Source organism: Callithrix jacchus, chromosome 2 (genome assembly GCF_049354715.1).
Source record: "Callithrix jacchus isolate 240 chromosome 2, calJac240_pri, whole genome shotgun sequence".
Lineage (NCBI taxonomy): Eukaryota > Metazoa > Chordata > Mammalia > Primates > Cebidae > Callithrix > Callithrix jacchus.
The window spans coordinates 206,588,814-206,715,000 of record NC_133503.1 but is presented as its reverse complement, the minus strand read 5'-3'; the positions used below and the strand labels follow the sequence as shown (position 1 = coordinate 206,715,000).

Sequence of the window (126,187 nt, the reverse complement as noted above, 5' to 3'; positions counted from 1 at the left end):
CCTAACCCTAACCCTAACCCTAACAACCCTAACCCTAACAACCCTAACCCTAACAACCCTAACCCTAACCCTAACCCTAACCCTAACCCTAACCCTAACCCTAACCCTAACCCTAACCCTAACCCTAACCCTAACCCTAACCACCCCCTACTCCATGGCTCTCACCTTTAATCCCAGTAGTGTGGGTTTTCGAGAGAGATAGATCATGAGATCTGTTGTTTGAGACCACCCTGGACAACATGATTCAGCCCCGTCTAGACTAAAAAAAAAAAAAATTAGCTAGGCATGTTGGCACTTACCGGTAATCCTAGCTCCTCAGAACGTTGAGGAAGGGGAATTGCTGGAACCTGAAAGGAGAACGTTTTAGTGAGCTGAGAAAGCTTCACGGCGCTTCTACATGGGCAGCAGAGCAAGACTGCATCTCAATAAACAAAGAAAGAAATAATCAAACAAACAGACTGACCCAAAGAGGGAGACCGAGGACCTTAACTGCAGACAATTTTTTATTGTTACCCTGTGGCTATGAATCTTATGAGATACCTGTCGTCCCAGACGTTCTGTTTATGGATGTAGTAGCTGATGGTTTTGTATTTACATGGTCAGAACAATCAGTGCTTCTGCTTGATTCCCAGATTCTCCAAAATTCCCGTGGAGCCATACCACCTCCTGTCTTGGCACTTCAGGAGTACGATGCTCTTTCCTGAGAGGATTTGTTTGGTAGACCGTGACCTCGATTCCTGCCTCTAAGCCTAAGGCTAGCTGCTGAGAACAGCAGCCACCACCGTTTTGGTAGTAGAACAGTGCTTTTTATAGTGCACTCATCGATGGATGCTGTCATCACAACCTGGCCGTTTGGATGTTCGACTGATGCTTTATGACGCAGAGTCCCTGCAACTCACCGACCTGTGCCGGAACTCACTGGAGCTCAGATGTGTAGTGCTACCTTGTTTCTCTATGACTGGGAGTGCAAACATGGTTGATGTGTTTATTTACCATTTTTTGCTTTGGAGGTTTTGTTTTGTGAGACGAGCTCTCACTCTGTCATGCAGCCGGGAGTGAAGTCCTGGCTCACTGCAGCCTTGAGCTCCCGGCTTCGAGCCATCTCGCCTCAGCCTCACAAAGTGCTGGGAATACAACTGTGGCCTACTTTTGAGCTTTGAGTTATTTATATATTATACAGATGAGTCTCTGGAGATGATTTCTTGGTCTGATAGGTGGTTTGTAAACATATTTCCCAATCTGTAGCTTATCTTTTCATCCTCCGAATTGAGTCTTTCACAGAGCAAACATGTGGTCTCCCTTGCAGATACTCGGCCCCTATAGCGGGAAAGCAGACACACGCAGTACATAAATTAACATGTGGATGTGTCCATTGAGTAAGTGTCCGTTTGTGGTAAAGAGATCCTAGACAGATCAGTGCTGAGAGGTTATTTCATTCAGCAATAGTTGACGTGGGGATCATCTCTAATCTCATGCTTACTTTCTGTTACTCCGCTGTCTTCTGTTACTGCCGGTGGGAAAGCAATTGTCAACATGTTCTTGCTTCTTTCCACCCTCCTCAGTAGCTTTTAGGACCTTTCCTTTGTCGTTTCTGCGATTGTGCTGAATGGCTCTAGGTACGGATGGATTTACTGTCTTGGGGATTGTGCCTCCTGACTCAAAGGATCCTGGGTCCTCTCTGTTTTTATTCTGGATTTTTTTTTAAACAGACTCTCACTCTGTCACCATGCTGGAGTGCGGTGGCAAGATCTTGGCTCGCTGCCACCTCCACCTTCTGGGTTCAAGCGTTTCTCCTGCCTCAGCCTTCTGAGTAGCTGGGATTAAAAGCACACACAGCCACTCCTGGCTGATTTTTGTATTTTTACTAGAGATGGGTTTTCACCATGTTGGCCAGATTGGTCTCAAACTCCTGACCTTAGGTGGTCCGCTCATCTTAGCCTCCCAAGTGCTGGGATTACATGGATGAGCCGCCACACCTGGCCTGTTGTTTCTTTGAGACGAGTTGGATCATCTCATTTCATCCTCCCTTTGTTATATTTTCCAATTAAGCTTTAAATGTCTACGAATGGCAGCCACGAATTCTGGCATCTGTGGCCCTTGGAAGTCCACTCCTCTTGTTGATACTGACATTTATGCCCTTTTAGTGGGGCTTTGGCTGTGGCGATTGTATGCGGCGCTGGCTGAAGGATCTCAAGGTAGCTAGTGTCAGAACTGAATTAGAGGTCCGCCCTGGTAGTGGAGACGAATCCCCACACGTTTGCTCATACAAGTCATCTTCTGTGTGGATGATGATTTTTGAAGTAGGAAAGCAGAGGAAAAACGGGGGCTGAGCATTTTCCCTAAACGATAGTGGACATTCAAATCCCTCGTGAGGCTGGGCGTGGTGGCTCACGCCTGTCATCCGGCACTTTGGGAGGCCGAGGGAGGTGGATCACCAGAGGTCAGAAATTCATGACCGGCCTGGACAACTTAGAAAAACATCATCTCTACAAAAATACCTGCCGGTATTTTTGGGAGGCTGAGGGAGGAGTATTGCTTGAATCTGGGAGGTGAAAGTTGCAGTGAGGTGAGATTGTGCCACTGTACTCCGGCCTGGGTAGATCATAAATAAGACATATAATTGACTCACAGTTCTACAGGCTGTACAAGCACAGCTCCAGCATCTGCTTGCCTTCTGGTGAGGCCTTGGGAAGCTTATGATCGTGGTAGAAATGGGAGTGTGTGCAAAGAGAGAGAGGAGAGGCAAGGCTCTTTATAAACAAACTGCTCTCAGTTGAACAAATAGAGCAAGAACTCACACTTCACCAAACGCAGGATGCTAAACCATCCATGAGGGATGTACACCCTCTAACAATAATGAGATTTGGAGGAGACACACATCCAGGCTGTATCAGGCCTTAAATGATTTGTTTTGACTCTTAGCTCCTTAAATGACAATTATTTGCTCTTTCTGATGAGAGAGAGAGAGAGAGAGAGAGAGAGAGGTTTTCCCTCTGGCTGGAAGGCAGATGCCAGCCAGGGGGCAGAGTGCCCGCCAGATGGGACACTTTACCGCATTGTGGAGGAGGGTCAGGGACACGAAGCTGCAGACACAGAGGTCGATATAGGTGGCTGCCAGAGTGCAGGCAGGCTGGAGCTCCCGGGTGCCACAGGAGTCCTGCACACAAAGGCTAAGGAATGGTGCAGGCTCCATCTGAAATCAGGGCCACCCAGTCACTGTCTCTAGCCTAGGCCTCTGCTCCATGACAATACCCAGGGTAGATTGGGGAAAGAGCTTGCTGTGCTCCAGGGCACAGGCTCACACTCACCACCCGGAAGCAGTTCCCCAAGCTGGATGAGGGGTCTTGAAAGAAGGCCCAGCGGGCAGGGCTCTGTCCTAGGCAGGTTGGCTCAGGCTTCTCGGTGGCCCTGCAGTCACCATCCACCTGGTGGGACAGACGCAAGACTCATGCATGCAGCTGAACCATGTGGCTCCCCCACATACATTGGCCTTAGCGGGAGACTCCACCCAACCCTGGGTCTGCAAAGACCTCTGCAGAGCCGGCAGGCCACCTGCCGCTCCTGGGACTCTGCAGTGAGCGGCCCTCCAGACACTCAGCCAGAGGGAAGAAAAGCAGGTGCACCTGCTCACCTGCCAGGTCGGGCTGAGCTCCTCCAGGCTGTGAGCCACAGAGCCGTCCGACAACATCAGATCGGTTCCTGCTTCGTTGTCGCTGGTGTCCAGAAGGCCAGCGGATATGCCTGTGGGGAGGAGGAAAAATGAGGTGATCCTGAGAGCCCCTGATCCTCCCCCAGGGGTCCTGGATGAAAGATGAGCCTCAGGCACACGAAGGATTGGTAAAATCCCTCCACCCCAGACTCCCAGAGCTCTGGCCCCAAACCCTCATCAGAAGAAGGAGAGAAAGCACAGAGACTGAGGACAGCATGTGTCCCCCCATCCCCTCTCCACATCGTCAGCACGAGTGGCCAGAATCCAGGCCTGCCCTTTGTGTTCTTTGGCAGAGGGACCACAGAAAGGCCAACTCCACCTTGGAGCCATATATCCAAGGGATGCGGGAAGAAAGCCTGGGCCTTGGTGCCAGCCTCTCAACCACAGTGGCTGCCTACAGCTCGGGGACCTGTTGCACTGGAAGCTGAGAATGGTGCATCCCGAACAGGATTTTGATGGTGGGCCAACTCTGCCAGGGCCCAGATTAACCGTGGTGCCACAGGTGCACAGTCAGGCTGCAGAGGCCGGTGACCACGTCACAGGACATGGAGACCCCGTCCTCACTGGCCGGCTCAATCCTGGGGACCTCCCTCCTTTTCATGGCAAAAGGCAGCCGGAGGTCTGGACGGCTATCCCGTGGCATGGAGGAGTTGTACAGCCTGTAGGCCTGTGGACCGGAGGAAGTGGGCGGGAGGGATGACCGACAGCCAGGGGACGAGCTTGAGAGTGCCATCCCCCAGGCAACCTGCCACAGGCATAGGTCTCCAGGGGAAGCTCGGGTCTCTCCTCCTCACCTAAAGGCTGGAGTAGATGAGGGTCACATGGTTCAGCTCCAAGGTCAGGGCCATGAGCCCCAAGCCTGTCCGACTCAGCATCCGTGAGAATGTGCTGTGAGCAAAGTCTTGGGCCAGGAGGATGCTGCTGCACTGGACGCTGAGGTCCCACACCCGGCCGTCAAAAGTCACCACGTGCTGGGCCCCGGCAACCAGGGCGTGGTCTGGGGAGAAGCAGCCACAAAGGCACGCTGAGTGGAGCCAGCTCCATCCACCGCAGTTGGAGCACGATGCCTGCTGGGTACCCCGATGCCTAGAGCCTTGGCTTGGCCTGCCCTGAGGCCAGGAGTCCCCCTCCCCTGGTGCGGCGGCCAGAGACCCAGTGATCCCCCACCAGCTTCAGGATGACTTGAGCTGAATGTCTATGGCCCGATTCAGCCCTAACAAGGAATGGAGTCCCCAGACCCGCTACAAAACTGCTGTGCTAAGTAACAAAGCCTGGCTCAGAGGCCACATAGTCATCCTTCTGTTTACATCGGATGTCCAGAGCAGGCACAGCCATGGACATAGCAGGCAGACTGGTAGCTTTTAAAAACAATTGTGGTAAGGCATGCACAACTCTGAATAAACTGGAAGCCACTGAATCGTGCACTTAAAATTCACACATCAGCCGGGCACGGTGGTGCTGAGCCATCCCAGCACTTTGCGAGGCTGAGGAAGGAGGATCACTTGAACCCAGGAGGTCAAGGGTGCGGGGAGCCAAAAGCGCACCGCTGCACTCCAACCATGACAACAGAGTGAGACCTAGTCTCAAAAAAAAAAAATTATACAAGTCATCCATTTAATCTCAAGGAAGCTGCTCAGGTGGGGAAAAAACATTGACCGTTTAAGTGGATGGCCAACGGCTACCTCAAACATGACACTGGTGTCCTGCAGACCAGCCCTGTTCATGGTAGGGAAGAGATGGCCTGTGAAGGAACAGGTCTGACCAGTCCAGCCAGTGTAGCCCCTGAGCTGTGCCTTGGGGGTGTTCGTGCCCATGGTAGGAAAGCACCATCCATAATGCACAGCCAGACACCTGTTGGCCAGGGCCAGCATCCCAAAGGAGGCGCTACCGGCCCCGTGGTCAGCTGTCAGAACTGAGGGGCACAGAGAAGCCCATGGTCACACGCACAGGACTTCAAGACCAGGCTGTTTTTTTTTTTTTTTTTTTTTACAAGATCAGCGTGCTGCTTTGACCTGACTACACCCACGCTTCTATGGAGCCGTAGACTTCCATGTGAGTCGCACACCGATAAACCGCTACTTGCCAAGCCTGGGTACGGTGGCTCCCACACGGACATGAGGGGCTTCCTCGTGCATTAAAAACCATACATGCTCCTTACCCACGTGAGTAAGCCACGTGGTTACCTGCATTTCACAGTAAAGGAAGCTGAGTCCACGGATGTTAGCAGACTCACCTGAGCCACAGGCAAGCTTCTCGGGAGCCCAGAGCTTGTCATCCCAGCACCGCCCTTAGCTGCACTGCTGGGCAAGGTCATATAATCTGGAGAAAAGCAGGATGTGCAGCCTCAGCCCTAGTCCCATAGGACCTTGGAAAGTCCAATAAGCTCTGGGACTAGCACGGTAATGCCACAGGCCTCTGCAGGCTTCCCTGTGCCCCCACAGTCCCTGCCCCTGCATGGCCCTGCTGTTGTGCCCACGGGGTGGGGGCTCCCAGGGAGTAGGGTGGCACAGCCCGGGGCAGGACTCATTCCTCCAGAGACCCTGCAGCAGGCGGCATCTGAGCCGGTAGAACTCGGATGGCATGTTGGCCCTGGACAGTTGTCGGAGTGGCCACGGCAGCTTCTCCTTCATCAGGTAGCCAGTCCCCCACCCCCACACCACATCGCCCCCAGGCAGCAGCTGCGTCACCACCACTGAGTAGTTCCTAGAGGGAACCCACAGGACAAGCTGCTGAGCCGTGCTTTCTTTGGCTGCAGAGGGGGAGCTCAGAGGTCTGCAGGAAGAGCTCTACCATGGAGAGCATTGGGGTGCATCTTGGGGAGGGCTGTCCTTGTTCTAGAAAATCCCATAATGAGCTGGAGGAGCACAGAGGCTGACATGACAGCGGAGGTGGTGGGTGATGCCGGGACAGAAACAAGCTGCCCTATTTTGATGACACAGATATCTTATGTCATGTCTGATCTGCCCCCTGGGTCTTGGGCAGCATGGGGACTCTGTGTCTGGATGCAAAAAATAGCAGCTGGAAGGTGTAGGAAATTCTTTTGTTTTTTTGAGACAGAATGTCATTCTGTTTCCCAAGCTCGAGTATAGTGGTACGATTTCGATTCCCAGCTACCTCTGCCTCCTGGGTTTAAGTGATTCTCCTTTCTCAGCCTCCAGAGTAGCTGGAACTACATGCACTCACTGCCATGCCTGGCTGATTTCTAAATTTTTAGTAGAGTCAGTGTTTCACCATGTTGGCTAGGCTGGTCTCGAACTCCCGACCTCAAGTGATCTGCCCAAAGTGCTGAGATTACAGGCATAAGCCAGTGTGCCTGACAGACAGGTCTAGGAAATTTCTACAGTTGAGGGGAGGACTGGAACTTTCTCAATATGTACAGTAGGGTCAAGCCTGTGAGATCTGAATGATCAGGGAGATCTCGGCTCCTGTGGGGGTGAAGTGGGAAGAGAAATATTGCACGCTCTGTTGTTGATGGGCCACTGAGGGGGACGGGCAGGTGGACTCGCTTACCTTTTAGGGAGCCCAGAGGACCTGCAGCTGGGGCAAGGAAGCAGCTTCGACACCCTCACTGCCATTTAAATCCATTTTTTGGTATCCCCACGAGATTCCAATCACCGGGTAGGCGAATAACCAGGCAGGTGATTGTTCAACAAGCCAAAGCCCCGCCCTGGGAGCTCTTCCCTTCCTCAGCCTACATTCTGACCGCAAGGCGGCAGGAGCAGGAACTTGTATTACGTGGAGCCTTTTCCCCATGATGTGGGTCCGGTCCCTATTCTACAGCTGGGGAAACTGAGGCACACAGAGCCGATGCAGAGATATCCCAGGAAGAGGCAGAGCCAGAATCCAGATGCTCTGCAAGACCACCTGCATGGAAGAAGGGGCGGCCCCCTTGTCTGTAGCCCGGTTCCTGGTGGGCATCATGGCTGTGAGGGAAAAGGATATTTGGTCCCCAGACCCCTGCTCTAGACTGGGTTCCCCATTTCTATCCACCACCCCCGTGTTCTCAACACAGGGACAAAAGGGGCCTTTTGAAGTGAAAGGGTGATCACAGCCTTCGTAGGTCAGAGCAGAAGCCAGAGTCCTCCTCTCATTCCCTAGCCTTGGAACCTCCCAGTCGCATCAGCCACACCACCTTGCTATTCAAACAGGACAGGCACGGTGGCTCATGCCCGTAATCCCAGCACCGAGTCTCTGGAGCCCAGGATTCTGAGACCAGCCTGGGTAATACAGTGAAATCCCACCTCTACTAAAGATACAAAAATTAGCTGGGTATGGTGGTGAATGCTTGTAATCCCAGCAACTTGGCAGGCTGAGGCAGGACAATCACTTGAATTTGAGAGAGGTTGCAGTGAGCTGAGATCACACCACGGCACTCCAGCCTAGGTGACGGAGAATGAGACTCCATCTCAAAAACAAACAGGCCAGGCACATCCCTCTCCCAGTCCTCTGTGCAGTGGAGCCCCCACCTGGAGCTCTCTTTCCACACTGGCCCCGTGTCTCTTGCTTGAACTGTACTTTCTCCTCAAAGCTGGCCATGGCCACACCAGAGGATCCCCAGCTCACCATCTCACCAATGTTCCATCTCAAGCATTTGCCACCTAAGGTATGGCTCAGTGGTGGTAAACGATGAGCGGTGGGCCACACCCAGCCTGTAGCCGGCTTCTGCACAGCCTGCAAGAAAGAAGGGCTTTTATGTGTTTAAAAGATTACATAACAGGTCGGGAATAGTGGCTCATGCCTGTAATTCCAACACTTTAGAAGGCCAAATGGGTTACATTACTGAAGGTCAGGAGTTTGAGACCAGCCTGGAGTGGCAAAACCCTGTCTACTAAAAACGCAAAAAATTAGCCAGGTGCAGTAGTGCACACACCTGTAGTCCCGGCAACCCGGAGGGCTGAGGCAGGAGAATCACTTGAACATAGGAGGCAGAGGTTGCAATGAGCTGAAATCACACAACTGAGACAGAGCAAGACTCCATTTAAAAAAAAAAGATGATTACAAAGCAAAAGCAAGGAAATGTGACAGAGCAGAATGGCCTGCTTAAGAGGTGATTCTCGGACTTTCTGCAGGGAGCTGTGCATACTCTGCTGTAGATGATTTCTTGGGCTTCGTGTCTGTCTCTGAGTAAAACTGAGCTTCCTGAAGGCAGGGGTCATCTTTGCCCACTGCACTCTTCCACAGCAGCTCCTAAAATCCTGCCTGCACTGGGACTGTGCTCACGAGGTCTCTCTGGAGTGAGGAAGAAACCCCAGTTTCCTCTCCTGTGCAATAAGGAGTGAAGAAGCCTCTGTGTAGGGCAGTCAAAGTAGTCAGTGAGTCAGAGCATCTTGAAGGGTTCAGCACTGCAACTGATACGTGGCAGGAACGCTGGATGCGACACCCCAAAACCAGCGTTACCTGGCTGTGAGGCCATACAGGTCCAGCAGGGCTTTGCAGAGCCTCTTCAGTGCCCATGAGAACGTGGCCTCAGCCCAGGACAGCATCTGGTGGGCCACCTGGAAAGGGAGGGGACAGTGAGAGCTGTCTCGGTCATCCTCAACTACCAGCCACATCTCATCCTTGCTCTCACTCACCAGCTCCAGAGTGCCTTTCATGGCCCCCAGGGTCAACCTGATAGGCCTGGGACCCTGGTTGCCTGGCATCCCGGCCACCCAGGCCTGTAGCCACCACATGGCCTCCTCTGCCCACTCCCTCCACACCTCCTCCAGGGGCCGCAGCATCACTTCCAGGTAGGAGTCCTTCAGTGTGGCCGGGGGCCTTGCAACTAGCAGCCAACACCCACCGTGAGGCCTCTGGGCAGCTCAGAGGCCCAGCCCAGGCCTCAAAGAGATAGGGCCTCTTCCTGGGATTAAGATGATGGCGGGAGCGGAGGAAAAGGAATAGAGCAGCAGGCACTGGAGATTGCGAGTGAGTTGTCACAGCAGACCCGAGCTGCCTCTGCATGACCTGCTCATAGCTTGTCTGGGAACTTGGACTGGGGGAGGGTTCCCACCAATCCTAGGAGTAATACAAGGTGCTCTGCATCTGAACTGTTTGTACAAACGTGGCTTATTCGAGACCCCTGCTTGTCTCCTAGGAGTCTGACACTGTGCTCTGAGCCAAGCAGCACCTGCCAATTAGGCAGCCACACCAAACACCCTGGGTGACATAGTACTAGGACAGACAAGTGCGTCCCATGTGAAGGCACAGGGACTGGGAAACGATACTAGGTGTTGGCCGTGGTGCACACTAGACTCCACCCCGGCCCCCTTCCCTGTGCCAACACTCCTGCCTCCTCTCACTGTAGTCAATGACAGCTGTGAACAGCATAGTGTGCAGAGTCCTGAGCACTTTTTCAAATTCACTGCCCTGTGGGTGGCCATGGGACTCTGGCACAGCAGAGAGGCTATGGAGGTGACATTCAACAGCCAGTCAGAGGGACGCCAACCCTGACATTGGGCAAGGTCTTAGCCCAGGATGGTGGAGAGGTCAGAAGTTCCTAGTCCTGCCAGGAGGGCAGTTGGAACCAGGCAGCCACCACTATGACTGCCTAATTTTGGTATTTTATTAGAGATAGGCTTTCACCATGTTGGCCAGTCTGGTCTTGAATTCCTGACCTCGTGATCCGCCTGCCTCAGCCTCACAAAGTGCTGGAATTACAAGCGTGAGCCACTGTGACTGGCTTTTTTGTAAACTTATTATTTGTTTATTTTAGAGATAAGATCTCACTCTGTTGCCCAGGCTGGAGTACGGTGGCACATTCTTGACTCATTGCAACCTCTGCCTCCAGGGCTGAAACAATCCTAGATGAATAGACATAAGACTGAAGCTGAAGTGCCAGCCCTGGATTCATTCCTATATGGCTATGCTATTGGAAGCAAGTTCATCTCTGGGGATGAGCTCAGGGTACTCAGATCGCCACTTGCCAGACTCATGTACTCTCTCTGGACATCCCACCTGGCCGGGGCACCCGCCTTGTGACTGAAAGCCAGGATCTGTGTGCAGTGGAGTGTGCGGCCCGGCCCAAGCCTGTAGGCGCTGTCTGAGCCGCTCTCTGTCTGCAGCCTCTGGCCAGTGCTGCACTGGTGCGCTGGCTGCTTTGCCTGAGCTGTGAGGATCGATCAAAGAACCCCTACCCTCCTCTGCCAGGCAGCCCTCCACCAGGGCTCCAAGAGGAGGAGGCCCAAGCCCAGCCTGGCCTCTGCCGTGTTCTCCCAGCCCTGTGGTCTGCTTCGTCCATCACTCCATTAAAACCTGTCCGTGGGGAGGTCTTAAGAGATGAATGAATGTCCCCTAAACAGACACACTTTTTTTTCTTTTTTTCCTAATGAGAAGCTACTAAGTTCTACTCAGAGCCCACAGAATGACTGATGGAAAATCCTGTGGTGACAGCGTATTTTAGCTCACAGAGCCACAGCCACAGGAACCGGGGAAGGCCCTGCCACCTCCACCTTCCCCGCAGCCAGGCATGCAGTGCCTTACCCGGGAGGCCATATGGGATACTCAGGGATTCGGTCCACAGCCAGCCCCGCTGCTGCAGCAGGCCAAGGGCATGCAGCCCTGACAGTCCTGACACGAACAGCTTGGCATCCAGGGCAGCCACTCATCATCCAGCCTCCTTCCTTTCCATCGGTGCTGCAGGGATAGAGAGCAGGCAAATGAAAGGGTCAGCCCCCAGGGACCGACACCCCCAGCCCCAGGCAAAAAAAGGACTCGGGAATACCCCAGGGTCCTTGGGATTGGGGGATCCTTGAAGAGTCAACACCTGTGCCCTGCACAACAGCCCACAGACAGGCCTGATCGTGGCTCGCTGCAGCCTTGACCTCCAAGACTCAATCGATCCTTTCACCTCACCCTCCCAAGTAGCTGGTACTACAGACATGTGCCACCACCTTGGCTAACTTGTGTGTATGTGCATGTGCATATATATATACACACCACTTTTTTTTCTGTAGAAACAGGGGTCTCAGTATGTTTCCAAGGCTGGTCTTGAACTCCGGGGCTCAAGCAATTCTCTTGCCTTGGCTTCCCAAAGTTCTGGCATTATAGGTGTGGGGCACTGTGCTTGGACCAAGGATAAAGTAGAATGAGGCCGGCCAGAGTGAGTCATTCCTGTAATTCCAGCACTTTGGAAGGCCAAGGCAGGCAGATTTCCTGAGGTCGGGAGTTTCAGACTAGCCAGGCCGACATAGTAAAACACCGCCTCTACAAAAATACAAATAAATAAATAAATAACCAAGTATGGCAGGAGGAACCTGTAATCCCAGCTACTTGGGAGGCTGAGGCAGGAGAACTGCTTGAACCAAGGAGGCAGAGGCTGCGGTGAGCCAAGATTGCACCATTGCATCCAGTCCGAGCAACACTGTGAGATTCTGTCTCCAATAAAAAAAAAAAAAAAAAGAAGTAGAATGAAACAAAATCAAATAGGACAGATGACAAAAGAATTAACTACACATCATGGGTCGTTAAATAAATTTCACCTTCTGAAGCTTCTGCGTCTGCAACACTGAAGGTCATCCAGAACAGACAGGTGGAAATGGGCCAGCTGTTATGACTCCCAAACACCCACGTGAGGTGGTCAACAGCCACCGCTCCGAGTGCCCCCAGCCCCGGCTCCTGTCCTTACCTTAGAATCTTTCAGAAAACATAAGCGCCACACCCTGGTGTCACCGCCCTGGCTCTGGCACAGTGCCAGCATCTGCTAGGCCTGTGTGTGTGTTTTAAATGCCCCGTGTATTTTAGGCCAATGTTTTATATATGTTTCTTATTGTGGGTGAGAATAAGAACAACCCAAAATCTGCTATTTTATGGTTTGTGGGGACAGCTGGAGGTTGTGGAAAGTTCTGGGGGCTCACACTGAGCCTGAGTCTGTCCTTAGATGGGATGTTGATATTGAGAAACTGAAGTGATGAAGATCATCAGGAGGCATTTGGCCCATACCCTAGCCTGGTCACGGAGGAGACAGGACACAGGAAGTTGCATCTCCTACCTGTCACATGGGCCTACTCACTCAGCAGATGGCTCAGTGATGTGGAGAGGCCAGCTTGCTGCCCACCTGCTGTGTGAGGTTCCCTGTAAAGATGACGGGGCTGCCCCCATCACCAGTTTCATCTCCAGCTGTGCCGAAAACCACTCAGCCTTGCCGACCATGGGTGGCAGCAGGTCTCTCTAGCCCTGAAAAGGCCTTGGTGTCATCTGAAATGACAGGCTTGGACAGCAAGCCCAGCCGTGATTACACAAGCTGGGACCAGAGAGAGGGCAGGAGATAGCCAAGCTAATGGCTTTCTATGCCGATTCTTCCGCAATTTTTAATTTTTCTTGAGACGGAGTCTCACTCTGTCACCCAGGCTGGAATGCAGTGGCAGGATCCAGGTACATTGCAATTTTCGCCACCCGGGTTCAAATAATTCTCCTGCATCAGCCTTTCAAGTAGCTGGGATGACAGACGCACACCACAGTGCCCAGCTAATTTTTGTATTTTTAGTAGAGACGGGGTTTTACCATGTTGGCGAGGCTGATCTCAAACTCCTGATCCCAAGTGATCCGCCCACCTTGGCCACCCAAAGTGCTGAGATTACAGGTGTGAACCACTATGCCCGGGCCTTCCCCAATTTTTTAAACTCCGGATTTCTCAAAATTAGAAACCTGTGTTATAAACACAGAGGACTCCTCTTCTCTCCTTGACAACCCCCTCATTGGATCCATCAGGAACTCAGTCGACCGTCGCTATGGAATGTGACTAGAGTCAACCTCATCTGCCACCTACGCTGCACACCAGCTCCAGCCCTGGTTATTGAATCTGTCTGACTGCAACAGCCTCCTGGCTCTTCCAGCTCCCATCCCGCCACTGGCAACGGATCTCCACTTGCAGACCAGACACGTCCCATGATGGCATATAGCGTTTTTTACTGTACAATCCAAAGTCCTTGAGGCCCGTGAAGCCAGAATTTTGTTGGTCACTGGTGCAGACATTGGCGGGCGGGCCACAGGAACAGCTCACTACACTCCAAGGCTCCACATGAGAGATCCTCTAGGAAAGCCACGAGGAACTACAGATACCGCGTTTGATGGCCCTGCCAACCTGCAGACACACCTCACACACCCCTCTGATAGCCACTAGCTAGTCAGTTCACCCAAAAGATGTCAAAACAATACTAGCTATTATCAGACCGTCACTACTTAATGCTGTATTTCCCTGATCCCCACCGACGTATGTGCAGATGTGTGTGGACGAATGTGTATGCGTCTGTGTACGGATTTATCTGTACATGGATGTGTGTAGATGTGTATGTATACAGCTATACCAAAATACACAGATAGGTGTGTATGAATGTGTGGATATGGATTGTGTGTACAGTGATGTGTACATGAAGGTGTCTATATGTAGACATGTGTATGAATGTGTGGGTGTACAGACGTGTGTGTGGATGTAAAGACATGTATATATATGGATGTGTGTATATGAATGTATGTGTACAGATATGTCTACATGTGGATGTAGATGCTTGCAGCTCTTCCTGCTGACAGGCACCTCCTAGCGCTGGCTTTCTCCAGTATGTATCAGAAGCTGTGCGGTGGTGTCAGAGCTTCCTCAGGGTGCGGGTGAACTGGGTGAGCACAGAATTTCTCTCCCAAACCACGACGTTTTGCAGTTAAAGACAACGCTAGTCACAAATGCGTCAGGTCAGCAGGCATAAACTGGGGCTCTGCAGGCAACCCAGGACACAACACCCACACACCAGGGTAGGGGGTGCCAAACAGAACGCTTCCAACATCAACCTTAAATCCCACAAACTCTAAGGTTGAACACGAGCCTCGAACCCCTGGGCCCAGGGATTCGAGGTTGAACCCAAGCTCTGGCACTTTGTATTCATGAGCTCATCTGCCTCAGTTTCCTCATCTTAAATGGGGTTACAAAGAGGACTTGAAGAACAGACTTCCTCTCTGCTGGAACAGGATCCAGAAAGTTGGAGTGCTGGCTGTTACTGTAATTTTGATGAGTCTGGGGCAGATGGAAGTAGAATTTCTCCAAAGGCAAATAAACATTTTGAGGCTTCAGACAGCTCTATAGAGAGTGGCAGGAAGGTCTGAGGGGGAGGTACGGGCAATCTGTGCGTGCATATGTAGCAAATAACAAGACGTTCAAGGGCCCCTGGGAGTTCTGGAAATGAGGCAGAAGTCTCAGCCATCAGACAGGTGGGGCTGTAGGAGGACGACGGCTCTCCCCTGACATGAGTCTTCACCCAGGCTGATGGCAAAAGGTGGAAGTGGAGAGAGTATTTATGCAGCAAGACATCCAGCTCGGCTTCAGATGCTATACTCCAGGCCCCAGAGAAGACACTGAAAACTGAGGCAGAATCGGTGATCCTATGCTGAACCTGCCCAGTGGTCATGCCTGGCGAGATCAAGTCTAAAGCTGCTATTTGTATCTGGCTGGAGTACGGCGGCACGATCTCGACTCACTGCAACATCCGCTTTCCAGATTCAAACAATTCGCATGCCTCAGCCTCCTGAGATGGGCCTACATGCGTGCACCACCACGCTCATGTAAGTTTTGTATTTTTGGTAGAGGCAGGGTTTCACCTTCCTGGCCAGCCTGGGTCCAAATTCCTGACTTCATGTGATCCTTCCGCCTTGCCTCACAACATTCGTACACTTTTTGAAGTCACTGATCTGCCTGAAAAGGGGATAGAAGTTTTAAATCTCCCCGGGATGGAGGAGGCAGACACAAAATTTCAACACAAGGACAAGAGCTTCAAGTGACTAAGCTCTATCCAGGTACCTTTTGGTAAGATCTCTTGAAAAGCACCTACATAGATGAAAACGACCCTGAACAATATAGTAAGACCGATCTCCACTAAAAAGAAAATAAAAATATAGAAAGGCATGGGGGCACAGGTTTTAGTCTCTGCTACTTGGGAGGCTGAGGAAAGAGGATCGCTTGGGCCCAGGGGTTCAAGGCTGCAGTGAATTAGGATTATGCCATTAAATAGAAGACCTTGTAAAAGAAAAAGTGGGGGAGAGAAAAAAGAGGAGGATGAGAGGGGGAAAGGGAAGAAAAAAGTAGGAAGAGGGAATAGTGAGAGGGAAAAAAAGAAAAGAAAAGAAAAAAAAAGAAAGAAAATAGAAAAGAAATGAGAAAAACATATAAACATTCTGGCCAGGGAATTCCACTGTTAAAAATGTACTCTGTGAGAGAATGGTGTTCTCGACAGAATAATTTTAACAGGAAACCTGGGAAAAACTCAAGAGCACTTCATTATGAAACTAGCTGAATACATTCCATTCCATGGACTATTACATGGTCATTTGCACTACACGGGAGATGCTGATTTTATTAGGTAAATATATTAACTCCACGTGCTGATTGTGTGCATAGATCATCTCGGAAAAGAATCACCAAAGGAACCGTAACAGTGGTTGGCTTCGAGGAGGGGTGGGAGAGCGGCTTTAAGGCTGCACCAACACCAACCGATAGAACTTTTTGAAATAAAGACCATATTTCCGGGCCATCTGCAGCTGTGGAGCACTTGAAATGTGGCCCACGCAAAGAACCAAATCTTTCATTGTCTTAAATGTTAATTTATTTAGATTTTTTTTTCTTTTTTGAGATGGAGTCTCGCTCCGTAGCCCAGGCTGAAGTGAAGTTGCATGATCTTGGCTAACCGCAACCTCTGTCCCCCAGGTTCAAGCACTTCTTTTGCCTCAGGTTCCAAAGTAGATAGGGTTATATGGGCTCACCGCCGCATCCGGTTGCTTTTTGTGTTTTTAGTAGAGATGGGGTTTCACCATGTTGGTCAGGCTGCTCTCAAACTCCTAAGCTCAGGTGAGCCACCCGACTCGGCCTCCTAAAATGCTGGGATTACAGGCATGAGCCACCATATCAGGCCTCACGTAGATTTCATAAACACATATGCCATGAGCTGCCATATGGGAGACTCGGTTCTATACTCTTTCATAGTTTTTGAACTTTGAATCATTTAAATGCATGGCCTATTTTTTTTAGTTGTGGCACTTAATAGAATAATATTTAGATTGTATTAATCTAAATAAAATCTACCATAGAATTTACATCGTACCAGTGAATGCTGATATATAAAAAAATTGCCAAGGTGTATGTGTGTGTGTGTGTGTGTGTGTTCATGTGCACGCTTATATGTATGTATATTTCACTTTTTTTGAGTTAGTCTCGCTCTGCCACCCAGTCTGGAGTGCGGTAGTATGAACCTGGCTCACTGCAACCTCTGCCTCTAGGGTTCAAGCGGTTCTCCTGCCTAAGCTTCCCGAGTAACTGGGATTACAGGTACACACCACCACATCCAGCTCATTTTTGTATTTTTAGTAGAGAAGGCGTTACACCATGTGGGCCGGGCTGGTCTTGAACTCCTGATCTCAAGAGATCCACCTGCCTTGGCCTCCCAAAGTACTGAGGATTACAGGCATGAGCCAGCATGCACAGATAAAAAGTGTGTTTTTTCAGAAAAATGAACAACGTACAAACAAAAAATAGGGAACAGCTGGGGGTGGTGGCTCATTCATATAATCCTAGCTCTTTGGGAGGCTGAGGTGGGAAGATCGCTGGAGTCCAGGAGGTTAAGGCTGCGGTGACCCATGATTGCACCACTGCCCTCCAGCATGAGTATTGCAGCAAGACCCTGCCTCAAGAAAAACTAAAATTTTAAAAAACCAAAACCTAAGCACGACAATTGGGTTATCAGGCTATTTTATGATATGTGCCATTCTCAAAACTTGTTACGGTATCATCACATCACTCATCCGACACGAAAAAATAAAAAATAAAACCCAGAAACTCAAACTAAAAATATGTGCAAATCTATAGTGTTATGCGTTGTGCTCTGTCTCCCCGAAAGATGCTGAAGCCCTATGCCGCAGGGTCTGTGGATGCGACCTTATTTGGAAATAGCCTCTTCCCATGTGATCGAGCTAAGCTGAGGTAATGAGGGTGAATCCTAATCCAGTGTGCCTGGTGTCCTTATAAAAAGGGGATGTGCGGACAAAGACACCTACAAAGGGAAGACAGTTTCAAGACAGAGACAGAAGACCACCTGCAAGCCAAGGAACTCTGGAGGCTCTGAGAATCCATGAGCGAGAACTGGGACGGACCTCCCTCACAGCCTTCAGAGCAAAAAACAAACAAACAATAAAAAATCCCTTGATTTCAGACTCCTGGTCTCCAGAACTGTGAGAATAAATCTCTGTGGTTGAAGCCACAGTTTAGGGTACTTTCTTAAGGCAGCGCTGGGAAATGAATGCAGAGTTCTTGGGGCACGCATCAACACTTCTGAAGGAAATGTGAGACGTTCAATGCTTGAACTTACAATTCATACCTTTCTCTACTCTGAATTCTTTTTTTTGAGACGCAGGGTCTCACTCTGTCACCCAGGCTGGAGTGCAGTGGCACAAGCATGGCTCACTGCAGCCTCCAGTTCCTGGGCTGCAGCAATCCTCTTGCCTCAGCTTCCTGAGTAGCTGAGATTATGGGCACATGCCACTGTGCCCAATTTTTAAAAAATGTTTTGTAGAGATGGGGTCATGCTATGTTGCCCGGGTTTACCTGGAACTCCTAGCCTCAAGTGATCTTTCCATCTTGGCCTCCAAAATTCTGGGATTATAGGTATAAGCCATTGTAACTGGCTTGCCTTTAAAAACAAAAACAAAACCAGAATCTTCCTATATTGCCCAGGCTGGAGTCCAGGGACATGATCTTGGCTCACTGCAACCTCCACCTCCTGGGTTCAAGCAATTCTTTTGCGTCAGCCTCCCGAGTAACTCAGCTTATAGGCTCCTACCACCACACCTAGCTAATTTATGTATTTTTATTACAGGCGAGGTTCCACCTGTGGGCCAGGCTTGTCTCGAACTGCTGACTTCAGGTGATCCGCCCACTTCGGCATCCCAAAATGCTATGATTGTGGCTCACTGCAACCTCCGCTCCTGGGTTCAAGCAATGCTCCTGCCTCAGCCTCCCAAGTAGCTGGGATGACAGGTTCCTGCCACCATGCCAGTTTTTGTACCTTTAGCAGAGACGGTGTTTCACCATGTTGGCCAGGCTGGTCTTGAACCCCCGACATCAGGTGATCCGACTGCTTCAGCCTCCCAAAAGGATAGGATAACAGGCATGTGCCACTGTGCCCGACCCATTTCTGTTATTATTACAGTGTAATATATAATGAAATATTTACACAACTCACCGTAACGTAAAATTAGTGGGAGCCCTGAGCTTTTTTCCTGAAACTAGAGCATCCCTTCTGAAGGTGACGGGAGACATTGACAGATAAACAGGCATTGGATTCTCATAAGGAGCAAGCAGTCCAGCTCCCTCGCAGGTGCTGCTTACAGTAGGGTTTGCATTCCTATGAGACTCTAACAACGCCACCCATCTGACAGAAGGTGGAGCTCAGGTGGTGAAGCCAGAAATAAGGAGCGGCTATGAACACAGATAAAGCCTCCCTAGCCCGTTCGCTGCTCACCTGCTGTGCTGCCTGCCCAGTTCCCAGCAGGTGAGACGGGCACGGTGGCTCGCGCCTGTAATCCCAGCACACTGGAAGACTGAGGCAGGGGGATCACCTGAGGTTGGGAGTTCGAGACCAACCTGACCACCATAGAGACACCCTGTCTCTACTAGAAATACAAAAATTAGCCTGGCATGGTGGCTCATACCTGTAATCACAGCTACTTGGGAGTCTGAGGCAGGAAACTGGCTTGAATCTGGGAGACAGAGGTTGCAGAGAGTCAAGATCATGCCATTGCATTCCAGCCTGGGCAACAAGAGCAAAACTCCCTGTCAAATTAAAAAAAAAAAAAAATCCCGGGTGCAATGGCTCACACTTGCAATCCCAGCACTTTGGGAGAATGAGGAGGGCAAATCACCTGAAGTAAGGCGTTTGGGACCAGCTTGGCCAACATGGTGAAACCCTGTCTCTACTAAAAATACAAAAATTAGCCAGGTGTGGTGGTACATGCCTGTAATCCCAGCTACTCAGGAGGCTGAGGCGGAAGAATTACTTGAGCCTCGGAGATGGAGGTTACATTTACCTGAGATAGCACCGCTGCACAGACTGAGACTCTGTCTCAAAAAGAGAGAGAGAGAAAAAAAAAGAAAAACAAAAACAGGCTACTGGTACAGATCCGTGGCCAGGAGGGTTGGGGACCCAAGCTGTAGACAATATGTAATGATCAAATCGGGGTAACTGAGACAGTCATCACCTCAAATATTTATCTTTTGTTTTGGGAACAAAAAACTTCTTCTCTTCTAGCTATCTTGAAATATTCAAATAAATTCTCATTCACTGTAATTTCCCTTGTGCACTATTGATTACTGTAACATATTCCTTCTATCTAGGCCTTCTGGTCTTTCATTCATTCTTTTTTTAAAAATTATTTTCATTTATTTCTGAGACAGTCTCTTTCTGCCAGGCTACAGTGCAGTGACATGGTCTTGACTCAATGTAACTTTCACCTCCTGGGTACAGGCAATTCTCCTGTCTCAGCCTCCTGAGTAGCTGGGATTACAGGCGTGCATCAGTATTCCTAGCTAACTTTTTTTATTTTTAGTAGAGATGGGGTTTCACCATGTTGTCCAGGCAGGTCTCGAATCCCTGACCTCAAGCGATCCACCCACCTCGGCCTCCCAAAGTGCTAGGAGTACAGGCGTGATCCACAGCACCCGGCCATTTATTCATTCTTACATTCATTCATTCTATGAATAACTACTGCCTGGTTATCATATACCTGACAGGGCTCCGGGCTCTGGGGAAACAGCAATGAGCAAAACAAAGTTGCTCCTCTCTTAATGGATCCATCATTCTAACGAGGGGGAAAGAGACAGGCGATCCATAAACAAACCATTAACACAGACAAACAGCACATCAGGTGGAGAGTGCTATGAAGAATAAAAACTAAAGCAGGTATGGCCAGGTGCGGTGGCTCCCATCTGTAATCCCAGCACTTTGGGAGGCTGAGGAGGATGGATCCCTTGAGGTTAGGAGTTCGAGACCAGCCTGGCCAACATGGTGAAATGCCATCTCTACTAAAGGTACAAAAAAGAAAATTACCTAGGCGTGGTGGCAACTGCCTGTAATCCTAGCTACTCAGGAGGGTGAGGTGGGAGGATTGTTTGAACTTGGGAGGTGGAGGTTGCAGTGAGCCGACATTGCGTCACTGCACTCCAGCATGGGGAACAGAGCAAGACTCTGTCTTCAAAAATAAAAAAATAAAGAGAAATCGGATGCAGGTTAGAGTGCACTAGCACAAGCAGGGGTGCTCAGGTGCTGGTGAAGGTGGTCAGGAAAGGCCTCTCTGTGAAGGTGATAGACATGAGGGCTGAGCCTGGGGACTCCTGAAGAGAGCAGCATGGGAGGGCCCTAGGTATTCGTCCCATTTGTGATCCTTTTGTTTTGTTTTGTTTGGTTTTTGACACAAAGTCTTGCTCCGTCACCCAGGCTGGAGTGAAGTGGCACAATCTGGGGCCACTGCAACCTCCACCAACTGGGTTCAAGGCACCTCAGCCTCCCAAAGAGCTCGGATGGCAGGCGTGAGTCACTGTGCCTTGCCTATGCATCAACATGTTTAAATTCTTCTGAAAGCTGTGCTTTAGGAAGAGTGTTCTGACAGCAATCAGAAATAAATGACAGAACGGCAGAACAAGAATCACGTCAGTGACAGGGTGGCTATGGACATTTGTTGGCCAGCAGCAAGAAAGCCACTCATACCCTGGATTCTACCTCTGCAGCCTGTCTGCACCTGAACTCTCCTCCCCACATCAGTGGAAGCCTGGAACTCTCAGAAGAGCAGACCTCAACGGCCGCTGTCACCTTCACCAGAATGATGGAATTAATTCATTCACGCAGAAGATAGCAGAAACCCGGTGAGAACAGGATCCAGAATGTGTGGGTTTTGATGGACAGGGTGGGAGGATCAGGGAGGCTCCACCTACCTCACCTCCTGAGCCCCACACTCCTTCCCCAGTCCTGATCACCATAGAGACTAGAGTGACATGACCAGAAATGTAGACGCTTGGAAAGACACCAGCGACATAAAGAAGAGGAGGCCAGAGGTCCACAAGGTACCCATATCCTGGCCTCGGATGCCCAGGACTCTGTCCAGAAAGGCTCCCTCCCAGCCATGGAACTTGATGGTCCTCGAGTTCCTGAGGATAGAGCTGGTGAATCGGGCCCACAAGTCCTTCTGCCTCGTTTGCTCTCCTGGGATTGGAGGGAAGAGAGAGATGAAGACACAGCTGGTCCGGAATTCTCCCCTGCACCCTGACAGTCACCGTGCAGCAAATCCTGCTGATCCTTCCTACTGCTTCCCAAAGCTGTCTGCCTCTCCGCATCTCTGACCCTCAGTCCTGATCCATCCACCATCATCCTGTGCCTGGATTCCTGCAGGAGCTGACCCAGGACCACTGCCACAGAAAGGAGGCTTCTGGTGCCCAAAGAACAGAGGCTGCCCCTGAGCCCACCTGGGTATGGCACCATCAGGAAGGCTACCTGGAGGTGGGTAATGCCTGAGCTACATCTTTCTTCCTTTTACATTTTTGGTGGAGTTGTGGGGTCTCACTCTGTTGCCCAGGCTGGCCTCAAGCTCTTGGGCTCAAGTGACTCTCTGCCCCTGGCCTCCTAAAGTACTGGGATTACAACCTGAGCTACATGTTAAATGGCCAGGAGGTGGGTGCTGGGCAGGCAGAGGATGAGGGGATGGAGCCGGGAAGAGGGATTGAAGGCTCTGAGACAGGGGACAACAAACACCTAGGCAGAGGGAGCAGCATGACTGAGAGGACACTCAGTGTGGCCAGAGGAGTACATGCGCGGCGTCACTTGGCACTTTAGGGTCAGGCAGGAGTTCGGGGTCTGTGCTTAACCGGGGAGGGGCATCATCAGAAGGCAGCTGCCTGGAGAAGGTATTTTGTTATTTCTTGAGATGGAGTCTTGCTTTGTTACCAGCCTGGAGTGCAGTGGCGCGATCTTGGCTCACTGTAATCTCTGCCTCCTGGGTTCGAGTGATTCTCCTGCCTGACATTCTGGAGTAGCTAAGATTATAGGTGCCTGCCACGATGCTCAGCTAATCTTTGTATTTTTTAAGAAGGATGGCATTTTGCCATGTTGACCAGTCTGGTTTAGAACTCCTGAACTCAGGTGATCCACCTGTTTCGAACTCCCAAAGTGCTGGGATTAGAGGCATGAGTCACTGTGCTCGGAGGAGGCCATGCAGGAGGCTGGCCAAATGACAGATAATTGGGACAGCTGGGCCTAGAGAGAAAATAAGTTCCTTCCCTTTATCCCCCTTCCCTCCCTCCCACCCACCTTTCTTTTCTTCCCTACTCCTTTCTTCTGCTCTCCTGCCTTGCTTTCTGCCCTCTTTTTTCACCTCCCTCCTCCCTTTCTTCCTTACCTCCATCATTCCTTCTCTTCCTCTTTCAACTCTTTCCTTCCCTCCATCTGTCCTCCCCTTTCCTATCTTTCCTTCCCTCCCTCCTTTTCACTCCTCCCCTCCCTCCTTTCTCCCTATCCCTCCCTTCTTCCCTTCCTCTTTCCTACCCTTCTCCCCTCCCTCCCTTCTTCCGTAGTTCTCAAACACTGGTCCAGCACCTTCTGCATGCCGAGCACTAACTAGATGCTGAATCTGCCACAAAGAGTGTGCTGTGATGCCGTGAAGCTTCTAGTCTAAGGAGAGCAAGGCCATCGGCCCCTGCCAGGTGCTTCTTGAAGGGCCCTTTAGGAAGTGGAAAGTGCTGGGGAAAAGCAAAAATGAACCCAAAACAGGCCAAGGAAGAGAGATGCTGAAAGGAGAGGGATTGGCGGGGTGTGTCCTTGCTGAACGATGGTGAGGAAGGTGGACCTGACTGCAGGGGGTGCTGGAGGGGACAAGGGTCTTCTGGAGTGAGGGTGGTCCAGGCAGAGAGCAGCTAAAGCAGATGCCTGGAGAGATGTGTGAACATCAGACAGGTGTGAGGATGGGGTAGGTGGGAAAGGGAGGATGACGGGTGGAAGGTGAGGCTGGAGTCAATGAGGCAGCTCAGGGAGGGCCAGGTGGGCCACTGTGGGGCCTTTGGCTCAGACTAAGGAAAATGGGGCTGCTGTGGGTCTGAGAAGAGGAGGTTGTGATGAATTCAGCTCACACAGGTATCCTGTGGCTGAAAGTGGAGAGAGGCTGGGGTGGAAGTAAGGAGTGAGCCAGGGCCTTACTGCTGGATGCATTTTTCAGATGACGCCAAGCAAATCTGCTGACTGATGGGGTGCAGGAGAAAAAGGCATTGATCTGACCCGGGGCCTGGGGTCTGAACACTGGAGGGAAGAGCCGCCGTCCAATGCGACGGGGAAGGAGAGGGGAAGGTCTGCACGATGGGCAACTCGCAGAGACAAGAACAAAGCCAGACCCGCCAGATCCCACTCAGCTCTGCCCTCCCCATCGCCCACACCAGGGCCTGTGTCTTCCTCCCTACTTCCTGCCTGGTCTGTCTTTTCCCCCAAAAGCCGAACCTGAAAGTGATTCCTCTTCTTGCTGATGAAGAAACTCAGAGGCAGGTGGCTCAGGAAGACAGCGATGGTGGAGGGACCCAGGAGCTAGGCACGGAGGGGACAGAACCTCAGGAGATCCCGGGGAGCCCAGCTGCCAGAGGCGTGTGAACCACAGCAGCTCCATCTTGAATAGGAGATGTGTAAAAGGAGGCTGAGACCTACTGGGTTTCATTTCCAGGCAGTGAAGGCATTCTGAGTCACAGGATGAGACAGGAGGGCAGCACAGGATACAGGTCACAGAGACCTTGTCAGTAAAACAGGCTGTAGTAAAGAAACCAGTCCAAGACCCACCGAAACCAAGATGATGACCAGAGTGACCTCTGATCATCCTCACTCCTACATTTGCCACCAGCGCCATGACAGTTTAAAAATGCCATGGCAACATCAGAAAGTTTCCCTATAAGATCTATAAAAGGGGAGTCATGAGTAGTCTAGCCCTCATTTAGCATGTCAGCAAGAAATGACCCTAAAGATGGGCACCAGCGCCCTCTGGGCTGCTCTATGGAGTAGCTATTTCATCTTCATCTTCTTAAAAAACTTGCTTTTTAAGGAAAGAATAAACTTACACTGTGACTCACATTTGTAATCCCAGCACTTTGGGAGGCTGAGGCAGGTGGATCACCTGGGGTCAGGAGTTCTAGATCAGCCTGGCCAACATGGTGAAACGCTATCTCTACTAGAAATATAAAAATTAGCCAGGTGTGGTGACATGCACCTGTGATCCCAGTTACTCAGGAGGCTGAAGCAGGAGAATCTCTCGAACCCGGGAGGCGTAGGTCGTACTGAGCCAAGATCACACCGCTAATCTCTATCTAGCCTGGGCAACAAAGACTCCATCTCAAAACCAAAACAAAACAAAACAACAAAAAAAGCAAACAAACAATTGTGCTTTCACTTTACAAACTCATGCTGAATTGCTTCTTACAAGAGATCCGAGGACCCTCCCTTGTGGTCTGGATCGGGTCCCCTTTTCTGTAACACAGCTGCAGATCCTGAAGAGGGTCAGACTTGAATCCTAAGATGCGGAGTCAAGGAATGTGATAAGGACAGCCACCGGGTCCCAGGGATCTGGGCTCATGGGGGTCTGCTGGGTCAGGAGGCGCCTGCTGAAGACGGAGTCCGTCAATGGCAGGGAGGGGAACCACCCACTTACACGATGGGGAGAGAGTCATATTCAAGAAAGAACATGCACACACACGAGTGGGACTGGGAGATGTTCCTGGCCACAACAGTGAAGTTGAGACCTCTGGAATAAGGACTGGGTTCAAATCCTGACTCTGAGGATTGTGAGGGTGGCGTTGGGGCAAGTCCCCTCCCTAACGTGCAGTTCCCTTGTCTACAAAATGGGAAAGAGTTGCCCTCATTTTGCATGTTTGCTTATTACGTTTAAGTATCTTTCTAATCTTCATTTTACCCTCATGAGGGTTGTAAGACTTAGCAAATCATCATACAGATGCCCAGTTACCTTTGAAGACAAAAAGTAAATAAAGTTTTAGTTTAAGTCTTGTGCATTATTTGAGACATACACTGAGAGTTTGAAACTCTCACTTAACTGGATGTCCTGTGTTTTCTCTGGCAACCCTGCTCCCTACCAACGTGGTGCTTTTGGGATACATATCCTCCTGCCTCTCAGCTTTGGTTTCTATATCTGGAAAATGTGGAAGTGGGAGGTAGAATAAATGATTTTTATGTTGCTCTGACTTTCTGAGAGTCCTTCACAGGTTACTTGAACCCATTCTCTCACCAAGCCCCACCCCAACTACAGTCTGCATGCCTCAATTTCCCCTCTCAGTCCTTAGGAACACTTTTTTTTTTTTGGAGATGGAGTCTCACTCTGTTACCCAGGCTGGAGTGCAGAGTCACGAACTTGGCTCCCTGCAACCTCTGCTTCCCAACCGATTCTGCTGTCTCAGCCTCCTGAGTAGCTAGGATGACAGGTGTGCATCACTATGCCTGGCTAATTTTTGTATTTCTAAAACAGACAGGGTTTCACCATGTTTTCAGGCTGGACTCGAACTCCTGGACTCAAGTGATCTATTCACCTCAGCCTCCCTAAGTGCTGGGATTACAGGTTTGACCCACCCCACTCAGCTCAAAGAAAGTAGAACACCATTTTCTAATGTCGGGTCAGTTTGTTTCATTTATACGGCGATGGCGTCACCTGGTGGCTTCATGGAGGAGTGCCCTGAGGATAAACCTCCCACAGCAGGGGTTGGCAAAACACTCAAAGGAATCTGACAGAAGATGACCACCTCTCTCTGGGGAAAAATGGTTCATAAAACTGTAGCAACCTCAGTATCCAGCCCTCCTTCACCAGGATCTCATGGTGATGTTAGGAACTGTCTACCAAGAGGCAGAAAAAGTGCACAGGGAAAGTGACACGGTGCATTATCTGCGGATATCTCGGTCTTCTCTGATTTTTTTTTTTTTAAAGGGGAGTCTTGCTCTGTCCCTCAGGCTGGAGTGCAGTGGTGAAATCTCGTCTAACTGCAATTTACACCTCCGGGTTCAAGCAATTCTCCTGCCTCAGCCTCCTTAGTAGCTTGGATCACAGGCACACGCAACCATGCCCGGTTCATTTTTGTATTTTTAGCAGAGACAAGATTTTGCCGTGTTAGCCAGGCTGATCTTGAACTCCTGACCTCAAGTGATCTGTCCAGCTCAACCTCCCAAAGTGCTGGGATTACAGACATGCACCCCCATGCCTGGTTTTCTCACTTTATTTATTTCTTTATTTTTTAGATGGAGTCTCACTCTGTCACCCAGGATGGAGTACGATGGTGTGGTCTCTACTCACTGCAACCTCCACCTCCCGGGATTCTCAGCCCTCAGTCCCTCGAGTAGCTGGACTACAGGCATATGCCACCACACCTGGCTAATTTATGTATTTTTAGTAGAGATGGGATTTCACTATGTTGGTCATGATGGCCTCGAACTCCTGACCTCCAGTGATCCTTTCACCTAGGTTTCCTAAAGTGCTGGGATTACAGGCGTGAACCACCATGTCTGGCTGTGGGTTTTCTTGAAAACCCACATGATTCCTTATCATGTTTAACAGAATTGTGCCCCAGCCCTGGACTTCCCTCAATTCATCCTCCTTTGAATATTAAACCTCTCAAATCTGTAACAAACATGGAAGAGCCACTGGCAGGGTGGGGTGGTTGGTGGCAAGGGGCCTGGGGTCCCAGCAGTTGGCATCCCCTTTCCCAGGATGTACACATGGCCTCATACACCAGTTCTTTTATCTCCTAGGTCAGCTGGTCAACACCGTCTGGGTAAAAAAGGGAGACCAGATCTTGTTTTCATCCACGTTTGAAGCCAATGTCACCACCCACGACATTGCTGTCAGTGCGTGCCCAAGCCCCCGGTAGCCTAGAAAAATTAAGACCTGGTTTATTAACCATACACCTACCAGACCCAACCCAGCCAAAACATGAAATCGACTGGGCTCAGTGACCCACATCTGTAATTCTAGCACTTGGGGAGGCCAAGGCGGGTGGATGTCCTGAGGTCAGGAGTTTCAGACCAGCCTGGCCAACGTGGTGAAACCCCATCTCAACTAAAAATATAAAAATGAGCCTAGGGTAGTGGTGCACACCTGTAATCGCAGCTACTCGGGAGGCTCAGGTTGGAGAATCACTTCAATACAGGAGGTGGAGGTTGTAGTGAGCCGAGATTGAACCATTGCATTCCAGCCTGGGCAGAGCGTGAGACTCCATCTCAAAAAACAACAGTAACAACAACAGAAACACAAAATCAAACAACGCCTTTTTTTTTAGAGACAGAGAGGGACTTCCTGTGTTGGCCAGGCTACAGTGCAGTGGTACAATCATAGCTCACTGCAGCCTCTTATTCCCATACTTAAGCAATCCTATCACCTAAGCCTCCTGAGTAGTTGGGATTACAGGTGCATGCCACCATGCTCAACAAATATTTGTGTGTGTGTGGAGATGGGACCTCACCCTGTTGGCCAGGCTGTCCTCAAACTTTGGGCATCAAGGGACCCTCCCTTCTCAGCCTTCCAAAGTGCTGGAATTACAGGCATGAGCCTCTGATCCTGGACAAAACCTAATTACACATTCATGAATGACCAAGGGCATGATGGCTCATGTCTGTAATCCCTTTACTTTGGGAGGATGAGAGGATATCTTGAGGTAAGGAGTTCGAGACTAGCCAGGCCAATAGGATGAAACCCCATCTCTACTGAAAGAATACAAGGCCGGGAGTGGTGGCTAACACCTGTAATCATATGACTTTGGGAGGCTGAGGTAGGCAAATCATGACGTCAGGAGTTCGAGACCAGCGTGGCCAACATGGTGAAACCCTCTCTATGAAAAATACAAAAATTATCTGGGTGTGGTGGTGCGCCTCTGTAATCCTAGGTACTCAGGAGGCTGAGGCAGGAGAAATGCTTGATCCCAGAAGGTGGAGGTTGCAGTAAGCTGAGATCACACCAATTTATTCCAGACTGAGGGACAGAGCAAGAATCTATCTCAGAAAAAAAAATTAACCAGGCATGGTTGCATGCTCCTGTGATCTCAAGCTACTCTGGAGGCTGAGGTGGGAGGATTTCTTGAACCAGGGAGAATGAGGCTGCAGTGAGCTGAGGTCATGCCACTGCACTCCAGCCTGGGTGATAGAGCGAGACCCTGTTTCAATAAATCAATAAATAAGATAAAAATTTATTGTCTCCCAATTGGGAGGCCGGAAGTGTAGTTGGGTGTCTGCAGGCCAGGCTCTCTCTGGAGGCTCTGGGACAGCAGGCATCCCTTGACTTATAGTGGCCATTGTCCTTCTATGCATGTCTGTGTCTGTGTGAAAATTTATTTTTGGGCAGGCACAGTGGCTCACACCTATAATCCCAGCACTTTGGGAGGCCGAGACAGGATTGCTTGAGCCTAGAAATTCAAGTTTAGCCTGGGAAACATAGTGAGATACCATCTCTACATAAAATACAGAAAAGTAGCTCGGCATGGTGGAACACACCTGTAGTCCCAGCTACTCAGGAAGCTGAGGTGGAAGGATCATTTGAACCCAGGAGATTGATGCTGCATTGAGCTATGATCACATCACTACACTCAAGCCTGGGTAATAGAACAAGACTGTCTCAAAAAAAATATTTTACTCTTTCTTTTTTTTTTACTGGCAACAAATTTCCCTTTTAGTAAGGACACCAGTTATATGGGATCAGGGCCCCACCATCATGACCCATTTTAACTTGATAACCTCTGTAAAGACCCAGTCTCCAGATAAGGTCATGCCTGTAATCCCAGCACTTTGGAAGGCTGAGGTGGGAGGATCACTTGAGGCCAAGAATTCAAGACCAGACCGGGCAACACAGTGAAACTTCACCTCTACAAAAAAATAAAAAAAAATAGCTTGGTGTAGGGGTGTGTACCTGTAGTCTCAGCTCCTTGGGAGGCAAGAGCACAGAGTGAGCCCAGGAGGTTGAGGATGCAGGCATCTGTGATTGTGCCACTGCCCACCGTCTGGGAAATAGCAAGACCTAGTCTGTCTCAAGAGAAAATAAAAAAGTTTGCTGATCCAATGTGGGGTAATTTTTTATAACTTTAACTCGGTATTTTTTCATATTGCTTAGCTTTTCCACATGAACTCTGTGATTATAACAAGAAAATAGCAGTCACATTACATTTTTTTGTTTTTTGAGATGGCGCTCTGATCTTGTTTCCCAGGCTGGAGTGCAGTGGCATGATCTTTGTTCATTGCAACCTCCGCCTCCTGGGTTGGGCGATTCTCCTGCCTCAGCCTCCTGAGTAGATGGAACTACAGGCAAATGCCACCCTGCCTTGCTCATTTTTGTATTTTTAGTAGAGAGGAGAATTCACCGTGTTGGTCAGGCTGGTCTCAAACTCCTGGCTTCAAGTGATCTGCCCACCTCAGCCTCTCAAATTGCTGGAATTGCAGGCATCAGCCACTGCATCCGGCCATTCTTATCTTTTTGTCCACAGAAATAACCAGCATTTCAATTTTTGTTTGTCTTGTTTTTCTTAAATGAAAACAAACTAGCAGTTATAATTGGGAGGACAATTTGCATTATGGGAATCTGGGAGTCATGCCAATTTCTGTAATCAAAATTGGTAAAAAAAAAACTGGGGTTATGCGATGGGGTGGTGGCACACGCCCATAATCCCAGCACTTTGGGGGACTGACGTGGGTGGATCACCTGAGATCAGGAGTTTGAAACCAGCCTGGCTAACATGGTGAAACCCCGTCTCTATGAAAAAAAAAAAATACAAAAATTAGTCAGGCCTAGTGGTGGGTGCCTGTAATCTCAGTTACTCGTGAGACTGAGCAGGAGAATAACTTGAGCCTTGGAGGGGGAGTGAGACTCTGTCTCAAAAAAAAAAAAGAAAAGAAAAGAAAAGAAAATTCATCCTGGAATGTAAGGCTGGTTCACCATACACAAGTCTATAAACATAATTCTCCACATAAACAGAACCAAACACAAAAACCACAGGATTATCTCCATAGATGCAGAGAAGGCAAAACTCTCAATAAACTAGGTAGTGACAGAACTTATCTAAAAATAGTAAAAGCTATTTATGACAAACCCACAGCCAGTATCACAATGAATAGGCAAAAACTGGAAGCATTCCCTTTTAAATCTGGCACTAGACAAGGATGTCCTCTCTCATCACTCCTATTCAATATAGTACTGGAAGTTCTACCCAGAGCAATTAGGCAAGAAAAAAAAATAAATCGTATTCAAATAGGAAAGGAGGAAGTCAAATTTTCTCTCTTTGCGGACGACATGATTGTATATCTAGAAGACCCCATCGTCTCAGCCCACAATCTCCTGAAACTGATAAGCAACTTCAGCAAAGTCTCAGGATAAAAAATTAATGCACAAAAATCACAAGCATTCCTATACGCCAATAACAGACTTAAAGAGAGCCAAATCAAAAAGGAACTGCCATTCACAATTGCTACCAAGAGAATAAAATGCCTAGGAATAAAAGTAACAAGGAATTTAAAGACCTCTTCAAGGAGACCTACAAACCACTGCTCAACAAAATAAGAGAGGACCCAAACAGATGAAGAAACATTCCATGGTATTCATTAGGAAGATTCAGTATCATGAAAATGGCCATACTGCCCAAAGTAATCTACAGATTCAACACTATCCCTATCAAGCCACCAAGGGCCTTCTTCACAGAAGAGGAAAAAAAACACCTTAAACTTCATATGGAACCAAAAGAAAGCCCACATAGCCAAGTCAAATCTAGGAAAAAAGAACAAAGCTGGAGGCATCACACTACCTGACTTCAAACTATACTACAAGCCTACAGTAATCAAAAGAGCATGGTACTGGTACCATAACAGAGATATAGACCAATGGAACAGAACAGAGGCCTAAGAGGCAAGGCCGCACATCTACAATCATCTGATCTTTGACAAACCTCACAAAAATAAGCAATGGGAAATGGATTCCCTGTTTAATGAATGGTGTTGAGAAAACTGGCTAGTCCCGTGCAGAAAGCAGAAACTAGACCTCTTCATGACACCTTACACTGAAATTAACACCAGATGGATTAAAGACTTAAACATAAGACCTAACACCATAAACATCCTAGAAGAAATCCTACGCAAAACCATTCAGGATATAGGCATAGGCAAGGACTTCATGACTAAAACACCAAAAGCATTGGCAACAAAGGACAAAATAGATAAATGGGACCTAATCAAACTCCACAGCTTCTGCACAGCAAAAGAAACCATCATTAGGGTGAACTGGCAACCAACAGAATGGGAAAAAATTTTTGTTATCTACCCATCTGATAAATGGCTAATAACCAGAATCTACAAAGAACTAAAACAGATTTACAAGAAAGAAACAAACAAGTCCATTCAAAAGTGAGTGAAAGATATGAACAGACACTTTACAAAAGAAGACATACATGAGGCCAACAAACATATGAAAAATCTTCATCATCATTCGTCATTAGAGAAATGCAAATCAAAACTACATTGAGACACCATCTCATGTCAATTAGAATGGCAATCATTAAAAAACCTGGAGACAACAGATGCTGGAGAAAATGTGGAGAAATAGAAACACTTTTACACTGTTGGTGGGAGTGCAAATTAGTTCAACCATTGTGGAACACTGGCGATTCCTTAAGGACCTAGAAATAGAAATTCAATTTGACCCAGCAATTCCATCACTGGGTACATATCCAAAGGATTATAAGTCGTTCTACTATAAGGACACATGCACACGAATGTTAATTTTTGCACTATTTACAATAATGAAGTCTTGGAACAACCCAAATGCCCATCTATGGTAGACTGGACAGGGAAATTGTGGCACATATACAACATGGAATACTATGCAGGCATAAAAAAGATGTTTGTAGGGACATGGATGAACCTGGAAACCATCATTCTTACCAAACTGACACAAGAACAGAAAATCAAACCCTTCATGTTCTTACTTATAGGTGGGTGTTGAACAATGAGAACACATGGGCACAGGGAGGGAAACATGATACCCTGGGGTATGTGGTGGGAAACTAGTGGAGGGACAGCATGGGGTGGGGAGTTGGGGAGGGATAACATAGGGAGAAATGCCAGATATAGGTGATGGGGAGGAAGGCAGCAAACCACATTGCCACGTATGTACCTATGCAACAATATTGCATGTTCTTCACATGTACCCCAAAACCTAAAATGCAATTATATATATATATGCACATACAAACATATATATGTACATATATATATAAATGTATATGGAAAGTTGCCTCTCCACCTCTTTCTCCCAGACCAAAAAAAAAAAAAAAAAAACCAGAAAGAAAAGAAAAAGAAAAATTGGGGTTATTAATCAGTTGGTAAGGAGTAATGGTCTTGTTCACAAACTTCAGATCCTTATTTTGCAGGCTAGAAAGCACTCTAGTTAGTAAAATAATAACAGTAATGACAACAGCCAAAAGGGAACAGTATTTAAAATGCAGGAGGTACTTGTCTAGGCTCATTTGTGGGTAACATTATTTAGCCTCGAGCATCATCTTAGGAGAGCATCCTCATATGATTCCTATCTGACAGGTGGGAAAACTGAGGCACAGAGACCTACGTTGTCTGTCCGGACTCAAAGTAATATTAAGTTGTGGCGCAGGTGTCATCTGACATTGTCTTATGCACTATGCCTATCTATTATTCTTATTTTTGAGACAGAGTTTCCTTCTTCTTGTCCATGCTGGCATGCAATCTCAGCTCACTGCAACTTCTGCTTCCCAGGTTGAAGCAGTTCCCCTGACTCAGCCTCCCAAGTAGCTGGGATTACAGGCACGCACCACCATGTTTGCCTAATTTTGTATTTTTAGTAGAAATAGGGTTTCTGCATGTTGGTCAGGCTGCTCTTGAACTCCTGACCTCAGGTGATCCATTCACCTTGGCCTCCCAAAGTGCTGAGATTACAGGCATGAGCCACCACACCGGGTTTTGTTTTTGAGATGGAGTCTTGCTCTGTCTTCCAGGCTGAAGTGCAGTGGGATGATCTCGGAACACTACAACCTCCACCTCCTAGGTTCAAGCAATTCTCCTGCCTCAGCTTCCTGAGTAGCTGAGATTGTAGGCACGTGCCACCACGCTGGGCTGATTTTTGTAGTTTTAGTGGAGTCAGGGTTTCACCATGTTGGCCAGGCTGGTCTTGAACTTCTGACCTCAGGTGATTCACCCACCTCAGCCTCCCAAAGTGCTGGGATCACAGGCATGAGCCATCTCACCTGGCCACTATGCCTATCTCATTGTATTTCTAAAAAAAGAGGGAAAAGAAATAATTGTATTTCTATCCTCACAGTAACTCCATGAAGGAGATAGTATCATTTACCTTTTACAAATGCGAAAACAAAAGCTCCAGCTTTGTTTCACTTTGAAACCCAAGCTTGAGTGCAATGGCATGATCTTGGCTCACTACAGTCTTGACCTCCGGGACTCCAGTGATCCTCCCGCTTTATCCCCCTGAGTAGCTGGGACTACAGGGGGACACAGCCACACCTGGAAAATTTTTTGAAGTTTTTTTGTAGAGATGGGGTCTTGCTATGTTGCCCAGGCTGCTCTCAAACTCCTGGGCTCAAGCAATCCTCCCACATCAACCTCCCAAAATGCTGGGATTACAGGTGTGGTCGCTCCAGCTTTTTTTCCCCCAAGTCCACATGAAGTTGTTAGTGGCTGAGTCAAAAGAGTCCCGGGGTCTTCTGACTCCTACTTCAGTGTTTTTTCATCTAGACTGTAGCCACTGTAATTCCTGGAAATATTCTAACAGTGGACTGTGATGGATTATTTGGGTGTGTAGCACAAACAGAGGAACATCTCTTAGGAGACTGAACCCTGATGTTCTGATGGGGCCAGCATGTATTCTGTAAAAACGTTCCATAGCTCCCATCCATGACCAGTGACTAAGAATTAGGTACCAGGCATGGTGGCTCATGCCTGGAATCCCAGGACTTTGGGAGGCTGAGGTGGGTGGATTACTAGGTCAGTTCAAGAACAGCCTGGCCAGTATGATGAAACACCATCTTTACTATAAATAAAAAAATTAGCTGGCCGTGGTGGTGGGTGTCTGTAATTCCAGCTACTCAGGAGGCTGAGGCAGCAGAATCGCTTGAACCCAGGAGGTGGAGATTGCAGTGAGCTGAGATTGCGCCACTAAACTCCAGCCTGGGTGAAAAAACAACACTCAGTCTAAAAAAAGAAAATGCTGGGCATTGGCCAGGTGCGGTGCGGTAGAACACATCTGTAATCCCAGCACTTGGAGAGGCTGTGGCAGGCAGATCACTTGAGGTCCGGAGTTCCAGAACAGCATGACCAACATGGTGAAAGCCCATCCCTACTAAAAATACAAAAATTAGCTGGTTGTGGTGACAGGTGCCTACAATTCCACCTACTCAGAATGCTGAGGCAGGAGAATTGCATTAACATGGGATGCGCAGCCTGCAATGAGCTGAGATCCCACCACTGTACTCCAGCCTGGGTGACAGAGCGGGACTTCATCTCAAAAAAGAAAAAAAAGTTGGGTGTGGTGGTGTGTGGTCTCAGCTACTCAGGAGGCTGAGGTGTGCGGATCGCTTGAGCCCAGGAATTTCAGGCTTCAGTGAGCTATGGTGCAGTCACTGCACTCCAGCATGGGTGACTAAATGAGACCCCTATTTTAAAAATTTAAAATAATTTTAAAAATGAACAAAATAAGAGAGACAATAGGATAGTATTCATCATCACTAAGAGATCAATCATATCACCCACTGAATCTTGCCAACATAATCAAACTCTAATCTAATGGGGTGACCATGAATCCAGCTGCAAATATGCCACAAATACAAAAGACAGAGAATGGGTTCACCTTCACCAAGGAAATCCAGACTTTGAGAAAGACCCAACAATGTGGAGTCTTCCAAAATTCATAGAAAGGAAAAGGGATAGGCCAGGCAAGGTGGCTCAGGCCTGTAATCCCAGCACATTGGGAGGCCAACGTGGGCAAATCACAAGGTCAGGAGTTTGAGACCAGCCTGACCAACATGGAGAAACCCCATCTCTACCAAAAATACAAAAATTAGACAGGTGTGGTAGCACACACCTGTAATTCCAGCTATTCAGGAGGCTGAAGCAAGAGAATCACTTGAACCCGGGAGTCGGAGGCTGCAGTGGGCTGAGATTGTGCCATTGCACTCTGGCCTGGGTGACAGAGCAAGACTCTCTTTCAAAAAAAACAAAAAAGAAAGAAAAAAAAAGGGAAAAGGGATAGAGAAAAAACTTGTAGATTGCATATTTTTTAAATTTTAGTTTTTGCTGGGCACAGTTGTTCACACCTGTGATCAGAATCATTGCACTTTGAGAGACTGAAGGGGGCAGATCACCTGAGGTCAGGAGTTTGAGGACAGCCAAGCTAACATGGTGAAACCCTGGCTCTATTAAAAGTATAAAAATTAGCTGGGCATGGTCCCATGTGCCTGTAATCTCAGCTACTTGAGAGGATAAGGCAGAAGAATGGCTTGAACCCAGGAGGTGAAGGTTGCCATGAGCTGAGATCACACCACTGCACTGCAGCCTGGCTGGAGTTAAAAAAAAAAATTAGGTTTTGTAGAGACAGGAGTCTCCCTGTGTTGTCCAGGTCAGTCTCAAACCTCTGAATTTAAATGATCCTATCACATCAGGATTACAGGTGTGAGCACTCACCCAGCCAACAAACTTGGAAATTGAAAGAGGCTTAAAAGACATAACAATGCTGGGGAACAGTTATGGGTTGGAGCTGCATATTAGGGCTGCTCTACTCTAACGAAACAGAAAGAAGCCAGGTGTGGTGTCTCACACCTGTAACACCAAACACTTTGGGAGGCCGAGAAGGGAGGATCGCTTGTGCCCAGGAGTTTGGGACCAGACTGGCAACGTAGTAAGACCCTGTCTCTACAGGAAAAAAAGTTTTTTTTTTTTATTAGCCAGGAATGGTGATGCACGCCTATAGTCCTGGCTACTCAGGAGGCTGAGGGGAGATGATCACTTGAGCCCAAGAGGTCAAGGCTGCAGTGAGCCATGTTTATACCACTGCACTCCAGCCTGGGTAACTGAGCAAGAACCTGCCTCAAAAAAAAAAAAAAAAAAAGAGAGGAACATAAATCAGCAATTACTGTGAATGTCAGCGTTGGGGAATACTTCTGGAGCGAAGGGAGGGGCTGACATTGTGCCCATCTCCAGCCCTTTCTGGAAGTACAGAGTCTAGTGGGGAAGACAGCAACACGAGTGGAGATTCAGGCTGCAGCACCAGGAAGTTCCCTTCCACTTTCCTGCCTTCTTGCCCTTTCCTTCGGGGAACAGGAGCACGATTTTCTTTCTTCTTTGCCTTTTTAACTAGAGTTTCTGACAGGAGAATTTATATACCGGATATATAGCATCAACATGAATAGCCAGCTGGAATTGATGTCTTTGTTGATACCCCAGTCAGGCACATCCCTGATTCCTCCGCTAAGTACATCTGGATGTTGCTACTGTCCAGGATTCTCAGCCACATGCTTGGTGCCCACTCCCAGATTCTGGAAATTTCCTGGCATTACCCCCAAAAGGAGGGACACTCACTCACAATTCTGCATAGAAATCGTCTCTATGTGTCCTTTTTTTTTTTGAGACAGAGTCACTCTGTTGATCAGACTTCAGTCCAACGGTGTGATCTCAGCTCACTGCAACCTCCGTCTCCCAGGCTCAAGCAGTTCTCCTGCCTCAGCCTCCCAAGTAACTGGAGTTACAGGCACCTGCAACCATGCCTGGCTAATTTTGTGTCTTGAACGGAGTTGGGGTTTCACCATATTGGTCAGGCTGGTCTTGAATTCCTGGTCTCAAGTGATCCGCTCACCTAGGCCTCCTAAAATGCTGGAATTACAGGCATGAGCCATCATGCCTGGCAATTTCTGTGTCACCCCCCTAGGCCAGCCTCTGCATGTTTGGGTTTGATGAGGCTGTGGCTGTCCAGCTGGCTGCCTGTCATCTTAATTTCGTGTCTCCTCGATACTTCTCACCTGCCCATGAATTCATTTTCTTTTCTTTCTTTTGTTTTTTTCTTGAGATGGAGTTTTGCTCTGCCACCAGGCTGGAGTGAAGTGGCATAATCTCAGCTCATTGCAACCCCTGCCTTCCATGTTTGAGCAATTTTTTTGCCTCCGCCTCCCAAGTAGCTCTGACTACAGACATGTGCAACCATGCATGGCTAATTTTTGTATTTTTAGTAAGATAGGGTTTCCTCATGTTGGTCAGGCTGGTCTCAAACTGCTGACCTCAGATGATCCACCCACCTTGACCTCCCTAAGTGCTGGGATTACAAGCATAAGCCACAGTGCCTGGCCTCAGTTTTTAAACTCAGCCTGAATGGGCTTCTCTTGCTAGCAGCTAAGAGCTCTGACCCTTAAAGCCTTCTCCCACCCAGCAGGAAGTGTTTGGATGTTTCTGGATCTAAAATCCAAGTGTCTAAGCCTACCAGTAGTTGCAAGTGCAGATGATCACACAATTTTTTGATTTTACAGTGGCACAAAAACGATCACATTAAGTAGAAACTGTCCTTCCAGTACTGATACAACCTTTCTGGTTTTTACTGTTAGTATAGTATTCAATAAACTGCATGAGGGCCAAGTGCAGTGGCTCATGCCCTTAATCCCAGAAACCAACCGAGCCCCCTTTGACCTAACAGAAGGTGAATCAGAGCTAGTTTCAGGCTTTAATATTGAATATGCTGCAGGCTCATTCACCCTATTCTTTATAGCAGAATACATAAATATTATCATAATAAATGCCCTAACCACCACCATCTTCCTAGCAACATCATTCAACATAACCATATCAGAAACATACACAATCAACTTTATAACTAAAACCCTCCTACTAACCACCCTATTCCTATGAATTCGAACAGCATATCCTCGATTCCACTATGATCGACTAATATACCTCCTATGAAAAAATTTCTTACCTCTTACACTAGCACTATGCATATGATAGATTTCAATGCCCATCTTAATATCTGGCATCCCACCACAAACATAAGAAATATGTCTGACAAAAGAGTTACTTTGGTAGAGTAAATTATAGAGGTTTAAAGCCTCTTATTTCTAGGATTTTAGGAATTGAACCCATACCTGAGAACTCAAAACTCTCCGTGCTACCTATTACACCATATCCTAAACAGTAAGGTCAGCTAAATAAGCTATCGGGCCCATACCCCGAAAATGTTGGTTAAATCCTTCCCGTACTAATATCAACCCCCTAGCCCACCTCATTATTTCCTTAACCATCCTAACAGGAACCACAATTACACTTCTAAGCTCACACTGATTTCTAGCCTGAATAGGCCTAGAACTGAATAGATTAGCCATCGTACCAATTTTAGCCAAAAACACAAACCCCGGATCCACAGAAGCTTCTACTAAATACTTTCTAATCCAAGCAACAGCATCAATAATTCTCCTAATAGCCATTTTCCTTAATAACTTAACCTCCGGACAATGAACAATCAACCCACCCCATAACCAAATTTTATCCACAATAATACTAATTGCCCTAGTAATAAAAATAGGAATAGCTCCCCTCCACTTCTGACTTCCAGAAGTAACCCAAGGAATCCCCCTAATTCCAGCCATAATTGTTCTCACATGACAAAAACTTGCCCCCTTGTCAATCATATTTCAAATCTTCCCATCAATAAATATGAACATTATCCTAATGATCTCAATCCTATCAATTATGGTTGGCAGCTGAGGGGGACTTAACCAAACACAATTACAAAAAATTCTAGCCTACTCCTCATTCACCCACATGGGATGAATAATAGCAGTGCTATACTACAACCCAAGCATCACCATTCTAACCCTTATTATTTATATCTTCCTAACAATCTCCACATTCATAATTTTTTACCTAAACTCAAATGTAACAACCCTATCACTATCGCACACTTGAAACAAACTAACATGAATAATACCCATAATTCCACTAATAATATCCTTAGGAGGCTTACCCCCACTAACAGTCTTCTCCCCTAAATGAGCTATTATACAAGAACTTACAAAAAACAATAACCTAATTATCCCACTCACAATAGCCATATTAACAATAATAAACCTCTACTTCTATATATGCCTAACATACTCCAACTCAATAACAATATTCCCCGCATCCAACAACACAAAAATTAACTGACAACTAAAACACATAAAACCAATGCCACTCCTACCCCCACTCGTAACTTTTTCCACATTACTACTACCTTTAACCCCACTAATACTTATAAACTAGAAATTTAGGTTAATAAGACCAAGAGCCTTCAAAGCCCTTAGTAAGTAAACTTTACTTAATTTCTGCACCATTATAAGGACTGCAGAACTTTATTCTGCATCAACTAAACGCAAATCAATTACTTTAATTAAGCTAAGCCATTCCTAGATTGATGGGACTCTAACCCACAGAAATGTAGTTAACAGCTAAATAACCTAATCAACTGGCTTCAATCTACTTCTCCCACCGTCAGGGAAAAAAAGGCGGGAGAAGCCCCGGCAGAGTTGAAGCTGCTTCTTCGAATTTGCAATTCAATATGATATGTCACCTCGGGGCTGGTAAAAACAGGGGTCACTCCTCTGTCTTTAGATTTACAGTCTAATGCTTACTCAGCCATTTTACCCCTAACTATGTTCATAAATCGCTGATTATTTTCAACCAATCACAAAGACATCGGAACTCTATACTTATTATTTGGTGCATGAGCAGGAGCAGTAGGAACAGCCCTAAGCCTCCTAATGCGAGCAGAATTAGGCCAACCGGGAAGCCTAATAGAAGATGATCACATCTACAATGTTATTGTAACGTCTCACGCATTTATTATAATTTTCTTCATAGTAATACCAATCATAATTGGAGTCTTTGGGAACTGACTTGTCCCTTTAATAATTGGTGCTCCCAACATAGCATTTCCCCGAATAAACAACATGAGCTTCTGACTTCTACCCTCTTAATTCCTTCTCCTACTCGCATCCTCTACCCTAGAAGCTGGTGCCAGAACTGGCTGAAGAGTTTACCCACCCTTAGCAGGTAACATATCACACCCAGGAGCTTCTGTAGACCTAACTATTTTTTCGTTGCATTTAGCAGGTGTCTCCTCCATTCTAGGGGCTATTAACTTTATTACAACAATTATCAACATAAAACCCCCAGCCATGACCCAATATCAACCCCCCCATTCGTATGATCTGTCCTAATTACAGCGGTCCTTCTTCTACTTTCCCTTCCAGTCCTAGCTGCCGGAATTACTATATTACTAACTGATCGTAATCTCAATACTACTTTCTTCGACCCTGCTGGTGGCGGAGATCCCATTCTATATCAACATCTATTCTGAGTTTTTGGTCACCCTGAAGTGTATATTCTCATTCTACCAGGTTTCGGAATAATTTCACACATTGTAACATATTATTCCAATAAAAAAGAACCATTTGGCTACATGGGTATGGTCTGAGCTATAATATCCATTGGCTTCCTGGGATTTATTGGATGGGCCCACCATATGTTCACAGTAGGAATAGATGTAGACACTCGCGCATATTGCACATCAGCTACTATAATCATCGCAATCCCCACCGGAGTAAAAGTATTTAGCTGACTAGCTACACTACACGGCGGTAATATTAAATGATCCCCTGCAATACTATGGGCCTTGGGCTTTATTTTTCTTTTCACCGTGGGCGGATTGACAGGAATTGCATTAGCCAACTCATCATTAGACATTGTATTACACGACACATACTATGTAGTAGCACACTTTCATTACGTATTATCTATGGGAGCAGTATTTGCTATTATGGGAGGCTTTATTCACTGATTTCCACTGTTTTCAGGCTACACACTTGACCAAGCCTATGCTAAAGTTCATTTTACTATTATGTTTGTAGGAGTAAATCTAACCTTTTTTCCGCAGCACTTCCTTGGCCTATCCGGAATACCTCGACGATACTCAGACTATCCAGATGCATATACCACATGAAACACTGTCTCATCTGTGGGATCTTTCATCTCACTAACAGCAGTTATTCTTATAATTTTCATAATTTGAGAAGCATTCTCCTCAAAGCGAAAAGTTTCTACCATCGAACAACTATCTACCAATCTAGAATGACTATACGGCTGCCCTCCCCCCAGGGAGGCTGAGGTGGGAGGATGGCTAAAACCCAGGAGTTTGAGGCCAGCCTGGGAACATAGTGACATCCCCTCTTTATAAAAAAGATAAAAATTAGCCACGTGCAATTGTTTACACTTGTAGTCCCATCTACTTGGGAGGCTGAGGCAGGAGGGGTCACTTCAGCCCAAGAGATTGAGGCTGCAGTGAGCTATAATCAAGCCACTTCAGCCTGGGTAACAGAGCAGAACCTCGTCTCTGACAAAACAAAAAATGTAGGCTGGGCATGGTGGCTTACGCCTGTAATCCCAAAACTTTGGGAGGCTGAGGTGGGTGAATCACAATGAGGTCAGGAATTCAAGACCAGCATGAGAAACACGGTGAAACCCCGTCTCTACTAAAAATACAAAAATTAGCTGTGTGTGGTGGCATGCGCCTATAATCCCAACTCCGGAGGCTGAGGCAGGAAAATTGCTTAGTACCTGGGAGGCAGAAGTAGCAGTGAGCCGAGATTGCGCTATTGTACTCTATCCTGGGAGACAGAGCAACACTCGGTCTCAAAATAAATAAATAAATAAATATATACATACATACATAAAAATTAAAAAGTAGGTAAACTATTGCTTCATGAGGATGGCATTTTATTTGGGATGTTGAGAAAGTTTAGAAACAGATGGTGGCACTGGTTCCACAATATTGTGAATCTACCAAATGCCATTGAATTGTACACTTAAGCCTGGGTACATTAATCCAAGTTTATTACCTATTTCTACAAACATTCATGAAGGTTGGACCCCTGAAACGTCAAAGTCATAATCCAAGGTGGGGAAGGGTGAGAGGGTTTTGTTCTCTTTTTACTACTGCTTGCTTGTTCTCTACCCAAAGTCGGCTGGGCTAACCTCCAATACTTGGTAGGGTAGGTGTATTACATGCATTTGTGGGCCGGGTATGGTGGCTCACACATGTAATCCCTGCACTTTGAGAGGCTGAGGTGGGCAGACTGCCTAAGCTCAGGAGTTCAAGAGCAGGCTGGGCAACATGGTGAAATCCTGTCTCTACTGAAAATACAAAAAGTAGCTGGGTGTGGTAGCGTGCTTGTAGTCCCAGCTACCTAGTAGGCTGAGGCAGGAGAATCACTTGATCCCGGGAGGCAGAGGTTGCAGGCAGTGAGCCAAGATGGGATCACTGTACTGCAGCCCGGGAAAGAGAGCCAGACTCCACCTTCAAAAATAAAAATAAATAGGCCAGGTATGGTGGTTCATGCCTGTAATCCCAGCACTGGAACCTGATAGGCAGAGGTTGCAGTGAGCCAAGATTGCATCACTGCACTCAAGCCTGGATGACAGTGTGAGACTGTCTCAAAAAATAAATAAATGCATTTTCAACTTAGTATATTTTTACTTTTTTTCCCCCACATAGAGATAGAATCTCTCTATGTTGCCCAGGCTAGTCTTGAACTCCTGGGATCAAGCAATCTTCCCACAATTACCTCCCAAAGTGCTGTGATTGCAGATGTGAGCTACTGGACTTGGCTGCTATTACAAATTTATGACAGATTTATGGGGACATGACACCATCAAGAGTTGAGGAGCATCTGTATTTATGCTGAAAATGAGGGTGGCTTGTGTGAGAATATAGGGGAGTGTCACAAAACACAACGGGACTAGGGCCTCCAGGGGGATACCACAGGCTGACTCTGGCTCAAACCCAGGGCTCCCTTCTTTGTGTCTCCTGCTGCAGGACAGACCCCAGGCTCACAGCTCTGCAAAGCCATGCTGTCTGCACTGCAGGACTTTGAATACATGGCTGGGGGTTGGGGGTGATGTTGGAGCATGAGCAGGAGCAGGGAAGGGAGGACACATCAGGGGTTGCACCTGCAGCCATATTTGCAGAGCAAATTCCTTTTCTTTTTTCTTTTTGAAACAGAGTTTTGCTCTTGTTTGCCAGGCTGGAGTGCAATGGCATGATCTCGGCTCACTGCAACCTCAGCGTCCCATATTCAAGAGATTCTCCTGCATCACCCTCCTGAGTATCCAGGATTACAGGCATGCACTAGCATGCCTGGCTAATTTTGTATTTTTAGTAGAGATGGGGTTTCACCATGTTGGCCAGCTGGTCTCAAACTCCTGACCTCAAATGGTCCACCGGCCTTAGCCTCCCAAACTGCTGGAATTACAGGCGTTAGCCACTGCACCTGGCCCTGGTTGCCCTGTCCTGTCTCCTGGCTCTGTACAGCCTCAGCTTCTCTTCCCCCGACACCTAGCTGATAGAGAGCAACCCCCACTCTCTGGGGTTCTAGGCCACTTTCTATGAGAGCGGTTACAAGTTACATGGGAACACCAAGTACAATCTGGTGAGCTATGTCCACACCAAACCTTGCTGCATGTCCCCTGAGGGCCCCCTCTTCCTTCTTTCCTTACCAGCATAAAAAGCTGAGGAATTTATAGACAACACAGCACCCAGCCCTGCCCTGTGGTGAGAAGATATTCAGGCAGCCATCACCTACACACCAGACTTCACTGAAGTGTCACACGGGAACAGCGCGGTGTGAGCTGGTAATCTCAGCACTTTGGGAGGCTGAGGCGGGTGGATCACAAGGTCAAGAGTTTGAGACCCACCTGACCAACATGAGGAAACCCGTCTCTACTAAAAATACAAAAATTAGCAGACCGTGGTGGCCTCCTACTCAGTAGGCTGAGGAAGGAGAATCACTTGGACCCTGGAGGCAGAGGTTGCAGTGAGCTGAGATTGTACCACTGCACTCCAGCCTGGGTGATAGAGTAAGATCCTGTCTCAATAAATAAATAAATAAATAAATAACGGGAGATTCCCACATGGAGTGACAGCGAGGAGCCTAACCCAGCCTGGGGCAGAGCTATAGATCTGAGTTAGCTGGGTAAACTGAGGCATAAGGAATTAGTAGGGGCAATTTCCACAGGGCAGGGACCTGATCAGCTGCAAGTCAGCAACAGTAAACTTCTTTGACCAGGCTCATCACATCCAGATGAGTGAAGAAAACAATCACTTCTCACTGTGGGTCCCCAGAACTCCAGGAGCAAGGGAGTGGGAGAAATCATACTGGGGCCATTGTTTCTGTAAGCTCCCAGAGGCCTTTCACAGACAGTAGAATTAGAACGGAGCAGGGCTTGGCTGAGCGCAGTGGCTCACGCCTGGAATCACAGCACTTTGGGCGGCCGAGGTGGGTGGATCGCCTAAGGTCAGGAGTTGGATACCAGCCTGGCCAACAGGGCAAAACCCCAGCTCTACTAAAAATGCAAAAATTAGCCAGGTGTGGTAGCACTCACCTGTAGTCCCAGCTACTCAGGCCGATGAGGCAGTAGAATCTCTTGAACCTGAGAGGTGGAGGTTGCAGTGAGCCAAGATTGCATCACTGCATTCCAGGCTGGGTGACAGAGCAAGACACCATCTCAAAAAAAAAGTTGGGGCAGGGGACAGAGTCGGGCTAAGTGGCTTCCAGGCTTACCTCTCCTCCAACACCCCATCTCTCCCACAGTCTTGAGTTGGGGGATGCCCATGGTGTTTCATATGTGCACTTGGTATTTCCTCTCCTAAACCCACAGGATATTTACCTAAAACAGAAGCAGCACTGAGGCAGGACTGACCCAACTTCACTTCAAGGTATGCTGTCTCCTGGACAGAGGCAAGGACTGGGCTGCCTACGAGGAGTCCCTTAGCAGGAACAGAGAGAAGCAGGGTTGAGATCATAACCCCAGGTGAAGAACAGTAAAACAGGATGATTAAAAAACTTCACAACAGCCAGGGGAGGTAGCTCACACCTGCAATCCCAGCACTCTGGGAGGCCGAGGTGGGCGGGTCACCTGAGGCAAGGAGTTCGAGACCACTCTGGCCAAAATTGTGAAACCCTGTCTCTACTAAAAATACAAAAATGAGCCAGGTGTGGTGGCAGATGTCTGTAATCTCAGCTACTCAGGAGGCTGAGACATGAGAATGGCTTGAACCTGGGAGGAGGTTACAGTGAGGCCAGATCATGCCACTGCACTCCAGCCTGGGTGACACAGTGAGACTCCATCTCAACAACAACAACAACAAAACACTTTATGAATGGTGGTCCCTCAAAACACTTCCACACAGCATTACCATTGGCTCTAACAGAGCCATTGCCATCCATGCCAAAAGAATAGAAAGCAGAAACTTCGAGAGGGATTTCCACACCTGTGCTCACAGCAGCACAATTCACAAAAGCCAAAAGACAAAATCAACCAACGGGTCCAACATCAGATGAAAAAAAAAAACACAGTGTGATCCATCTGCTAAGCAGAATATGACTCAGACTTAAGAAGGAAAGGAGGCCGGGTGAGGTAGCTCAAACCTATCATCCCAGCACTCTAGGAAGCCACGGTGGGTGAAGACTCTGTCTCAACAAAATAAATACATCCAAATAAAGAGAAATAACAAAGGAAGTGAGAATATATCGTGAGTGACTCTAATAAGTGAAGACTGAAAGCGTTCTCAGCTGCTGATAGCATTACTTCCAACCAGTTCAGTTTTGTTCGTTTTCCCGGCTGGGAAGACCTGCACTTGTCCCCCGGGACTCACCTTTCTTTACACCAGGCCAGTGATGGCAGACTGCAGCCTTATCTGCAGCACCTTAATCTGGTACGTGTTCTGCTGCTCAAACAGCGTCTGCAGGCAGGTAGAGAGGAACATCAGCATTGCGAGGAGGTAGCCCTTCCAGGCCTGAGACTTGGGATCACCAATAAACTCCAGAAAAAGGCTTGCAGGGGAAGGAGGGAGAAGATACAGCTGGTGAGAGTAGGTGCCCATGTGTGTTGCCTTTGCCCAAACCAGGCCAGGTGTGGAGGATCAGTCGGCGTGGTTGACTTTTTCGCAATCGTGATCTCGGTTATTTCCCCCACTGTCCATGCTTCTTTTCAATCTTACTGCAGCTCCTCAAGATCAACAGATGGTGTTTTTCTCTCCCCTTGTTATGAGGTAAATTGTGTCCTCACAAAATTTGTATGTTGAAGCCCCAACCCCCGGTACCTCTGAATGTGACTGTGTTTGGAAATAGGGCCTTTAAAAAGGCAATAAAGTTAAAATGAGGTCATTAGGCTGGGCCTTCACCCATTCTGGACTCCTGATAAGAGGAGAAAATGTAGACACACAGGGAAACACCTGGGTGGTTACAGAGGAAAGACCATATGAGGACACAGGGAGAAAGTGGCCAACTGCACACCAGAGGCAGAAGCCTCAGATGGAACCAACTTGCAGATACCTGATCTGGAACTCACAGCCACCAGAAACAAGAGGAAAATACATTTCTGTTGTTGAAGCTACTCAGTCTGTGATACTCTGTTATGGCAGCTGAGCAGACACATCTTGGACCTGGGCTGGCCACAAAACCACCTTTGACCAAGAGTAGAGTGGAGGTAAAGCTATGCCAGCTGTGAGCCTCAAGAGAAAATGTAGCTTTTGGCCTATTGCTTAGAACCCTCCCTACTAGCCACATGAACATGTCTGAGCTAGCTTCAGACACAACTACACGCACATGAGAAAACCCAGCCAAGAAAAGAAGGCCCACCAAGCTGAGCCCAGTCCACGTTACTGACCCACATTACTATAAACTAAATAAATGAATGCTTATAACTTTAAGCCACTCATTTGGGGGCATTTTACAACAAAAGCTAATTTATACAGTCAGGTAAGAGCTTACTTATTTGCCCCTGTGGGGGACAGTCACTTTCTCATTAATCATTTTCCTTTTTCAGTATCCTTCCCACCCACCCTCCAGTATCCGGAGCACCAGATCTATAGGCAGAGGCATGAGAGCTGAAGCCCCCGGACTCTGAATGGATGCCATTAAGAGACCACAAGCCTTAGCGAGATCCTGAAGTCTGGACTCACCTAAGCAGCTTGGGGACAGTAAACCTGAAGACATCACTGATGGGCTGTGGGTCCCATGAGGAAGGTACAATGAAACACGTGCCAGATAACCCTCAGCAGGGGGCCCCACTGCCTCCCTTTTTGCCGCAGGAATGGCTCAGTCTCCGTAGCCTCCATGCCACTGCCTCTTTTCATTTTAAACACCATTGCCTTGGTGTGCCTTACAGGAAGGGAGAGGCTGGCTCTGGGTCCCGTTTTATACTCTCAGCCACCAGCAGCAGCAGGGCCAGGCACTAAAAGCTTGTTTTCCTAACAATGGGCGTGGGTGGGTGTGGATCCAGCGTGGCTCCCTCACCTGTGCCTCCTTACCACCTTGAGTGCCCATTTAAGAGGCAGTCACAGGAGTTGTGGGGGAAGGGCAGGAGGGAAGCCCTGAGGACTCTTAGATGGCCATGGGAAAGCACACACGTTGAGCACCTACTACGTACCAGACACTCCCCAGTCATCCTAAGACCGCCGGCAAGCCAGATGTTGTTCCCATTTCACAGATGAGAAAACTGAAGCTCTGAGAAGCCAACTTGTCCAAGGGCACACAACTGAGAAGTAAAAGCTGGGATTCAATTCCATCTCTCCACCTCCAGAGCTCATGCACTTTTCTTTCCTTTTTTTTTTTTTTTGAGACAAAGTCTCACTCTGCCACCCAGGCTGCAGTGCAGTGGTGAAATCTCAGCTTACTGCAACCTCTACTTCCTGGATTCAAGTGATTCTTCCACCTCAGCCTCCTGAGTAGTTGGGATTATAGGCAATGTAATCCCACAAATGCCACCACACCCAGCTAATTTTTGTATGTTTAAGAGATGGGTTTCACCATGTTGGCCAGGCTGGTTTTGAAATCCTACCTTAGGTTATCCACCAGCCTCAGCCTCCCAAAGTGCCAAAATCATAGGCCTGAGCCACTGCTCCCAGCATCCCATGTATATTTCAATCTATCATGTTGTCAACCTGGAGGAAGAACAGCACCCCCTCTTCCAAATGCACAACCGGCCAGCCCTTAGGTGGTTTTGTGGCCTGATCTGGTGTTTGGTTTGGCATCTATGGAGGGTTGCGGCTCAGCTCTGTTACTGAGTGGGCATGGCCTGCTGCTCACAGGTATTTTAGCATTTGCATCTCAAAGCCAAGAAGATGCCCCTTCCATGCAGAGAGAATCCCTGAACACCCTTCCTGTGTGACCCCACCATTTCATTCATTGCCTTCACAGCCTTGCCCACAGCACCAACCCTCTCTTTGTGTTGTTAGAACCCCAGGGGGGTAGACTTTGCCTGAGTTTTTTACCAAGATATCCATAGTATCGAGTCCAGTTCATGCACACAGTAGAAGCTCAATAAATACTTGTCAAAAGAATGGGAAAAGCAGACTGAGTGATATGTGTAAAAGAGCCTAAGAAGAGTGCCCAGCACATACTGTTATAAACATTTATAGAAGGAAGGATGGAGCCTGGCTGGGTGGACGGAACTTGGCTTTGGAGCCAAAAGACTATTGTCCAGTGCCTACTCTGTCTCCTCCCCTCTGAGCCTTAGTGTTTCAATCTGTAAAATGGGGTTAGGGATGAGTTGAATGAGAAGTTTTTTTTTGGCTGGAGATTTTACTCAGTTCTGTTCTAGCTGTTTGCCTGAAGAGTGACTGTGTTCAGCCTGCAGGCTCCATAGCAGGCATTTCCCTCTTGTGGAGGTCTCATCTTTGATCAAGGAAGAGGTCCAGATTGCTGTCTGATGTCTGGTCTCTGGACTGAAGGCTACTTAGTGCAGGACTCAAAAGTGACTGTGGGGAAAGGCAGGGGGTACGCATGAGTGGCATGGGCAAGGTGTGAGTTGGGGGATACAAAAGGGAGCGATGGAGGCCAGGTGTGGTGGCTAACACCTGTAATCCCAGCACTTTGGGAGGTCGAGGTGGGCAGATGACCTTAGGTCAGGAGTTCGAGGCCAGCCTGATAACCTGAGCAACACAGAGAAACCCAGCATCTAATAAAAAATACAAAAATCAGCTAGATCTCGTGGCAGGCGCTTGTGGTCCCAGCTACTTGGGAGACTAATGAAGGAGAATCATTTGAACCTAGGATGTGGAGCTTGCAATGAGGCAAGATGGTGACACTGCACTCCAGCCAGGGTGACAGAAGCAGAGAGAAGGAGGGAGGGAGGGAGGGAAGGAAGGAGGAGAGGAAGGAAGGAGGTGGGGAAGGAGGAAGGAAGAAAGAAAAAAGAAAAAGAAACAGAAAGAGAAAGAAAGACAGGAAGGAAGGAAGATAAGAGAGAAAGAAAGAAAGGAAGAGAGAAAGAGAAAGAAAGGAAGAGAGAGAAAAAAGAGGAAGGAAGGAAAGAGGAGGCCAAGAAGAGAGAAAGGGAAGGAGGGAAGGAAGATCATAGAGGAAAGAATAAGATACATGCACGCATATGCTCATTGCAGCATAAATCCCAATAACAAAGACATGAAACCAACTTAAATGCCCATCAATTCTAGACTAATGAAGAAAATGTGGTACATATACGACACAAAATATGATGGAGCCATAAAACAGGTCATGTCCTGTTTTATGTTTTATTTATAAATGAGGTCATGTCCTTTGCAGAAACATGGATGAAGGTAAAAGCCATTATCTTATATAAACTAACAGACGAACAGAAAACCACATACTAAATGTTCTCACAAGTAAAAGCTCAACATTGAGTACACATGGACACAACAGACACTGGGTTATTTGAGGATGGAGGGAAGGATGATAGTCAGGACTTAAAAACTACCTATCAGGTACATGGCCTACCACATAAGTGACTAAATAATCTGTGCACAAATCCCCAGTGACACCTATATAGTAAACCTGCATAGGTACCTCTGAACCTAAAATAAAAGTTTAAAAAAAAACTGATAAACTAAATCAAAAGAAAGCATAAGTAAAGAAAAATGTGAGATAAAAACAATAAAACAATAGATATAATAAATACTTTGGTACCTTAAAAGAAAAGGAATAGACAAATTACTAAGAAGGGAAATAAGCATAAAAGCAAATAAAAGACAAGAAAAAAAGTATAAGTTAACTCTAATTATGAGGGACTATTTTGCATAACTCTGTGCAAATACATTTGAAATCTGCATATATTACTATCCAATACAACTTCTAAATCATAAAAATGTCCTACATCTGCACTGTTCAATATGTAGCCACTAGCTACGAGTGTTGAGTGAATACTTGTACACTTAAATGTGACTCATGTGACAGAGAAACTAATTTTTTTGAATTATTAATTTATTTAATTTTGAATTATAATTTCATTATACTTAGTTTAAATTTGAATGGTCTCATGAAGCTAGTGGCTATTGTATCAGAAAGCATAGAAGATGAAATTTTCTTAAGACAGTGTTATTTACCAGAGTTAAATCCAAAGTGTATTTATTTAAAAAAAAAAAAGCTTAAAGAGATCAACTCTATAAAGAAAAAAAGTTATTAAGGATCTCATTCTCTCCCTCTAACACACACACACACACACACAAACACATACACACACACACATGTTTTACGAGGAAAAGGAAAGCTCTTCTTTATAACACAGAACAGGACTTTGACAAACTACTACTCATGGCCCAAATGCTGCTGCAGACCATTTTCCTGCAGTCCATGAGCTAATAATTTTTACACAGCTAAAGAAGAACTAGAATAAGTAACAGAGACCGTATGTGGCCCACACAGCCTAAAATACTTAGAATGTGGCTCTTTACTGGAAAAATTGACTGGCCCCTGAGCTAGAAAAATGCCTGAATTTTAAAATCACTGTTTTACAAATACCACCAAGTTAATATGAGATTCTGGCATGAAATTACTCCTAACACTATACACTAACATATTGTTAGGAAAAGGACATTTATATATCTCTATTATCCATTTAATGTTTATTAAGTAAGGAATTTAAAATGAAGAGATGAAACTTAGCTTCACAAATATTGAGATAAAATGACATTATAAACTTCTCGATGGAATGCAATGGGAAACATAATATTTGCCTAAACATTTTGTCTAATCCAGAAGAACAGTTAGATGAATCCAGTTTGAGAAATAGTCTAAGAGACAATTAGTCTGCACTCTTCAAAAATGTCAAGGTTGCAAAAGATGAGGGAAATGGTGGAGGGGAAGCAATATTCAAGACTGATGAAAATAAGAAACATGATAAAAATTCCAATATAAGATCCCTGACTAATATAAAGAATATTTGAGAGCAAGTGGAGACATTTAAATTTAGACTGCATACTACATAATATTAATTATCAGTAGAAAATGTCTTGTGATTGTTATTGTAGTAATATAAAAGAATGTGCTAATTTTGGGAAAACTGCCTTAAGTATTCTTGTACAATCTTGATATCTGAATATTGCTTTCAGGCAGTTCAGAGCTACACAAAATGTGAGCGTATGCATGTATATGTACGTGTGTGTAAGAGAGAAAATGAGTATGTATGTGAAGAGGAAAAGAGACATAGAGACACACAAAACCAATCCCAGAAAATGTTAATTTGTGAATCTAAATAAAGGGCACATGTGTCTTTACCGTACTTCTTTTTCAACTTTTCTGTTTGAAGTTAAAAGTTGGAAGAATTTTTAAAGCCACTTGTTTATTCAGGGTGAACATGATCTTCAAATTTCTTTGCTGGATGCTGGTTTCCTGTAGTTGTTAATACTTTTGTGCCGCCTGATTGCCTTATGACAAAACAAACTTAGCTATGCAAAAAACTGTGTAGCCAAAAAGCCAAACAATTGCTTCATTGAATAGAAAATAAACTATGTAGTTTATTGCAGGTAATATTGTTATAAACTGTTATTCTCCTAGTACAATATAACCAATTATTACCTTGTAATGTTAGTCAGCATCTACTAATAAGGAGAGACCAACAGGCAGTATTTATACACAACTACATGAGATCACTTCCTTATAGCCTAAAAAACAATATGGCGAACATAATAGAAGGTACCAGAGGTGTTTTTCTAATGATTTACAGGACGAGAAATCACACTACCTTCTACTAGATGATTAACTATTCTGGGAAACATATTTGGGTTTATAGTTATAATTGACAAGAATACAAGGTGCATAAGCAACGCTGTCACCTTTCATTATTACAATCTTGCCAATCAGGAAGGAAGCAAAAAATGTCACAAGTGGATAGGGGCATTGGCCTAAGATAAAAAAGACCAGAGTTATGGCTTCAGCTCTGCTTCCAAACAGCCCCAATATTTTGTGATAAATCACTTCCCTTCTCTGAGCTTTAGTTTCCTCATCTGTCAAATGTGGCAGCTGAACTGAATTAAGATTGCTGGATCTGCAAGATCAAGGTCCATTTATTCTTCAAGGACTGGGAGACAAGATGGCAATTTAGAACAATTTCATAAGAAATAAAAATTTAATGTGATGTGACTATTATTCATTAGAAATCAACATAGCTAAAAATTAGCATCGGCTTCAGGGAGTCACTCCCTTCTAAGACCTAGGGACTAGACTCAGTGGGGAAAGACACTTCACCAGAGGCCTGGAACCTTTTGGATGAAGAATGTCCACAAGAGGAAGGATGGAAAATACACCGGGCCAAGAAGATTTCCATTGACTCCTTGTGTAATACAACATTTTTTTTCAAAACTCACAAAAATCTTTATATTTTTGATGGATTATACTATTTAAATGAATTCTAGAAAGAAGTAATATTTGGCAGCCAGGTAGCAACAGAAATAGAAAAGTCTCCCACAACTACGAGAGGAAACTCTGAGGAAGTAAATCCAGAAATACCCCAAAACTATGAAATTTGGGTGTATCGAGCAACCCATCATTAAACTCCATCTTAGAATAATACTGCATTCTATATTTCACATGGGACTTTGCCAACAAGGATATTTTGCTTAACAAACAAATAAAAATGTGGCTACATAAATCTGCATTCCTATCAACAGGTTACAAGTGTTTCCTTTTCTCTACTCCCTCACCACTACTTATCTCTTGACTTTTTCACAACAAGCATCTCACCAGATGTTAGTGGATACATCATTGTGGTTTTGATTTGTATTTCCCTGTTGACTAGTGATGTTGAGCACATTTTCAGGTACTTGTTGGCCATTTTTATGTCTTCTCTGGAGATAAGTCTGTTCAGGTCCTTTACCTATTTTTTAATCAGGTTATTATTTATTTTGCTATTAGTGTTGTTTGAATTTCTTACATATTTTAGATATTAAACTTTTAAGAGAGACCATGTTTGGTAAATCGATTCTCTCAGTATTTAAGTTGTCTTTTCATCCTCTTTACCATTGTTTCATGATAAAAACAGTGCTGAGACAGGGATAAATCCAACTTGGTCATTATGTGTAATTTTGTTGATGTTTCTTGAGTACATTTTGCTGGTGTTCTAGTGATGATTTTTCCATCTATGTTCATCTTAGATAGTGGTCTGTAGTTTTCTTATTGTGTCTGACTTTGACACAGGAATGATGCTGGCCCCAAAATGGGTTTGACTGTATTCTCTCTAGTTCTAAACTTTAGAAAAGTTTAAGAAGAATTTGAGATATGTTCCATCAATATCTAGTTTACTGTGCATTTCTAACATGAAGGGATGTTAAATTTTATCAAAGGTTTTTACTGCATGTATTGAGATAATCATATGTGGGAGGTCCGAATGGCCAGGTATGTACCACTTTAACATTCTACTATTTTATCTAACACCTGCAAAAGAGGCTGGCAAGAGGAGCCTAGCTGAGTGACATGGAGGAAGAGAAAATGGTGTGGTGAACAGCCCATTCTTCTTTGTCAGGTTGGCAAAAGAAGCCAGTAAATTTTTCCCATAAGAGATGCTAAAAGGAGTTATTCAGGCTGAAATGAAAGAATACCAGCATGAACTCAAGATATAAGAGGAAATAAAGAAGACTGGTAAAAGTAACTTTATATACAAGCCACTCTTATTGTACTTTTTTCCCTATATGATTTAAAGGGAAAGTGCATAAAACAATCATTATAAATCTATGGTAATGAGTTCCCAATATAGAATGACATAATATGTGACAATAACAATATAAAGGGTAGGAAAGGAGATGGATAGAAGCAGAATGTTTCTATGCTATTGAAACTAAGTTGGTTATAAATTGGGTTACTGTTAAAGCTAGATAGTTACAAGTTTAAGACATTAAGTGTAATTTCCCAGAAAACCACTAAGAAAATAACTTTAAACAATACAAAATGAAAAACTGGCAAACTATAAAAAAATCAACAGAATACCAAAAAATGGTGGCGGTAATAGAGAAATTGAAGAAGAAGAAGAACAACAACAACAACAACAAACCTACGGAAAACAAAATTAAATGACAGAAGTAAGTCTTTTCTTATCAGTAATTATTTTCAACGTAACTGGATCAAACCCTGCTACTCATAAGACAGAAATTGGCAGAATAAACAAAAAAAGATCCATCTACATACTGTTCACAAGAGAGTCATTGTAAATACAAAAACACAAAAAGTTTGCATAAAAACAATGGACAAATATATTTCATGCAAATGGCATCCAAAACAGAGCTGGGTGGCTATATTGCTATCATACAAAATAGATTTCAAGTCAAAAATTTTACGAGTGAAATAAAGATGAACACACACACACACACACACACACACACACACGTAATGGAGTCTTGCTCTGACACCCAGGCTGCAGTGCAGTGGTTCCATCTTGGCTCACTGGAACCTGTGCCTTCCGGGTTCAAGAAATTTTCCTGCCTAACCTCCCAAGTAGCTGGGACTATAGGTACATGCCACCACGCTGAGCTAATTTTTATATTTTTAGTAGAGACAGGGTTTCACCATATTGGTCAGGCTGGTCTTGAACTGACCTTGTGATCCACCCAAATCAGAGTCCCAAAGTGCTGGGATCATAGGCCTGAGCCACCACACCTGGCCAAAGACATTATATATTGATAAAAGTTGCCCTACATCAAGAAAACATACAAATTATATACCCATCTAATGACAACACTCCCAAAACATGTGAAACTAAAATTAACAGAATTGAAGGCATAGTTTAACAATAATATCTGGAGACTTAATTACTCCATTTTCAATAGTGAATAGAATAACCAGACAGAAGATTAATAGACCAATTGTATCTAATACTTAACACAATAGACCAATTTTATCTAATACTCAGAAAGCACTTCACTCAACAGTAGCAGAGTATACAATTTTCTCAAATGCATTCGGAACATTCTTTGAGACAGATCATATCTTAAGTTCACAAAACATCTTAATAAATTTAAAAATATTGAAATCATAATTCTTTTCTGACTACTCTGCAATGGAACTACCATCAATAACAGAAGAAAAAGTTGTGAAAAACTCACAAATATGTGAAAATTTTTCTAAAAATTATGGTCTTAAACAACATTAGATCAGAAAAAGTAATCACAATAGCAACAAGAAATAAATTAAGGTAAAAACAAACCATAAACCACCAAAGCCTACTCTAGAAGAAGTAGGAAATATGAATAGAACTAAAAGAAACAGAGAGGTTTAATCAGGGACCTAAAACCTCCTAATGAAGAAAAACCCAAGATCAGAAGGATTCATTGGTGAAGGTGCCAAACAATTAAAGAAAAATTAACACCAGTCCTCAAACTTTTTCAAAAAGAGAAGAGGAGGAAACATGTCCTACCTCCTTCTGTGAATATAGCACTATCCTAATATAGACAAAGACCCAACAAGAAAAGGAAAACTATAGACCACTATTCCTTATCAATAGAGATGCAAAAGTCCTCACAATAGTATCAATAAACTTAATTCAGAATACTGAAAGCATTGTACACTATGACCAATTGAGATTTTTCCCAATAACAAAAGAAGGGTTCAACATATGAAATCAGTCAGTTTAATAAACTACCTAATAGAATAAAAGAAAAACCTACATGATCATCTCAATTGATACAGAAAAAGCACTTAAAAAACTTTAACACTCCTTCATGATAAAATTAATCAATATACTAGGAATATAAGAAAACTTTCTCAACATGCTGTGGCCATGTGAAAAACTCACAACTTTCATACTCAGTGGTGAAAGACTGAAAACTTTTCTCCTAAGATCAAGAGCAAGACAAGGATGCCCATTTTCACTATTCTATTTAACATAATACTTAAAGTTGTAGTCAGAGCAAATATGCAGGAAAGAGAAATAAAAATATCCAGATTGGAAAAGAAGTCAATCTTATAAGTCAAAAACTATAAAGAATATATATATATGTATATACATATATATATATATATACACACACAAAGCTGTCAATACCAATACATGAGCTCATAAAATTTCAAGATATTAAATCATTACATAACTGGTTTATTTGGATTCCTACATACAATCAAGTGAAAGAAGATTAAGAGAACAGTTGTGTTTACAGTAACATAAAAAAAATAAAATACTTAGAAATAAATTTAACAAAGGAGTCACAAGACTTGTATACTGAAAACTATAAACCATTGTTGAAAGATATTTAAAAAGGCCTAAATAACTGGGAAACCTGATTCATTAGTCAGAATTATATATCTGATTTTGTTCATATATCTGAAAAGAAGTTAATATCTTACAGCTTAATAATGTGAAGATGAAAATATTACTCAAATAATTGGCAGATTTAATGCAATCCTTATCTAAATTCCAACAGCATCCTTCACAGAAATAAAGAAAACCATTCTAAAATTTATATAGAATTTCAAGGGATCCTGAATGGGTAAAACAATTTTGTAATAGATCAAATTTGGAGGTCTCAAATTTCTGATTTCAAAACTAAATATAAAGCTATAATTTAAATAAGCAATGGGATATTGGCATAGGGATAGACCTATAAACCAATGGAATAGAATTGAGACCCCAGAAAGAAATTCTCAAATCCATGGCCTATTGATTCATAACAATGATGCTAAGGTCCTACAGAACCGTCTTTTCAAAAAATGGTGCCGAGACAACTGGATTTTAACATGCAAGAAAATAAAGTGGGACGCTTACCTTATACCATACACAGATATTAATTCAATATGGACCAGAGACCTTTATTTGAGACCACACATTATAAAGTCAGAACAAAACTGAGGCAAATCTTCATGCCCACCGATTTAGCAATATTTTTAAAATATGATATTATAATCACGGGCAACAACAAAAGATAAATTTCATCAAAATTAAAAATTTTTGTCTATGAAAAGATACTCTAAATATAGTGAAGTACAATCTACACAATGCAAGAAAATAATCGCATATTATGTATCTAAGGGGTTAATATTCAAAACACATATGAACACCTATAACACAATGAATACAAAAAAAAGGTTGCAAAGGGCAAATAACTTGATACAAATGGCAAATGAGTGCATTGAAGGCTCCTCAAAATCTTTAGTCATTAGGGCAATGAAAATACAAACCACAGTAAGTATCACTTCACACCAACTAGCATGGCTCTAATCAAAAACAAAGAAATAACTAGTGTTGATGAGGATATGGAGAACTTGATACTGCTGGTAGGAATGCAAAATAGTGTGGCCACTGTGGAAGACAATTTGCCGGTTTCTAAAATTGCTAAGTATAGAATTACTACATAAGCCAATAATCCACTCCTTGATACATACCCAACAAAATTATAAACAAGCACTCAAGTAGTTACTTGCATGCCAGTGTTCCTAGTGGCATTATTCACAATAGCCGAAAGTAGAAATATCACATGTCCATCAACAGGTAAATCAATAAACAAAATACACTATATATGAAGTATTTTCAGCCATCAAAAAAATTAAGTTCTGACATATGCAACTATATGGATGAACCCTGAAAACTTTATGCCAATGATATTTTGGTTTTGTAATTAAACAAGAGATTTCTTCCTCTCTCCCCAAAAAAGTCCTCTTTCAGTTTCTACAAACTTCCTCCTTCCCACCCCTATCCATCCACCCAGAGGAATTTTTATGTGTTCCCACCCAAGCAGATTAGAAGCCTTTGTCTTTTAATTTGAGGCCTGGGATGGAAATTAGAGGTCCAATGTCAAGAAAGGGAGGTGTCCCAGAGCCCTGTTCCATCTGAGCCTCCCACACCCCATGACTCACTTTACCCCTTAACACACTTCCCTTCCGGTTTACCATCTAAAAGAAAGAATAAACTTATTTCTCTTATTCACCAATAATTTATATAAACCAAAGATTACAAACAAGGGTGTCCTTAGCAACCTGATCTCATTCTCTTCAAATACCAATTGCTCACCACTAAAGGGATTATCTTTTCAGACATCAATTCACTTGGAAATCTCATTTAAAACAGAAAAGTTAAGGTATTCAAAGGTTTGCTGTGGGCAAAACATTTGCAGGAATGCATGGGGCTGAAGGTCAAAGGCAAAGAAAACAAGGCATAAGTTATTTTGCCCTCATTTCATTTGTCCTTGTACGCCCATGGTCAGTGATTAGTAAGGTCACCTGGCAGTGACAAACATCTGCTTTTGATGGCTTTTTTTTTTTTTGGAGACAGAGTCTTGTTCTGTAGCCCAGGCAGAAGTGCAGTGGCACAATCTCAGCTCACTGCAATCTCCATCTCGTGGGTTCAAGAGATTCTCCTGTTTCAGCCTCCTGAGTAGCTGGGATTAGAGACACCCATCACCATGCCTGGCTAATTTGTCTGTTTTTAGTTAAGGCGGGGTTTCACCATTTGTCCAAACTGGTCTCAAACTCTCACAAGAGAAATGCCATGTGATCTGCCCACCTCAACCTCCCAAAGTGCTGGGATTGCAGGCGTGAGCCACCTCACCCCGCCAGGTTGATTTTCTCCAATGGAAGTCACAAAACAGGTATAATCCAAAAATCACAGATATATCAAAAATTTTAAAACAGTGTTGGAGTCCAGGGGCAATGACTCATGAATATAATCCCAACACCTTGGGAGGCCAAGGCAGGAGAATCACTCGAGACCAAAAGTTTGAGACCATCCTGTCCAACACAGCGAGACCTCTTATCTATAAAACATTTTTAAATGATACTGGAAAATGCTAACTTGGGTAGGGAGAGTTTCAATGAATCATTGCCTGGCCTTCTGGGTTTTGCTCTGAACCTCGTGACAGATGATTAAGTCATGTGTCCAAGCTCAGGGACTTCCTGTTGGACACAGATGATGCTCCCTGGAGCACCCTGCTCCAATCCCCCTCCCTTCAACTTGTCCCAGTGTATTATTTTCAGCCCAGACCAGGACAAGCCCCACTCATGCGTCAGCCATGCCCAGGCCAGCAGCCTAGAAAAAAATCCCCATCAACCCCCACAAAGGGCAGGGTGACTCAGTTCACCCACATGGTTCAGGCCAGCTGCATGCCTTGCACTCTTTCCAGACCTGGCCCAGTGTACAAACTTCACAACCAGGGCCCCGTGCTCAGAAGCATACCTAATGCTTGCTTGAAGGCTCTGCTGCTTGAATCAGTTTTCTTTTTTTCTGAGAATAGTCTTGCACTGTCACCTAGGCTGGAGTGCAATGGTGTGATCTGAGCTCACTCCAATCTCCACCTCCCGGGTTCAAGCAATTCTCCTGCCTCAGCCTCCCAAGTAGCTGGGATTACAGGCACCCACCACCATCCCAGCTAAGTTTTGTATTTTTAGTAGAGACAGGGTTTCACCGTGTTGGCCAGGCTGGTCTCGAACTCCTGACCTTGTGATCTGCCTGCCTTGGCCTCCCAAAGTGCTGGGATTACAAGCGTGGGCCACTGCACCCAGCCCACCTTCATCTTAATTTCTGAAAATTATTGATTTTCATTTTGTACTGATCCCTGCAAATTAAGTAACAGTTCCTACTTCAGAGCCATCTTGGATTGCTGGAGCAGGCCAGGATTTAAAGAAGCTGGCCAGGCACAGAGCCCCTCCAACAGGGAGACCTTTCCCTTGCTCTAAAGTAACCCTCTAAGAGCCATTTCCTAATGGAGTCTGAAAGAGCCTGGTGACCTGCTCTCAACTATTTTAATCACTGGCTATCCCCTCTTCAAGAGCAGGTGCATTTCACATAAGTGCATAATTAATACTAACAAAAGGGGCTGTGCCCATGGGCTGGGGTCCTGTCAAGGGCATTCTGTGTTTGGAGTCCCTGCGAGGCACAGGACCCAGATCTGTCCTTAGAGTATGACAACAGATCACTCTTCAGTGCCCTGTCCTGAGCAAAACAAGACCTAGCAACCCTTTCGGTCAATGCTGAAGCGTCTCCCAGGCATGAGCAATGGTGGAATTTACAGGATGGTTGGCAGCACTTGGCAGTGGGCCAGCTGTGCCTCAGTGGCTCTGGCGGTTCAAACCCACAACTCAGCCAACTCACCCTGGACTCCAATCAGCCTGGCTAACTGGGAACAGCTACTCCCAGCTGGACTCAGGCATCTGAGAGAAACTTCCTTTCCCACGAAGCCTCTTTCACGGTTTCAGGAAGGGAATGGAAACAGTAAGGGGAAACCCCAAACCCATGTAACTCTAATAGCATTACCTCTTGGTCCATGGGGGTAGGGGGAGGATGCTTTCTATGTTGAATTTCATCCTGACGCCAGCCTGGTGGGGGTAGGAGCAATACCATTTGCTCCATCTCACAAACAACATTGCATCAGCCCCCCCAAGACACAAAGCCAGAAACTGAGACTGGCTAGCAAAACCAGGACTGGAAATGACTGGGGCTTTCTGACTTGGGAGCCTTAGGGCAGGCTGCTGGTGTCTGCAGATCCCACCCTAGTGTATCCTGTGTGATCAGCCAGGGCTGAGGTTCTCTCTGCTGACAGAGCTTTCCCTCTTAAGGACACTGGTGGGGCCGTGGCCCCATCAGATCATCTTTCCCTGGGAACACTCTTTTCCAGAGACCTTCAATGACAAAGTGAAAGTGGGTCCACTGACCTCCGTGTCTCTGAAAATACCCTTGTAAAAGTACATAAGGACCCAACACTGCACTTATAATCAGACAGTTCAGGACCCTCCACTCTGAGAGCATCAACATTGGCCATCTCATTCTCCTGTTTGGGTCTGAAACTCTGCCCGTGGAGCCTTGTTTCAAAGGCTAAGTTTCCAGCCAGAAGAAATGCCCATGCTCTTCTCTCCCAACCCCATGCTCCTGCCATAGCCAGGAAGGCTGAGGACAGACATGGTCTTTGCTCCCCTAGACAGAGCTGACCATGACTGAAGGACCCTCAGGGGCAGGCAGAGCCCTTTGTCCTTTTTTGTCACTATGCTGGCCTCCTTGGGAGCTCAGTCTGCTCCTTAAACCTTCTGGGAACACTTAAGGTGCCCAGCACTGCAGAAAGGATTAACTCAACTGAGATGAGACATGTTTTTCCAATTAGTTGTAAACTACCGATGTTGGAGGTTTTCCAAAACTGACTAGTTGCTTTCCCATTACCCGAGATTCCTCATTCTTTCTGCATAAATAATTTCACAAGGTTTTCAAGTAAATTTGGTAGTAAGGCCCATGACCATGGAATAAACAGGATGCTCACAGTGAAATGCTAAAGCCAAAATCTTGTCTTCCATGTGCCATGCTATGAGAAAGGAGATGGAAAGTAACTTCCACCTACCAAACTTCCCTACCTCAGGCTTAAGACACACATCAACAGGTGCAACGACATTTGTGTTGGGACACGCACATAGATAGTAAAATGCCTGTAATCCCAGCACTTTAAGAGGCTGAGTCGGGCAGATCACAATGTCAATAGATCAATGCCATCCTGGCCAACATGGTGAAACCCCATCTCTACTAAAAAATACAAAAATTAGCTGGGTGTGGTGGCACATGCCTGTAGTCCCAGCTACTCAGGAAGCTGAGGCAAAAGAATCGCTTCAACCTGGAAGGCAGAAGTTGCAGTGAGTGGGGATTGTGTCATTGCACTCCAGCCTGGCAACAGAGCTAGACTCCATCTCAAAAAAAGAAAATATTTTTCCACTGACATTTATTTCTTATGCCAAGTCAGGGACCTGCTGCTGCCAAACTGGGGAGACCAAGATCCCACAGCCAATGTGCTCACTCTCCTTAAATGGGTGTGACACCAGCGAGAGAGGCGGACAATGTGGTAAAGGCAGGGAAAACACTGTCTCACACTTACGAAGACAGAAGAGGTCTCGCAATGGGCAGGGCAGCCCTGGGAGCGGGTGACTCATAATAACATAAATAGATATTATAGCAAGGGCATCAACACATGGGAGGAATTTAACAAGCCTGTTTCTTTTTTGCGATGAAGTCTTGCTTTGTCACCCAAGCTGAAGGGCAGTGGTGTGACATTGGCTCACTGCAACCTCTGCCTCCTAGGTTCAAGCGATTCTCCTTTCTCAGCCTCCTAAGTAAATGGGATTATAGGCATACACCACTGCACCTGGCTAATTTTTTGTATTTTTAGTAAATACAGGATTTCTCCATGTTGGTCAGGCTGGTCTGGAACTCCCATCCTCATGTGATCCACCTCCCTTGGCCTCCCAAAGTGCTGGGATTACAGGTGTGAGCCACTGCATCCGACCAATACATTTGTTTTTTTAAGCTCTTAAGTTTGTGGCAATTCATTACACAGCATTACCAGCACTGACCAGAGATCTCAAGCACCAACCCCAGCTGTCATACCTTTGGAAAATGCCAAGTCCTCACATGCCTCTCCAGGCCTCCAAGAGACCTCCTGTGGTCCCATTAGGCTCCTAGAGGCCCCTTAGGGCACTGTCACTACTCTCTGCAGGAGCCAGGTGAGGGCAGTGAGAAGACGAGTGGCTGCAGAATTTGAAGATTCTAAGTCCTGGCCCCCTAGGGCCTCAGGTGTCTTACCCAGGTGTGCTGTTAAAATGGTGTATCACTTGACATTAAAACCAGCTGGCTGCCACTGTAAAGTTACTCTTATCCCTCTTTCCGTTCTGGAAGAAAGTCACTGTGCACAGCCCACACTGATGGAGGAGGCATTCTCAACTTTTATTTGCTGAGTTTGGCAACCCTGCCTGCCACTCCGGCACATTCCAAGTACTCCATAGATCCATGAGGCTGCTGACAATCACATTAGACAGTGCAGCTCTACTCTAGAACATCAAGGAAAACCAAGTACCCACACATCAGTCTCTCAGGTACTACTGTATTATTGTTTACTTAACAGTTTTCTGTAAAAGGGCTCACTTTTTTTTGAAATAAAATCTCACTCTGACAGCCAGGCTGGAGTGCAATGGAGTGATCTCAGCTCACTACAACATATGCCTTCTGGGTTCAAGTGACTCTCCTGCCTCAGCCTCCTGAGTAGCTGGGAATATAGGCATACAGCACCACATCTGGTTAATTTTTATATTTTTAGTAGAGACAGGGTTTCACCATGTTGGCCAGGCTGGTCTCGAACACCTGACCTCAGGTGATCCGCCCACTTTGGCCTTCTAAAGTGCTGAGATTACAGGTGTGAGCCACTGCAACCAGTCACAGGGCTTTTTAAAAAGGAAACTTGATATCACTACCTTGCAACGGCCCATATCAAGGATGGCCCTGGACATCCAGGAGGTAGAGAAGCTCTATTCCTAAACATGGGCTTTTCCAGCCTTCCTTTCTTCTCCCCCTCAGAAGCCCGGGGCAGGCAGGGACCCCTTGGTCCTGGTCCCCTGGACTCCAGGGTCCCCACTCAAGGGAGCCTTCACCAGTTCACAACCAGTGTCATGGGCAGCTCTGACCCCTCCTGTGCCCCAGGTGTCTCTGGGCCAGAAAGCTGTAGATCTGTGTCTGCCAAACCTGGTTGATGATGAGAGTCACTGGAGAGCTTTCTAAAAGCTTAGACTTTCTTGAGCCCAAAGCACGTGGCTTCTAATTGAAGATACGGGTAGGGACCAGGTAAAAACAGCCCAGGTGGAGCTGATAATTAGCTACATGCCAGAGTCCTACAAGCAGGACAACCAGGCTTAGCTGTGCTCTGGGAAAATTTTCACCTGTAAGTAATGCGCAGCTGTCCGATGGAAGACCCCAGGGCAGGCCCTGACTCCAACTCTCTTTTTTGTCTCGAGACACAGTCTCACTCTGTGGCCCAAGCTGGAGTGCACAGTCATGATCTTGGCTCACTGCAACCTCTGACTCCTGGATTCAAGCGATTCTCCTGCTGCAGTCTACACAGAAGCTAGGACCTCAGGCGTGTACTACCACGCCTCGCTAATTTTTGTATTTTTAGTAGTGACAGGGTTTTGCCATGTTGGGCAGGCTGGTCATGAACTCCTGGCTTCAGCATATCTGCCCGCCTTGGCCACCCAAAGTGTTGGGATGACATATGTGAGCCACCGCACCCGGCTTGATTCACTTTCTAAAATGAGCAGTACCCACTGAAGAAAAGTGTCTAGGTCAGCCTTCTCCCAAGTTCACAGGACATGGAATGAGGTGCTGACAGACCCTTTGGAGAAACTCCTTTCCCTATCCTCTGTGACCAGGAGGAAAGGAGGCTTAGTGGTCTGGTATTTCTGGGTGTACAGCTTCTTTGTTTCTTCCTTTTCTTGTCCATATCACATATCAGGTCCCTTGGATCAGGGACAGAACTAGATTATACCCCTCTGGGTGGCCGCTCACTACACTTTAGGGCCAGGTAACTGGTTTACTAAGTTCCAGGAGCCTCCCCCATGCCAGATTGAGGTGATTTAGGTGACGAGGTTTAGAGCAGATTTTGGACTCCTGAGTTGATGTTATAATGGCATGAGGCCTTGGGGCAGGGTAGATGTATTTTGTATTTGGGATGAGCACACATCTTCAGGGTCTAAAGAGCTGACAAGATAGGCAGACTGTTCCTCCCCACACAATATCCATGTCCTAATCCTGAGAACCTCTGAATATGTCACCTTACGTAGCAAAAGGGACTTTGCAGGTGGGATTAGTAAGGGGTTTGAGACAGGGAGATTGGCCTGAATAACCAGGTGAGCCCAATCTAACCACACACGTTCTTAAAAGCACAGTACTTTCTCGGGCTTAAACAGGAACAATAAAGAGGAATGGGAGGTCCAAGAAGTCACCATGCCGCACAGGGAGAAACCATGCATCTTGTTTACCTCGTGTATCCCCAGAGCCTGGAACCCAGCAGGCGTTTGGCCACAGAAAGGCAAATAAAGTGAACTTTTGTGGTTTCCTTTTGTTTTTGAGATGGAGTTTTGCTCTTGTTGCCCAAGTTGTAGTGCAATGGTGCAGTCTTGGCTCACTGCAACCTCTGCCTCCTGGGTTCAGGCGATTCTCCTGTCTCAGCCTCTCGAGTAGCATGTGCCACCACGCACAGATAATTTTTTGTATTTTTCATAGAAATGGGGTTTCACCATGTTAGCCAGGCTGGTCTCTAACTCCTAACCTCAGCTGATCCACCCGCCTCAGCCTCCCAAAGTGCTGGGATTACAGGCATTAGCCACTAAACTGAACATTTAAGCACTGGATTCTGTTCGGTAGAAAGCCCCGCCATCTTTCCCCAGGTCTCTTGCCCCCGCCTTCCCCTCAGGCTTCCTGCTGCCTTGAGAAAAGCCCGCCAAACCAGTTCTGTTCTGCCCAGCAACGACAAGTAGCCAATCGTCGCAACTGAAAAGCCCGCCAAGCCTCGGCCTATCCTGAACCGACACGTAACCCTCTGAGCCACCTCAGCAGTCTGCCCAGAGATGGACAGCCTATCCTAAGCTCCTACGACACTCCGCCAGCCCTGTGTCCATGCCCCGTCCACCCCCCCTATAAAACCCAACTACCCCAGCTGCACAGTCGCAGCCAGCCCCGATCTCCTTCCTTTCCTGGCCTGCCCGCTGGTCCCAATAAACCTGAACTCGGCTTCCAACTCTCGCTCGAGCTGTTACTTGGGATCGGGTACCGGGCAGGGGTCTACAAGGGGGTCGCACATTTGGTGCCGAAACCCGGGAGCGAGGGTCGCTAGCCCCCCCTAGCGACCCCCTCCCTCCAGCGACCTCTCCAGCCCTCCTCCGAATTGGCCCCAGCACTCCGAACCAGGTAAGTCATGTTTCTTACCTTCTCCTTCTGTGGTGCATGTGGCAAAGGCCCTTCCTCTCAGTCCCCGTCCGCGGATCCCTCGCCAAGCGCCGGCCGGCCCGAGCAGGATCCTCCAACCCGGCTCCAGGAGCCTTGGGTCGGCAGACAAGGGACGCCTTCTCTGACCCACCCAAATCCGAATTAAATAGGAACGATCAGACAGGGGACGCCTTCTCTGATCTTTTCCTATCCGCCTCCCTCTGGAGTAGCTGGTGGGTTGGAGGGACGCCTCCCCCACACTACCCCAGCCCACTCGGATACTGTTCCGAGCTCCCTCGACTGGCAGGAATCCTTCGCCACGCGCACCATGGGGAACGTGGAGTCCAAAATTCCAAAAAACACCCCTCTTGGTTGTTTGCTTCTCAATTTCACTCGTTTGGGCTACTCCCAAACCCTTAGGCGAAAAAAGCTTATCTTCCTCTCCCAGGTGGCCTGGCCCCAGTATCAGCTCGATAACAAGTCGCATTGGCCTCCCACTGGCACTTTTGATTTCAATGTGCTCCGCGACCTAGATAACTTCTGCCGCCGAACTGGCAAGGACAAGGAAGTGCCTTATGTTCAGGCTTTTTGGGACCTGCGTTCCCACCCTGACCTCTGTTCCACTTGCTCTACTCACCAGGTCCTCCTAGCTCAAACTACTCTACCTCAGACCCCTACTTCCCCAACCAAGCCACCTCCCTATACTCTACAGGAAGAAATGCCGGACCATTTGTCTTCCCCCTTTGTTCCAACTCCGGAAATTGCTGACCCACCTAACCCCCCTCCCTCTGTGCCTCCTCCCACCATGCCTTCTTCCCCCTCTCTACCTACCCCTCCCGCTACCACAGCCCACGTGGTGCGGCCGGAACCAGGAGTTAAAATGGCGGCGGCTTCCGCTACTCCTGCGGCCGCTCCTCCTCCCATCAGCTCTCCCCCCTCTTCCCCCGTGGCAGCCCATACCCGTACTAAGACCTCAGTGCCTCCCTCTGTTATGGCACCCCTATGGGAGGTGGCCGGGGCGGAGGGCCTTGTCCGGGTTCATGTCCCTTTTTCTCTCCAAGACTTAGCTCAAATTGAGCGCCGTCTTGGGTCTTTCTCGGCTGATCCCTCCACATACATTAAGGAGTTTCAGTATCTTACCCAGGCTTATAGTCTCACTTGGCAGGACATTCGAATCATTTGTACTTCGACTCTCTCTGCCGAAGAGTATGAACGTGTCATGGCGGCAGCCAGGCATCAAGCAGATAGAGATCATGCCATAAACCCAAACCAAGTTCCAGTAGGTACAGAAGTCATCCCTACCACAGATCCCCAATGGGTATATCAGGATGGGGCCGGCTCCCACATTCCAGCCCGGGACCGGATGCTTCAATACCTGTTGCGCGGACTGGAGGCTGTATCCAATAAGGTCGTTAACTATGATAAGCTGAGAGAAATCACACAACAGCCAGATGAGAACCCTGCCCTCTTTCTCAACCGTCTTCAGGACGCCCTTGTCCGCTATACCCGACTGGACCCAGCCTCCCAAAATGGGGCTACTATCTTAGCTTCCCACTTCATTTCCCAATCTGCCCCTGACATTCGAAAGAAACTAAAAAAGGCAGAAGAAGGCCCAGAGACTCCCATACAAGACCTGGTTAAGATGGCCTTTAAAGTATTCAATGCCAGGGAGGATGCAGCTGAGGTTGCCCGCCAAGCTCGATTGAAGCAGAAGGTTGCGCTGCAGGCCCAAGCCCTAGCGGCGGCCCAAACCCAAGGGCTGCCCCTGGTGGCAGCCCTGCGGCCGGCAGGAGTCAGGGGCCCAGACAGCCGCTCTAAGCCCCCGCCAGGGGCATGTTTCAAATGTGGCAAGGAAGGACACTGGTCTCGAGCCTGTCCACAGCCACGGCCGCCCACCAGGCCCTGCCCCCTCTGCCAGCTCAGTGGCCACTGGAAATCAGAGTGTCCCCAGGGATCTAGGACCCCAGCAAATGCAAGCCGAGGTACTGGACCAAGGGGTACCTCGTCAGGAGAACCAGCTTCTGACCCCTCTGCTCAGGGGCCTGATTCACCTGATCGCTTATATCCTGAGCTGCTCGGGCTCTTGGACGACTAGGGGGGCCCAGGCTCGTCAACCCCAGTGACCCTCGCCGAGCCAAGGGTGTCACTTCAGGTAGCGGGAAAAAGCGTCTCCTTCTTGCTCGATACGGGGGCTACCTACTCTGTACTTCCCTCCTTCCAAGGCCAGACCACGCTTTCCCAGGTCTCTGTTATGGGAATCGATGGGGCTGCACACACCCCACGCCAAACTCCACTGCTCACTTGCATGTATAACTCAGTCCCATTCAGCCATTCCTTCCTTATAATTCCGTCTTGCCCTGTGCCTCTGCTGGGGCGAGACATCCTGACGAAACTCAAAGCCCACATCACTTTCCCGGCCTCTCCCCAACACCTCCTGTTAGTAGCTCACCATCTTAGCTCTGACCCAGACCACGCCTCCTCAGACATCCTCCTTCCCGAGGTAGATCCTAAGGTATGGGAGACAGACACGCCTATAGTGGCTATGCACCATAAGCCAGTTAAGATCTGTCTCCAAGAACACTCCCCTCGATTTCTGTCGGCCTCAGTTCCCTATTTCCAAAAAGCACCGCCTAGGACTTCACCCCATCATCGAAAGGCTGAAAAGCCGCGGACTCCTAATACCCATTAATTCCCCATGTAACACTCCCATCCTCCCAGTCCGAAAACCCTCAGGAGAATACCGCCTTGTTCAAGACCTCCGACTAGTCAATGCTGCAGTGGTTCCTATACATCCTGTAGTCCCAAACCCGTATACCATACTCTCTAGAATTCCTTCTGATACCACTTTCTTTTCAGTCCTTGACCTCAAGGACGCCTTTTTTACCATTCCTTTACACCCGGACTCCCATTTCATCTTCACCTTCACCTGGGAAGACCCACTCACTGACAACTCTTGTCAGCTCACCTGGACAGTTCTTCCCCAAGGATTCAGGGATAGCCCTCACCTGTTTGGCCAAGCCCTGGCGACCGACCTTCTAGGCTGCCGTCTAGCTCCATATGTTGTCCTCCAGTATGTCGATGACTTACTCATCTGTTCCCCCAGCCAGGAAGAGTGCACCCGAGCCACTACTGTCCTGCTCAACTTTTTAGGAGATAAAGGGTATAGAGTTTCAAGGAAGGAGGCCCAACTCGTTACCTCATCAGTCATTTACTTGGGCCTGCAGCTTTCCCCGGGGAAGAAATCCATTATCCCCGACCGGCTGCAGGCTCTGAAAACCCTCCCACCTCCTCAGTCTGCCGCTGAAATACTCTCTTTCCTAGGAGTAGTGGGATTCTTCCGACACTGGGTACCCAATTTCGCCCTTTTAGCCAAGCCACTTTACCAAGCCGCTGCAGATACCCCTGAAGGCCCACTTACCTCACAGGGAACAGTGACCCGAGCCTTCCATGCGCTCTTACAGACGCTATGCGCTTCCACCTTTCTTGCCCTACCCAATCCTAATCTTCCTTTCCATCTGTATACAGACGAGAAAGCCCACATCGCGGTAGGAGTCCTGGCTCAGCCGGTCGGCAACACCCTCCTTCCACTAGCATACCTTTCCAAACAACTCAGCCCCACAGAAAAAGGGTGGCCACCTTGCCTCCGAGCTTTAGTAGCAGCCGCCACACTCACGACAGAAGCCCTTAAGATCAACCTCCAGCAACCACTCACAGTATTCTCTCCTCACAAACTGCAGGAGCTTGTGTCCAGTCAGGCCTTACCACACCTTGGGCCGTCCAAGGTCCAACTCCTACACCTCCTCTTCCTAGAGAACCCCGATATTTCCCTCTCCCACTGCCCTGCTCTCAACCCAGCCACCCTTTTCCCTTCCCCCACCACTCCAACACAAGATCACCGATGCCTCGAGGTTATCATTGAAACTCAATCCCCACGGCCTGACCTACATTCCACTCCTATCGAGGCCGAAGCGACGCTTTTCGTAGATGGGAGTTCCTTTCTACGCCCAGGAAAACCCCGCATTGCTGGATATGCAATAGTGACTCCTTCAGACGTCATTGAGACTCATTCCCTTCCCCTAGGAACCACCTCACAACAGGCTGAGTTAGTCGCCCTTACCCGGGCTCTCAAGTGGGCCAAAGGCAAAACTGTCAACATCTACACAGACTCAAAGTATGCCTTCCTTATTGCCCACTCCCATTGTATGATCTGGAAGGAGAGAGGATTCTTAACCACTAAAGGCACCCCGGTAGTTAACGGGAGACTCATAGCTGATCTCATCTCTGCCATCCAGCTCCCAAAGCAGGTTGCCATCATTCACTGCCGGGGACATCAAACCTCAGGGTCCCCAGTAGCCCTAGGTAATGCTTTTGCAGACAGGACGGCCAGAGATTCTGCACAAACCTGCCCACCCCCAAAGGAGATCTATTTCCTGTCATGCTGCTACAAACCACAGTATTCCGACTCTGAGCTCAAACTTTTACAGCAAAATCCTGAAGTAACCTTTAGGGATGGATGGGCCTTCAACCGCAATCTTCTGATACTCCCCCAAGCACAAAAGACTGCAATTGTAAAGGACATTCATGATTCCCTGCATATCGGGCCAAAGGCCCTACTCCATTTCCTTTTACCCATATTACATCCAGAAGGGCTCTCTTCCCTTATCCACCAGGTCCACGCTCAGTGTCCCATTTGCGCGAAAACAAACTCGCAAGGGGCCTGTCACCTTCGTCGACGGCTACACCAGCTGCGTGGTTCCTTACCAGGACAAGATTGGCAAATTGATTTTACTCACATGCCAAGACATAAGAAATTTCGGTTCCTGTTAACCATTGTTGATACTTTTTCAGGCTGGATCGAAGCTTTTCCCACTACTTCGGAGTCCGCCGACACTGTTGCTGCCCACCTCATCCAGGACATCATCCCTCGGTTTGGGCTCCCGGCCACTATTCAGTCAGACAACGGCCCGGCCTTTGTCTCCAAAGTTACTAATGCTGTCTGTGCTTCCTTAGGAATTCAGTGGAAGTTGCATGCAGCCTACCACCCCCAGTCATCGGGTAAGGTAGAACGGGCTAACGGACTAATCAAGGATCAACTTACCAAACTCTCTCTCGAGCTCAAGCAGTCGTGGGTCTCCTTACTACCGTTAGCTCTTACCAGGCTGCGGGCCCACCCCCGAGGAGCCTAACAGCTCAGTCCATTCGAGCTCCTATACGGGCGACCCATCCTGCTATCTACTCCACCTTCTCCGGAAAGTTCCCCCCTGAACACCTACCTTCCCTATTTTACTCTCCTCAGACATCTACTCAGGGAACACGCCAACGCTTCCATACCCCAAACCTCAGAAATTTCACCCGCTCTGGGAAAAGTTGCTCCCGGTGACTCCGTTTTCATTAAATCTCTCACTCCAAAACCCCTCTCACCCCGGTGGGAAGGGCCCTATACTGTCATTCTAGCTACCCCAACGGCCATCAAAGTCGCTCAGATTCCATCTTGGGTCCATCTCTCAAGAGTAAAAAAGTATCCCGATGGCCGTTCCAGTTCCTGCTGGGAGTGTGTTCCTACTGGTCCTCTATCACTTAAGCTCTTTAAACCCTGAATTGTCCCTAGCTAACCCACAGTATGTCTGGAGATTTTTTCTCACCGAAAATTATACCAAAACTACCGACATTTGCTCAACCCCTCCTTACTCTCATAACCACCTCTTAACCACGACAGATTGCCCCACCACAGGATGTGCATCCCCCATCCAACTCAACTTTTCCACCCTTAACAACATTCGCCGTACTCACCCATTGCTATGCTTTAACTATAAACAGACAGGTGCTTGTAGGACCTCCAGTTGGCACTCTTGTATGGGATGTGTCTGGGGCTCCTGTCAGCGTGAGCCCACAGCTAACGAATGGGAACAGGGTGGCCGCTTCCCTTCCCTCCTTAAGAGGACCACAAAATTCGACCCAGAAGGCAATCCCAGCAAAGAAACCCAACTCACCCTAACCATCCCAGATCCCTGGGACGATAGATGGCAAGCACCCCAAAAGGCCTCAGTCTACGAGTCCAGTTCCACAAGTTATCCATCCTCACACTTATATATCTGGCGGGCGTATGTCCTCACCTCTCCAGAAATCCACAACACGATCCAAGTACAAGAAACTACATTAAAAACTCAGCTAGCCCCTTTCTCGTGGTTAACCCTCATGAGAGAAGGCCTAAAGCTTGCCAATCAGACAGGGCTAACCAATCTGACCTCTTGCCTCCTATGCGCGACTCTTGGACAAACCCCTCTAGTCGCAGTCCCGACCATGTTTCCTACAAACCACACTAACGGGACAGGCCGACATCCCCCAATCCCAGATGTCCCACTCTTCTACCTCAACACTTCACTCTTTCCGGCCTGCTACTCTTCTCAAAGCTCAGACCCCACATGCAACAAGACTCAACAACTCACAGCTAGTCTAACAGCTCCCCGAGGTTTTTACTTTTGGTGCAATGGTACCCTTTCCAAACTACTAACCCAGTCTGACCTTAGAGGACATTCCCGCTGTCTCCCTGTCACCTTAGTCCCACGCCTCACTGTCTATTCACCGGCTGAGTTCCTTATGATGCACACTAGCATGTCTTCCGCACACCCCAGCTCCCACCGTCAAAGAAGAGCTGCCTTTCTTCCCATAGCTATTGGGCTCTCCCTCGCAGGATCCACAGCTGCTATAGGCCTAGGAAGCGGGGCCCTGATTAACACCCACCAGGCCCTAGCCCGCCTTTCCTCACAACTGCAAACTGCAATTGATGACTCTGCTGCCTCCCTAGCATCTCTCCAGCGACAAGTCACTTCGGTTGCTCAAGTAGCCTTACAAAACCGAAGAGCCCTGGACCTGCTTACCGCCGAGCGAGGAGGGACCTGCATCTTCTTACAGGAAGAATGTTGCTACTACATCAATGAATCCGGGATAGTAGAAACCCGCATCGAAAATCTCCAGAAGATCAAGACGGAGCTACAAAGTTACCAGTTTACCACTAAAGCCACCGCATGGTGGTCGTCATCCATGTACACCCTCCTATCCCCACTGATAGGGCCTCTGCTTATCATCTGTCTTTTCTTACTTGTTGCCCCTTGTTTCTTTCAGTTCTTGCAGCGCCGTTTCCAGGAGCTCACCCGGATCACCATCAACCAGATGCTGCTACAACCAGTCCGCAGCCATCCAGATTGCGCATATACCCCCCTACCAACCTCCCAGACTCCGTAAAAAAACCCCACTCCGCCCCTGTCCAGCAGGAAGTAGCCAGATCAATTCCATCGCCCCTTTTCCTTTTTAAGGAGTCGGGAATGTTCGGTAGAAAGCCCCGCCATCTTTCCCCAGGTCTCTTGCCCCCGCCTTCCCCTCAGGCTTCCTGCTGCCTTGAGAAAAGCCCGCCAAACCAGTTCTGTTCTGCCCAGCAACGACAAGTAGCCAATCGTCGCAACTGAAAAGCCCGCCAAGCCTCGGCCTATCCTGAACCGACACGTAACCCTCTGAGCCACCTCAGCAGTCTGCCCAGAGACGGACAGCCTATCCTAAGCTCCTACGACACTCCGCCAGCCCTGTGTCCACGCCCCGTCCACCCCCCCTATAAAACCCAACTACCCCAGCTGCGCAGTCGCAGCCAGCCCCGATCTCCTTCCTTTCCTGGCCTGCCCGCTGGTCCCAATAAACCTGAACTCGGCTTCCAACTCTCGCTCGAGCTGTTACTTGGGATCGGGTACCGGGCAGGGGTCTACAAGGGGGTCGCACAGATTCCAGCTAGCAGCCGTGAATTATTTAACCTCTCTGACCCCCCGTCATCCAGAAGTAAGGGCACTGAAATAACCCACCCAACGTTATCCAATGAATGAACAGTGGGCTGGCCCCACTACAAGCTCCTCAGAACCCTTCTGGTTGACAAATCTGACAACTCTCCACCCCCACCTCGGCCTGGCCAAAATGGGCAGAATTCCTGGGTAAACAGGAGTGAAGCTTCTCATGGCCCCATTTTGTTTCTTTGCTTCATTCTGTGCCTTTGCTTTCTGGTGACTGGTTGTCATTCTATTTCCCGAGCACAGACCAGAAGAGTGTGCCAGTGCTCGTGCAGAGATCTTCAGCTCCCAGAGCTGCCCTGGGGAAGAGCTGCTGTATGGAAGGGCCTGCTCCTGACCACCCACAAGTGTCCTTAATGATGAGGGGCACCTACTGGTTCATAACCTGGCTCTGTGACTGGAGAGAGCCCCTGGACAAAGGACTTCATCTCCATGGCTGCAGTTTTCATGGCTGTGAAAGGGGACAGGGGAAATGCACCTCTTTGGGGTACAGGGACAGTAAAATGAAGCAACTTATGAGACGGCTTCTTTCACAGTCCCTGGCACTTCATTCTTTGTTAAACTTCCATTCTTATTGTTTTGTTTTGTTTGAGACAAAGCTTTGCTCTGTTGCACAGGCTGGAGTGCAGTAGCAGTCTCAGCTCATTGCAACCTCCACCTCCTGGGTTCAACTGATCCTTCTGTGTCAGCCTCCTGAGTAGCTGGGATTACTGGCACACCCCCCCCCAACACACACACCATGTCTGGCTAATTTTTGCATTTTTAGTAGAGACGTGATATCGCCACGTTGGCCAGGCTGATCTTGAACTCCTCACTCCAGGTGATCTGCCCACCTCAGCCTCCCAAAGTGCTGAGGTTACAGGTGTGAGCCACTGAGCCCAGCTGAATTTGCATTCTTTATCAAGAGTCAATCTTGAAGGCCTCTCATTTCAGATTGTGAACAAACAACATGAATCATTTTTTGGACTCAGCTGACTATCTCCTTTTCCTCCATGCTTTTATGTCTTTACCAAGTCTTCCCTCTGTACTTAAAGAGCACTCCCCAACAGTCTAGCCATCATCCTCAGGTTAACTATAAACTATACAGGGGGCCCGATTCAAAAGGCCCTTCTAAGCAGGGAGCTCCTTTCATTTGAATACTGCTGCAGGCCACGTGTAAATGCAAGGCACTGCCTTTGCTTGTATATTTCCACTGTCTTCCAGCCTAAAACCCAGCCAGTCCTAACACTGAATGACTGCCCATGTATGTTATGTAAGACCCCATGCTGGGCAGGGATACTGAGATAAGTAAGAAACACTCACATATCACTGGAAGCACCTCCAACAGAGACAGAGATAGCAACAGATGATTTCAGAACAGCATATGTGCCTGTCTACAGAGACCCACTCTTAAGAGGGGAACATTAATTCAGTTCCCAAGAACCTACCAGGTACCACCCTTCAAAGGAAGAGATCTCCATTTCACAGACTGACTTTCAAGGCCAAAGTCAAAAAGGAACCAACAGGACCAGGACCGGACCCCAGGTTTGTCTGACATCACTATCTCCCTTTATGCAAGGAGGCAGAGGCCCCTTGAAGATGTCCTTTTGCACAAGCTCCAAAGGGTCAACTAAATGTAGGTCATTATGGCTGAAAATGCATTTTCTCCTTGTCCTTGCATATGCTCTGTAAGTTTGGGCTTTGGGCTGATGTTCATCTGCCTCAGCCCTAGCCAACTGCTGGCCAACAGATCACAGGGTTGTGACCCTTGGAATTGGAAGCCATTCTACACACAGTGTCTCTTCTAGGTCCTTTTTCTCATCAACCATTAAACCACAAAAAGGCCAAGTGACAAAGCACTCAGTTCCTTCACACGGTCATTCCTTCCCCCTCTTGCTTCACCTGATGCAGAAGAATTTGTCAGTCAAATTTGAGCATTACAAGAATATGCAACAGAAAGAAATAGAGAACTCAGCAATCCAAAAGCTGCTAAATGAGGATTTTCTGCATTTTTGGGAGTAATGTAAAGGAGTTCCAAGAAAAGTGAAGTCACAGCCTCTGCAGCTTATTTTCAGTTCTTAGAAAAGAGCCAGTGTCAAAGGGAAAGTGGCTCTGCCCCAGCACACAGACTCCATTGTCTGGCAGGGGGTGTCTTCTGATAAACCAGCTTGGATTTGGCACCAGAAACCAAAAAATTCTGACATTTTTTTAGTTGGTGATATCAAGGAGGAAACACAAGCCAAAGCAGTGAAAGTTATTAACATTCAGGGAAACCACACAGCTCAGCTAACATGTTGGGGTGACACCCTTCCATCACCAAGGCACCAGCAGTTTTGAGGTGACTGTTAGAAAAAACACAGTGGCCTCCTTTTCCTACCCCATGCCCCCACACATTCCTGAGATGTGTTATCACTCAGGTCACCATGTAGGCCCAATCAGCATTTTTCAATGGACATTATTTACCAAAAGATGGGGGAGGACAAATGGGTCAGGATAAGGTACAGGTGGTTTTCAGCAGCTTGGGTCTGCTTTCTGGCATACAAGCAGGTTTAGCCACAGTAGGGCAGACTTTAGGTTAAGATCTTGGGAGGCTACTACACATCCAGCTCAGGCGCTACAACCAGGTGCCCTATAATAATTTTGTGAATAAGGTTTGCCTTTTATTTATTTATTTATTTGTTTGTTTGTTTATTTGAGACAGAATCTGGCTTCATCTTCCAGGCTGGGATACAGTCGCACAGTCTCAGCTCACTGAAACCTCCACCTCCTGAGTTCAAGAAATTCTCACGCCGCAGCCTCCAGAGTAGCTGAGATTACAGATGTGTGCCACCATGCCTGGCAAACATTTTTCTATTTTTAGTAGAGATAGGGTCTCATTATGTTGCCCAAGCTGATCTCAAACTCCTGGCCTCCAGTGATGAGTCCGCCTCGACCTCCCAAAGTGTTGGGATTACAGACATGTGCCACTGCACCCAGCCATTGTGAGTAAATTTTAACCTAAGAATTCTGTAACAGAGATCTCATTGTCTGCACCAAAATTTAATTTCAATGTAATCAAAAGAAACTCGAGTGACCCAGCCAGGAAGAGTGCCTAAGGAGAAATGATGATGAGATGGAATGTTATGTCCCAGATGAGACACTGGAACAGGAAAGGACATTAGGAATAATCCCAAGAAATCTGAATGAAGTAGAGACTTGGGTTAATAAAAGCATCTCAATATTTGTCCATTAATTTAAACAAATGCACCTTACTAATGTAAGATGTTAATTATAAGGGAAGCTGGGTACAGGTACATGGGAACTTTTTGTATAATCTCTGCAATTTCTCTCTCTCTCTCTCTCTCTTTCTGTATGTGTGTGTGTGTATGTGTGTGTGTAGACAAGCAAGAATGTACTTATACTCCCAGCAATAATGATTTGGTGCCTACCTAGTGTCACATACCATGTAAAAGTGATCTACACATATCTTCATTTATTCCTCACACTAGTGCTATGAGCTGGGCATAGTCTGCATTTTACAGATAAAGAAATTGAAGAACAGAGATGCTAGAATACCTTGCTCATAATCACATGGCAAGGTTACTGGCAGATAAAGGGCTCAAATTCAGGTTGACAGGACAGCTCAGCAATATTGCCTAATATATCCCAAACTGTGAACATAAAACAGTTCAAAACAAGCTGCATGAGGGCTATGAAAACAAGGCACACTTTCAAGTCTACCCCATATTAGAAAAAAAAGAGTTTAAAAGCAGAGCACATGCCGGGCACAGTGGCTCATGCCTATAATCCCAGCACTTGGGGAGGCCGAGGCAGTTGGATCACGAGGTCAAAACATTGACACTATCCTGATCAACATGGTGAAACCCCATCTCTACTAAAAACACTTTTTAAAAACATTAGCTGGGCATTGTGGCAGGTGCCTGTAGTCCCAGCTACTCAGGAGGTTGAGGCAGGAGAATTGCTTGAACCTGGGAGGTGGAGGTTGCAGAGAGAAAAAATTATGCCACTGCACTCCAGCCTGGCAACAGAGTGAGATTCAGTCTCAAAAAAACAAACAAAAAGCACAGCACACCCAAGACACAACACTCAATGCTGGAGAGGATGTCCATAAGTCCACCAATATCACCATACATTCTGTGCAATCAAGAAACTTACTTGGATGGGGGTGGGGTAGGCTCCTGTGTGTAATTCCAGCACTTTGGGAGGCCAATGCCGGTGGATTACCTCAGGTCAGGGGTCTGAGACCAGCCTGGTCAACAGGGCAAAACCCCATTTCTATCAAAAATACAAACATAGCCTGGTGTGGTGGCACACTCCTGTAATTCCAGCTACTCGAAAGGCTGAGCTGGAGAAATGCCTGAGCCTGAGAGGGGGAGGTTGAAGTGAGCTGAGATTTTACCACTGCACTCCAGCCTGGGAGACACAGTGAAACTCCCTCTCGAAAAAAAAAAAAAGAAAAAAAGGAGAGCCATGTGCGGTGAGTCACACCTGTAATCTCAGTACTTTGGGAGGCCAAAGTGGGTGGATCACCTGAGGTCAGGAGTTTGAGACCAGACTAATCAACATGAAGAAACCTAGTTTCTACTAAAAATACAAATATATACATATATAAATATATGCATATATATAGATATATACATGTACATACATACATACATATATATATATATATATATATATATATATATATATATATATTTTAGCCAGGCAGTGGCACCACTACCCTATTCATCACCAATGTTTGTTGATTGATGTCCCTTCCTCTCTCTCTCTCTCTTTTTTTTTTTTTTTTTGGAGTTGGAGTCTGGCTCTGTAAAGCCTCCTAGGCTGGTGTGCCGTGGGGTGATCTCAGCTCACTGCAACCTCCACCTCCTGGGTTTAAGTGATTCTTCTGCCTCAACCTTCCAAGTAGCTGGGACTACAGGCATGCACTACTACGCCTGGTTAATTTTTGTATTTTTAGTAGGGATGGGGTTTCACCATGTTGGCCAGGATGGTCTCAAACTCCTGACCCCTCCAGTGATCCACCTGCCTTGGGCTCCCAAAGTGATAGGATTACAGGAATGAGCCACCATGCCCCCTTTTTACTTTTTTTGAGTTGGGGTCTCCCTATGTTTCCCAGGTAGGCCCTCAAGCGATCCTCCCACCTCAACCTCCTGAGTTGCTGAGATTGCAGGTGAGTGTCACCTTGCCTGCCATGATTTTGTCACCACAGACCCCTCTCATTCCCTTTCATAGGAAATCACTGAGAACCGGAAAGCTTGAGCCAAGAACTAGGGAAACTGATATTTGAACTCATTTCTGTTGGGTGCCAAATTTTTCTGTGCCTCTTTCTGTGAAAATTGGAGGTGGCAAGATCCAGTGGCTCACACATATAATCCCAACATTTGGGAGGCCTAGGTGGGTGGATCACCTGAGGCCATTGCACAGCAGTTTGGACAAGAGTAAAACTGTATCTTGAAAAACAGAAAGAAAGAGAAAGAAAGGAGAGAGGAAGAGAGAATGAGAGAGAGAGAAAGAGAGTTAGAGAGAGAAGAAATAAAGGAAAAAAAAATCAGAGGCTTTGGTCCCTTGATCTGACATTTTGGAGTAATTCTGTTCCTGCTTGAATGTGATCTCCTTGAGGCAAAGTCTGGGTCTCCTTCCTCTTGCGTGCCCACCCTGGCCTGTCTGCCCCACACTAGCTGCTCAATGAAGGCTAGCCCATGTAGAGTATGGGTTTGAGGCATCCCAAGACTTGGAGTTGTAGAAGATGTGAATGAGAAGCCTTGGAATGCTGTGCCCATTAGAAAATATGTATATCCCACAGTTCATCCAAGAGACTGCTCCCTCCGATGCCAGTGCTCAGAGCTCCCCTACTCAGGGTAAAACCTTGGATGGCCAAGTACATTGGCTCAATATTTGCCTTGAGTAGCTGGGTGCAGTGGCTCCAGCCACTGTTGGATCTGTAATCCTAGCACTTTGAGAGGCTGAGGTGGGTATTCAAAATATGATAAACGTAATATCTGCAATGTTTTGAGTGTAACACAAAATTTGAAAGAAATTTTTAAAATTAGATGTAATTCCTTTACATCAATATAAAAAATCCCCTCATGGCAAAACACGGTAAGCAACATCGAAGGACAAACAACAAACTTAAAAGCAACAGTATAAGTCATATCGCCAAGAGCTAATTTGCTTAATATATCTAAAGCTCCTACATATCATCAATAAAACAGTAACCATATAATAGAGAAATAGGTTGCACATACGAACAGTGAGTCCTCATAAAAAGAATTACAAATGACTCATTCACATGAAAAGATGCCCAAACTCTGTAATAAGAGATATATAAGTTAAAAATCAGAAGAAAATAACATTTTCACCAATCAGATAAACTCTAGTACCACTCTGTATTGTTGAGTGTATAAGGAAAGAGACACACTAAAACCTTGTTTGTGTAAGTACATAACGATAAAATGTTAATGGAGAACAATTTGGAAATGTGAGAGATAATGTATTTGCATGTAAGTATTATGTACTTCAGCATAGATATAACAGGAAAAGTGGCGGGGACAACTAAAACATGTTACATTCAGTCGATGGAGTGAATACTCTACAGCCATCACAAAGAATGAGGCAGTCTCATAAGTACCAAGATGAAGTGATCTCTTAGATACCCAGAGCAGCAGATCTTCTTCCTTGTTGGCTTCACAACTGGTAGAGTCATCTTTGGTAAGGTAAAGCAGAACATCTAAATCAAGAATATGACTTCCCATAAATACTGAAGAAGAATTCAAAGCTACCAATTGAGGAAAGAGCTTTTTATAAAGCAGTGTAAAAATCTAAAAATTACCTAGAAAACAGAACATCCTGCAGAAAATTCTAAAAACATCCAAAATGGAATCCTTTACTGCACTTGCATGCTAACCTGTGTCATCATCCTACCGTATCTGCTTCTATTCCTCCTCAGACAACCCCAGATAACAGCACAGAGAGCCCAGAAATCCTTAAACTGCATGTAAGCTCATGATGTTAAAAACAGCCAGAGGGTGATTAACTCATGTGTGTTCTCAGATCATCCACAGGAACAAGAAAGCAGTCAACTTTTCCAAATGCATAGAAACAGAAGCAGAAAGCAAGTGATTTAATCAAGACACCACAGAGATTAAAGGTAAGCATCTACTTACCACGTGAATGAGCGTTTGTCTCATTTTGATCTCTGTCGTAAACAACTATACAAAATTCCTATGAACTGAGCAAAGGGTTATTATACTCTCTTGTGAAATCAGAGGTACTAGATTAACTGAATCCATAACTGCTAAACTATGAAACACAACTAAAGGCTAAACTATGAAGCTTCAGTTTTATTTTAGGCAACTTCCTGACATAAACACAATCTATATTTTAAAAAATAAAGCTCAACAACATACACACATTCCCAAAAAAATCACACAGAACACAAACACACAGAAAGGGTGGGCCTGCTTCCTATCCACAGCACTTTCAAGCTTGCTCTGGTAAATGAAAGCCAGCAGAAAGCTCATCCCTGAACAGGATGAAGGGGATGAATACAAGAACAAGGAAGCCCTTCTATGAAGAGAGTTTGGAATGTGTCTCTGTGTGTATATGTACTCACATTTTTAGTCTCTTTGGTGTGTGAAAGGAAAATAAATCTTGGGGCCCCTAAATCACTAAGCTAGAGGGAAAAGCCAAGCCAGGAACTGCTTAGGGATAACCTGCCTGTCACTGAGATACATGCATAGCTGATTGCCTCCTTTAAAAAGGCTAATCAAAAACTCAAAGAATGCAAGCACTCCTCTCTTTCACCTATCTGTGACCCAGAAGCTCTTTCCAACTTCAAGTCTTTTTTCTGTCTTTGCTTCAGGTTGTCCTGCCTTTCTGGACACAACCATTGTACTTCTTACATATGTTGGCTGATGTCTCACGTCTCCCTAAAATGTATAAAACTAAGCTGTGTCCCGACCACCCTGGGCACATGTTATCAGGACTTCCAGAGACTGTCTAAGAAGGGTGCATCCTCAAACTTGGCAAAATAAACTTTCTAAATTAACTGAGACTTGTCTCAAATTTTCAGGATTACAAATAATACCAGAAAATCCTGAGACCCACTGAAGGGAAAAAAGAAGGTAGTCTAACTTCATTATGACTGCAAAAATGCATCTGGTATATACATACAATAGGATATTACTTAGCAAACAGAAGAAAAAGAACTACTGACACAAAAAACACCATGGATGAATCTCAAAATAATCACGTTGAATGAAAAAAGCCAGAAAAAAAGAATACCTACTGTATGATTCTATTTATATAAGTTAGAAAATGAAAAGTAATCTACAGTTACAAAAAGCTTATCAGTGGTTGCCTATGGATCAGAGGCAGGAGGGAGACAGTACTGAAGGGTACACGGAAACTTTTGGGATGATAAGTATGTCTATTATCTCTAGTGGTGACAGCTCTATGGCTGAATACCTATGTGCAAACATCTAACTTTACACTTCTAATATGTGCAGCTTGGGTGTCACTTGACTCCTCAATAAAGCTGTTTAAAATGTTTTGATAAAAATAAGTTCATATTGACCACCAACTGGGTTTAACTGAAACCTTACAAAATGAAGATTATTTTCACTTTCAGAAGGATATCTGATCGCAGTTACATATTATGCTTTGTAAACAAGCCATTTCAGAATAAATACAGATTTCCAATACTTAAATGTCTGTATTTCTTCCCATTCATCCTTTTCATTATTTTAAAGCAGCTACAGCATTTTACAAAAAAAATTCCATCACTTCAAGTTTCTTACAGAGACTCTCTGAAATTCAATAAACAGTTAACTTTTTGAAGAAGATGAGACCTTAAACACCATCCTGTCCAACTTTCTCAATTTAAGGAAGTAAACTTAGCCCCTCCCCTTGTAGGGAGTTCATCCTGTCTCATGGCTTTGAAGTCAGCTCTATGTTGCTGACACCTACCTTTGTCATTTTAATCTTGACCTCACCACTGAACTACAGATATTTATTCCACTGCCCACTAAACCACCTCACTTGACTATCTAATAAGTATCTCAAACCAATTGTGGCCAAAAGGTATCTTCTGATTCCCCTCACGACCAACTTCTCCTCGAATTTTCCCCATCTTAGTAATTGAACCATCATACATTCAGTTGCTCAACTAAAACCTAGGAATCAACTCTTAACTACTCATCTCCTGCCTTCCACATAGAATCCACACTTAAGTTCTTAGCTCTGTCTGCAAAGTACATTGCTAAAGCTGGCCCAGGCTCCATCTACACAGCTACTATGGCTTCTTACCCAGACAACAGCTCTGAAAGGTCACCATTTTCTCTTCTACCTTTACCAGTCATCACTACACAGTAGCCAGAGTCATGAGGCCATCAATCCCCAGACCTAGAACACTCTACAGACTTGCTGCCATCATTAAAGTGACATCCTAACTCCTTATTCTACCCTAAAATATCAAGGCCCTTTCCACCTCTCTAGCCTCATCTACTACTATTTCTTCTTTGGATACATTCCAACATTTCCTACTGACAGTCTCAAACACCCTAAACTCATTTCCACCCCAAAACCAATGCTTTGCCACCTCCATACCTGGAATGCATACAGATACTTCATCATTCATATCTCAACTCAAATAACGTCTTCAAAAGCTTCCCAAACCTCGCAATCTTCAGAAGCATCCCCTAGTGAGAAGTTGGTGGTAAGGGGAATCAGGAGCCCTTTGACCACAATAAGTTTGGAAATGTATTAGGTATTCAAGTAAATATTTAATTCACTTATCATAGACCCCATTTTACTGATGTTATGGTACTTATCACTATCTCAAATTATCTTGTAAAGTTCTTTACTTATTTATTATATATGTTAATAAAATTCATTCATTCATTCCTGCTATGCCTATCAGAAGCACTAGCCCAAATAAGAACTGTGATCTTTTCTTATTTCACTTGAAAGCATTAATTTTTGGATGCCTGGTACTACTGGTTAAAAAGTACCCATGTGCATTTTTTTACGTCTATTTTAGTTCTTTTTTAATTCCTAAGTATGACGATTGGGTTTCCCCACTCAAACCTAAGTGTGAACATTTTTACAACATCAGCACATTACCAGTCTGACGTTTAAAAATAAAGGTCAATTTCAGGACTGAAATAAAAATAAATAAAGGAATGCACATTCCTTAAAATATCAGTGATAAAATATATATAGTCACAGTAAGATATATAATCACACTAATACATATATGTCGTGTAATATCACCAAAAAGTACGTATTGTACACATTAGGTATGTATTAGGTACATATGTATAGTGCACATATTATGAAAATATATATGTATCATGATAACACCGTATGTACACGTATACAAATATGTGCCTACTATTTAAACAATGTACACATGCAGAAATAGGTGCAAACTACATACCTATGCACAGCAGGCTATTACTAAAGTTCTGGTCGTAGCAGCCTCAATGCCCACCCTGGCTGCTTAAATGCCCATAGCTCACTGCAGCCCCAAACTCCTGAGCTCAAGTGACCTTTCTGCCATGGCCTCCTGACAGAAGCTGGGCCAACAGGGCAGCAGGTATGCATCCCCACACCCAGTAATTTTTTTTTTGAGAGATGGGGTACCGCTATGTTGCCCAGACTGCTCTCAAATTCCTGGCCTGAAGCAATTTTCCCATATTAGCCTCCTAAATTTCTAGGATTACAGGTGTGAGCCACTGTGCCCAACAGGTGTTCTAAATGCAATTTCCACACTGCTATTCTGAAGAAGGGCAAGAAGCAAAGAGTCCCTCCTTGAAACATAGAAAATAAAAGCATTCACTATTAAGTGGAGGCAGAGTTGATGATCAGCCAAAACTACTTCAACTGTAATCCAGAAGTCCCATTGATACAGGAGTTCTAAAGGAATTATTTACTCAGAGATTGAAAGTAAGGAAGTCTTTGGTAAGGTTTCCTTTGAATAAAAAGCAGCCCCAAAACCATTTCTAACAAAGAGTTGCCTGTAAAATCGAGCTGCAGATATAGACAAGCAAGCTGGAAGCTTGCACAGGCGAATGCCAGCAGCTGTAACAATAGGAAGCTACTTGGGTGCCAGGCATGCTCAACCTGACGGCTTCATCTTCCTTTTTCTTTATCAACCACAAGTGCAGTAAGGGACAGACCAACATGCACTGGCCAAGTAGAAAACCTATATGCATAAGGAGATTCGGGTGGATAGCCAGCTTCTTCACGAGCTATGTAAAGCTCTCACCTGGTCCAACCCGTATTTGGACACTATGTAAATCAAACACCACCTCCTCAACAAGTCTATAAAACCTTGTGCAGTTCACCAGAAAACAGTCTTTATTCAGAATCGGCCGAATACATTCAATGCATTCAGGAGATTGGGAGACATTGTTTAAATTTTCCCCAGAACCCAGAAGAATTCAAAAGTACTCATTGTCTTGGCCTTATTGGTATTTGACTATGAATACAATAGATCCCACAGAAGCAAGTCTAGTAGAGTGGCCTTGGAAAAAGGCTAGGATTTAGGAGCAGGTTTAGGCAACTCAAGCCTTCTCGGCTTCCATTTTCTCATCTGTACTTTCATCATTCTGATTTTTAAGAGCACCTTTGTTGAAAGTAAAGGTTCAGTGAAACAGCACAGATGAAGTCCTTCCTATTTGGTCTGGCAGGTAGTAGTTGCTCAACACGTCTTGTCTATTAATGACGACCACAATGATCATAGTGGACTAATAATGAATTGATAAAATATGATTATGTAAGTTCAAATGAGTTTTGATCTCGCCCCCTCCTCTGTTTCAGAGGCTGTATGGTTTTTATGTTCTACATTGTATGGCTTAACGTTGGCAGGTGGGGGATTTTGATAGACACATGATAAAATCAGAAGCCCCAAGACTTGTATTTTTATCACAGAAATGTATTACTTCCTTGAGTTGTGACCTGGAGAGAGTTACTTTGTCTAAGTTAACCTTACTTGTAAAAATAATCATAAATATACCTGCCCTTTCTCATCATCTCAGCCTCTCCGCAGTCAGTGTGAGGTACCATTGGTATAGTGTATATGAAGGGGTTTGCAAGCTCTGGAGTGCTATCTGTATGCTATTTTGCCTCTTCAATTGTGAGTGGTGTTTTCCCATTCTCCTTAAATGACCCAACACTATGCTCTTGGTAAAATAAATGCATTTGTGCATGAACATTTGGCAAATAATAAGAGCTGCATTTGCAAGAATTTTTCCCTTGAACAGCCAAGTGAGGCATTTGGCTGAAAAAATAGATTTTTTTCGATTCCCGTAAAATTTGAATTTCGGTATTTTATATGAGAGAGCATACTGAGTTGGTATATATACTCCAAAAGAGAGTAGAATAAGGCATTGTATATTTTTTCTAACATACTATATTCCGAGCCATTTTCTTTTAACTTTGGGGCGCCTAGATATCATTTAGATTTTTTTCGATTCGCATAAAATTACAATTTCTGCATTTTACATGAGAGAGCCTATTGAGTTGGTGTATATCCTGCAAAACAGAGTAGAAAAGGGCATTGTATATAGAATGCTTAGCGCCTGCTTTCAGCTTTGCTGCAAACTAAAACACTGACTGACTTTGGTTAACCCCCTAACCTCTTTGAGCCTCAGTTTTTTCATCTGAAAAAATCAATGATGGTTTGAATTTCTTCCGAATATGACATTCAGTTATCTCTCTCTCCATTGTGGAAGCACTGGGAGCTATTGTTCTCCTGTGTCTGGTGGCCGTTATGACTTCTGCATTATCAAGGGGCCCTCTCTAACCTAAATAACCCCCCAAAGAAATTAAGTTTGTAATCATTTCTGCCTGGTAAGCGAAATGACAAGAGAAAAGAGCTAGTTGTCAATAGCCCTGTGGATGGCGAATTAATGGGATCTGTGCAAACAGTTGCTTATAGAGCCATAATTTGCCTTTCGTTTTCCTTTGCAACTCAGAAAAATGTGAATAATTTTCAAAGAGCCGCTCATTGAACATATTTTTTAAAAACATGTCATTGGCAAAAGGGGCACTTGGTTGCTTGATTGCCATATATCTCTGAGTATGTGGAACAGTTATTCTTAGCTGGGGGTAACTAGCTGAGAAGAAAGCTGCAGCATCTTGGAGGCAGAAGAATCTTTGTATGTCTTATGTTGGCATGGAGAAAGCAAAGCGAAAGGGCAGAGTATAAAAGGTTGTTAACTAGATAAGGGGTCAGCTGCATTTCCTCTGGCTGCTCAGAGGTGAGTTCCTAAAGCAATGGAGACCACATTGTGGGTGGGAATGTGTTTGCAGGGTCTAATTAGTTTACTCAAGAAGAGCAAAAAAGAGAAAGGGCTAAAAATATGTAGATTGTAAAATTCATGGCTTCATTTGCTCTTCTTTGCCTTTGAACCCTTTTTAAAACCTTATAGTAGAACAATTTGTAATCCTTGAAGCCTTTTTGCTACCACTCTTGTCAGCTTGTCTAAGGCCACCGTAACTTATCAGCTACTGGGGAAAGTTGTTTAAACTCTCTAAGCCTCCTTTTTTCCCACTGGTTCACTTAGGGGCACTAATTCCTAATGTTTCTGCCTGAGTTATTGTTTTTCAGATCCCATAATTGTTTGCATATGTGCTCTATAAGATGCGTCACCTAGCACACGTTGTGGGCAACCTCAGGTGTAGAAGTTAGGACATCTTTGTGCCTGGATTTGGCTGTTACTAACAAGATGGAACGGGGAGGAAGGGCAGAGTAGACTACTGTAGAATTTTTCTGGATTCTTTTGGTTTCTCCAGAAAATGATACTGTTCTTATATTTAAAGATAACTGTCTGCCTAGGCATATTGAAATTCTAAAGTTGACACCACTTTGCATTGATCCTAGGGCAGGGTTTCAGGATTGCTGAAGCAGCATCATCCTTTTGCAGTATATATTTCAGTCAGCAGGCTGGTCATGGCCTCCTCAGTGTGCAATCTTCTTACTGATGGTGGGCGTCAGTGGGCTGGACTCACAGTTTCCATCTCTTAGGCTGGGCAGGCCCATGGTGGCAATGGAAAAATTTCATGGGAACATACATCAGAAGTAATAAGAAATTCATCTTCTTAAAGCCTTCATAGGAGATTTCCTGAAGATTTATAAAAGGCACTTCATTGATCAAATGACTCTGATGTTTCCCCTCACTGGAAGAAATTCAGGTCACCAGCCCACTTAAAATCATTGTGTTCTCCTTTTGCAGTAACCTCTGCTCATATAATTTCTTTATGGCATATTATATACTATTAACTTAATATCCTGATTAGTGGAGCTAGCAAACACTCAGTATCACTATAAACTGCAGTATCATAACTGACTTCCTTTAAAAATCATCTAATGTTTCTTTAAAATCACTGGTGCTTTTGTAAAGTAGTTCATATTTAGGAATATGAACATTTTATCATGCTGGAAAATTATTTGAATTCCTTTTCATTTAACACCTATAGCTTTCTATTTAATCTAGCTTTCACAAATATTTTATTTACCCACTATAGAAAAATCGAGTTTAGAGATAAATGTAAAGTCACTCATAGCTCCATCCAAAAGTCAACAATTCTTAATATCATTATTTTTGTTCTTGTTCTCAGTATTTTTGCTGAATCTATGTTTCGTAGAGTTTCATCATATGTCAGATAAAACTGCATATATATGAGTTTTTAAACAATACATTTTTATTGTCATAAATGAAATACACATTTAATATGGTATGACTAGGACATATAGAGAGATATAACAAAGAAAATTAAAGTCATTTAAACTCTTACCAAATCTAATAACCATAAACCTTTTGATGTATTTTCTCAGAATACTTTTTCCTATGCCTTTTATATTTTCTTGATTATCAAGTACTTCAAGCGTATAGAAAAGACAGAAACTAATATAAGCAGCAATGGAAAATTTTAAAATATGGGTATTTTTCTGCATGTGTTTCAGATTGTTTAGTTTTTGTTGTCCTTTGCCCTCCCCACGTGTCCCTTTATTTTCCTGGCAAAACAAAGCATTACAGATATAGTTGCAGCTTCCTATACTCCATTTTATTTTTCTAAAACTTATTGATATTGAAATGTCTACCTCTGGTCTACTTACTTTCCCTGCCGAATAATACTTTACCATATGGAAATACCACGATGTACAATTACATGCATAGTGCCATATACATTTGTTTACAGGTTTCTTGGGAAGAATCTCTCTTACTGTGTTCCCAGAAGAGGGATTGGTAAATTGTAGGGGAGGCTTGTCTTCATTTTTACTATGAATTTCCAATTGTTTAAAGTAGTTGTAACAATTGGTATTCCCACAGGAAATGTGGGGAAACTTGTTTTGTGTTTGGCTTCACTTGATATTCCTAGGCTTTTACTTTTTGTTTGTCAATCTTATGAATGTAAAATGGTATGTTTTAATTTATATTGTGCACAGACTTATTATTCGGGACACATGTAACCTTTCTCATGCACCACTGTCATGGATTTGTTTTCAATTTAACTCATTTATTAAGCAAGGAAAATTTTGAGGTTTCTCAAAGATGGCGATGAGAACTGCTGATGGATTTGCTGCATTAGATCCACCCTCTCCAGCTCTGGCCCTCTAGTGTCAGTATTTCTGCCTTCCATTTATAGTGCTTCCTCTTTTCAGGCTCTGAGAACATTCTGACTGTAAAAATCAGTTGCAGTAATTGGAAGAACTTTTACTAAAGTGACTTACTTGTCTTCTTACCTAGTAATTATGCAGACTGTAAAATATATTTATGAAAAAATTCAAGTTATATACAAAACCAGACACTACCAAAGCATATACAAAGTTCATGATCCCTTTTATTTTTCTCTTCTTCCTCTTCCAATATATAACCACTTGTAGAGAGCCCCTACTATTTCCTTTGTATTTATGTTTATGTCCAAATGCAATAGATATTCTCTAACATATCTCCTTGGATCCATAAGAAGAAGGTGAATGTAATTTTTAAAAATGAATATGATATCTCTACATCAGCACAGTATTGCATTATACGGAAATAAGAGAAAGAATCTAACTCTTCCATGGACATTTAGGTTGCTTGTAGTTTTCTATTATTTTAAACAGTGTTGTGGAAAACGTTCTTGTAAATGTCTTTGGACATCGATGTGAAAATTGTCTTAGGAGATATTTGTAGAAATGCTATTTACATGGTCTTTTTTGCCTACTTTATTCATTTTTATTTAGAACATTTTATAGAACTTTAGGAATTGGTGACTTCTAAGTAGGTGTAAAACATAGTACTGGGCCAGGCATGGTGGCTCACACCTGTAATCCCAGCACTTCGGGAGGCCGAGGCAGGTGGATCACGAGGTCAAGAGATCGAGACCATCCTGGTCAACATGGTGAAACCCCATCTCTACTAAAGATACAAAAAATTAGCTGGGCATGGTGGTGCGTTCCTGTAGTCCCAGCTACTTGGGAGGCTGAGGCACGAGAATTGCCTGAACCCAGAAGGCGGAGCTTGCAGTGAGCCGAGATCACGCCATTGCACTTCAGCCTGGGTGGCATGAGCAAAACTCCATCTCAAAAACAAAACAAACAAACAAAAAAACACAGTACCTGGATTCTCTGAGCTTTATGTTCTGTTTGAAGCAGGGGAAGTGACAGTAACTACCTGTTAGGGTGATTTTGGGGATTAAATGAGATACTGTGTACAAAGTTTATAGCATGGGTTTTGGATCACAGCAGAGAGTAGTAAAAAGTTCAGTTTTGCCTCCTCTTAGTCGGTCCCGAACCCAAATATACTTTTAAATATTCTTTCAGCACAGATTTTAAAGTTTGATAGAAATAGAATTATATTGTGATCACTCCATATGTAAGGTTTCTTTTAGTCAAGAAAATGTTTTTGATATTCAGCCATGTTGTTACACATGTCAATAGTTCTTTCCTTTTTTATCCTCCTATCTCAGGTCTTAAAAAAGGAATACTGCAAAAAAAAAAAAATGAAACAATATTTCCACTTGTATTCGGTTTTGGTCTACAGTTGACATTGTTCTCAAGTATCACTAACAGGTTCCCATGGAGAGAAAAATTTATTTTCTGTCCACAACATAACAGGAATTATAACAGATGCAGAAGGCCTACTAGCCCTGTGTGAAAATCATCATGTTGACTATATTTCTCAAAAGTTAAACTCAGGTGTATGGGCAGCTGTCAGTCTTTGTTTCCTCACTATCAATCCCACCACTTTTATTTTTTCATTTGGGGACAAATAATAATGACTGTAAGAACAATGAAAAATAATAAAAGGACAGTAAAAAGGTTGAATGCACTGACTGTGGCAGGGAGCAATCAGAAATGGTTTGTTATTTCCCTTCACTTTATCAAAGTTGCTACGTGGACTCATTCTTACCCACCTGTTGGGTAGAATCTTTGATATTTTCTATTTCACTGAGCAATTTAAGATATTAAGAAATTCTGTCTAGTTCAAAACAGGAGCAGAAAACCAAGCACCACACTTTCTCGCTCATAATTGGGAGTCGAACAGTGAGAACACATGGACACAGGGAGAAAACAACACACATTGGGGCCAGTTGGGGGTCAGAGGAGGGTGAGACGGGGAGACCATTAGGACAAATAGCTAGTGCATGTGAAGCTTAAAACCTAGATGAACGGTTGATAGGTGCAGCAAAGCACCATGGTACACATATACCTATATAATAAACCTACACATTCTGCACCTGTATCCTGGAACTTAAGAAAAATCCTGTTTAGTTTAATTTCCAAACTCAAAAATCTCATTCAGCTGAAAACTTAACCCTTTTTTTACATATTTTAACACATAAAATAATCAACAATGAAAACAGGTAGAGGTTGAGCATCTCTGATCCATAAACCCCAAAATCCAAAATATTCCAAGATCTGAAATTCATCCACATCGATGGCTGAGGTAGCGATATGTGTGCTTTCTGATGGTTCAATGTATACAAACTTTGATTCGTGCACAAAATTGCTAAAAATATGTAAAATTTTATTTGCGTTATGTGTATGAGGTGTACGTAAACATAGGTGAATTTTGTGTTTAGACTTCAGTTATATCTTTAAGAGATCTCTTTATGTATATGTAAATGTTCCAAAATATGAAAAAAGTTTAAAATCCAAAACACTTCTAGTCCCAAGGAATTCAGATAAGGAATATTCAACCACTACATCTAATAAGTCATGGATACTTTAAAATGAAATTTTAAAAGTATTTAAAGAGTCCAAAAGACATCAGGAGAAAAGGGACAGGACAAAAAGTGGGGAAGGGGATGCAAACGAAAACAAACAAAATAATGAAACAAACCATTAAATTGTAAGCTTGAATCCAATTACATCATTCGACCACTAATAAATCTATATTTAATAACGTTAAATGTTATTGAATCATACCACATACTCCAATTAAAGTGCAGAGATTGCCAGAATTGATTTAAAAAACCCACAAGACCCAGTGCTGTATATTAAATACACACTTTGAATAGAAAAAAAAAGACAAATATACGTAGGTCTAAATAAGTGCATTTGAATTTTTTTAAGACAGTGTCCTACTCTATCCCCTAGGCTGGAGTACAGTGGTGCAATCTCTGCTCACTGTAAACTCTGCCTCCTGGGTTCGAGCAATTCTCCTGCCTCAGCCTTTTGAGTAGCCGGGAATACAGAAACCTGCCACCACGCCTAGCTAAATGTTGGGGTATTTTTAATAAAGCTGGGGTTTCACTGCATGGGATAGGCTTGTCCTAAACTTTTGACCTCAAGTGATCTACCTGCCTCAGCCTCCCAAAGTGCTGGGATTGCAGGTGTGAGCCACTGTACCTGACCCTAAATGAGTACATTTAAAATGATATACTATGCAAACAGTCAGCAATGGAAGTGTGAAGAAGCTATATTAATACCAAATAAAATATGCTTAAGTCAAAACAGTATTTCCAAAGATAAAGAGGGATAGTTCATGATTACAGAAGAGTCATTTCATCAAAAAAATGGATTAAAAATAATTTGTGCATCAATTTGCACAAAACAAAATTGAAGTAAAGGAATAAACAAACAATCCACAATTTTGATTGGTGATTTTAATACCCATCTCCCAAGCAGTTGATAGATAAACTAGACAAAATCTTAGTCAAGATGCAGATGACCTGAACAACACTCTCCACCATCTTAAACAAACCAATGGAAGACGACACCCAATAACCACAGAATACTGTATGTTTCAAGTACATGTAGTGTTCACTAGGATAGGTCACATGCTAGGTCGTAAAACAAGACTGAATAGATTAAATCAAATTGAATTCATGCAGTGTATGTTACCTGACCACAATAGGATTAAAACAGAAATTAACAATAAGAGAACTAGGAAAGGTCCAAGTACTTGGAGATTAAATATAATACACAAGCCCAAGAAGAAAGCAAAAGGTAGAATGTAAAATATTTTATTCTAAGGGATAATCAAAATACAACATGCCAACACTTATGAATTACAGCTATGGGAGTTCCCAGATGGAAGTATAGCCGTACATGCTTATACTGCAATAGAAGAAAAAGAGAAAGGTCTAAAATCAATGACGTAAATGTTCACCTAAAGAAGATTGAAAACACACACACACACAGAGCAAAGAAAACTCCAACGAAGTAGTAAGAAGGAAACAATAAAGGTAAAAGTGCAGAGATAAACCAAATTGAAGACAGACAAAATAATAGAGAAAACTAACAAAGCAAAGAAGCTGGTTGTTTTAAAATATCAACATTAATAAACCTTAAGCTACTCTGATCATGAAAAAAAGAGAGGAAACACAAATGGTCAGTATCAATATCAGAAGTGAAAGCGAAGTGAAACTATCACTACAGATCCTGCAGACGTGAAAAGGATAATAAGAGACTATCATAAACAACGTCATGGTGACAAATTCTGAAACTTAGATGAAATGAACAAAGTATCTGAAAAATACAACAAAAACTAACACGAATTTTGCAGAAAATGTGTCTGGGAAAATTAAAAGATACATTAAACAAAAGAATATGCAAGCCACAGCCTGACAGAAAATGGTCATAAATCTATTTTCAGTAAAGAGCCTGATTTCCAGAATATAGAAAGCAGTTTTATAACCTGAAAATAAGGCTGGGCACAGTGGCTCACACCTGTAGTGCCAGTACTTTGGGAGGCCGAGGAGGATGAATGGCTTAAGGCCAGGAGTTTGAGACTAGTCTGGGCAACATGATGAGACCCTGATACCTAGTATAAGTACAAAAAATTAGCCTTGTATGTTGGCTAATATCAATACAAAAAGTTAGCCTGGTATCAGCTAATTGGGAGACTGAGGTGGGAGGATCGCTTGAGCCCAGGAAGCAGAGGCTGTAGTGAGCCAAGATTGCACCATTGCCTTCCAGCCTGGATGACAGAACAACTAAAAGAAAAAAAGAGAACAATTACTGTTTAGAAGGGGAAAAAATTTGGGGAGCCACTTTGCAAAGATAATATACAAGTGGGACAAAATGGTTAACATCAAGGAAATGCAGATTAAAACCACAGTGAGATACTACTACACACCCCACAAAATAACTAGATTGGGAAAGACTAAACACCAAATGTTGGCAAGAATACAGCACAACTATAACTATTGCTAATGGGACTATAAAACAGTACAACTACTTTGTCAAATTTCTGGAATTTTCTTATAGAACGAATATACATCTCATCTATAATAAATTTCCGAGTTAGGAATCTACCCCAATTAGTGAAAATACATGTTAATAAAAATACTTACAGAAGACCACAATAGCTTTACTCATAATAATCAAAAGTTGAAAATATTTCTGGTGACCACAAATAGAGGATCAGGCAGCGAACTACGTTATTTCATAGCATGAAATACTACTCAGCAATAAAAATGAAAGAGATACTGATATGTGTAACCTGACTGATAAATATAAAAATTATTTTATGGACTGAAGGGAGCCTTATATATAGGGTTATCACAACATGATTCAAGTTACGTGGAATTTCTAAAGTTGGCAAACTTAGTCTACAATGAAAAAAATCCAAGGGTACAGAGCTGGAGACTGAGACAAGTCATGAGGAAACTTTCTGGGATTGTATTAGTCCGTTTCTTCACTGCTGATAAAGACATACCTGATACTGGGTACTTTATTCAAAAAAGGTTTAAGGGACTCACACTTGCACCTGGCTGGGGAGGCCTCATCATCACGGCAGAAAGTCAAAGGGACATCTTACATGGTGGCAGACAAGAGAGAAATGAGAAACAAGCAAAAGGGCTTTCCTCTTATAGAAGCATCAGCTCTTGTGAGACTTATTCACTATCACAAGAACAGTATGGGGGAAACTGTCACCATGATTAAATTCTCTCCCACCAGGTCCCTCCCACAACACGTGGGAATTCTGGGAGCTACAATTCAAGAAGAGATTTGGGTGAGGACACAGCCAAACCATATCAGGGATTATAGTAATGTTCTTTATTTGATAGAGTTTTGGGTTACACATATGTATACTTTTGTCAAAATTCGGTAAATACATACTTAAAATTTTTGCATTTCATCATTTGTAAACTTTACACCAAAAGGAAAAAGAAAGGTACCAAATTGTAGTTAATGCACGTTGAGTTACTGATGTCTGCAATTTACTTTAAAATGCCTAAAAACTATAATGGATTACTGGATGGATCGAAAGATGGATCTATGGATGGACATGAGATAAAACAAGACTCCAAGTTGGTGAAGATACAGTTAAAGTGTTCACTGTAAAGTTTTTTCAACTTTGTTGTACGTTCATAAATGTTCATGATAAAATATCAACGAAAACAATTTTCATCCCTCCTCCTCTGTGACAGCCTCAGCCTGAGAAACCCACAGTGGGAAGGGAAAGGAGGGCAGTGTGTTTGTTTATGACCACCCACCCTCACTCCTTAGCAGTGCTTTCTGGCTCTTCTAGGGTTGGATAGGGGCAGGGAGAAAGGAGAGACAGAGGAACAGATAGGGCTTTATTGAATAGTTCAGCTGTATTATGGTGTCACATTTTAGGAGCAGTCATGCAGTTTTGGGCCCTTTCTCATGCGTTCCTGAGAAATTCTCCTGGTAGGGATCTCTGACAGCAGTTCACTACCTCAGGTAATACAGTTTCTAGGAAGCCACTAAGAGCCCTCCTACCACCTGCCTCTGGGGGTCCTGGGCAGCCTCTTCCTTACCCCTGGCAGGAAGCTTTTCAGGGCAGCGTCCTCCTTAAAATCAATGGTTTTCTCTATTATGGAATTCCTATTTGGCCCATATAAAACATGCAAACACCTTTGTTTGGCTTAACTTGAAGTATGGGCCACTCCCAGCTCCAGTCTTTATCGCTTCTATCTGCCCCATTATTTCAACTTGGCCACAGCCTTTTGCCTTTGGATTGTATTCAGATGGGATAGCAGTTCCCGTGTTCTCCAGCCTTCAGGGACGTGAGCTAATCAGTTTGAATTGTTAATTAGAAGTTCCTGTTCATGCAGCTCGTTAGCTTTAAAATGAAGCAGCAGCCTTTTCCCATCCATGAGAATTGGGTGAGGAGGGAGTTCATACAACACACAACCCTTTCAAAAGTCTTCAGTGTAATTAAAAAAAAATGTCCAGTGTGGTGGCTCACATCTGTAATCCCAGTACTTTGGGCAGCTCAGGTAGGCAGATCATAAGGTCAGGCTTTGGAGACTACCCTGGCAAACATGGGGAGACATTCATTCCCAAAGCAAAATTTTGGAATTGTAATTCCAAAAGCAAAAATCCAACCACAAAAGATAAAGTCTTAATCAGTAGAGCTTTACAGAAGGAAGTAATGTAGGTAGTAAGGGCACTTTCGGAAATGTCTGGAATCAGAGGAGTCGATGTATCACCTGTTAGAAATTGTACTCGCTTGGTAGCAAAATTTTCCTTGTGTTCACTTAAAATAATAGTCTTGTTGTTTTAAAACCAACGCACAGAGGGTGACTTGGATGTTTATTTTTTATTCTCTTTGCCTTCTTGTTTTAAGAATGGATTTTTCCTAAATTCTAATGATTATTGTAACTTACATAAGTGCAGCCGATTTTGCTTTTAAGGATAAAACTACATTTAAGTAGCTTTGTCTGGATTATCAAAACCAGGCCCTGAAGAAGTGAGTTCCTAAATGGTAGGAACTTTGCTTATGTCTATATCTCAGTTGTGTTAAACAGAATAACTGGCGCAAATTAGCAAATGATGCACTGAGGAATCATAGAACAAAAGACTTTATGAAGAACTAAGTTTCAGATTCAGGGTGACGCTAAGGAGCTAGTGTACCAGAGGATGGTATGCCTTCTGCAATCACAAAAGCAGCATTCAGTCTGATCTGGGCTCTAAGAAGTGCTCCTTGAGACCTGAAATTTTATCCTAACACTGCCACTAACAGGTTAAGTCACAAAGAGTTCACTTCCCAGAGCTTTCGATTTCTGGTTTCCAAATCGGCACAATGAGAAACTGAAAAGAAGGAAAGAGGAAAAAAAGAGAGGGTCAGAGATCCCTCCTGCTTGTACAATGCCATGATTTGGACACAGTGTTTGGGCAACCATGGCCCATCCACCAATTCCTGCCTGTCGTCTCTTGTCAGACAGCTCATGAGCCACGAATGTGAAAGAATTCAAAAAAGTAACAATATTTTGGGACATGTCAACAATTATATAAAATGCAATTTTCAGTTCTCATAAAAGTACTTTGGAACTCAGCCCCACTCCTTTATTACCCATTTCTATGGCTGCTTTCACACCACAACCACAGAGATGAGTAGCTGTGACAGAGACCATATGGGCTGCCGAGCCTAAAATATTTACTGCCTAGACCTTTCCAGAAAAAAAAAGGATTGCTGATCTTTTACACAGACAATCAAGCAAGCGATCACCTGAGAACATTAAAATCTGTGTCTAGGACAAATGGGGCCTATATAAACTAGGGAATAATCTTCCCCACTACTTATGCAAGAACATTCACCCTTGATAGAGCAGGCTACATGGCTTGGCAGCACTACTGCCACCAGTCCAGACTTCCCCTCACCTGTGCCCTATAAGTGACCAGCATTTCTAGGCATCCGTGGAGCAGCGGGGTGCATTCTCATGGCTGGCCCCACACCTTCCCTTCCTCCTGCTTCCTCACATTCTATTTTCTGAGTGGTTGTCAAAGGAACGCTGAATTTTGCTGTCACTTTTTCAGACCCCAATTCCACTTATGACAGTCTTGGTACCGGGAAGCATTCCGAGCTCCTATCTCATCACCACAACCGCCTGCTTCTCACTTAGTCCAGAGGAGCTTGCCACAGTGCACTTGCTTTTTAATCGCTCTCTCTCTTCTTGCCTTCACCTCCTCTCCCTCCCTCTCTCCCTGGCTCTTTCTGTCACACGGGTGTGTGCACATACACAAGTTCCGATTAGATAAAAGAAGAAACACTTTTTAAGTTTCTTTCTAGGCCTAATAGAAAATTCTTTTTTTTTTTTTTTTTTTTTTTTTTTTTTACAAAAACAGAGCTGTTTTTTTCATTGCAAAAAATAATAAAATAGATTTATGAGGTACAGAGGCGTGCAGAAAAGTATTTTAGAAGTGGAGTCAGAACTCTACTGTGGAAAGGGGGCTTTCTTTGTGCCCCTCGCACTCATGGACACCATCTCTAATGCACCGTTCACGCCTAGACCCACGCCTCAGCCTTTCCGGGGGTCGTTCAGAGCCACCTGCCAGGCAGGCACTACCACGCCGGCCTCTCCGGAGCACAGACTTCTGCTCCGTCTACATCCCAGCCTGTGCACCCGAAGGGACCCAACAGCTGAGTCCCAGCCCCACTGCGGCAGAGGGCAGGGACCAGCATGCACACCCTCAAGTCTACATGAAGACCCTCGCCGAGACTGTCGCCAGCACCGACCCCTGGATCACCCCGGCCCTGGGCGACGGATGGGGGTCTGGGGCGCATGCCCCAGAGGCATGGAGGCAGAGAGGAGGCCAGCGGAAGTTAGAGGTCACTGGGACAGGCTTGTCTTCCCCTCCCTTCCAGCAGTGGCGGGCCCCAGTCCCCACCCCTCTCCCAGGCCCCCGGTCTGGTGGCACCATGGCCACAAAGGGCAGCGAGGGTGCGTGCCCGACGCCTCGGTGCCTCGTGGTACCTGAACCCACTTGGTCGAGTGGCAGCTGCACCGCATCACCGAGGGGCCGCAGCAGGGTGGAGTCCGTGGTACTGGCGGTGCCGGAGGGCGATGGAAAGTCTTAGACTAGGGACTGCTCTCCACCTTGCGCCCAGTGCCGCCCGCGCTCATTGCGAGTGACCGCTCCCTCGCCTCCAACTTCCAGCAACTCCCAACGCTGGTTCTCCACGTTGTGCACGCAGGCGCGGACAGCTGCCCACAGCACAATCCCGGCGTGGAACCCTGACGCGGCAGGCAATCAGAGAGCGCCGGCTGCACAGCGCCCCTCCCCCGTGCTGAGGGGCGGGGCAAAGGGAGGAGGCTCACGGGAAGGTTGTAGCCTGAGGGCGCCTCCCGGGCAGAGTGGGATGCCTTTCTGGGGTGAAACTTTAGAAGGGTGTCGTTGCCCCTTCGCCCCTCCCTTTTTGCTCCCTGGAATGTCATGGCCATCCACCTCTCTCTAGGAGGGACAGCACGCAACCTAGGGGTGGGCAGTGGCCCCCCAAAAAAACAGCAAAGTGAGGGACGTCCAAAGCATTGCTGGGGACATTGGGGACCAAGCTTGGGCCTGGGAGGAGGGGAACGGTGAACCAAACCTAGCTGAAAAGCCCTTTTGTCTTCAAAACTGCTGTGTAAAAGCCCAAAGTGGAAAACAATCCCGTGGTCTGACCCTTTCAGTCCCCCTCCAGCTGCACCTCAGCCATCCAGGCGGAGCCAGGTGTTCCTGGGTTGGATGCCTGTGGTTGCGGGGAGATGGACTCACCTTTGTTGCGTTAAAATTTAGTTCTTTGGTAGCCACCCGCTCTTATTGAACGTCCTGCCTTCCTCCTCAAAGAGGTGTTTTCTAAGCATCCCTTCACCCCTTGAGCACAGTCACCCTCAGACTTTTGAATTCTGCATGTCCGCATACCTTCTGGGTGTTGAGGGAGGGTTATATACATGTGTAATTCATTTGCCCCAAACTTCATAAAAGTAATCCATTTGGGCTCTTTGAAAATGCAACATCAAGTTTTGTTCAGCAGACATTTAGAAGAGGAATGCCACAGGAGGGTTCCTAATTCCCCTTGGGAGCTCAAGACTTAAGGGATTGGCAATTTGTGATTTGGGTAAAAATAGTGTTTACTGGGAGTTTAACTACATGTTTTAATACTTTTGGTAGAATAGCTCAATAATAAAATAGATTTTATTACATTCAGGACTGAATAAAGACTGTTAGAAAAAATACACAATGCCTTATTCTACTTAGTTTTGGATTATATACACCAACTCAGTATGCTCGCTCAGGGAAAATACCGAAATTTTAATTTTACGCGAATCGAAAAAAATCTAAATATTATCTAGGCACCCCAATGTTAAAAGCAAAATTGCTGTGAATATAATCTGTCAGAAAAAATATACAATGCCCTTTTGTACTCTGTTTTGGAGTATATACACCAATTCAATATGCTCTCTCATGTAAACTACCAAAATTCTAACTTTATGCGAATCGAAAAAAATCTAAATATTATCTAGGCACCCCAATGTTAAAAGGAAAATTGCTCTGAATATAATCTGTCATAAAAAATATACAATGCCCTTTTCTACTGTGTTTTGCAGTATATACACCAACTAAATATGCCCTCTCATGTAAAATACCGAAATTCTAATTTTACGCAAATCGAAAAAAATCTAAATAATATCTAGGCCTCCCACAGCTAAAAGAAAATGGCTCTGAATATAGTCTGTTAGTTAAAATATACAATACCTTATTCTACTCTGTTTTGGAGTATATACAGCAACTCCGTATGCTCTCTCATGTAAAATACAGAAATTCTATATTTAAGCAAATCAAAAAAAATATAAATATTATCTAGGCACCCCAATGTTAAAAGCAAAATTTCTCAGAATATAATCTGTCATAAAAAATATACAATGCCCTTTTCTACTCTGTTTTGTAGTATATACACCAACTCAATATTCTCTCTCATGTAAAATACAGAAATTCTATATTTACCCGATCCGAAAAAATCTAAAGATTATCTAGGCACCACAATGTTAAAAGCAAAATTGCTCTGAATATAATCTGTTAGACAAAATATACAATGCCCTTTTCTACTCTGTTTTGAGTATATACACCAACTCAATATGCTCTCTCATGTAAAATACAGAAATTCTATATTTAAGCAAATCAAAAAAAATATAAATATTATCTAGGCACCCCAATGTTAAAAGCAAAATTTCTCAGAATATAATCTGTCATAAAAAATATACAATGCCCTTTTCTACTCTGTTTTGTAGTATATACACCAACTCAATATTCTCTCTCATGTAAACTACAGAAATTCTATATTTACCCGATCCGAAAAAATCTAAAGATTATCTAGGCACCACAATGTTAAAAGCAAAATTGCTCTGAATATAATCTGTCAGACAAAATATACAATGCCCTTTTCTACTCTGTTTTGAGTATATACACCAACTCAATATGCTCTCTCATATAAAATACCGAAATTCTAATTTTAGGTGAATCAAAAAAAATCTAAATAATATCTAGGCACCCCAAACTTAAAAGGAAATGGCTCTGAATATAGTCTGTTAGAAAAAATATACAATGGCTTATTCTACTCTCTTTTAGAGTATATAGACCAACTCAGTATGCTCTCTCATGTACATCACAGAAATTCTAATTTTACGGGAATCAGAAGAAATTTAAATATTATCTAGGCACCCCAATGTTAAAAACAAAATTGCTCTGAATATAATCTGTCAGAAAATATATACAATGCCATATTCTACACTCTTTTAAAGTATATACATCAACTCCATATGCTCTTTCATGTAAAATACAGAAATTCTATATTTAAGCGAATCGAAAAATATCTAAATATTATCTAGGCACCATAATGTTAAAAGCAAAATTGCTCTGAGTATAATCTGTCAAAAAAAATACACAATGCCATTTGCTACTCTGTTTTGTAGTATATACACCAACTCAATATGCTCTGACATGTAAAATACAGAAATTATAAATTTATAAGTATCGAAAAAATCTAAATATTATGTAGGCATGTTTATGTTAAAAACAAAATTGCTTTGAATATAATATTTCAGAAAAAATACACAATGCCCTATTCTACTCTGTTTTGGAGTATGTACACCAACTCAGTATGGTCTCTCATGTAAAATACCGACATTCCAATTTTACCCGAATCGAAAAAATCAAAATATTATTTAGGCAACCCGATGTTACAAACAAAATTGCTCTGAATATAATCTGTCACAAAAAATAGTCAATCCCCTATTCTACTCTGTGTCGGAGTATATACACCAACTCAATATGCTCCATAATGTAAAATACAGAAATTCTAATTTTACTGGAATCGAAAACATCTAAATATTATCTAGGCACCTCAGTGTTAAAAAAACTGCTCTGAATATAATCTGTCAGAAAAAATATACAATGCCCTATTCTACTCTGTTTTGGAGTATATACAACAACTCCACATTCTCTCTCATGTAAAATACAGAAATTCTATATTTAAGCGAATCGAAAAAAATCTAAATATTATCTAGGCACCCCAAAGATAAAAACAAAATCGCTCTGAATATAATCTGTCAGAAAATATATACAATGCCCTATTCTACTCGGTTTTGGTGTGTATACACCAACTCAGTATGCTCTCTCATGTAAAATACAGAAATTCTATAGTTAAGCAAATCGAAAAAAATCTAAATATTATCTAGGCACCCCCATGTTAAAAGCAAAATTGCTCAGAATATAATCTGTCAGATAAAATATACAATGCCCTTTTCTACTCTGTTTTGTAGTATATACACCAACTCAATATGCTCTCTCATGTAAAATACAGAAATTCTAAATTTACACGATCCGAAAAAATCTAAATATTATCTAGGCACTCCAATGTTAAAAGCAAAATTGCTCTGAATATAATCTGTCAGATAAAATATACAATGCCCTTTTCCACTCTGTTTTGTAGTATATACACCAACTCAATATGCTCTCTCATGTAAAACACAGAAATTCTATATTTACACGATCCGAAAAAATCTAAATATTATCTAGGCACTCCAATGTTAAAAGCAAAATTGCTCTGAATATAATCTGTCAGAAAAAACATACAATGCCCTCTTCTATTCTGTTTTGTAGTATAAACACCAACTCAATATGCTCTGTCATGTAAAATACAGAAATTCTAATTCTACCCGAATCGAAAAAAATCTAAATATTATCTGGGCACTCCTATGTTAAAAGCAAAATTGCTCTGAATATAATCTGTCAGAAAAAATATACAATGCCCTTTTCTACACTGTTTTGGAGTATATACACCAACTCAATATGCTCTCTCATATAAAATACCGAAATTCTAATTTTAGGTGAATCAAAAAAAATCTAAATAATATCTAGGCACCCCAAACTTAAAAGAAAATGGCTCTGAATATAGTCTGTTAGAAAAAACATACAATGCCTTATTCTACTCTGTTTTGGAATATATACACCAACTCAGTATGCTCTCTCACGTAAATCACAGAAGTTCTAATTTTACATGAATCAAAAGAAATCTAAATATTCTCTAGGCACCCCAATGTTAAAAACAAAATTGCTGTGAATATAATCTGTCAGAAAATATATACAATGCCATATTCTACACTCTTTTAAAGTATATACACGAACTCCATATGCTCTCTCATGTAAAATAAAGAAATTCTATATTTAAGCGAATCAAAAAAATTCTAGATATTATCTAGGCACCCCAATGTTAAAAGCAAAATTGCTATTAATATAGTCTGTCAGATAAAATATACAATGCCCTTTACTTCTTTGTTTTGTAGTATATACACCAACCCAATATGCTCTCTCGTGTATAATACAGAAATTCTAATTCTACCCAAATCGAAAAAATATAAATATTATCTAGGCACCGCAATGTTAAAAAATAAATTGCTCTGAATATAATCTGTCAGAAAAAATATACAATGCCCTATTCTACTTAGTTGTGGAGTATATACAACAACTCAGTATGCTCTCTCATGTAAAATACCGAAATTCTAATTTTAAGTGAATCGATAAATTTCTAAATATTATCTAGGCACCGCAATGTTAAAAACAAAATTGCTCTGAAAAAAATCTGTCAGAAGAAAGGTACAATGCCCTTTTCTACTCTGTTTTGTAGTATATACAGCAACACAATATGCTCTGTCAGGTAAAATACAGAAATTATAATTCTACCCGAATCGAAAAATCTATTATTTAGTCAACCCAATGTTAAAAAAAAAATTGCTCTGAATATAATCTGTCAGAAATAATATACAATGCCCTATTCTACTCTGTTTTTGAGTATATACACCAACTCAATATGCTCTCTCATGTAAAATACCGAAATTCTAATTTTACGCGAATCGAAATAAATCTAAATAATATCTAGGCACCCAAAAGTTAAAAGAAAATGGCTCTGAATATAGTCTGTTAGAAAAAATATACAATGCCTTATTCTACTCTGTTTTGGAGTATATAAACCAACTCAGTATGATCTCTCATGTAAAATACAGAAATTCTAATTTTACCCGAATCAAAAAAATCTATATATTATTTAGTCAACCAAATGTTAAAAACAAAATTGCTCTGAATATAATCTGTAAGAGTAAATATACAATGCCCTATTCTACTCTGTTTTGTATTATATACACCAACTCAATATGTTCTTTCATGTGAAATACAGAAATTCTATATTTAAGCGAATCCAAAAATATCTGAATATTATCTAGGCACCCCAATGTTAAAAGCAAAATTGCTATTAATATAATCTGTCAGATAAAATATACAATGCCCTTTACTTCTCTGTTTTGTATTATATACACCAACTCAATATGCTCTCTCATGTAAAATACAGAAATTCTAATTCTACCCAAATCGAAAAAATATAAATGTTATCTAGGCACCCAATGATACAAAATAAATTGCTCTGAATATAATCTGTCAGAAAAATTATACAATGGCCTATTCTACTCTGTTTTGGAGTATATACAACAACTCAGTATGCTCTCTCATGTAAAATACCGAAATTCTAAATTTAAGTGAATCGATGTTTCTAAATATTATCTAGGCACCGCAATGTTAAAAACAAAATTGCTCTGAAAAAAATCTGTCAGAATAAAGGTACAATGGCCTTTTCTACTCTGTTTTGTAGTATAGAGCAACACAATATGCTCTGTCATGTAAAATACAGAAATTATAATTCTACCCAAATCGAAATATCTAAATATTATTTAGTCAACCCAATGTTAAAAAAAAAATTGCTCTGAATATAATCTGTCAGAAATAATATACAATGCCCTATTCTACTCTGTTTTTGAGTATATACACCAACTCAATATGCTCTCTGATGTAAAATACCGAAATTCTAATTTTACGCGAATCGAAAAAAATCTAAATAATATCTAGGCGCCCCAAAGTTAAAAGAAAATGGCTCTGAATATAGGCTGTTAGAAAAAATATACAATGCCTTATTCTACTCTGTTTTGGAGTATATACACCAACTCAGTATGATCTCTAATGTAAAATACAGAAATTCTAATTTTACCCGAATCAAAAAAATCTATATATTTTTTAGTGAACCCAATGTTAAAAACAAAATTGCTCTGAATATAATCTGTCAGAGAAAATATACAATGACTTATTCTACTCTGTTTTGTATTATATACACCAACTCAATATGCTCTTTCATGTAAAATACAGAAATTCTATATTTAAGCGAATTGAAAAATATCTAAATATTATCTAGGCACCTTAATGTTAAAAGCAAAATTTCTCTGAATATAATCTGTCAAAAACAATACACAATGCCATTTTCTACTCTGTTTTGTAGTATATACACCAACTCAATATGTTCTGACATGTAAAATACAGAAATTCTAATTTTATAAGTATCGAAAACATCTAAATATTATGTAGGCACGTCAATGTTAAAAACAAAATTGCTCTGAATATAATCTTTCAGAAAAAATACACAATGCCCTATTCTACTCTGTTTTGGAGTATGTACACCAACTCAGTATGGTCTCTCATGTAAAATACCAAAATTCTAATTTTACCCAAATCGAAAAAATCAAAATATTATGTAGGCAACCCAATGATACAAACAAAATTGCTCTGAATATAATCTGTCACAAAAAATATTGAATCCCCTATTCTACTCTGTTTCGGAGTATATACACCAACTCAATATGCTCTCTCATGTAAAATACAGAAATTCTAATTTTACTGGAATCGAAAAAACCTAAATAATATCTAGCCGCCCCAAAGTTAAAAGAAAATGGGTCTGAATATAGTCTGTTAGAAAAAATATACAATGCCTTATTGTACTCTGTTTTGGAGTATATACACCAACTCTGTATGCTCTCTCCTGTAAAATACAGAAATACAAATTTTACATGAATCGAAAAAAATCTAAATATTATCTAGGCACCCCAATGTTAAAAACAAAATTTCTCTGAATATGATCTGTCACAATAATTATATAATACCTTAGTCTACTCGGTTTTGGGGTATATACACCATCTCAGTATGCTCTCTCATGTAAAATACAGAAATTCTATATTTAAGCAAATCGAAAAAAATCTGAATATTATCTAGGCACCCCAATGTTAAAAGCAAAATTGCTCTGAATATAATCTGTCAGAAAAAATATACAATGCCCTCTTCTACTCTGTGTTGTAGTGTATACACAAACTCAATATGCTCTCTCATGTAAAATACAGAAATTATAACTTTACCCGAACCGAAAAAATCTAAATATTATCTAGGCACCCAATGTTAAAAGCAAAATTGCTCTAAATATAATCTGTCAGAAGAAATATACAATGCCCTCTTCTACTCTGTTCTGTAGTATAAACACCAACTCAATATGCTCTGTCATGTAAAATACAGAAATTCTAATTCTACCTGAATCAAAAAAATATAAATATTATCTAGGCACCCCAATGTTAAAAGCAAAATTGCTCTGAATATAATCTGTCAGAAAAAATATACAATGCTCTTTTCTACTCTGTTTTGGCGAATATACACCAACTCAACCTGCTCTCTCATGTAAAATACGGAAATTCTAATTTTAGGTGAATCAAAAAAAATCTAAATAATATCTAGGCTCCCCAAAGTTAATAGAAAATGGCTCTGAATATAGTCCTTTAGAAAAAATATACAATGCCTTATTCCACTCTGTTTTGGAGTATATACACCAACTCAGGATGCTCTCTCATGTCAAATACCGAAATTCTAATTTTACCCGAATCGAAATACATCTGAATATTATCTAGGCACCCCAATGTTAAAAACAACATTGCTCTGAATATAATCTGTCAGAAAAAATATATAATGCCCTATTCTACTCTGTTTTGGAGTATATACATCAACTCAGTATGCTCTCTCATGTGAAATACCGAAATTCTATATTTAAGCGAATCAAAAATAATCTAAATATTATCTAGGCACCCCAATGTTAAAAACAAAATTCCTCTGAATATAATCTTGCAGAAAAATATACAATGCCCTATTCTACTCTGTTTTAAAGTATATATATCAACTTCATATGCACTCTCATGTAAAATACAGAAATTCTATATTAAAGCGAATCAAAAAAATGTAAAGATTATCTAGGCACTCCAATGTTAAAAGAAAAATTGCTCTGAATAAAATTTGTCAGAAAAAATATACAATGCTTTTTTCTACTCTGTTTTGGAGTATATACACCAACTCAATATGCTGTCTCATGTAAAATACCGAAAGTCTAATTTTAGGCGAATCAAAAAAGATCCAAATAATATCTAGGCTCCCCAAAGTAAAAAGAAAATGGCTCTGAATATAGTCTGTTAGAAAAAATATACAATGCCTTATTCTTCTCTGTTTTGAAGTATATACACCAACTCAATATGCTCTCTCAAGTAAAATACAGAAATTCTATATTTAAGCGAATCGAAATAATTCTAGATATTATCAAGGCACCCCAATGTGAAAAGCAAAATTGCTGTTAATATAATCTGTCAGATAAAATATACAAAGCCCTTTACTTCTCTGTTTTTTAGTATATACACCAACTCAATATGCTCTCTCATGTAAAATACAGAAATTCTAATTCTACCCGAATCGAAAAAATCTAAATACGATCTAGGCAACCCAATATTAAAAAAAAAATTGCTCTGAATCAAATCTGTCAGAAAAAATATACAATGCCCTATTCTACTCTGTGTTGGAGTATATACACCACCTCCATATGCTCTGTCATGTAATATACAGAAATTCTATATTTAAGCGAATCGAACAAAATCTAAATATTATGTAGGCACCGCAATGTTAGAAACAAAATCGCTCGGAATATAATCTGTCAGAATAAATATACAATGCCCTATTCTACTCTATTTCGGAGTATATACACCAACTCCATATGCTCTCTCATGTAAAATACCGAAATTCTAATTTTACGTGAATCAAAAAAAACCTAAATATTATCCAGGCACCCAAATGGTAAAAGCAAAATTGCTCTGAATATACACTGACAGAAAAAATATACAATGCCTTATTCTACTCTGTTGTGGAGTATATACACCAACTCAGTATGCTCTCTCATGTAAACTACCGAAATTCTAATTTTACGTGAAACGAAAAAAATCTAAATATTATTTAGGCACCCTAATGGTAAAAGCAAAATTGCTCTGAAAATACACTGTCAGAAAAAATATACAATGCCCTTTTCTATTCTGTTTCGGTGTATATACACCAACTCAATATGCTCTCTCATGTGAAATAGCGAAATTCTAAATTTACATGAATCGAAAAAATCTAAATATTATCTAGGCACCCCAAAGTTAAAAGAAAATGGCTCTCAATATAGTCCGTTAGAAAAAATATACAATGCCTTATTCTACTCTGTTTTGGAGTATATACACCAACTCAGTATGCTCTCTCATGTAAAATACAGAAATAATAATTTTACCCAAATCGAAAAAATCTAAATATAATCTAGTCACCCCAATGTTAAAAACAAAATTGCCCTTAATAAAATCTGTCAGAAAAAATATACAATGCCCTATTCTACCCTTTTTTGGAGTATATACAACAACTCCATATGCTCTCTCATGTAAAATACAGAAATTCTATATTGAAGCGAATTGAAAAAAAATCTAAATATAATCTAGGCACCCCAATATTAAAAACAAAATTGCTCTGAATATAATCTGTCAAAAAAAATATACAATGTTTATTCTACTCTGTTTTGGAGTATATACACCAACTCAGTATGCTCTCTCATGTAAAATACCGAAATTCTAAATTTACATGAATCAAAAAAAATCTAAATATTAACTAGGCACCACAATGTTAAAAGCAAAATTGCTCTGAATATACTCTGTCAGAAAAAATGTACAATGCCCTATTCTACTTTGTTGTGGATTATATACACCAACTCAATATTCTCTCTCATGTAAAATACTGAAATTCTAATTTTATGGAAATCGAATAAAATCTAAATAATATCTAGGTGCCCCAATGTTAAAAGAAATGGTTCTCAGAATAGTCTGTTAAAAAAATATACAATGCCTCATTCTACTCTGTTTTGGAGTATATACGCCAAATCAGTATGTTCTCTCATGTAAAATACCGAGATTCTAATTTTACGTTAATCGAAAAATTTTAAATATTATCTAGGCATCCGAATGTTAAAAGCAAAATTGCTCTGAATATAATCTGTCAGAAAATATATAAAATGCCCATTTCTACTCTTTTTGGGAGTATATACACCAACTCAATATGCTCTCTCATGTATAATACCGAAATTCTAATTTTACGTGAATCGAAAAAAATCTAAATATCTAGGCGCCCCTAAGCAAAAAAAAAAAAAATATGGCTCTGAATATAGTCTGTTAGAAAAAATATACAGTGCCCTATTCTACTCTCTTTTGGAATATATACACCAACTCAGTATGCTCTCTCATGTAAAATACAAGAATTCTATATTTAAGCGAATCGAAAAAAATCTAAATATTATCTAGGCACCCCAACGTTAAAAGAAAAATTGCTCTGAATGTAATCTGTCAGAAAAAATATACAATGCCCTTTTCTACTCTGTTTTGTAATATATACACCAACTCAATATGCTCTCTCATGTAAAATACAGAAATTCTAATTCTACCCAAATCGAAATAATCTAAATATAATCTAGGCACCCCAATGTTTAAAACAAAATTTCTCTGAATATAATCTGTCAGAATAAATATACAATGCTCTATTCTACTCTGTTTTGGAGTGTATACAACAACTCAGTAGGCTCTCTCATGTAAAATACCGAAATTCTAATTTTATGTGAATCGATAAAAATCTAAATATTATCTAGGCACCCCAATGTTAACAGCAAAATTGCTCTCAAGGATATCTGTCAGAAAATATATACAATGCCCTATTCTACTCTGTTTAGAAGTATATACACCAACTCAATATGCTCTCTAATGTAAAATTCTGAGTTTCGAATTTTACGTGAATCAAAAGAAATCTAAATAATATCTAGGCGCCCCAAAGTAAAAAGAAAATGGCTCTGAATATAGTGTGTTATAAAAAATATACAATTCCTTATTCTACTCTGTTTCAAAGTATATACACCAACTAAGTATGCTTTCTCATGTAAAATAACGATATTCTAATTTTAACAAAATAGAAAAAATCTAAATATTATCTAGGCACCCCAATGTTAAAAACAAAATTGCTCTCAATATAATCTGTCAGAAGAAATATACAATGCCCTTTTCTACTCTGTTTTGGAGTACATACACGAACTCAATATGCTCTCTTATGTAAAATACAGAAATTCTATATTTAAGTGGATCGAAAAAATTCTAAATATTATCTAGGCACCCCAATGTTAAAAGAGAAATTGCTCTGAATATAAACTGTCAGAAAAAATATACAATGTTCTATTCTACTCTTTTTTGGAGTGTATACACCAACTCCATAAGCCCTCTCATGTAAAATACAGAAATTCTAATTTTACTCGATTCGAAAAAGTCTAAATATTATCTAGGCACCCCAATGTTAAAAGCAAAATTGATCTGAATATAATCTGTCAGAAATAATATACAATGCCCTTTTCCACTTTGTTTTGGAGTATATACACCAACTCAATATGCTCTGTCATGTAAAATGCCGAATTTCTACTTTTACGTGAATCGAAAAAAATCTAAATAATATCTAAGTGCCCCAAAGTTAAAGGAAAATGGCTATGAATATAGTCTGTTAGAAAAAATATACAATGCCTTATTTGACTCTGATTTGGAGTATATACACAAACTCAGTATGCTCTCTGATGTAAAATACAGAAATTCTAATTTTACGTGAATCGAAAAAAATCTAAATATTATCTTGGCTCCCAAATGTTAAAAGCAAAATTTCTCTGAATATAATCTGTCAGAAAAAATATACAATGTTTTTTTCTACTCTGTTTTAAAGTATATACACCAACTCAATATACTCTCTCATGTAAAATACCGAAACTCTAATTTTATGTGAATCGAAAATAAATCTAAATAATATCTAGGCACCCCAAAGTTAAAGGAAAATGTGTCTGAATATAGTCTGTTAGAATAAATATACAATGCCTTATTCTATTCTTTTCTGGAGTATATACACCAACTCAGTATGCTCTCTCATGTAAAATACCGAAATTTTAATTTTACTCGAATCGAAAAAAGCTAAATGTTATCTAGGCACCCCAATGTTCAAAACAAAATTGCTCTGACTATAATCTGTCAGAGAAAATATACAATGCCCTATTCTATTATTTTTGGAGTATATACAGCAACTCAGTATGTTCTCTCATGTAAAATACCGAAATTCTAAATTTAAGTCAATCGAAAAAATCTAAATATTATCTAGGGACCCCAATGATAAAAACAAAATTGCTCTGAATATAATCTGTTAGAGAAAATATGCAATGCCCTATTCTACTCTGTTTTGGAATATATACACCAACTCAATATGCTGCCTAATGGAAAATACAGATATTCTAGTTTTACCAGAATCGAAAAAATCTAAATATTATCTAGGCAGTCCAATTTTAAAAATAAAATTGCTCTGAATATAATCTGTCATAAAAAATATAGAATGACCTATTCTACTCTGTTTTGGAGTATATACACCAACTCTGTATGCTCTCTCATATAAAATACCGAAATTCTAAATTTACGTGAATCGAAAAAAATCTAAATATTAGCTAGGCACCCCAATGTTAAAAACAAAATTGCTCTGAATATAATCTGTCAGAAAAAATATACAATGCCCTATTCTACACTGTTTTGGAGTATATACACCAACTCAATATGCTCTCTGATGTACAATACCGAAATTCTAATTTTACGTGAATCGAAAAAAATCTAAATAATATCTAGGCGCCCCAAAGGTGAAAGAAAATGGCCCTGAATAAAATGTGTTAGAAAAAATATACAATGCCTTTTTGTACTCTGTTTTGTAGTATATACACCAACTCAATACACTCTATCATGTAAAACACTGAAATTCTAATTTCACCCGAATCAAAAAAATTCTAAATAGTATCTAGGGGCCCAAAAGTTAAAAGAAAATGGCTCTGAATATATTCTGTTATAAAAAAATATACAATGCCACATTCTACTCTGTTTTGGAGTATATACACCAACTCAGTATGCTCTCTCATGTAAAATATAGAAATTCTAATTTTACACAAATCGAAAATATCTAAAAATTATCTAGGCACCCCAAAGTTAAAAACAAAATTACTCTGAATAAAATCTGTCAGAAAACATATACAATGCCCTATTCTACACTGTTTTTGAGTATATACACCAACTCCATATGCTCTCTCATGTAAAATACAGAAATTCTATATTTGAGCGAATCGAAAAAAAATCTCAATATTATCTAGGCACCCCAATGTTAAAAGCAAAAATGCTCTGAATATAATCTGTCAGAGAAAATATACAATGCCGATTTCTACTTTGTTTTAGAGTATATACACCAACTCAATACGCTCTCTCATGTAAATTACTGAAATTCTAAAGTTGCGCGAATCTAAAAAAATCTAAATAATATCTAGGCGCCCCAACGTTAAAAGAAAATGTCTCTGAAAATAGTCCGTTATAAAAAATATACAATTCCTTATTCTACTCTGTTTTGGAGAATATAAACCAACTCAATATGCTCTCTGATGTAAAACACCGAAATTCTAATTTTACGTGAATCGAAAAAAATCTAAATATTATCTACGCACCCGAATTTTAAAAGTACAATTGCTCTGAATAAAATCTGTAAGAAAAAATATACAATGGCCTTTTCTACTCTGTTCTGGAGTATATACACCAACTCAATATGCTCTCTCATGTAAAATACCTAAATTCTAATTTACACAAATCGAAAAAAATCTAAATAATATCTAGGTGCCCCAAAGTTAAAAGAAAATGGCTCTGAATATAGTCTGTTAAAGAAAATATACAATGCAGTATTCTACTATGTTTTGGAGTATATACACCAACTCAGTATGCTCTCTCATGTAAAATACAGAAATTCTAATTTTACCCGAATCAAAAAAATATAAATATTATCTAGGTACCCCAGTGTTAAAAATAAAATTGCTCTGAATATGATCTGTCATAAAAAACATACAATGCCCTATTCTACTCTTTTTTAGAGTATATAAATCAACTCCACATGCTCTCTCATGTAAAATACCGGAATTCTATATTTAAGCGAATCGAAAAAAATCTAAATATTATCTAGGCACCCCAATGTTAAAAACAAAATTGCTCTGAATATAATCTGTCAGAGAAAATATACAATGCCGTATTCTTCTCTTTTTTGGAGTATTTACACCAACTCCATATGCTCTCTCAGGTAAAATACAGAAATTCTAATTTTACCCGAATGGAAAAAATCTAAATATTATTTAGGCACCCCAATGTTAAAAACAAAATTGCTCTGAATATAATCTATCAGAAAAAATATACAATGCCCTTTTCTACTTTTTTTTGTTATATATACACCAACTAAATATGCTCTCTCTTGTAAAATACAGAAATTCTAATTTTACCAGCATCGAAAAACCAAAATTTATCTAGGCACCGCAATGTTAAAAACAAAATTTCTCTGAATATATCCTGTCAGAAAAAATATACAGCCCTATTCTACTCGGTTTTGGAGTATATACAGAAACTCAGTATTCTCTCTCATGTAAAATATAGAAATTCTCATTTTACATTAATCGAAAAAAATCTAAATATTATCTGGGCACCCCAATGTTAAAAACAAAATTGCTCTGAATATAATCTGTCAGAATAAATATACAATGCTCTATTCTACTCTGTTTTGGAGTGTATACAACAACTCAGTATGCTCTCTCATGTAAAATACAGAAATTCTAATTTTACGTGAATCGATAAAAATCTAAATATTATCTAGGCACCCGAATGTTAAAAGCAAAATTGCTCTGAACATAATCTGTCAGAAAAAATATACATTGACATTTTCTACTCTGTTTTTTAGTATATACACCAAATCAATATGCTATGATATGTTAAATACAGAAATTCTAATTTTATAAGAATCGAAAAAATCTAAATATTATGTAGGCACGTCAATGTTAAAAAGAAAATTGCTCTGAATGTAATCTTTCAGAAAAAATATACAATGTTCTATTCTACTCTGTTTTTGAGTATATACACCAACTCAGTTTGCTCTCTCATGTAAAATAGAGAAATTCTAATTTTACACAAATCGAAAGAATCTAAATATTATCTAGGCACCCCAATGTTAAAAACAAAATTGCTCTGAATATAATCTGTCAGACAACATATACAATGCCCTATTCTACTCTGTTTTGGAGTATATACACCAACTCCATATGCTCTCTTTTGTAAAATACAGAAATTCTGTATTTAAACGAATTGAAAATAATCTAAATATTATCTAGGCACCCCAATGTTAAAAGCAAAATTGCTCTGAATATAATCTGTCAGAAAAAATATACAAGGCCTTATTCTACTTTGTTTTGGAGTATGTACACCAACTCAATATGCTCTCTGATGTAAAATACCGAAATTCTAATTTTACATGAGTCAACGAAAATCTTAATATTATCTAGGCACCCGAATGTTAAAAGCAAAATTGCTCTGAATATAATCTGTCAGAAAATATATACAATGGCCTTTTCTACTCTGTTTTGGATTATATAAACCAACTCAATATGATCTCTCATGTAATATACCGAAATTCTAACTTTAGGCGTATGGAAAAAAATCTAAATAATATCTAGGTGCCAAAAAGCTAAAAGAAAATGGGTCTGAATATAATCTGTCAGAAAAACATACAATGCCCTATTCTACTCTGTTTTGTAGTATAGACACCAACTTCATATGCTCTCTCATGTAAAATAGAGAAATTCTATATTTATGCGAATCAAAAAAAATCTAAATATAATCTAGGGTCCCCAATGTTAATAGCAAAATTGCTCTTAATATAATCTGTCAGGAAAAATATACAATGCCTTATTCTACTCTCTTTTGGGGTATATACACAAACTCAGTGTGCTCTCTCATGTAAAATACCGAAAATATATTTTTACGTGAATCGAAAAAAATCTAAATATTATCTAGGCACCCCAATGATAAAACCAAAATTGCTCTAAAAATAATCTGTCAGAAAAAATATACAATGCCCTTTTCCACTCTTTTTTGGAGTATATACACCAACTCAGTATGCTCTCTCATGTAAAATAGCAAAATTCTAATTTTACGAGAAGGAAAAAAATCTAAATAATATCTAAGCGTCCCAATGTTAAAAGAAAATGGCTCTAAATATAGTCTGTTAGAAAAAATAGACAATGCCTTATTCTACTCTGTTTTGGAGTATATACACCAAGTCAGTATGCTCTCTCATGTAAAATAGCGAAATTCTATTCTGATGCAAATCGAAAAAAATCTAAATAATATCTAGGCGCCTCAAAGTTCAAAGAAAATGGCTCTCAATATAGTCTGTTAGAAAAAAATATACAATGCCTTATTCTAATCTGTTTTGGAGTATATACACCAACTCTGGATGCTCTCTCATGTAAAATGAAGAAATTCTAATTTTACCTGATTCGAAAAAATCTAAATATTATCTAGGCAACACAATGTTAAAAACAAAATTGCTCTGAATATAATCTGTCAGAAAAAATATACAATGCCCCATTCTACTCTGTTTTCGAGTATATACACCACCTCAATATGCTCTCTCTTGTAAAATACAGAAATTCTACATTTAAGCAAATTAAAAAAAATCTAAATATTATCTAGGCACCCCATTTTAAAAACAAAATTGCTCTGAATATAATCTGTCAGAGAAAATATATAATACCCTATTCTACTCTGTTTTGGGGTATATACACCAACTGCATATGCTCTCTCATGTAAAATACAGAAATTCTATATTTAAGCGAATCGAAACATATCTAAATATTCCCTAGGCACACCGAAGTTAAAAGCAAAATTGTTCTGAATATAATCTGTCAGAGAAAATACACAATGCCATTTTCTGCTCTGTTTTGTATTATATTGTTTTGTATTATATAAACCAACTCAATATGCTCTTTCCTGTAAAATACAGAAACTCTAATTTTACCAGAATTTTAAAAATCTAAATATTATGTAGGCACGCCAATTTTAAAAACAAAATTGCTCTGAATATAATCTGTCAGAAAAAAATATACAATGCCCTATTCTACTCTGTTTTTGAGTATATACACCAACTCAGTATGCTTTCTCATGTAAAATACCGATATTCTAATTTTACGTGAATCGAGAAAAATCTAAATATTATCTAGGCACCCGAATGTTAAAAACAAAATTGCTCTGAATATAATCTGTCATAAAAAATATACAATGCCCTTTACTACTCTGTTTTGCAGTATATACACCAGCTCAATATGCTCTCTCATGTAAAATACCAAAATTCTGATTTTACACGAATCGAAAAAAATCTAAATAATATCTAGGTGACCCAAAGGTAAAAGAAAATGGCTCTGAATATAGTCTGTTAGAAAAAAACAATGCCTTATTCTACCCTGTTTTGGAGTATATACACCAACTCACTAAGCTCTCACATGTAAAATACGGAAGTTCTTATTTTACGTGAATCGAAAAATATCTACATATTATTTAGGCACCCCAATGTTAAAAACAAAATTCCTCTGAATATAATCTGTCAGAGAAAATATACAATGCTTTATTTTACTCTATTTTAGAGTATATACATTAACTCCATATGCTCAATCATTTAAAATACAGAAATTCAATATTTAAGCGAATCGAATAAAATCTAAATATTATCCAAGCACCCCAACGTTAAAAGCAAAATTTCTCTGAATATAATCTGTCAGAGCAAATATACAATGCCCTTTTCTACTCTGTTTTGGAGTATATACACCAAATCCATATGATCTCTCATGTAAAATACAGAAATTCTATTTTTACCAGAATTGAAAAATCTAAATATTATCTAGACACCCCAATGTTAAAAGCAAACTTGCTCTGAATAAAATCTGTCATAAAAAATATAAAATGCCCTATTCTACTCTGTTTTGGATTATATACACCAACTTAGTATGTTCTCTCATGTAAAATGCAGAATTTCTAATTTTACGCGAATCGAAAAAAATCTAAATGATATCTAGGCGCCCCAAATTTAAAAGAAAATGGCTCTGAATATAGTCTGTTAGAAAAAAATACAATGCCTTATTCTACTCTGTTTTGGAGTGTATACACCAACTCAGTATGCTCTCTCATGTAAAATACCGAAATTATAATTTTACGCGAATCGAAAAAAATCTAAATAATATCTAGGCACCACAAAGTTAAAAGAAAATGGCTCTAAATATAGTCTCTCAGAAAAAATATACAATGCCTTATTCTACTCTGTTTTGGAGTATATACACCAACTCCATATGCTGTCTCAGGTAAAATACCGAAATTCTAATTTTACCCAAATCGAAAAAATCTAAATATTATCTTGACACCACAATGTTAAAAACAAAATTGCACTGAATATAATCTGTCAGAAAAAATATACAATGCCCTATTATACTCTGTTTTGGAGTATATACACCAACTCCATATGCTCTCATGTAAAATACAAAAATTCTAATTTTACCCGAATCGAAAAAATCTAAATATTATTTAGGCATCCCAATGTTAAAAACAAAATTGCTCCGAATATAATCTGTCAGAAAAAATATACAATGGCTTATTCTACTCTGTTTCGGGTATATACACCAACTCAGTATGCTCTCTCATGTAAGATACAGAAATTCTAATTTTACGTGAATTGAAAAAATCTAAATATTACATAGGCACCCAATTGTTAAAAACAAAATTGCTCTGTATATAGTCTGTCAGAGAAGATATACAATGCCCTATTCTACTCTGTTTTGGAGTATATACACCAACCCCATATGCTCTCTCATGTAAAATACCGAAATTCTAATTTTACGTGAATCGAAAAAAATCTAAATAATATCTAGGCACCCCAAAGTTAAAAGAAAATGCCTCGGAATATAGTCTGTTAGAAAAAATATACAATGCCTTATTCTACTCTGTTTTGGAGTATATACAACAACTCAATATGCTCTCTCATGTAAAATACAGAAATTCTCATTTTACCGAATTCGAATAAATCTAAATATTTTCTAGGCACCCCAATGTTAAAAACAAAATTGCTCTAAATATAATCTGTCAGAAAAAATATACAATGCCCTATTCTCCTCTGTTTTAGAGTATATACACCAACTCCATATGCTCTGTCATGTAAAATACTAAAATTCTATATTTAAGCGAATTGAATAAAATATAAATATAAACTAGGCACCACTATGTTAAAAGCAAAATTGCTGTGAATATGATCTCTCAGACAAAATATACAATGCCCTTTTCTACTCTCTTTTGGCGTATATACACCAACTCAATATGCACTCTCATGTAAAATACCGAAATTCTAACTTTACGTGAATCGAAAAAAATCTAAATAATATCTAGGCGCCACAAAGTTAAAAGAAAATGGCTCTGAATATAGTCTGTAAGGAAAAATATACAATGCCTTATTCTACTCTGTATTGGAGTATATACGCAAACTCAGTATGCTCTCTCATGTGAAATACAGAAATTCCATATTTAAGCGAATCGAAAAAATCTAAATATTATATAGGCACCCCAATGTGAAAAACAAAATTTCTCTGAATATAATCTGTCAGAAAAAATATACAATGCCCTTTTCTAGTTTGTTTTGTAGTATATACACCAACTCAGTTTGCGCTCTCAAGTAAAATAGAGAAATTCTAATTTTACCCTAATCAAAAAAATCTAAATATTCTTTAGGCACCCCAATGTTAAAAACAAAACTTCTCTGAATATAATCTGTCAGAAAAAATATACAATGCCCTATTCTACTCTTTTTTGGAGTATATACACCAACTCCATATGCTCTCTCATGTAAAATACATAAATTCTAATTTTACTCGAATCGAAAAAATGTAAATATTATCTAGGCACCCGAATGTTAAAAACAAAATGGCTCTGAATATAATCAGTCAGAAAAAATATACAATGCCCTATTCTACTCTGTTTTGGAGTATATAGACAAACTCCATATGCTCTCTCATGTAAAATACAGAAATTCTATATTTAAGCGAATTGAAAATAATCTAAATATTATCTAGGCACGCCAATGTTAAAATAAAAAGTGCTCTGAATATAATCTGTGAGAAAAAATATACAATGCTTTTTTCTACTCTGTTTTGTATTATATAAACCAACTCAGTATGCTCTCTAAGGTAAAATACCAAAATTCTAATTTTACGCGAATCGAAAAAAACCTAAATAATATCTAGGCACCCCAAAGTTAAAAGAAAATGGCTCTGAATATAGTCTGTTAGAAAAAATATACAATAGCTTATTCTACTGTGTTTTGGAGTATATACACCAACTCTGTATGCTCTCTCTTGTGAAATACAGAAATTCTAATTTGACGTGATTCGAAAAAAATTTAAATATGATCTAGGCACCCCAATGTTAAAAGCAAAATTGCTCTGAATATTATCTCTCAGAAAAAGTATACAATGCCCTTTTCTACTCTGTTTTGTTGTATATACACCAACTCAATATGCTCTCTCGTGGAAAATACAAAAATTATAATTTTACGTGAATCTAAAAATCTAAATAATATCTAGGCGCCCCAAAGTTAAACGAAAATGCCTCTAAATATAGTCTGTTAGAAAAAACATAAAATGCCTTATTCTACTTTGTTTTGGAGTCTATACACCAACTCAGTATTCTCTCTCATGTATAATACCGAAATTCTAAATTTACGTGAATCGAAAAATATCTAAATAATATCTAGGCACCCCAATGTTAAAAAAAATTGCTCTGAATATAGTCTGTCAGAAAAAATAAAGAATGCCGTATTCTACTCTGCTTTGGAGTATTTGCACCAACTTTATATGCTCTCTCATGTAAAATACAGAAATTCTATATTTAAGAGAATCGAAAAAAATCTAAATATTATCTATGCACCCCAATATTATAAGCAAAATTGCTCTGTATATAATCTGTCAGAGAAAATATACAATGCCCTTTTCTACTCTGTTTTGGAGTATATACACCAACTCAGTGTGCTCTCTTATGTAAAATAACGAAATTCTGATTTTACCCAAATCGAATAAATATGAATATTATCTACGCACCCCAATGTTAACAACAAAATTGCTCTGAATATAATCTGTCAGAAAAAATATACAATGCCGTTTTCTACTCTTTTTTGGAGTATATACACCAACTCAGTATGCTCTCTCATGTAAAATACAGAAATTGTAAATTTTCGCAAGTCGAACGAAATCTAAATATTATCTAGGCACCCCAATGTTAAAAGAAAATGGCTCTGAATATAAACTGTCAGAAAAAATATACAATGCCCTTTTCTAATTTATTTTGGAGTATACACACCAATTCAATATGCTCTCTCATGGAAAATACAAAAATTCTAAATATACGGGAATTGAAGGAAATCTAATTATTATCTAGGCACCCCAATGTAAAAACCAAAATTTCTCGGAACAAAATTTGTCAGAGAAAATATACTATGTCCTTTTCTGCTCTGTTTTCGAGTATATACACCAACTCAATATGCTCTCTCATGTAAAATACCAAAATTATAAATTTACGCTAATCAAATGAAATCTAAATATAATCTAGGCTCCCCAATGTTAATAGGAAAATTGCTCTGAATATAATATATCAGAAGAAATATACAATGCCTTTTCTACTGTGTTTTGGAGTATATACACCAACTGAATATTCTCTTTCATGTAAAATACCGAAAATCTAAATTCACTTGAATCGAAAAAAATCTAAGTATTATCAAGGCACCCCAAGGTTAAAAGCAAAATTGCTCTAAATGTAATCTGTTCAGAAATAATATACAATGCCCTATTCGTCTCTGGTTTGGAGTATATACACCAAATCAATATGCCCTCTCATGTAAAATACCGAAATTCTAATTTTACGCATATTGAAAAAAATCTAAATATTATGTAGGAAAACCAATGTTAAAAGAAATTAGCTCTGAATATAATCTGTCAGAAAAAATATACAATGACTTTTTCTACTCTGTTTTGGAGTACATACACCAACTCACAGTGCTCTCTTATATAAAATACCGAAATTCTAAATTGGCGCTAATTGAATAAGATCTAAATATTATCTAGGCACCCCAAAGTTAAAAGAAAATGGCTCTGAATATAATCTTTCAGAAAAAATATACAATACTATTTTCTACTTTTTTTTGGAGTATATACACCAATTCAATATGCTCTCTCATGTAAAATACCGAAATTGTAAATATACATGAATCGAAAAACATCTAAATATTATCTAGGCACCCCAATGTAAAAAGCAAAATTTCTCGGAACAAAGTCTGTGGGAGAAAATATACAGTGCCCTTTTCTACTTTGTTTTAGAGTGTATACACCAACTCAATATGCTCTCTAATGTAAAATACAAAATTTCTAATTTCACACGAGCAGAAACAAATCAAAATATTATCTAGGTACCCCATTGTTAAAAGCAAAATTGCTCTGAATATAATCTGTCAGAAAAAATACACAATGCCCTTTTCTACTCTGTTTTGGAGTATATACACCAATTCAATATGCTTTCTCATGTAAAATACCGAAATTCTAAATTTACGCGAATCGAAAAAAATCTAAATATTACCTAGGCACCCCAATGTTGAAAGCAAAATTGCTCTGAATATAGTCTGTCAGAAAAAATATACAATACCCTTTTCTACTTCGTTTTGGAGTATATACACAAACCCAATATGCTCTCTCATATAAAATACCGAAATTCTTATTATACGCGAATTGAAAAAAATCTAAATATTATCTAGACACCCCAATATTGAAAGAAAATAGCTCTAATTATAATCTGTCAGAAAAAATATACAATGCCCTATTCTCCTCGGTTTTGGAGTATATGGACCAACTCAATATGCTCTCTCATGTAAAATACCGAAATTCTAAATTTACGTTAATCAAATGAAATCTAAATATTATCTAGGCACCCCAATGGTAATAGCAAAATTGCTCTGCATGTATTTCGTCAGATAAAATATACAATGCCCTTTTCTACTCTGTTTTGGAATATATACACCAACTCAATATGCTCTCTCATGTAAAATACAGAAATTCTAATTTTACGAGAATCGAAAAAAATCTAAATATTATCTAGGCACCCCAAAGTTAAAAGAAAATGTCTCTGAATATATTCTGTCAAAAATAATACAATGCCCTTTTCTACTCTGTTTTGGAGTATATAAACCAACTCAATATACTCTCTCATGTAAAATACCGAAATTCTAAATTTACGCGAATCAAAAAAATCTAAATATTATCTAGGCACCCCAATGTTAAAAGCAAAATTTTTCTGAATATAGTCTGTCAGAGAAAATATACAATGCCCTTTTCTACTTTGCTTTGTAGTATATACACCAACTAAATATGCTCTCTCATGTAAAACACCGAAATTCTAATTTTACGCAAATCGAAGAAATTCTAAATATTATCTAGGCACCCCTAGGTTAAAAGAAAATGGCTATAAATATAATCTGTCAAAAAATATATACAATGCCTTATTCTACTCTATTTTGGAGTATACACACCAACTCAATATGCTCTCTCATGTAAAATACCGAAATTCTGATTTTACGCCAATCGAAAAAAATCTAAATAATATGTAAGAACCCCAATGTAAAAAGCTAAACTTCTCTGAATATAATCTGTCAGAAAAAGTATACAATGCTCTTTTCCACTCTGTTTTGGAGTATATACACCAACTCAATATGCTCTCTCATGTAAAATACTGAAATTCTAATTTTACGTGAATCTAACAAACTCTAAATATTACCTAGGCACAGCAATGTTAAAAGCAATATTGCTCTGAATATAATCTGTCAGAAAAAATATACAATGCCCTATTCTACTCTGTTTTGGGGTATATACACCAACTCAATATGCTCTCACATGTAAAATACCGAAATTCTAATTTACACGAATCGAAAAAAATGTAAATATAATCTAGGCACCCCAATGTTAAAAGCAAAATTTCTCTGAATATAGTCTGTCAGAAAAAATATTCAATGCCCTTTTCTGCACTGTTTTGGATTATATACACCAACTCAATATGCTCTCTCATGTAGAATACCGAGATTCTAATTTTACGTGAATCGAAACAATCTAAATATTATCTAGGCACACCATTGTTAAAAGAAAAATTTCTCTGAATATAATCTGTCAGATAAAATATACAATGCGCTATTCTACTTTGTTTTGGAGTATATACACCAAGTCAATATGCTCTCTCATGTAAAATACAGAAATTCTAATTTTACGCAAATCGAAAAAAATCTAAATATTATCTACGTACCCCAATGTTAACAGCAACATTTCTCTGAATATTATCTGTCAGAAAACATATAAAATGCGCTTTTCTACTCTGTTTTGGAGTATATACACCAACTCAATATGCTCTATTATTTAAAATATGGAAATTCTAAATTTACGCGAATCGTAAAAAATCTAAATATTATCTAGGCAACCCAATGTTAAAAGCAAATTTGCTCTGAATATGATCTGTCAGAAATAATATACAATGCCCTATTCTACTCTGTTTTGGAGTATATACACCAATTCAATATGCTCTCTTGTGTAAAATACTGAAATTCTTAATTTACGCTAATCGAAAAAAACTAAATATTATCTAGGTACCCCAATGTTAAAAGCAAAATTGCTCTCAATATAATCTGTCAGAAAAAATATACAATGCCCTTTTCTACTGTGTTTTGGAGTGTATACACCAACTCAATATTCTCCCTCATGTAAATTACCCAAATCCTAACATTACTCTAAGTATCTCATAAAGTGCACAAGACCCCCTTGATGTTGTTTTCTATAACTAGGGGATTACAGATGACATTACTCACGATATGACTGCGGCTGTTTGCCGGTCCTGTGATAATGTTTCTAATATCCAGAGAAGGAGAGGGGAATGTTTCTGCCCATAGGCAAATCCTCTGAATACGGCAAGACGAGTACACCGTGCTGTGATATTTTCACTAATGTAAACAAGAAAACAATTATATTGAATTAAATATTGCAAGGTGTTAACCCCCCCTATAATTTTCCTTGTAATTTCAAGGGGTTGAGGAGGACATTTTTGTCAAAACAGCGGAGGTGTAACTTCAGCTATTGTCTACTATATAATAAAAAAGGATAAAATTATTATTTACATATGATATGATTGCCAGTATCATATTACACCACATTTTCAAAATATCTGGGCCCCAGCAGCTGTGGGCATGGCAGCCAAGCGAGGGTGTCCCTATGCAACCAGGTTGGGCATTGCAGCTGCTACGGGCCCTTTGTGATTTGTCTGGGGGCTGCTTCGGGCCCTCTGGCGGTGGCTGTGGTAACAGCCACATAGCCAGAGGGTCTCTCAGCATCCAGGGAGGGCCTGGCGGCTGCTACTGTCACTCTGGCAGGGGCTATGGGCACAGCCACCTAACCAGGGGGTCCCTACGTAGCCAGGGTGGGGCTGGAAGCTGCTATAGGCCCTTTGGCGGGAGGTGTGGGGATACCCTGCTCTTCACAGGTACACAGTTTGCACCTATTTCTACATGTGTAGATTGTTTACATAATGGGCACATATTTGTACACGTGTACATATAATATCACAATAAACATATATGTACATAATATGTGTACAATAAATATGTACTTTATACGTACCTAATATAGACAATATGTACTTTTTGGTGATATTATGTGATATCTACATAT

General features: G+C 42.3%; 1 long non-coding RNA gene and 1 pseudogene across 2 annotated transcripts; one reads left to right on the top strand and one right to left on the bottom strand.

Annotated features, from left to right (window-relative positions):
- Positions 1 to 7,676: 7,676 nt before the first annotated feature.
- Positions 7,677 to 100,025, bottom strand: LOC144581637 (uncharacterized). 2 transcript variants are annotated; one of them, XR_013532718.1, is made up of 4 exons: positions 99,757 to 100,025; positions 11,171 to 11,323; positions 9,107 to 9,204; positions 7,677 to 8,380 (listed from the first exon to the last, which is right to left on the bottom strand). It is a non-coding gene; the product is annotated as an uncharacterized LOC144581637 (long non-coding RNA). The 2 variants fall into 2 exon arrangements; XR_013532719.1 differs by lacking the exon at positions 99,757 to 100,025 and adding an exon at positions 46,466 to 47,651.
- LOC144581665 (small nucleolar RNA U13) lies at positions 17,373 to 17,470 on the top strand (annotated as a pseudogene).
- Positions 100,026 to 126,187: the final 26,162 nt, after the last annotated feature.